This window comes from Chelon labrosus, assembly GCF_963514085.1.
Source record: "Chelon labrosus genome assembly, chromosome: 14".
Lineage (NCBI taxonomy): Eukaryota > Metazoa > Chordata > Actinopteri > Mugiliformes > Mugilidae > Chelon > Chelon labrosus.
The window spans coordinates 14,625,839-14,770,017 of NC_140347.1; the positions used below are offsets into that span (position 1 = coordinate 14,625,839).

A 144,179-nucleotide genomic window follows, 5' to 3' on the forward strand; every position below is an offset into this window, starting at 1 on the left:
ATGCGACGGACAACAATACACACTGGCATGCAGGCACTTTTGAAACCTTTGTCCTGTCTCGCTAAGTCCCTAAAACACACACACACGCAGATGGCTGTGCCTCCATAAAGACATTTACGGCGTCAGCGCCCCGGACTATTACATCTACAAGCGCACCCTGAATTATTCATCCTTCATTAAAATGCACTATGAGTAATGATAGCTAGGAGTGTGTTTTTGGGTATTTTTTTTTTTTTCCCAGAGTAAAACACAGGGGTCATTAGGAGTCATTTCTGGTCAATTTTGTATGATCAACCATGCTCCAGAGAAAGACAGGAGGAGGAAAAAAAAAAATCCCATTTACTTTCTGGGCGTTGGGAATTCATGTTGAAAGAGATCAAAGGGGACAGACAAAGAGATGAGAGAATCGACATCTTCTCGTCTCCATTTGGCTCGCTATGAGAGGAGGAAAATTACTTTAAAGCTGCAGCCTTGATGAAAGAAAGAGACGTTATGCCTGATGTATTCCTCCAGAGGTGAAATCAACAGTATGAATGACTCAAAGGCAAAAGAGAGGGGAAGGGGGGAGGAGGAAGGGGAGGGGGGAGGGAGAACGTTAGTTTGAGAATGCGCCTGAGTTTCGGGAGAGGAACCCGGGTACTATTTGACGGGAGATGTGACTGGTTCCGGCGTGTACATATAATCGCAGAAGACGTCGGGATAGTGAATTCATTTACAGCATCAATCTGCGGATGTTATCACAATGAGCAGCATCTACACGCCCGTCCCACATTGTTATTTGTGTCAACCATATACCTTTCTCTGTAGAATAAGGTCACGCAAGGGAAATAACTTCCAGACATCCCATTAGGTCGTCGCACCCCTATTCAAGGAGACAACCAGCGCCGTCATTCTTTCTGACAGAGCTGTCAAAGCATCTAGCCCACCATCCTAGTTACACATAAAGCAAATAGAAATGAAAACATTGTCAGTGAAAAGACTCATGGGGTAACAGAGATGCCAGGAGCAGGGTGAATCACTTAGCAAGCTGTGCTCCTCCATTCTGCAGCTGCCACCCACCACAACACATCTGCCACTGGGAGGGAGAGGGAGAGAGAAAAAACACTCAGAAAACCACATCCAAACCAATTGCTGCGTGACACAAAAGATCAGTTCTTCGAATTGGAATTCATTTGCAGTCAAAACGGGGTTCGTCCCCCCTCGGGCGCATATGTGCACGACCGCAGGAACCCGCAAACAGGTGGCAAACGGTGGAGGCAAACACGCACTTTAGCGCGCAGAAAACACACTTGGTTTGAGCCCATCAGATTTCTTTGTGTGGGTCCAATGGTTCCTCCAATACACCCCTCTGTGCTATCTCTGGGCAGACACATGCCACTGCTGGGCAAGATCCTAATGCGTACCAAATCATCACTTCTCCACCAACAACGCCTGCCCCGCTCAGCCAGCAGCTGCAATTCCCCTTTTATTGCATTTCCCCAGGATTTCATATTATACATGCTGAACTCCACAGAAAGGAGTCAAAGCTCATTTCTAGACCTGAAATGTCTACTGAAGGGGAATCATCTACCGCGGGCTGACTATTGCACCAAATATTGCCACTAGCTTTGTTGATATGAGCCACACGGAAACAAATCATTAAATTATTTAGACAGAACATACTGGGAGTCAAGAATGGCTTGAGATCCGAGGGAGAATGAATACACCGATGAGAAAGTATTGGACTTTGGTCTCTTGACTTAAAAGCAACAGGTTATTGCTTTTTATTGTTGTATTAATTTCAGTTTTGTCATACTGAATATACTATGTAAATGCCTATGTTAAAATTTTATGTAATTTTTTTGCATAACTGGCTCAGATGTTTAGGAAATCAGACAAAGACGACTGTAAACTTTTTGACGACTCATACGTCCAGGAATTATTCTGTGTATGAATTGCAGTGATGTGCATGTTAGTTAACTGCATGCTAGGTGTGTTAAGTGTAACACGCTGTTTTTTACAACCTGGACCTTATTTCTGGCTGATGATGTCATCTCTGAGCGCCGCGCCGCGGTCGGCTTGTTTACCTGCAATTTGCTACTGCTAGTTTTTTGCAACATGGCTGAATATTTTTCCGATTCTGAGGTTGTGGACGAACCATAGCAGTAGCAAATTACAGGTAAACAAGCCGACCGTCGCGGGTGCGCGCTGCGCTCAGAGATGACATCATCCAGGTCAGAAGACTCGACCTACAGACCCGGATGATGATAACAGCTAACTCCGGACTCAACGGGGAATAGCACTAGTGTATCATAACAAAATATTGGTGAAATGAACGAGTTTCGCGGCAGATAATTCGTTATTTAGAGGCTGCGTTTCGGTGCCCCATTCACTCCCACTATATGGATATACGCAGATCTAAATATCTCCCGAACGACTACAAATGACACAAAAGTTATATGGGTGAGTAAACGATAAGGTCCAGGTTGTAAAAAACAGTAATTCCCCTTTAACTCCTAGCAGCTAGCAGCTGGGAGGCTGCAACTAGGCACAGCGCAGTTTGGAGATAAATGTTAACACGAGCTTGCTAATATGTTTAGAAAGTTTATTTCTTTACCAGACTAGGACTAAACACAAAGGGGATTTGGTCATGCTTGAGAGTGCACAGCAGCACGCTCGAATCTGGTCCGCAACTGGTTGCTGTAATCAAAATTATTGTTTTCTTGGAGATGCTGCAAGCACTCCAGCATTGCAAGCCCACAATATTCCTGCAATTTTGAGAAGTATTATCCCAACAGGAGGGAGTTTCATTCGTTCATTCATTTTCTGTTTGTCCTCTGGAGGGTCGTGGGGGACAACAGGGACCTGAGAGGCAGGGTACACCCTGGACAGGTCGCCAGTCTATCGCTGGGCTAGGAGGGACTTTGAGGGGTAAGATCATTTTCCAGTAATTTAATTTAGATTAGCTTAGTCCCTGCGGTGGAAACAGACTCCAACGGTTCGTTGCCCCAGTGGGAAAGTTCTTGCAGGTGTTCAATTTGGGAACCATGAATACCAATGCAGCATTTTAGGACAATGCATCTAATAATTATTGAGAACCAAAGTATTGAAATGACTGACCAACATTATCAGTCCAAGAGCACTGCAATTTCTAATAGGAATGAGGATATATTGACCAGAGAAGGATGTTTGTTCAAATAGGTATCTAATCACACCTCTGAAAAGATTATACATATCTAAAAAATACCTAGTTTTACCATGAAGCAATCCTACTCTTTGATTTGCACACATTTGTCTCATGCACCAAGAGACACCAATGGAATTCCTCAGTTTAAACTTGAAGGAAATGTCTCAGACACAAGGCACATTTATAACACCTTGTGATATCGCCCACCCTCACTGTGTAAAATGTCTCTACAAGTTATAAAAAAAAAAAAAAAGAAGAAGAAAGAAGAAAAAATTCAAAGTGGATTTACACGATTCTTAATCTGGGATCCTGAATTATTAAAATCACTGGGAAATGAGCAGAGGAATACATTTCCTCCTCCACAAAACCTTCCTTGGCAGGCTCTATTAGCTTATAATATCTGTATGACAAACCAAAGTCACATTCAGAAAGGCAATTTTCTGTCCACAACGCAATCTCGGCCATTAATTGGCTAATGAACAAGATGTTATCCAAGGATACCTGTCCAACGACCACTTAGGAAAAGGGGGGAAGAGGACTTAATATGATGGAAATAAGTGTGACAGACTAAACGGTCCCCGCTGTACGCACTGACGCATGCTCTGACCTTCCCTGTCAATCTGGAGGGCAGACAGGGTGGCCATTTATGTTGTGGCGGCAGAGCTTCGGCTGCAGGAGCAGTTTTCATCATTACGTCCAAAGAACCTTCGTCTTGAAAACGCAGGAGCCGCCCGACTCTGTGGCCGCCGCCGCCGCCTGTGGGAAGGAAATAACAATAAACAATGAAAAATCAGCGGGAGCGGTGCAGGGCATATCCCGGGCCATTTTGTCAGGCTGTGCAGCCTCCCGTGCACCGTTGTGAATTCTATATGCTGACGGTCACCGGGACCTCTCCGGCTCTCGGAGAGGCACTTTGCGTGGTCGGATGAAGTGGCGCGCAGCCAGGTGCATGAGCCACTGAGTCAGTCAGAAATAATAGCCAGTCACACATGCTTGATTTGATTAAAAACTGAGCAAATTGTGCATTCCCTCAGACGATATATAAATCAAATCTCGGGGCTTTTAATCAATTAGAAGCACCTAACATTTACCAAATACCGCAGGCCATAATGCTCATCATTGCGATGGCAGTAGTTATCCATTTCCTGTCCATTTGTTACTGCAACGATATGAGGGAGAGAAAAAAAAGTCAAACAATATGAGACAAATCTACAATTATGACATTTTAATGACATTATTTGTAAAACCTTGCATCAATGTCCATGAGCTCACGTTTGTTTTTTGTTTTTTTTGACAGCCAAGCCTTTGGATGAAGGTTTCCAAGTATTCAATTCACATTCAGCTCGCACCACTAGGTTTAGCAATGTGAAAAATGACAAGCAACACTGGTAGAACGCCAACAAGTCAAAGGATTAAAGAATGTCTCTTTCCTGACGACTTTCTTTTCCTTGTTTCTAAATCTGGTTGCTTTGAATCGATCCATCCATGTACAGTACAACAGAGATGGCACCACTAGCGTCGGGCCCTTTGTCTGGGTGTTGTTGTTGTTGTCTTTAAAATCCCTGGAACAACGGCTCAAATGGTTACCTGTAGCAACCTACCAAGGGAGCTTGTCATTTCACAACATGGAGCAGATTTAACAGACGAAGAAGAAACATTTTGCGGGGCCAAATGTGATTGTGTCGCTCGCTGGAGAGAATACGCATCTGGAGACAATTAGCAGGGGGGAAAAAAATGATTAACACAGCCCACAAGCTATCATCCTCAACATCGCGCCCTCAAAGCCGATCGAGTACACTCCAAGCAACATGAAGCGACACCTGGCATTCGAGCTAAGCAAGGTGAGACGTTTACTGCGTCATGCGCAGGCGCCTCAGAGCTCTCCATTATTCATCCCATCAGATTAACCTCCTGTAGATCTTGCTGTTTAATCCTGAAAGTAATATTTCACGAAATAAGTGAAAAAACATCTATAAACAGCATCGTGAGTGGTTTCTTACTAACTTCTTGGAGTTGGTTTGTATTGGAAAAATTGCCTCCTCTCCGATGTCCTTGGTAAACATGAAACCCTTCATCATGTTTAGATTATTTGTAGAGCTTGACCAATAAATCAGTTGGACCGATGTAACGGATGATAGCTTCTGGCAGATTTATCGCTATGGACCACTGACTGTATATAAAGATGGATGACCCCCCTCCCTGACGTCACCCCACAGGTTTCCTGAAGGGTGCGTGACTCCTTCTAACTCCTGGCTGATTCAAAAATGGTTAAATTAAGCAGAATTTTAAACCTTGATATAGTTTAAAAGGTCACATCCTTACAGTTGTCATGAATGGGTAAATTAGCCATTGAGATTTTTTATTATTTATTTTCCCGCCATAAATGTATTTCTGCTACTCGCTTTTGGAGCCTCAAGTGGCCATTTGAGGAACTGCACTTTTTGGCACTAGAAACTTCATTCATCAGGTTGCTACTTAGTATGAACACTTACAGTATGTCTGGTGATTAGCAAGACATTTTGTTTCATAGACACGCTAAAAACGTCTTTAGGTAATTTAGAAACCAACTGTATTTGCATATTTGTTTGTGAGTTTGTTAGTTTGGCTTGTTTGTCAGCATGCAATATTACATTCGTCCACCAGAGGGCGCAGAAAAGCTGATTTTTCAATTGCAAAATGTCCCGGTTAATATGTAAATAATAAAATAGAATATATTAATCTTGGTGTAATATGTTTTTGTAGAAGAAATTAACATTTTTTTTCTCTTCCCAAATCAATATTTTTAATGGCCTATAATTATTTTCACAACTTCAAAAAAATATATCAGAGGACAAAATTCAGCTACATAACTACATGTACATATTTATCCTCCACAAAAGCAACATTTGCATGTTTTACTATGTCCTCCACGGTGACTCATCAGAGCTACCATTAGTTAACCATACTTCTTGTCAGTTTAGTCTTTGCTGCGAGGCGAACAGTTGCGTTTTCCAGGATGAGTCACCACCTTGCTTTTGAGCACCACTTTGTTTACAGTTTCATTGCTCTTTCCCACCAAAAAAAAAAAAAAAAAAAAAAATCCACTATATTGTCTCCAGATGGCACGTACAGCTGGCTCAGTGAGACCGGACACACAGAAGACTGAATCTCTTGAATGATGAGAGAAATGAACCCTACACAGCAGTGTTTGAAGCCCCGTAGCCGCCAGGTGTCAGAGTTTCAGGGCTAAAAGTTGGTATCTGCTACATATTTTGTCCACAGGAGGGGGCTACCATGATACAAAGTACTACAAAACTTCTTGTTCTTGTACAAAAACAAACATTTTTGTAGAAATCCTGCATTTTACAACAACTGATACAGAGTGAAAACTGCCGACTGTGTGTGATGGCGGACATGGAGTAGAGACTTTGACAGTATACATTGCTTGTTGTAGAGGCTTTGAACATAATAGGCATGGCGGAAAAGTTCTTTACAATGGCAGAACTTTGGCACGAGAAAGGCGCTACAGAAGAAAACGATGAGTATTTGACATGGTCAGCATAGATGAGTCCAAACTAAATATCACTTTTATACATCAGTTCATAATAAACTGTTTGGCACTGACTACTGTTCCCTTTGTTGGTGTAAGATTAGTGTCAAATTATCTGAGAGAGAAAACTCAAGCCACTGAAGGGAGGGACCGATCGGGTCACACACACATGGAGGTAAGACAAAAGGGCATTGACATCAACAGAAAAACTACATCTGGTGTTACTGTCACAATAGATTTTTTTTTTCCTCCTTCTGCACAAGTGTCAGATAAGAGAGTGTGTGTATGTGTGTGTGTGTATACATGTTTTAACTGTGTGTGTGTGTTTAAATGTTTTATCACAAACCTGCTCAGATCTTCCTTCAATTTACATACTTTCACCAACCTGCGAGTCCTACGTTTCCAGCTCCCATCAAAAAGTGAATGTCACAGTGAGGTGACACTGCTCAGGTATCTATATTTCCACAGGAAACATCTGTCTACATAAGCAAGTGGGTTCAAAAGGAGTCCTGTTTTTCACTGCTAACCTCAGTCCGTAGTTAAGTCAGCATAAGGTTGAGCCCCGGTCTCCCCTCTGTGGATTTTATTGAGAGGTATGCTCAGGGTGCGTTCAGTGTTCATGCCATGGTTTCCTTTCCTGGGAGTCTCCTGTCGTTAAACGTGTGCATGTTAATGACCTCCTCGGTCTTAACGATGACGGGCGGCTGAGGCTTTTGCTTGAGACGCCGTTGGCACTTCAGCGACACGCGCAGCTCGTCCATCATGGCACTGCAGAAGGATCGCTGCAGACGGGAAAAAGCAAACGGGGGGGAAAGTTATAGCCGGTGCCACGCTGCGTGACACACTACCCAAAACTATGCAAATCCACTGTCTTGAATATGTCGGCATGGCACTGGATATTGGCTTCTTGCCTACAAATGTGTGCACCAGAGTGTCTTCTTCAACCACTAGGTGGCAGCAGCATTAGAACGTTTCATAATCTATAATGGCTTTAGTGCTGCAAAGTAGTTTCACATTAACTTAATTTGACTGCTTTACCAGGCAGATGCTCTTGCTTTCACATTTAATCTGATATGGAAATGCTCAAATAATGCCACGCACCGATGATTCTCTTTCTGCTCCTCCTGGTTCTGTGCTGGTTTCATAACAAAACGAAATGCAATTTCGCTGCTTCCAGTCTGACTTTTCCAGACAACCTCGAGTTTTTCCAAATACAAGCATGTTTTTAATGATTAAAAAACCCCCACCTCAACCAGGTTTTGTCTCATGTGTCTTAAAGGGGGCAAAGAATGAAAAAGAATTATTTCTAATTAATTATATACAGATTTGAGTTGGACAAAAAAACTGTAATTATTGTAGTACAGATGTATTTAATTATATTTCACTGATGCACATGGTTTGAGTGGGGCAACATATATTTATTGGGTGGAAAACCTGCCCACATTTTAATTGAGTTCATCCAGTGAGGATTTTTTTTTTTGAGTGGAGGTGAATGGAGGGGAAAAAAATGGTTACAAATGTAACTTGGGTTCTATGAAGTCTATGAAGAATGAAATAGAACCTATATAGGAAGTGTCCACAAAGTTTCTTGATGCTCTGGATGTAAAAATAAGAAAATGAACATTTAAAGGACAAATTATAGTCTAAAAATGAAGTGAATAATAATAATTTACACTGTATTGATACCACATGGGGAAATACTCATTTTCATTATCCGGGTCTGTAGGTCTAGTCTTCTGACCTGGATGATGTCATCTCTGAGCGTGGCACGTACCCGCGACCATCGGCTTGTTTACCTGTAATTTGCTACTGCTATGACTCGACCACAACCTCAGAATCGGAAAAATATTCAGCCATGTTGCAAAAAACTAGAGTAGCAAATTGCAGGTAAACAAAAGTTATAAGGGTGAGTAAAGGATCATACTTTATGCTAGGAATAAGGTCCAGGTTATAAAAAAACAGTAGTTCCCCTAGGGTGCGGGATGGAAACCTGTGATCCATTGGTCCCAAAGCTGCTTCTCTAACCACTACACCACCGTTCCCCAAAAATATTACATTCAAGGAGGGCGTATGACGATAAAAATCCCCGTGGAACAGTGGATCTTGTAGGAACCCGATATGAACATGGCAGTGGTGGGATTTGAACCCACGCCTCCACAGAGACCGGCGCCTTAATCCAGCGCTCACAGGTAACCCTCGGTGTAGCGCTATAGGAACGAACAGACCGAGGGACTGCAGACATTTTAAAAAACACTTCTGTAATTCCGTACAATCAGACCTGTTCATTTAATCCCAAACCATTCTTTGGAAGACATGCCTTCATCTAAAGGTCTGATGTGTCCCAGATTTCCTCGTTTCGGGCTTTGCTGTCACACAAAGGCATGAATGCTGTTCCACAGCCTTTTGCACCATGCCAAGAACTAAATCCCAAGAAGGAACAGTGAACACTTAATAATTTTTAGCTTAGCAAAGGACAAAACACTGACTTCAACAGATTAAATCCAGATATAGTGGTGGTGTTCTGTACCTTCATGTACCTAGGAGCTACTGTTGTCCCTGTGATGTGTATGCAGTGTAAAATCCTATAAGATATCAATATGCTTGTTCACCAATGAGTCAAATTCCTCTGCATTCCTTTTCTGATTATGCGAAATGTGATTCAAATTCAATGGGTGTAGGAGGGGAGACGACATAAAAGAGGAGGCAGAGCATTAAAGTATGAAGCTATTATTTTTATGTTTGTGTATGTGTGTAGGTGTGTGTGAGATGGATATCCGTGGGTGGCTTATGCACCAGGTATTTTTGTTTTTTTTCCTCCCCCCCACCTCTTCTCTGTTTTCTCATATATTTGTCTGGCGCATGAATGAGATATTTTCCGCGTTCTGAAAGAGGGGTGATTAAGGAGAGAGGTGAGGAGGGTGAGAGAAAAAGAAATGGTGGAAAACAACGAGGAGGAGGAGGGTAAAAAGAGCCGGCGTTGTCAGGGTAGAGGAGGCTGGCGGGGAGTAAAAGGAGAAGGCTTGTTTGTCAGCATGCAAATCAGTAGCACCTTGGCAGCCTGGAGATTGTGGCATTTGCAAATTATCTGAATATTGTGACCCAGTCTCGGAGCTCTTGATTAATGATAGCTAAGATGTGCTGTGAAACATATGCGGCCTGTGAAAAAAAAAAAAAAGAAAGAATAAAAAAAACCGCATAAACTAATTACTATTGCAATAAAGTAACACGCTGCTGCGCCGGGCTAATTCTGTAGATGTAAATAATTAAAAGACGCCATCAAAAGGACTTTTACAATTATCTGAAATCATCACTGCACAAGTTAAAGTGCACTAAAACACATATTCCACACTGCGCTAATCAAGGGCACGCTGCTAAAATGGAGCACAGATACAACAGTCTGAAATGTATTCAGTGGCTTTCTAGAAAGAATCATAACCAGAGGGGGGAGAGAGAGGAGCCGGTGTACTGCATTAGCCATGCATGGTAGCAGGAAAATTGCGATATGCGATAACATTGTTCAACGCTACCATATACTGAAGTGTGCCCACCTTGCTTTTCTCTCCTCCCTCAGCCACTGCGCCGGCTAACCTCGACACCGGCTGATCTGAGTGTAGCTGACGGCTAGCTGGGGCTTCACCTGATTGTCCAAATGGTGTGAATGCGCGGCCCGCGTATCCAGGGCTCCATTTGATAAGACTAACGTTTGCATGCCGAGTGTGGATGCACAGTGGGTGTAAGTAAATGTATTTATTTTTTTTGTACTGATTGCATTTGATGCATTTTTTTTCCCCCTTTTCACTTTATGGCCTTCGTTTGACAGTCATCAGCGAAAAGAGACAGGAGGTAATGAGGCAAGAGAGGGGTTAGGGGGGCGGTATGCAGCAAAGCACCGGCTGGAGCTGAACCTGTTCCACTGCGGTGAGGACTGTAGCATCAGTTTAAGGAGGGTCTGCTCAACTAATGTTAATGTTTTTGTATATGTATATAAAAAGACGTATAGACACACACACATTCACACGACAAATCCAATTCAGATATTTTCAAATTCAAAGATAGGTTTACATACACCGATCAGGCTTAACATTATGACCACTGACAGGAGAAGTGGATAACGTTGACCATCTTGTGACAATACAATGTTCTGTTGGGAAACTTTTGGACCTGGCATTTATGTGGATGTTACTTAGAGATGTAGGACCCACTTAGACCAGACCAGGCACCCCCACCCCATAGCAATGACACTCCTTGATGGCAGCAGCCATCCCCAGCAGGATGCAGCCTGACACAAAAACACACAAAAACGCTTTAGGAACAACTAAAAAAAAAATTCACTAGATCCCAAACTGATCAAGTATCTGTGGGATGATCCACAGAGGCCCCTCCCCTCAACCCATAGGATCCAAAGGCCCCCACTAACCAGACACCACAGGACACCCTCAGAAGGCCCATGTCCATTCTCTGATGAGTCACAACTGTTTGGGAGGCACAAGGGAGACCTACACAATATTAGGAAGGTGGTCATAATGTTATGCCTGATCGGTGTATAATAATACTCACAATACTCGTGCCCATTTTTTACAATGAAGGAGTTCCGTACATTAACACCACAAATCCAACTCAGATATGATTTCAAATTAAGAGATGTGTTGACTAAATCCATATTTTTATTTATTTATTTTTACTTTGTTCTTTTTCCTTTGTCCTCCGCTGCAGCTCAGAAAAGAAGACACTCTCCGTGGCTGAGCGAAGGCTAACTTTGTAAATTGCACACTTGATTTAGCTCAGACTCAGACTGCTAAAGCCTCGCGTTGGCTTCAGCTAAATTTTGGAAAAGAATTTTTGGGATTTTGCTCAAACCTCTTACACTGAAATTCCCCCACTGCCAGTCCATTCCCGTTACAGACACTGGGAACACAGTCTTGGAAGAAAGATTTTGGAAGGAAAAAAGTATTTAAATCCTCAAAAAACCAATCTGGAAGTGCGTATTTTTTATTTGTTTGGTTTAACGTCCAACATTTATAGTTTAATTTGATTTAAAAGAATGAATAACGTATGAGAGATGTAACACCAAGATGAAACCCAGCTCAAGTCAGATGATGGGACATCATCACGACAGCTGTTTTTAATGCCCAGAATGCGTCAGAAAACGACCGCCGTACCTTTTCCAGCTGGGCGTTTTGTTTGGACTTGTACAGGACCTCCCCCACGGCCACAAACACCGACAGCACCAGCCCCGCGGCCAGCACGATGAAGATCCCTCCGATGTTCTGCACTCCCAGGGCGCTGGCCTCTTTGCTCTCCTCCTCGGGACAGCCGTTGCCCCTCCACCACTTCTCCTTCATCATGTGCAGCTTCCCTTCCTCCTGCAGCTGCAGAATGGCTATCGTGATCTTGTCTCGGTACGGAGAGCCTGGAGGAGAACATGGATAACAGCCCGTCAATGTTGTTGTTGTTGTTGTTGTGTCGGTGGGTGTATGCGGTACATTTTCGGGCTTGCGAGAAGCGATCATATAACCTGTCGTGTTATTGTTGGCTGCTTAGAGAGTTTTTTTGTAAGTCCTTCTTCAAATCCCACTAATCCCCATATTCACAGGCTGATTCCAAAATTCTCACTCCTCTCTGCAGTGTTGAATAATAATGCACAGGGAGTTGGCAGCAAGGACTCGGCTTTGTGTGGCAGAGCTGCTGTTTATTCTGACGAATTAGCTGCTGTTGAAGGCTCTTTCATTTGACATGAATGTTGCCTATAAAGCACCAGTCGCATGTGTGCATGATCAGATTTGTGTATCGGATATAGGTCTTCTCTATCACAGTGGGTTTTTTTTTTTTTTCCTTGCCGATGTCACACAAATCCACAGAAAGAGTAAAGGCGCCAGAATTAGTGACAAGGTATTAAGGCGCAGCGGGGCGGCGGCGCGATCAAAGCAGAAGTAATCACCGCGGAGTAGCCGAGTGGGGTCGTGTTCCTCTCCCATCCACAGCGTGTGTCACAACACACGGGGCCCCGACGGAGGCGCGCTCCGCCTCAGCCGGGCCAAGGAAGATTAATACTCGCAGTGAGCGTTCGTGTTTTCGCTGCTTTAAAAGCTTGTTAGTGTATTTATGTGATTACGGGGCTCGTGCATAATGAAGCCTGCGTGTTAGATTTCCATTTCGGGCGCCTGTGTCATGCGCTTATTCAGAGCGACTTAAATGCGATGAAACAAATGAGAAATATTTTATAAGGGGAGAATTATTTCACAAAACGGGAACATTTTGTGCTTAAAAAAAACGCCAGAGGAAACGAAGTGAATCTGGCCCCAGGTAGCGGGTAGCATCACTTTGTCTGTTGATCTCACACAGTTTTTGCCTGTCAGACCCTTTAGTTGATTCTCTCTCTGTCTCATCTATCATTTATCTATTGCCATCCATCATCCTTTCATCTCCGAGTCTCTCTGTGTTTACGCCGACAAAGGGGACACGGCTACAAAACTGAAAAGCGCGCAAGATTATTTGTGTCTTTCTTTTAAGTAAGTCTTGTATTTCTGCGATGGGGCACCCGAGCCGCGCTCACGAGCCGCTTCGCATTTCATTCATCCCATGTCGCATGTTGCAGCGGCTGCACGGCAGCTCTGGCATGTGCATGCGACCGTGCATGTGAGAAGCATATGCCCGCCTCATTTGAAGATGAGAGATCTATCAGGCATCAGAGTCCCCCGATTCTGGCTCCCCTCATATTTCAAATGATTAATGATGGCCTAACAAAGCGAGCCTTGGATAAATGCTAATAGGATGGGTCCTTAGAGAGGAGGATATGGAGAGCGGGGCTTGGGCGAAAATGCAAAGCGCCGCGCTTGACACAGCGTGCATACACAACTACCTGACAGATGTTCAACACCAGAGGACATCCATCACTCCTGTAACCGTCGGAGATAAAGTATTAATGTGATCACAGTTTAAGCTGATAGCGGCAGATGACGCATTTGCATTCGGGGAAAAGGAGGTGTGAGGACTGACAAGCACGAAAAGGTGAAGACTTATCACATGGCTTGACCTGGTTTATTGCTGCACAGGGAATACACTGCTAAACAGTGTTGAGCAGGCCAAAAGACATAGACTAAAGGTTGAAAGCTGAGGGCTTCATGGGGTTTGGGACAAAGACATAATCTGAGAAAATATTCCTATTCTTGAGTAGTGAGTGCTGGCATGATCTTTTCTATCTCATAAAAACCTTTTACAAGTCATTATAAGCTTTATTTGTGAAATACGGGGCAATGAATATCAAGATCAAGAGACAGAAACGCTGTAATAACCTCAAAAGTGGACGTTAATTATCGTGCATTTAAATAACGCACCACTTATCGCTGAGTTTAAGAAATATGGCATATGTTTTCTCGTATATCTAATACGCCACATCACCGCGTGAAGGTAGAAAAGAGCTGATCCGCGCTCCGGCTTCTGCGCGTCCATTTCAAGGGCGTCGCTTTAAGTGCTTGTGCACTTACGGAGTCACAGTGGGACTATATTACACAGCCTCACCTCAGCTTTTGTTGGTAGCCGGCGCAATCACGGCATCCCTGCAGATTCATAACTGTCCCGCGCTCATCAGCGGCAGTCGGCTCCAGATGCCGGACCCCCTGATTTAATCCCCCGTATTCTGAAGGCCCCTTCGCATCGCTGATGATAGATGCGACTATTACGGCTGGCTTGCAGTGTTCTCCGTGGCCTCGTCACGACCGCTCTAACCTCCCTGACGCCGGGATTGGAGCAGCTTTCAGCCGGGGACGTTTGGGAACGCTAGCGCAGCGAGCCGTGCGTTTATTAACCCCGACGCAGGCTGTTTTATATGCAACTAAAACTGTTATCATAACACATTTTGATAGCGTCGGCTCCTCTGCCTTTGCCTAGAATAATGGTGCTTATAATGTCAGAATACTAATGTTTGACAGGAGCTGAGTCAAATAAGCAGCTCCTGGTGCTTGTTGTAAACTCTCCAACGTGCTTTTAGTTGTGGTTTAATGCTTGGATATAATTCAAACGGTGTCAAGCGAGTCAAAGGGAATTGGACTGAATTGACTTTCAGGCTCTGCCTCTCACCGCCGTGCACTCACGCTCTCCTTGCCTTATGTGGCTCCAAAGTAGAATAAAACACACCATTAAAAGTATTTCTGAGCAGCGTTTGACTCTTTGTTCTTTACTCTGTAAATAATCCTGGAAAAAATCATTATGGCTTGAAAAAAAAAAACACTTGGTAAGGCAGTGAGCCGCAGGCACATTTTAACCTTATCCATAAATTCAACCTTTTCGGCCGTTCGCTTTTCATTAAGCTTAACGTTTAACACCCCTCTCCATCTGACCATTACGCCGGCGATCCCATCAATACAGGTCAACCTTCACCACGCTCTGAGCTTATCCATCACTCGCTCCATATCTTTTTATCTGTTACACGGCATCCGCGCCATCTCTCTCATTCAAATGTTCCTAAAACGCAGCAGCAGCAGGCAACGCAGGTCACTTACCCATCGGCGTTCCCACTCCGTAGGCTTTGGAATCTATGAGGCCGCCGATCTGCGTGAGGTTGCAGTTGCGCTGGGTGACAAACTCGATGGTGGTGGACTCCATGAGGAAGGCGTAGTCCGACGTCAGGACGCGCTGGATGCCCTCCTCCACATTCTTGACCATCACGGATTGCCTCCGGCTGTTCATAAACTCCCACATCTTGTCGTAGGTGGAGATTTTCGTCTTCTGCGAGAGTAACCGCAGGATAGGAGTTAATGGACAAGATTAGTAATAAACATGGTAATAACAACTCTAATTTCGAATTATTTTCTTCCAAACTATAAATTATTAGAATAGTCAGTCACTGTATTTACATTATGTAATTATTTATTCAGTCTTTTTCATTGTTAGTAGTGGAGTTTGTCATACCAGGGCTAAATTCAAAGGCACAATAGTCATTTCCTACTGCTGCTGTTTCAGCTGCGTTCCACTGGCCAAAGCACTGGGTGGCTTTTATTGTGAAACCTGGGAATTAAGGTGCAAACATTGGACTCTTCTTTATCAGTGCTTTACTGCTGAACTGCATCCAAATCCTGCTGTTGTTTTTTTTGAGTTTGGCTCCTTCTTCCGCCCTTCCACCTGAAAGGCCTAGCCAATATTTTTCATGGTCAGCATTTTATTTATTTATTTTTTAACAATAGCCTTTCAGTGTATTTCAATTATGTAATTATCTCTTCATATGATCTTTTTCATTGTTTGTGGCAGAGTCGGCCGTTCTTGAGCTAAATTCAAATTTCCTACCTCTGCACACGGCTTTGGCAGGAGGCGACGCCTTCCCATAATCCAGCGTTTAATTTTACTGTTGCCAAACATTTCTTACTGCTGCACGGGGGTGGCTTTTATAGTGAAAAAGTCACAGGAAATGCGATGTATGTGAGCTCCGTTCCTTCCCAAGAAATTCCGAAGAATGGTTCCTCGTTCTTTTTTGCTTTTTGGGTGACGACTGTTAATCGACTGTTAATGCTTGAATATTATTTTTTAATTTGCAAATATTACACTCGGCTTTATCAGTGCTTTTGATGCTGAAGTGCATGTTGTTTTTCAGTCTGGTTCATTCCCACCACCTTCGCCGGTACAGCCGTCTAACAATAGCCTGCGAGTGAGGCGTTTACGGGGCATCTGCAAATTCTACCTACGGAAAATAACCTGGGTTACACTCTCCTCCTCTAAACTGCATGAGTCCCTGCATACACATTGGTCACACGCCGCGCCACCCACCACAAGCACATTCTCAGCCTGTGTAGAAACACTGGCGCACAACGGCAAAAAGAGCAGCTCTTGCCAAACACGATTCGGTTCCCTTTGTTCGCACCGAAGGTAAGTTGAGGAGAATTAAATTGCTCTCAAACGTATTATAACTACTACCACAGCTTCTCTATTTTCCTCAGTGGATCCATCTTAAATCCTGCAGTTAGCGATGGATCAAAAGGGAGACGCCCTGGTGAGCTGTTATATGAAGAGCTGCAGGTGACAAGCTGCACTATTTTAACTCCTCAGGAAGGCAGCCAACTTCACTGTGCCCTGCTGCTGTTTGGAAAGTTTGTTTAGCTGAACTGTAAATAGATACAACAGCTTCTCTTCCGACAACTGAAACCTTAAAGATTACAACTTCGATAAGTGATAAAGATCCCTCAGTTACCTTGAAGAACGTCATGGTGGCGCCGTCCTCCACCACCCCGTACAGGATCTTAGTTTGTTTGGCCAGGTCATCGGCTGAGTCTATAGGCGACTCCATCCTCTCGACAGTGAGGAAGGCAGCCAAGTTGGCTGTGTATGAGGAAATGATGATGAGCGTGAAGAACCACCAGATGCCTCCCACTATTCGAGTCGACAGGGCCTTGGGCATGAGCTCTGAGCCTGGGGTGAGGGAGGCGGCATGAGGGAGCGTTAAAAGCACAAAAAAACATTCACGTTCTCACCAGCGGCTCTAGTCTTCACGTGAAGACTTATTTTTAACGTGCAAAACCCCCGTTTCGAGAACTCTTCAAGTCTCCAGCTCGGGCAGATGCGCCACTCGCTTCAAGATTAAATCACTCGAGGGAGCTCTCGAAACGAGATGATTGTTGGATTTCAGGCAAGTGAAAATATCTCAGTCACGAGTGGCTGCTGCTTTAAATAATGCAGAAGACACGGGAAAGTGCTATTTTAAAAACGTCTCCCGGGAACCAACAAGGTGTAAATCAATTACGTCCAATAAAACACATTCCGTATCGATCGTTCAGGACAGTGTGGAGAAGTGACGGGCTGTTTGGGCCAGAGAGTCATGTACCCAAGGTAACCTCACATCCTGACTCCACACCCCACTGATCTCTAGGTGCTGATGAGCCAAGGGCAAGAGAAGAGGACTCTTGGTATTAGTGCTGGTATGATTACTACGACAAACTGAACATGTGCACAGTAGATTGAGCACGCTTTGAATAAAGTTCATTAACAGGCATAAACATTAACATATATTTCTTAATCAGAATCTCTATCTTTACTAACTAGGTTGATTTGAGTTTACGAGTGTATAATGGCTGTAAATCTATCCCTCTAATATACATGCTTCTTATTTACACATTTAGGTTTAGTACCCATGAATATTTAATGCACATTTACTTATGCACATTTTAATTTCTGCCTGGACCTCCAGAGCTCTCTGTCTATTGCCTCTGGCTTGGTTTTAAAAAAAAAACCCAACCCTCAGGGACAGTGGGATATAGAAAGCTCCAGCTCCACAGAGCAACTGCAGCCACAGGCTGAGGCAACTACCTTGCTGCATGAGAGCCCCGACTCCAAACCAGAAACTATTGAGCAGCGTAAAATTGTTCTCCACTACATCCGAGTCTGGGTTGCACGGGTGCGGGTTGTACCACTCGTAAGGGCTAAACCTACAAAGGGAAAAGAGCAGAAAAACACACATGTCAGCACGAAGCACAGAAGAGCTGCAGATTAAATAGCTGATGAAACGTAAATTTTAAAACGTTACGAGCAGGAGTAAAGAGGATGTAAAATGTGCAGGAATCCTGTTTCGCGGCCTCCGGGTGAAAGCTGCTGCAGAGGCTGAAGCATCATTCAGGCTTTCGCCGAGATCAGCTTATTGGCATATTCAAATGCCATCAGTTTATTGTAAGAACAGATCAATAGAGTCGAATAACACTGTCACCGGTGATAATGTCCCAGTGTGTGATGATCTTTGGAGCTCATTTCGATTCTCTTAGTAGGTAGCCTTTATGTGTTTCCCCCAGCAACTGCAATTACTGCTACTCTGCAGACACACTATGTCCTCCTCACACCTCAACGTAAGACTTGTGCTCTCTCTCTCTTTTTTTTCCTTTTTCTTCTGGTTTCCAAGCAGCCACCTCTGCTCTCCCACTCCCTTCACACGTTCAGCTGTTTCCCTCACCCCTTACCATTCCCATCCCGACAAAACTGCACCTTTTCCCCCTGATTGCCTCTCTTCCCTCGCGGACCTCCCCCATTTTACCCCCCTCGTCCTCCTGCTGCCTGCCTCAGCTGATTGTCAGTGTCTTCAGGTCAGCTGTGGACATTTCTCATTTATTATCCTAAGCAAAAGTGGCATGGCATTAGCGCAAGGTGATTGGGTTAGCGTTAAGCATCAGGAATTGATTGAGTTTGTGCTGAAGTGGTTGATAGAGGGAGCATTGCTTATGCATAGTTGAGGGGCCCGTCAGGTACGGCTGTTGAGGAGCCCCCCCCCCACTCCCTCACCCCACCCCCCCCCACCCCAACATCATGTCGCATGCTAATAAGCCCGTGGGCAGAGTCTTAAGGGTTTAGACGGTGTAGAAATGTGATGCCATTTGTCAGCCGTGGCTGCACAGGAGCACGCACGCACTTTGGTTATCTCTGCGAGGATATTCACTGGCATGATTCATTGCCAAGCAGCTTACCTTGACATAAACATAATTGTTATTTTAACCTTAAAACCTTAAAAAAAAAAATGTATAGATTCACTATAAATACTGCATTAGTCTCTGTGACTGCTGTTGATAATGACACGCATATAGATGTCATTTGATACTTCTTTGTTGCTGCCGTGGCCTAATTAACGTTTTATTTTTTTTGTCACATTGCTCTTCCTTTACAGCTACTTTCTATGCCGATTCTCCCTTGAGAATCATCCGCGTGGACATGGCCATGATGACACACTATAATTCTTCCTGTCAAACGCCATCAGGATGCCTGATTTAGTGGAATGTCAATGAGCGCCGTCTCCTTGGAACCACGGGAAATTGAAACGGCCTTGTGGAGCCGCGTGGAACGCAGCGAGCGAGCGAGCGCCTCGCGCGGCGCCGCGTATGCATTCAAGCCTCTGGCATTCTACTTATGCCTTTATGGCCGCGTGGGTGTGTATTTGTCTTTGGCAGCGCATTTGCATCGGCTCAATCAAATCCATCTCAAAGTCGAGCAGCCTCTCTGATGATTTATTTATGCCGCGTTGTTGTTACATATTATGGTGCAGCTGCAGCCCGAGGCCCACTGTGGGTGACATCGAGATGCGTGCAGTCGGTAAGGTTGTGGGCGGAAATCTATACAATGCACACTTGATTGGATTTGTTTTCGTCTCAGTGTCTACATGTGTATTCTCTGCGCGCGCGCGCGCGCGCGGGGGCCCGGTGGCTCCTCCGTATGACCTTTGCCTGCAGCTGGCCTGTATTCCTGCAGGCCGTGTTCTGCACACCGATCACCAGGAAGAAGGGGATGTGGAACATGCGGATGTAAGGTCACCTCCTCACACAGAGCACAAGGGACATGTCGAACTGCACGCAGAATTCTAAAAGCACTCCCCCTCCCTCCCTTTCTCCCTCTCCCTCTCTTTCTTTCTCCCCCCTACCTCTGTCCCCGGTCACAATAACACAAAACACGCTCCCTCCATTAACTGTCTGTTGGATTCAATTACTCTGCCTGGCTTTATAGATCTGTTGCCTTTCTTCTCTCAGGACAAGTGAGGAGAGGCTCTGTTGTGGGGTCTTAAAATCACAGGCGTCTGGAACTCGGACCACAAAACCGTAACAGCTTGTAATGCATGCACTAAACATGTTGTTATGCCACTTAAAACATCCATTCTCCTTGGCAGGTGGACTTTTTCTTTCCCCCGGAAAATGTTTTTTTGTGATCCGAGAGAATACCATTTGTTCCGTTAATAAAGAGAGAAATCAATTCGAGCACAAACGGAGCTGGAAAGAACCACTGAGTGAAATGTATTCCTCTGGAGCTTGAAATGAGATAGCTTATTTAGTCAGGGAGAGGGAAAAAAAAAAAAAAAAAAAGTGTGTATGTGCGTGGGAAGCGGTTCAAAGACGTGAATCCCCGGTGAGATAGAGGTGTTTAGTGTTTTACTGTGCAAAACTGGGACTTCATAAGCTCACTCCGCTCACTCTATTTGCAGGGGATTAAAGAAAATAATATACTCCGCATTTGGGGGATTGACCAATCAATTGTTGGCCTCTGTAATCAATACTACAATTATGAGGGAACCAGCTCAGCGAACTGTAGAGAACATTGTACTTTACAGACTGAAACTTTGCTGATATTTTTAGTCAGGCAGTGTGACGATAAGCACTATTTATTGCCATGGTGTGCAAAAAAAAAAAAAAGTGGAGGGGGGGTCAATGCATGCACACAGACACATGCATTTTAATTTTTATAGAATATTGCAATCAGAAGACTATCGATACACTTTGCATGCTAATCACTTACCCTGACCAGCTGTAAAAACAAAAGCCTGTGGGTATAAATCTGCATATTCTGAACTGACTTAGGTGACAGTTGCTGCTTTCCTCTTGTGTGATCATTTTGCCGGTAACATCCGATGGGACGTGCATTAAACCCAAACCTCTCAGGATCAAAGGAGAAGAGGGAGCCCTGGGGTTAACACACATCGCATTATATATCGGGTCATGCATCGGGGAAGGTGGGGGGGGGGGGGGGGGGGTTTAGAGGAAGGGGGGATAGGTTCATTGAGATATTGTAAGAGTTGTACTTGTACATTGTCAGCAGTGTACACACCTCTTACAGCTGATTAAGAGATTTAGCAGGGAGCTGGTTTTGCAGTTGCTGATGCTCGTGCAAATGCGCCTCCGGGGTTGTCAGCTAATTTTAAAAACCATAGCTCGTGTTTTTGTTTTGTTTAAGGGCCTTCGCTGTAATGAGATCACAGTAAAACCTTCCTACTTCATGAATCATGAAGCTCCACATGGATCGGTTTAGAACTTGCCCTAGATCGTGTGTTCATCTATGCAGACCTGGACAAAGCAACTGCTGCGTGTCAGCGAAAGCAGGTTAGGGAAGAACGAAGGGGGAGGAAAGGAAGAGGAGGGTCGGGGGTTGACATGTTACCTGGCTATGACAAACAGCACACAACTGACACCCAAGCAAGCCAGCAGAATATACATCCAGATATCGGGCGAGAGGGGGTTGAGGAAGGAGAAGACCCCGGGGTTAGTGCCGTTGGGCTTGCGGTACAGGATACTTATCCCCAGCGTCATGAAGGGCTTGGAGAAGTCGATGACCTTCTCTCTGACGTAGGTGATGGCCAGGGGAGCTACTGCAAGGTCCGCTTTCTGCAATGAGATAACAGGAGCGGGACGCCGTGGAGGATGGGTGTTAGAGTCCACCAATAAAAGGCAGGCCAATTCAATTAACATCTGATTTCTGTCGACGGCCGGTCTGGTCAATATGTACAGAAAGGAGGAGACATGACACGGAGGAGAAGGAGAAAATTGCCGGGGTCATTACTTCAGATAAATGATCAGGTAGGAGGACGGGTTTCCTCGAGAAATTACAGGCTATGTGTCTGATCCTTCCTATGTAGTGTCAAAGGTGAGTCACCGAAGCAACAGTCTTGGGATTAGATTAATCTGTGACAAATTAACCCCAAGTCCCCTCTGAACATAAGATTAGTCTTCTATGCGGCTAAGCGCTTGCTATGCGGTGATTTTGCATAATCCTCCCCAGAAATAACTTCATTTAACAGAGTCATTTTCTTATAGTTCCTGCTCAAGATCTGTGAGATTTTGCATGCGACGCTACTTTATTTATCCCGTGGCTGTCGTTTTGCGAACTGACGGGCAAGCTAGCAGTGGTAGCGGGAGAAATAAAACACGAAATGTCCTATGTGCTTAAGACTTTCCACGGCATACATTTACATCTTATGAAGTAATTTCAGTTTGAGCCATAAAAACCGTGACTGTAAATGACAATTACAGAATTATAGTAATACCTAGAGCAGCAGTAGAACTAGTAGAGAAGAGTATTTAGCAAGCAAGTAGGTGACTATAGGGGCGTAGACGCAGGAAGTCTCAACTTTGAGGCCGCAACTGAGGCGACCACTTACGGACGCGAAATATATAGTTGACTGACATACACTGATCAGGCATAACATTATGACCACCTTCCTAATATTGTGTAGGTCTCCCTTGTGCCTCCAAAACAGTTGTGACTCGTCAGAGAATGGACTTTGGGGGGGCTTTGGGTCCTGTGGGATGTGAGGAGGGGCCTCTGTGGATCAGGCTTGTTCCAGTGCATCCCACAGATACTCAATCAGTTTGGGATCTAGTGAATTTGGAGGCCAGGTCAACACCTTGTGCTGTTCTTCATGTTTTTTTGAGTTGTTCCTAAACCATTTTTTTGTCATTGCTATGGGGTGGGGGGTGCCTGGTCTGGTCTGGGTGGGTGCTACATATCTAAGTCAGTGGTCATAATGTTGTGGCTGATCAGTATATACCGCATATACATGTGAAAGTTAATTAGTTTCCTACACTGACCGGCCTAGATCTAGTGAGAAATGTCTAGTTTTCAAGGTGCAGTTAAATAATTTCTTACATTCTCAGGTTGAGATTGATTCGCTAAAAGTTTCACTCTTCGTAAAGAGCATGGCCTTTCTCAGTATTAAAGTAAACACCAAAATATGGCAACAAGTTCACCATAGGGCTCGGAGGGTCAAACGAACCCAGACGGAGCGGTGTCCTCAAATACAGAGCAGTGAGGGCATGGCGGGCTACTCTTTTTTTTGGGGGGGTGATCCATAATGCATGGCTTTGATCTGAAAATCTGAACCAGGTCCATCTTTGAAGTAAGAGAAAAGTTGGTTGAATTGTCACTGTTGAAGCATAGCAATGTTCTCATGGTTTCGCAAGGTTTTGGGGAAATAAGACATGGTTACCTAGGCAACCAGAGCCTGGAATGTCCACAATGTGAATAACAGCCAGCTACGAAGCGAATCGCCTAACATGTAGACGTGGCTTAAGTGGTGCAAGTTCAATATTTACTAAAACGTGATAAAATGGGGTGTGATAAAACGTTAGCCACCATAAACTACAAGCAAGCCCTTGATTTAAACTCTTTAAAACAACGTAATCTAATTTTGATGACATGCTATGTCAGTGCAGTAAGAATATTCACATCAGCTTTCAAGGTTTTTTTATGAATGAGATGAGTTCTGCCTTGAAACACGAAGGCATGACTTGACTTTTTTTTTTTTTTCAGAGCAAATTAAAACACTCCCACCACAGTGGCAGCTTTTTATTTAGTTTAGACAAAAATGACTTAATAAGAAGGATGAGAGATTTAGTTCTTATTGTTCTGAATCAACTGAATCTACTGTTTTTTTTTACAACCTGGACCTCATTTCTGGCATAAAATACGGTTGTTTACTCACCCATATAACTTTTGTGTAATTTGTATTCCTTCGGGAGATAATTAGATCAGTGTATATCCATATAGTGGGAGTGACTGGGGCACCGAAACGCAGCCTCTAAATAACGCATTATCCGCTGCGAAACACGTTCATTTCACCAATATTTTGTTATGATACACTAGTGCTACTCCCCGTTGAGTCCGGATTTACCTGTTATCATCATCTGTGGTCTGTAGATTGACCTACATACCCCAGATGATGTCTTCTGACCTGGATGATGTCGTCTCTGAGCGCCGCGCACACCTGCTACGGTCGACTTGTTTACCTGTAATTTGCTACTGCTGTTGTTCGTCCACAGCAATCTAACTCTGAACTCAACGGGGAATAGCACTAGCATGCAATAACAAAATATTGGTGAAAGGAACGAGTTTCGCGGCAGATAATGCATTATTTAGAGGCTGCGTTTCGGTGCCCCAGTCACTCCCACTATATGGATATACGCAGATCTAATTATCTCCCGAAGGACCACGAATTACACAAAAGTTATATGGGTGAGTAAACAACCGTATTTTATGCCAGAAATAAGGTCCAGGTTGTAAAAAACAGTAGTTTCCCTTTAAATGAAAATATCTGAAAACAAACAAACAAAAAACAAAAATTGATTGAACTTTGCACAGGATGTGTCTGTGAAAATATTCAGATGTGTATTTTTTTGACTCACGTGGTCCATGAGCTCCCGCACCATGCCGTTCCACTGGCCCGTGCCCTCGTCCAGTGCGCCGTATTTCCCGTCTTCCACTAACCGCACCTCGTAGCGGAAGCCCAGGATGCCGGAGAGCTCCCTCAGCAGGTCGATACAGAAGCCCTCAAAGCGGTCGTTCCCATACAGGGGCTTGTCTGATTTCTTAAACATCACATACGGCTCCTCCTGCATGGGGAAAATAAGTTGACATAGGAGTGAAGTTACATGTGTTTTAGGTATTTTGCTTCTATTTGCTGACTGTGAGTGTTTTCATTTGTCTGCGCCTACCAGTATGGTGGATACACGCAGGGATTTGTTAGCCAGAGAGTCGGTGATGTTGGACGTCTTGCTTTTGTGAGTTTCTGTCATGTTCAGACCACTGGGAGGATCCCACGTCCCAATCTGTTGAGACAATCCAGTGGCAAGTTTATATCACCTTGTCTTGTCAACAGTGAAGACACGAAACGCTTCAACGCATCCAGACCAACATCTTTTTTTTTATTTTTTTAAACTTAAGACTCCAAAGCCGCGCGGCGCCAGCTACCCCGATGAGTGACGCACCTTTTCCAGCCCTTCCTCTTTCAGACTGATGACATCCAGGTCGAAATCTGTTCTCAGTCCATTGGTCTTGTTAAAGAGAACGCGTCCTGTCAAGCCGTCCCAGTGAGCCTAAAGAGAGAAATATACAGCATAATAAACTGACACACACACAGCTCCCTGCACAGTCACTCCATTAACCTTAAGATATCATCTTTCCCGACAATATCAATCCAACCTCTAGCCATAAAACTTTTTCTTTCCCCCCCAATTATAAATTCTGTCTGGCTCTCCCTTCACCGTCTATCTCAACAACATAACAAGAAACAATAAAGCAGCGGGGATAGAGGCAGGTTTGACAGGTAAGAGTTCATTATGCATGTGGTTCATTGTGCTTGAAGTTTCACTTCAAAGCCATTGGAGGAACAGACGGGCATGGAGAGCGATAGCGGAGGCAGGAGGGGGAGGAAGCACCGGCTACTACAATGGCTCATTCTCAAAATTACCTGCAATGATACCATCCACAGAATGAAAGAGCTTTGTAGAACAAAGCAAACAGCTGACCCTGACTAGAGTTAAGGAGTCACGCGGCGGCTTTGATATAAACTCCGGTGGAGATATGCGCAGAGGATGTGTGGGGAAAAGAGAAGGAAAACATCACAAAAAAAAAACATGTTAGTGCGGATAATGCTGTGGTAATTTGGGTTTCACTATCACTCAAGGTCTGAGATTAGGAGATGTTTACGGGTTGTGGGTTTTGTCATGAAGAGGACTTGTTTTTTTTCCTGGCTAGGTTTATATGAACACTAGTATCCTGCTAATAATCAGAATAAACCTCAGTATACCTCAGTTGGACACAAATGGTCCCATCAGGGGGGAATTTCTTGGTGTAAATCTGCTAAATACTGGATTTGATCATGTCTCTCGGTGCGTCAAACGCCGGGTGACGTGACAAGTTCCCAGAAAAGACGGAAAAATATATCAAAACAACGAGTTGTGCAAACGAGTGTTTGAATAGACGAACAAAGTTGGAATCGATGTAGACAGCGGCGTTGGAAACATGGCTCGCTCTCACTCCGTCTTCTCCTATTAAATGGCGTCAAAGTATACAAAAAAATAACTTTTCTTCTTCTTCGTTCTTCATTCTAGCAGATTTGTTGCAGAATCACCTTGCGCATGTCAAAAAATCCAATTTAAATTCAATTGTGATTGATGTTTCTGGGGCACGTAAACACATCTATCTTATCGAATCACTTTATTTAGCCTTCATGAAAGCAGCTAAAATCTCATTTCAGAATGATATCAGTCGGTTTGAAGAATTCCTCTCCATGCATCGCCCCCATGATGTAGATATATTTGCTGTGAAAGCATTAAAATGGAAGGAAAAGCTTTCTAACACATGCTTTTCCTTATTTTGTGTAACATAATAACAGAGCTACAGTGTTCAGCAGATTTCCAGAGTCAAAGGTCAAGACAGGGTGCAGATTGATAGCAGCGATGGCCTTGTACCTCTTTGATAAGGTTGATGAAACGGCCTCCAAAGCGCCACGGCTTGTGGCGATTGCACTGCAGAGAGCTGACGGTGATCTGCTGAGACTGCTGCACCGCCACCGCCACCACATGCACGGCATCGTACATCAGCGCCGCGTCCGTCTGCAAAACAGGAAGGGGAACATCATTAGACGTTTTTATAAGACCCGTTAATACTTCCGTCCACGCGACCTCCATCTGTTCACCTGCGGGGGGAATAAAAGAAACTGTGTGACGTCTCCGGGTGACTTTCTTTGCTCCTTTAATCAGGACGAGAGAACATGAATTAGGAGTATTGCCAGCAGTAAATGCCCCCACGCAAATGGCACAGTGTCTCAGCCTGTTAGTAAAAATACCCGGCCACTGTCTGAGGCAATCAGAAAGCTCTGCCAGGGAGAGTCTCTCCGTGCAAGGCCGGTCTGTCAGTGTGAAGACTAATGGTTGCTGATGGGTGTGCCTGTTCTATACAGAGAAGGAACGCAAAACAGGCACCAGTGTAGGAAGGACAACTCTGGCTGGCACGCTTGGTGAGACATGCTAAGTACAGAGCACGCAGAACGGCCGAGATACATGGCGAACCGCGCTGGAAAACACATATGATAGCTGTCCGCTCAAGCCCAGTAATAAGTCATCAAAGGGAGTAAATGTTCAGGCTGAAATTTCTCACCCACACATGCTGAGATTTATCTTACCGCCCCACTTGGCACACATGAATTCTTTTCATGCCGTCTGTCCACACAGTTTGAGACACTCCACATCTAGCCAACGCATTACAGACCAGCTCAGAACCTCTTTTCCGCGGTCCCACGTAGGCTGAAGTACGCTGCGGCGATTTTATTTGACAAGTCCTGGATGACCAACCTGCCAGGGAGTATGAAATATTACTTTACCACAAAAGTATCTGCAGCTACAGGATCACTGTGGACGTGCTGGCTGCCAGAGGGAACGAGGTGAGCAGGGCTAGGCTCACAGCGGGAGACTGTCGAGCTGCTTTTCAGCTCATATGAGCCCCCTATGTTCTCTCTATAGGTGCAGTGAAGCTTCCATACGGGGGAAAAAGAAATATAATGAAGGGTCTGGGAGGGGCAAAGTATGCTCTATCTATGTATAGCTTATTCATGTGTTATTAATGGTGACAGGGCAATTAAAGGAATAAATCTTACATCCAACAGCGAGGAAGGAGGAAATTAAAGATAGGAAGGAGGGGATGGAGATAATGTACGGCTGCGGCGGTGTCAGTTTTTAGCTCGTCCTCCAGTTCTCCTGCGCTTTTGGAGTTGGCGCCCGCTGATGTCAAAGGCAGCAGCAGCAGATCAGAGGACGGGAGAACATCTCTGCACTCTTTCATCCCCTCTGCTTCGGCGGGAAAGGGAACAGCTTGGGCCATATCTGCCCTTCCAGAGCCAGCAGCAGCAGCAGTAGTACTGGTGTGTGAATGTGTGCGATTGTGTGTGCGGTGTCCATGACAAACACTGATTAGGAAAAGAGTCCGTCATTCCACTAAATCCATTTCTTGAACAGAGAGGAGGAGCTTTACACAGTCAGTATCCAAAAGCTGTTTTCCCCCCAGTGAAAGGATAGTTTGTCATGACCGACAATTCAATTATCGTGACGCCAGCTACACACAAAGAAAATGCCGTTTTCACTCTGAATTAAGGAATGTTATAAAAAATAATATTCGCATTCAGCTCCCGTCCGCAGTATTTCCTTTTAAAAGAAGTATGTGATGCTTTTGGAGTTCAATTATTCAATGAATAAAACGAAATTTTGGATCGATTTTAGACATGGCTGAATTCATGCAAGTGAAATAAAATCTCCGCTTCTACTATTTTCATTTTAATACTCCTCATAAATACGTCTTTGTTTCAGTTGCGTTGGAGACCTTTTAACCTTCCCTCAACAAACTTTTTCCCCCCTTCAAAATAAATCGATATGACATTCTTCCATCTGCAAACTCTTTATTCATTTGGGTCATACTACAGTGTGTGTTTTTTTCAGTTCATCATTATGGCTATAAATATATTCCGTGAAATCACTTCTGGGAATAACAATCTGACAACTTGTTTGCTAAAAACAGACACACTCTGAAAGTTCTGCTTGGAAGTTTATTTTTACTTTACTTTTCAAACCGAATTAAGCCCCAGCATCAAAACCAGCTGGATGGTTTCAGCACAAGCTTGATGTGTGACAGCAGGCGGATATTTTACTTTATAAAAGCTTAACAGATGAACTTGTCCCTTAATTTAACTTCAAGAAACGCTGGGTGCTGAATTGTATTTTCTTTCTGAAACTACTGCGAGCCAAAAGAGCATCCAAATCCAATTGTTTATAGCTTGTGTTCTTTAAGTCATTTTTTTTTTGTAACAAAGCGCTGCAAAATCAGATAGAGGTGAGGCAATTTCATTTTCTTGACATGAAAATATTTACCTCTAAGATTGTGTGCCAAAATGCTTGGGTATTTCTTTTTGTATTTTTTTATTTTTTACACATCCAGAAGTTATGGCAGCGGTGGAAACACATCACACCCATGTCGACATCCACATTTTCTATGATGCTATGATGTGCGTCGAAGTTCCAGACTTCAGAGAGTAAAAAAAAACAGCTTCTTACAGCTACATTTAGAATTTACTCACAGCAAGCTGTAAGTTTCAATGTACAAATGGGAAATGTTTGCTTTGCAAAATATCTGATGAACTGCGTCTTTCCTGATTTGCCACTGTCACCTGGTCTGGGGGTTTTAGATCGGATTTTGTGACTTGACTTGAGACTTGACTTGAGACACTTGACTTTTGACACTTGACACTTGACTTCTGACACTTGTCTTCTGACACTTGTCTTCTGACACTTGTCTTCTGACACTTGTCTTCTGACACTTGTCTTCAGACTTTTGACACTTGACTTTTGACACTTGTCTTCAGACTTTTGACACTTGTCTTTTGACACTTGTCTTTTGACACTTGTCTTTTGACACTTGACTTCTGACACTTGAACTGAACTTAACTGAACAGAATTGTTGGTGCTTCTCTTTCCTATAGTCTATATTTAAAAACCGTATAATGGCAATTTTGTTTTTTGTGTGCATCTCTGCAGGATAAAACACTGGCTTACTGCTAACTATCCCTATTTTCCCACGTGTTTGTTGGTGTCTAGAAGTGAGTTTTACAAACGGGTTACATTTAGAATTTACTCACGGCAGGCTGTAAGTTTCAATGTACAAATGGGAAATGTTTCCTCTGCAAAATATATGATGCTCGATACAGGAACTGCGTCTTTCCTGATATGCCACTGTCACCTTCTTGCTTGGTCTGGGGGTTTTAGACTGGGTTTTGTGACTTGACTTGAGACTTGTCTTTTAACACTTGACTTTTGACATTTGACACTTGACATTTGTCTTTTGACACTTGAACTGACACTTTTGACACTTGACTTTTGACACTTGACTTGAACTGAACTTAACTGAACAGAACTGTCAGTGCTTTTGTAATTTCCTTCCATTGGCTCTTGTCTTAACCTCCTAACCGTTTATGGGGCAAAGAACTATATTTGGTAAATTCAGCACACATTTTAAATCCGTTTTAAATGCGTCCTGGTGCCGGTGGTTTTCACCCAGCCAATCAGAGAAGACCAAGGAAACATTCTCAGGTGTGTCTGCAAGGTCCACCTCTGCATAAACGCTGAGCATAACTGCTTTATTAGGTATCATGAAGAAGTGTCCTAATGTTGTCCAGTGTGATAATGTGTATGTTGACAGGTGCCTGAATCAGTACTTATGTTTTAATGGTCTAAAATACATGTTTACCACTTAAGGGAAAGTAACCATATATGGTAAGTTCACCAACCTTAATTTTTGTTGTCACAAAAGCAAAACAGTCTTCTTATGCCCTACAATAACTCTGGGGTTGGAAGAATTTCAGTGAGTTTGCTGCTTTTTAGTTGTGGTTTTAGGTCAGAATCTCATACAGACACCGCATGCTTTAGTTTCAGGTGCTGCCGGAGGTTAGTTGCTACATCAAATCAAACTGCAAAACCTAAAACCATTTCCACATCAGCGAAATAAGGCGTCTACCTTTCTTTGGTATTGTTTTGTCATCTTCAGCTAACGAGACTGTTGTGGACCAGCACAGCGCAGACCTGCCTGAAACTGAAAATTGCACTGAGAGTGCAACCACCCACGTCACTACAGAGAATCGGCCGGCGATGAATAATCTTCATTTTGCAGTTCAGCCATTTTTCATAGCCTTCAAACACTTGAATAAATCAAATTAGTCTAATATCTTGCACATCCCAACACATTGTTATTATAAAATATAAATTATGTATAGCTGCTTTAGGACAGAATTTAACAACAATTTAATTCTGAAACTAGACATTTTAGCGTGGAGTTCTTGGTAAATTTAAATAGCTTGTGTAAATAACAGACAACGTTGTGATGAATCACATATATTCAGCACCCCGGTTGAAAATTAAGACTTTGAAAAAGAAACAGCATATAGCAATGATACAATATCCGTTATATGCTTCATCAGCAGCAGTATAAAGAGGTTTTTATCTCTGCAGCAGAGACAGGAGTTTGTTTATGGTCACATAAAGATCGATTTGGCTACAGGATGCAGTTTATTTGAGAACAGGATATTGGCTGTTTCACAGTATAAACACAGTTCTGCGAGCTGCTGTGTTTGAACAATGGAAGGCAAAAAATATTCCACCCGAATATTCCCCCATCGGCCACTTTGTTTGAATGATTTATCATTCTGTTAGCTTCTTTTCTGACTTCACATGTATTCCTGGAAACATTTCCCCCACTTCTTTTAACTTCTGATGGCCGTGATAGTGCACATCAAATATTGCCTGGCCTCGAACGATTTATAAGGCAGATATCCTGTTCCTACTTTGGAGCCGAACAATTCCTGAAAATCCCTTCGTGATGGAAACAAAAAAAAAAAAAAGTGGAATCAAGTGGAAGGAAAGATCAAGGGGGTAAAAATATGAAATGATGGCTCACAGCTCTGGCAGATTGCATTCAATTTAAAAACAATCCAAGAGCGATCTTGATATTTATTACGGAGCCGAGTACAGGTCCTGTGGGGTGTTTTAAGTGCTTTAAGTGAAACCAATCTCGAGCTCGTGGGACACTCAGACAGAGAGGGTTTTCAGAGAAGACGCCCAGACCCTTTGTTTCCTCGTCCTTCTCCCTTCTCTCCATATTTCCATCTCACTCAAACATCTAAAGGGCCATCCGAAACCCCGCGGTCCTCTTTTGCATCAACACACGTACCAATCCAGAAACCACTTTCCCCTTTACTCATTTTCCACATCTTAAAACTTCCCCTCAGACCCTCGATGTCTTATTTCATCTCTGCCTAACAAACACGATACGTGAGCAACATACCGATATTATCACAGATGCAGGAACCAATTAAAAAGAGCACAGAACACACGCGCGCACACAAACTCGGTGACAAACTTCAACTTGCGAGCTTCCTAAAGGCATGCCTCATTTGTCGTGGTTGCATTCGGTTTCCTCATTTAGAACAGGTGAACTGAACTCCACTCAGCTAGCTACTGTGTGTGCGCGCCTGTGTGTGTGTGCGTTTACACAAATATATTCATTTTTCCCTGCATCAGTATTCACGCGAGCACTCCACCTGCGCATAATTCCATAATTCCTCTGATAATGTAGCACCCTGAAAAACGACATCTCTCTTTCTCTTCTCACCTCCTCCCAGTGAGCTGCCCTCTTCCTGGCATTACCCAAAAACAAAACACACAACTACCCGACTGGTGACGGACATATACTGTGGCTGCTTCTGTACAGTGCAACTCCACTGTTTATACATATCATATACATCTGATTAGCCCTAATGAGATTAGTACTGACCTGTTATTCATCATGCCTCACTGGGCTGCGGCTGCAAGGCACGGAGCAGCAGCAGCGGCAGCAACAACAACAACAACAACACACAGACACACTAACACGCTAAGTTATGCACTCCGACTAACGCACGTCCCGGCAGCGTCGCCATCAGCGCCGGAGTCACAGTGTCAGCGGGAGAGAAGGACGCTCTTTGTTTTCTTTGAGCCGGAGTCACTCAGATCACAGACGGCCCCATGGGGTTTGATGATTTGATAGAAGAAGGAGGTAATTATTCATTTCATTCCGTAGTTTATATGTATTTGTGCCGCTCCGCCGCACAGTCGGGGCAAGTATTAGAAGTCGCTGATTCTGCCATCAGATAAATTAGTGCATTACGAAACTTTCTTCAAGCACTTAAATCTTCACTCATCGAGTAGACATTTTGCGGGGGGGGAAACAAAAAACAAACTCCTCCAGGACTTTAATCCAGAAACAAAATATTGTCTTTGTTTCATCTGCCAAGATGAAATTCCCATTTGTAGTGTGGACACTGGTGGGAAATGTCTCTATGTCTGGACGTAATTAGCGTTGAATTTGTGGAAAATTAAAGTGAGCCATCAGACCAAAGTGGGTCTAAGAGGGTCTATAATACGTCCAGTCATATTACATACAATAATACTTATGATCTGTTTGATGCTTATTTACTTGATGAGAGTCAGAAGATCGACCCCGGCTTCGAGTCTGTCTGGAGCCAACGGTTATTACATTATCTACAACGAGCCGAGCAGAGCGTTGGGTACCTCTCGACATGTTTACTCGGAACCACACGCAACAACATCTGCACTCTTTAAATATTCATCAGCCCAGACGTATTAGCCGAGCTTAACATCACACCTTGAAACGGGGGGGAAAGCAAAGTCTGGCTGTGACTACAGGTGACAGAAACACAATGTGCCTCAACACAAACATAAACAAGATGCAAGGACTAACCCTAACCCTAACCCATCTCATTGTATGTAAAAGATGGACGTGGTCACAAGAACGTATTGTTCTGAAGCCTCAGCTTTCAAACATTTAGCCGTCGTTACCTTGTTTTTTTGGAGCCACATTTGAATGAGAGGGAGGAGCTGGGGAAGAGAGAGGGGTCCATCAGTCCGGGCACGACCAAAACATACCACTCTTTGAGGTCTATTTTTACTGGACACTGCTCAGAAGAAGCAAATTTAGCTGATAACGTATTAGTCTGTTTGAATTTTTACGGAAAATACTGATCGTTTGTTAACGGGGAGTCTACTGGAGCCAGAGATTTTATCGTAGCAGGCAACACCTAGGGAGCATCGGTGGTATTTTAATTCAAGTTTCTTAATTTAAGCGCCCAAATCCACTCCAAATCATAAATAAAAATTAAAACTGATGAAAATACTCTATATATAGCCCATGCTCTTTATTCATGCTCTTTAAATGACAGCCAAGACACATATTTCCCAAAACGTTAGACTGCTCCACACATATACGGTTGGCAGATGTTTATGATGCCTCAATATTTTCTGAATAAAGGTAAACAAAATGTAATACAACTTTGTTTTTAAGGCACTTTGATGATTAGCTTCCATCAGGGGACATCGTCTGATTGGTCTAATATTCACAAAGTCAACGTAAAGTACCAAAAAACGCAGTTCCTCGAACGGCCACACGAGGCTGGCCTCAAAAGCGAAGCAAACCTAACCGATCCTTGCGTTTCAATTTTAATATTAATACGTCTGCAGCCTTGGTCTCTATACCATCTCTAATTCAATTCTTATGTAACTCACTTGTTTTACTTGTGGCGCATGCCGATGCCTCATTAATGACATGGCGGTTTTTGAGTGACAGGCGGGCGCAGTCACAAGCTATCCGCCTAAGCGTCACCCGTCCACTCAAGACTCAACCTCTGCCTGTTTTTTAATTAGCCGGGAGTTAGACGGAGTCGGGGCAGTGCCAAATTCGAGATGGCTGGAGCCGCCGCTCTTGAGCTTCAAAGCCGCTCTGCAGGAAATCTTTTACACAGCGCGTGATCTCGGCGTCGCGGAGTCAGTCTGGGATTATATGAGACAGAAGACGGTGACACAACCTGAATCCAGAGAGGAACTGGGGCAACACCCTATCTGCCAAGCAGCTTGAAAGAGATGTGAGGACAACTGGTTCTGTTTGATCCATTGATCACAAGCAGTTTTTTCTATTAATGCAGCTAATGCCATTATTTTAGAAGGCATCCCTATATATAGATTGTTATATTTTCACTGCCTGAGGTTTCTACGTGGTACTGTATTTCTGGAATTGGTGTGTTACAGTACAAGCGACCCTGGATGATGAAACTGAGTCACTGCGCTGAGAATTGTGCAAATGTTCAGCCCCAGCAAGAGAATGAAAAGAGTTGAAAAACACTGAATTGTGACATATGTGATTTATGGGGCATATTATGGCTGTTTCACTTTCCCTCACAGAAAAGGGAGAGCAGGCAGTGTCAGATCATTTTGGTGAGGGGAAGAAAAAGCCCTCGGGCGACTGCGGCTCAGTGTACTGCCACCTCTGCCTCTGTCCATAACTTTTCCACTCTGTCTGTCTTCCGTCTCCCTCCTTTCTGACTACGCTTTCCCCAGGTTCCTTCTCCCGTCACCCACGTCTCTCCCTCGCTTTCATCCTTTTGTGCCATCCCTTTTTCCCCGGCTGCTCTCGACGGCATTTCACCGAGCCGTGTGTGTGTGTGAGTACTGCTCAGAGAGTGGATATATATACGGGGGGGTCGGGGGCGGCTTTGGCAATGCCGTCACTGTTACTTTTCCTCTTTTTATTTCGTGCATTAGAGGTTTAATCCCTTTCTCACATTGCATTTCCACATGCCGAGGCAACGGAGGCATCGTGCCGCATTTTTTATTTTTTTTTTTAAATGAGGTTTTTGTCACAGAGAAGTGAAACTGGCTTCTTCCAACGGAGACCCCAGGGTAACAGATTCATTGATGGTGGTGGGATTTATGTGAAAGCGCATTCACGCCTTTATTGTAGATTTAAGCAAACTTTAAACGGGGATAAAAGACTACAATGCAGAGGTTTTTTTTTTGTGGTTTAAAAGAGATAGTCTTGTGGGAATGCGAGCAGAACTCTGTTTGATGTATATATATATAGATTCAGTGCTGTTATTACAGTAGCCTTATCAAATACTGACAGATGCTTTAATGTTGAAAAAGCCTCTCCTCTGACCTTACATCGTACTTTTATCAGCGTCTAAGTGATCTTTTTGCTTCGACAATAACTCCTTTCATCATTGTAACCTCACAGGTTTTTTTCTCCGTGTAATTCCAGGAAATAGAATATTTGATCTTTGGAAAAGGAAGGCAGCAGGGTGGAGGGAGCGAGATAATTCCCCTGTCAAACTTTGAAAACAATTGGTTTACACAGCTAAATGAGTGAAGCAGCTCAAATATGAACAGACTGCTCATGCCAACTACCTAGTCCCTCTTCTGTTTGTCTCAAACAAACTACTGCTGCCAGAAACACTTTCCTGCATACTTGATTTTCTCCACAAATATCGGTCTGATTTTGCGGTTTTCGGAAAGCACGGCCTATTAATTCGGCGCATAACAAGCGTCTGCAGTCGTGCTCGTGACTCTTTAATGGTTGCGGGGCCAGCAGTGCTGTGAGCTAAATGCTAATGTTACCGCTCGCCGTGCTCAGTCCCGGTATTAGCATGCTTCCTGAGGGATCCAATTGCGAGCAGCTTAAAAGTACAGATGTGAACACGCTCAAGACACACTGAGGACAAATGAAATTAATGAATATGAGTAGGGCATATCTAATTCTGTTATATAAAAAAATGTATTGGCATGGGGTTTATTAGCAGTTCATGTTAAAGTTTTCTTTTTTTACTCTGCATATGGAGGCTTCAAGTTATTAATGAATAAATACTAACTTAAAGAGTGTGCCTTCAGTTATAAACCTCTAAGCTTGCTATGTTCCACAATTTGCATCATATGTTGGGGCGCACTTGTCATGTTTTTGTTATACTGCACTGATTCCACATGGGGTAATTATTTCCTGCATTTCCATCCATTCGTACTTGGAGCAGGTGGGCTACCAACTGCCCGGGGGGCGCAGATAGTGGGCTCAAGGCGGTGGATGCAAACCTGTGACCCTTAGGTCCTAAAGCTGCTTCACTGATCGCTATCCCACAGCTCCCCACAAGGAAGGTACTGATCCATATATTTATACTGCATCTGTTTTCACAATGTTCTACTGTGCCTCGAGTGATGTCAGTCTTTATTTTCATACAAAGATCAAAACTGATATTAAATGCCAAGCGGTAACTTTTTTTTCTTCCCAGATAGGTCTTATTGAAGAGAGACAAGAAGCAGTGGGTTGAATTAGGTGGAACCTGCACAACTGCAGTGAGAACTATAGCCTTAATTTAATGCTAGGTCTGAATACATACACCAAAAGCTAGACACTTGTGATCCGATCACTTAGGACGCACTTTAAAACCAGATATGAACAGTGGCAATGTTAACATGCCACTGTTTAGCAGTGACTTAGTTAGCCTAATATTGTGTAGGTCTCCCTTGTGCCTCCAAAACAGTTGTGACTCATCAGAGAATGGACATGGGCCTTCTGAGGGTGTCCTGTGGTGTCTGGCAACACAATGTTGTTAGTGGGGGGGACTATGAGAGGAGCGGCCTCTGTGGATCATCCCACAGATACTTGATTAGTTTGGGATCTAGTGAATTTGGAGGCCAGGTCAACACCTTGCGCTGTTCTTCATGTTTTTTGAGTTGTTCCTAAACTGTTTTTGTGTTCTGCATCCTGCTGGCGATGGCTGCTGCCATCAAGGAGTGTCATTGCTATGGGGTGGGTGTGCCTGGTCTGGTCTAGGTGGGTGGTACATGTCTAAGTAACATCCACGCGAATGAATGCCAGGTCAAAAAGTTTCCCAGCAGGACACTGAATTGTCACAAGATGGTCAATGGTATTTACTTCTCCTGTCAGTGGTTTTAATCTTGTGGCTGATCGGTTCACAACTTCAACTTTTTAGCAGTAATATACATTATAGTATTAATATTTAACATTTTTACCACCTTAGTTTAGCCTACGGGCATGCTAACATTTGGAAAACTGCACTAAAACTCATTTTGATTTTATTTAAAATGCATAAAATCCAGTTTAGACCTGCTACAAAAGGAATCACAAAAAAATAACTAAATAGATCCTGCGACTTTAATGCCTATGCATACATTTCATGAAAATCCAGCTCAAGATTTGTAAATACATTTCCCTCAAAACTACAAAATGGTGAACCAACCAAGTGACAGGACGCCATTTCTATCTCCGGCGCTAAACTAGTGAGACGGTTAAAGATATTTCAGATTGTGACTGAACATGAGACATATCAAATAAAATAGGACACCATGCCTAACTATCTTCCCGAGGTCAACAAAGGAGGCTGTGAATCCTCAGAGCAGTGGTGTCCCACCAGACCTTTCAGGCAACAGCATGCAGCTGGCAGCACGGTACAGTTCAGAGTCCACTCTAATTAACACCACGCTGCCTAACCTACATCTGATTAAGTGGCTGTTTAACATGATGGCCTTTCCTCACATTTAATCAGCCTCCAGCCAGCTTTCGCTAAAGAGGCTAGTAGGTGCCCACTCCACAAGTTTTATCTCCACTCAGTTCATCAGCAACACTTTTCCCCAAAAAAATTTCCCAAAGCTTTTACAATTCAAATCCCTTTTTTTAGAACAAGCCGAGGCTTGGGCTGTGATTACACGGTGACTCACTTAATAATTAGGCTTCCTGTGCGACAAAGACGAGCTAGAGCTGGACTCTGCAGAGCGGGGAAGGAAGAGCGGAGAGTCTCGTTTAAAAAAACCTAAACAGCCCTTCGTATTTCGATACCATCTGGTGGACTCTGGCGGCGAGGGAGCAGGAGGGAACGGAAAAACAGAGAGGATGCAGGCAATATGGTGGAAGTCCACACTTGATTCATAGTGTAAACAACACAGACAGTGTTAATTACATCTGGGTTGTTGCTAAACAGGGCCATTTTCTAGGGGTCTCTCCAGAATACCTGAGTGGGAGGAAGCTATCAATTTTCAAATACTGCGCCCGCGGACAAAATCCTTTTGTTTATTGAATGCAGATACTGGATGACAACATGAATTATTTGTCATTTTATAAACGGCAATAACAGTTATTTGTTTCTATATCATTTTAGTGCTATTGTTAATTAAGCTGTGGCATATTTTAATGGCCCGCATAACACTGTACAACCTTTTATTTTCTTTTTATGGATCTTCAAAATCTGGATCTGCAAATATAAAGCTGTTAATTACACAGAAGCAGAGTAAAACATTTAAATAGCATGATATCCAAACATTTAAATGAAGTGATTAAGGAGGGTCCTTGATTGCACAAACAACCTCTATACTCTATACTGCATGCTTCAATCTATGTGCCGTTTGCTTTTATGCGCCGCGTGTCGGCACTTAAATGATTAAGTGTACAGTGTACGCTGTAAATGTACATGCCCGCGCGTGCGTTTAGGACCGAGGGCCGAGCCTTTCTGAAGAGGATGACGGCTTGCCAAGAGATCCCAAGGCCGACCAATATCCCCAAGCACAAGTGTGACCATGACACACGGCTCCCGCCGCCTGCACTGGCCTCCGGGGGCTGATTGTGTGATAGTGATCTCATGATGGTTGTAGCCCCTGATTGCAAAGGCTTTTATTGTCCTATATAACATCCGCGAGCTCCTGCTAGCATTGCTGTCGAGGAACGTCCGGTGTACATGAGGATAATTTTAACCTTTTGATACCGTTCTGAATCCTGCCCTCTCGGTGTAGTTCATTAACATGAATGAGACGCAGAAGAAGTGAAATGTTTTGGAGAGAGCTAAACCAAAGGGAGAAAAAGGATAGTAAATCCTCTTTCTAAATTCCTCCTCTCCGTCTGCCTGTTCTCACTCACAAAGGCTTCTATGGACCGAGGGAGCACTGGTGCTAATAATGTTGATGCTGTGCCAAGCCCAGCTGGTGGTGCCCGGCACAGGGCATCGAGTGTCTGCTCTCCACAGTTGCTGTCTTTAAAAGGCTCTCCACTCTGCCAACTGGGATCAGAGGGAGGGAGATCACACTGCTGTAATGGACGCAACCAACCTGTGAACCCGTGCGGAGCTCATTTTGCCGGCGCCGTCCGTCCGCCCGATATCAAACACGACATCGAAGCATCGCGTTATTTTATGTAGCTAAAGAAAAAAAATAATAAAAAAAGTGGTTTGTCAGTACACGGGAGAGCAGGATGCAAGATAGAAACCGGATCTTTTAGGCAGCACAACAAAAAAACAACCTTGAATTTGGTTATTAAAGAAAGAAGATACGTACTGAAGGGAATACTTCCCAAATGAAAATGTTTAAGTGCTCTCTGGTGCAGCATTTATGTTTCTAAACATATCTTTTCTGTGCTTGAGTTCCTTGCTAATAATATCACATTTCTCATAAGCTAGTCATTCTGATATATATATATAGTATATATCAATTGCCACTGTACCAAACAAAGTCAAAAAATCGCCTGCAAAATCCTAAATAACATTAAGGAATCTGTGAATTAAGGGTGTACTGTTGAATTGATTCAAACTGCAGGGTATAAACTAAAGTAGTTTGAGCAAATAAAAGGATTTAATTTCTCCTTCTTGCAGTGATTCATATGAGAAAAAAAACTACAGCGTGGGGCTTCTGTTCAATATTACACCGACTGGGGAGCGGCGAGTTTGGCTCGACACCCACACCGAGGACCCTCATTTGGTTGAAATATCGTATGAATGAAGCTCACTGGGAGACGAATCCGTGTCTCCTGCCGTTGTCAGATTCCAGGCTGCCGTGTGCTACGACAAACCCACCGGTGAGGCCTAAAACCAGAGCCAAGACCTCCCCCCCCTTTTGGAAGAGCCACCAAACAGGGGACAGACGCCGTACAGCATGTGCTCGCCGTGTTTCACTCGCGTTTCCATCAAGCACACAATCGTGCATAAAGCGAAGATGCATCTTCCATCCGGAGAGTAGCTGCCACCTCTCAGGTCCCTCCTCCTGCTCTCGCTGTGTGGGTGTCTCCCACTCTACTCCCAGCAGTGCTTATTAATGCAGGTGTTTGTTCTCTCCCCCTCTCTGTCTCGCTCTCCCCAGTGCATTTCTCAGCAAACCTGCTTCCTCTTTTTTCCCCCCCTTCCTCTTTCATGCTCTGCTCCCATTATCCCTAATTTGAGCCTGAATAGACACGAAGTGTAGTCAGCAAAAAAAAATATTTTAAAACCTGTAACTCAAAAAGTCAAACTGTTACATTAAAACCTGGTGATGCAATTTCTGTCTTTGTTTATTTGGAGGCAGAGGCGTGTGGATTGCAGAAATACACTTCCCAGAATTCAGTTTAAATGTCTCAAACGCTGACGGACTGGGAAAGGGAGAAAGGCATCACTCACTGTGTCATGTTGTTTTAAAATAGGATCAAACGTTCTCCTCAAATCATGGAAAATGTATTCACACCAAAACCCAGATTCCAAATTCATTAATTAATATTCTTGATGCAAACAGTGGCTGAGTCACGTTTCGCCAACAAATCGCACGCAAAAAAAACCCTGCGAGTGCTACGGGGATCTATCTCACGCGCCCGTGCGCAGGTCGCAGGCGGCTGAGCTTGTTTGGGGTAGCGAAATGTGTCACAATTAACGGGGAGAAAATGATCTCACGCTGCAAATCACAGCTTGCACGTCGCAAATTTGGTGAAACGGGACCCGGAAAGTGCACGCAACATTTGCCGCGAATCCCCTCTGTGTGTGTCTGTGTGTGTGTGTGTGTGTCTGCAATTTATATCCCGTGGGGGGGAACGGCACACTGCCAGTAACAATTATACAGGGAGTCAGTTACAGAATGCAAATACACTGAAGAGCTGACAAAAGAAATCGCCGGCCATGAATGTTATATAATGAAATGTTTTGTGCTTGTGTCCGCGAACGTAGCTTTTCTTGTGCACAATATGCGCCGTGCAACATATTTAATGGAAGGAGGAAAAAAGATCTGAATTATTACAGCACCCATGGAAAACTTGGAAGCATATACATCTCAGAGTGTTTGTTGTGTTTTCAGTTAATTTAGCCTAATTTAGTCGAACATGCTTTTTACCGGGTCCCATGTGAACCGAAGGCGCAGCCCTGCCATGTCAGTCGTATTATCCAAACAACTGCTCTCTATTAATAAGAGAGTCCTTATTATGAGCTATTACACCAGAATTTTCAATTGTGCTGATGACACTGGAGAACATCCAGCTCTCTGTGGTGGTAATTACAGCTCAGTGAAATGTAGACATAAATGAGATGATGCAGATGTAGAAAATATCTGGGCCTGGAGCCTCAGTGAGGCGGACAACTGGGAAATAGTGTGTTTTTTTTGTTTTTTCTTTTCCTTTTCCTCCCCACACAGTTAAATCCAAGTGTATACTTAGCTCGTTGAATGAGGATTTGAAGTAATTCAAATTACAACAAAGAATTAAAGCCAAATATCTCATTAGCTGCGAGCAGTAATTATAATATGATAATCAGATTACATACAAACTATTAAATACACGTGTCTGTTTGTGCGGCTATCTGCATTCAGGTCTTTCAGTGGTGCATATTTGCCTCGAGACGCACGGTTGAAACACCTCGAGCTTCGTCACAGACACAATCAAGGGTCGACACAAAAAAAAGAAATGGACTAATTATCCACCTCTCATTATGCGTCCCTCCCTGTCAGAGATGCTTCTGACACACGGCGTCGGGAGGCGGCGGCTCAGCGCGTTCGTGGCTGCGAGCTTCGCCCCGGTCTGAGGAGTGGGCTCATTATGCGTCCCCGGCCGAGAGAAACACTCGGCCGCACCCAGAGCACCCCACGTGTCACTGTGATTATCCGCTACCCCACGTTAACGCAAGCCTCGCGGCGTGAAAGAACATTGAACGCACCTCTCAGCGCTTGTTACCTCCTCACTGCCCGTTCTTCTCTTCCTCCCCCATCCTCCTCCTCATCATCAAACCCTACTTGCCGCAACCCATCTCACCTTCCTCCTCCACCTCCTCCTCCTCCCATCTGAGTCAATCAATCCTTCATGAAATCGCAAGGTGACACGGACGGCGTTGTCCTGGTAACCATCGCTACACAACTGTTGCCTGGTCACCGAGTGCAAACATGCCCAAAGCTCAGCAAGGCTTCTGAATTGCACAGAATAAGAACAAGTCATAAGAGCGAGAGAGAGAGAGAGAGAAGGGGGGGGGGGGGGGGGGGGATAAAAGGCTGCCGGAGGGAGGGTCGGGGGTGGAAGGTCACACTCCACCCGCCGCAGCCCTCCCTCGCTTTAATTTAATGATACTCTTCAAGGTGGCTCTTCTGCCCAAAGCACTGTGGTGTGAATGTCAAGCAAATCCGCAGATTAATTAAACACATTTATTCCGCGGAAAGAAAAAAAAATAAATTGTTTTAACCCCTAATTTCATAAAGCAGGTACAGTTATTTATTTTATTTTTTTTTTAAACCACAAGCCAAGCTGTTTCTCTGTTTTCGAATTTATGAGCCCATTAAAATGACAATCCTTTTATATTCACGCCGCAATCTCTCCCCTCATTATGGGGTGGAACACTTTAAAGAATAAAACACATCAGACGCAGGACTTTATAAATAGAGCACTCTAATGAAGCACTTTATCAAGCCTGCCTTCGGAAGTATTATTTATTATTTAATGGTGATTCGAGTCCTGTGAGATATGTCAATATGTAGTACAGGATCTGACAAAATGATTCATGCAACGCTAATTAATCAATTCGGCATTCTACATTCATTTCCGGCGAAAGGGAAAAACAAATCAAGCGACTTAACCTCTTCGTGTACGGCATTCATCTCGCTGCACAACACATAACTGTGAAGACTGTTTTTTCTGCATTCGGGCATTCACATGCTGTTGCTTGAGGGAAATATGGTATGATATTTCTATATTTACAGCACCGCGTGTGCCGCTAGCGTACGCAGATAAAAGAAGAAAAAAAAATAAAAAATCCCCCGACTGATCGTGTGTTTTCATTTTTAATCATGAGTAAGAGTGAATTACGGCTGTGATTCATATATGAATAGACGCCATGCACTGTGTCTAATTCAAAGGCTTGTCTTTGATGAAAGGACACTTCTTCCACTACACAGATTTCTGATACCAGAGAACGCTGCCAGGGAGAGAGAAAAAGAAAGGCTGCCTAACAGAAGGAGGGAGAAAAAAGGAGGTGTTTGTCTCTAAGGAAGGTGCTGTGAGGGAGGAGGAGTAAATTGACTGTTTACAACAACAGACCCAGAAAGGGACCTTGAATGTCCATGACGAGCTCCATTCCCTTTTTCACTTTCAAATCACCTTATCCCGTGCTTTTCTGGATGCCATCCTAAAAAAACCAAGGCCATAATTTCCATCCAATTTGCTCCCTCTCTCCGCACGAACACTGACAGATTGTCATATTTTGGCCACGCTCCCAGAGGAGAGTTGTGAGAGGCAGGAGGGCAGATAAACGGCTATTACCATTCACACCAGCTCATTACCGAGTATTTAGACCCAGGAGCACCAGCTTGAAAGCTCCATGCAGAGGGCGTTCGCATGCTGCTTCTGTGCCCACCCTAGGTGCCCTGCAACACCGGGCTTTTGATTGACAACTGGCACTCAAACCTTCTCCCCTTCATATAAGTTTGTTTCATCAGCAACCATCTATATGAATACATGCAACTGCAGCAAAAAAAAAAAATGACGTTATATATGGCGCCCAATTGATTCAGTCATTCGGACGTACAGGAATGAAGTATAGCCATAGTCGCATTATTGCACGTGCAGCAAAACCTACATTACGTAAGCAGCATATGAAAGGTTTGATCCTACCGTCATGAATCCATCCAGCAGGCCTGAGTCCGGTTTGGGTGGGGCTTGTAGCCGCTCCATTGACCACTTCTCGATGATCGACGACACCTGAGAGTTTTCCGTGTTGAGGATGCGGAACCCGGTCATGTTCACTCCACTGTAGCGGTACGGTTCCATGTCGAGAGCGAAAAGGTCCTAGAAGCACAAAAACGACAGTGAAACCGCATCTGATATATCAGAAATAATGATGTTCTTATCTTCACTTGTGAGCTGCTACACGCATACTCCCACCTCAACAATTAAGAGAAGTCGTTTGAGTGGCAGCGTTTGCCAAAGAAGTGAGAGCAGGAAGGTGCAGCTGAAGGTATTTCAGGAGTTATTTTATCTCATGCTGAGGCGGTAGCCTTGATTAAGGGAAGACTTTCAAGGTTACAGGCAGGCTTTTGGTGGGCTGCCATCTATCATGTGGAAGTGAAAGGACAACCCAATTGTCCTGCATACAGCGTGTCTGGCATCTCACCAGGCAGATGTCTCTGGGACGCAACAACACAGTTGACAGAGCAACAGCAGGTGATGGACGCAGGATTGCAGTGCCATGGTCAATGTTTGTTGTCCTACTCTGAAAGCAGCATGGATGGCTTGGTACCAGTATACAGCAGCTTAGGCGAGCACAGTGGCCTCCACTCTGCCAAACACTGGCTGATGTTAAAACAAGCCTGTATCCATCCAGACGAGAAACAGCACGCCGCTGAAACAGGCCTATAATCACTATACTCTTTCCTCTCTCAATGACATACCTGCTGTTATTCATTCCCCTTTCATCTAGCCAGGTCCTTATGTGGATGCACTGGGGACAGTAACATATCCTGTGCACCGGTAAATGTCTTTCTCAGGTCAGTTTTCTCCAACATTTCCCTCAGCCTTTCCAATTGTGCCCCAAACAACACAGCGTGCCATTTGTTTGTTAGAGCTATAATGGACCAAATGGGTGACAGTCTCATCTGCTCAGGGCTATTATCTGAGCTCTCAGTCTTCTGTTCTCTGGTTCCAGTGAAGATGTGCTGCTTTTCATCTCGAGCGTAGCAAGCAATCTTTGTAGTGGCTAGATCAAAGAACTTTGGAGAACTTCAATCGCTGCCTGAGTCAGAATAAACTACCTCCAACTGCTTTTGTTTCCTGTACTCGGGGTCTGTGGTCAGGCGTGCGAGAGGGGAAAAGGCTGGTGCTCATTTTAGAAAATAAACTGAAGTTAAACTTTCACAACTGATGATGCAAATAGTGTATTTCATTATATGACAAGTAGTTTTTCCGGGACATCTATCAGCATACAGCCACATAAAAATGGGAAGTGTTTTTCTTCTTCCCAGTAGAGCCGTGTTTAATTTTATTCTCAGAGAAGAGAAACTATCAGACACTCAGACAGATGGATGAATTCTGCCTTGCGAGGAGCCAAAACAGATGAGTGTCTGCACTACAATAAGCCCAGAAAAAGTGAAACTGGTCCAAACCACACATTGTTAAGTAGACAGTTCTATGCAGAAAAACATAGCAAATAAAATATCACTGCATTCTGTCAACAACAACAACAACAAAAAGTGCCAGTGTACTTACCAGGGTGGTAAAAATATAATGGTAGTACTCAGTCATCATACCCATGGCCAGGGCCTACAAGGATAAACAAAAAGAAGGAAGCGGCTAAATGTCAAATACGAACGATTGTGTTGCACAATACATTACAATTACTCCTTTAGCTTAATCCATATCGTCACACTTACCAGGAAGGAACTTGAGAAGGTTGAGGAACAACACTTTTAATTGTAGCTAGTGACTGATTAAAAGATTTATTCATCACATAAGCAGCTACTGGCCATTCCATAGCCAATAACAAGTCCCTGCAACAGCTTAAATAACACATATCCCTTTCCTGTTTTGCAAAAATAATAAAAATAAAAATCATTTAAAAGTAGATACTTTTCACACAAAATGTGTTGTTTGCCGTGGTGCGATTTTGTTTATTTCACAGCTCCCTCTCTATGTGAATAAGAAGGGGAAAAAATAAAAAATAAAAAATACCTTCCAAATTCCTTGTTATTTTCTGTGAGCACACCATTAGGGCTATTTGCAGTCAAGAGAACAGTGTGTGGTTATAAAGGAGGAAGGTTGTCAGAGGACGACAAGCACACACAGAATTTTTCAGCCATTAAGTGTTCATTTTGTATTTGTGTCTATTTTTTAGTTTTTTTTTTTTTTAGTTTTTGGAACAAATTAGTTATATTTACGATATACGTGATGATTCAAATAACTCTGCGTGCACCATAGGGGTTGAACGACGACGACGAAGTCGACTAATATGGGGTGAAAGTTGAGTCGACTGGTCGATGACGTCACACGCAGAAATACAGTAGAAAGAAACGCTTTGCAACAATGAAATCTATATTCTTCACCTGAATATATATATTGTAAAAGGAAGCTAAGGAAGCTTGTCTGCAAGGTAATTGAAGCTTGAACAGGGGCTACTGTCGGTCATAGCCCACCTCAACACCATAAACACAGGCAGTCTGACACTTAAAATATCTCGCTCAAAAATATGCTCTACAACCACCGCAACAACATCAACTAATAAAATACAACAGAACTGAACATAAACACATGAGCTCCAAACGCACCGTCAATATCGTTTAATAGCGTGTTATAAGATAATATCTGGGATAAAGAAATAAAATAAAATAAAGCGGTATATCCCCAAATCCTTTACCGTGTACTGCAGCTAATAACTTTAGACAATGAAATTTACCAGCAAATTGTTGCTCCGTAGCCTCCTTCTCTCTGTTATGCAGGACTTTTATTGAAGTTGTTAATTGACTGCTGTCGAGAGGATTTGGACCGTTCCTCTGCTAGCATTAGCGGATCCTTTTCAGATGAGTATGCATTGCAGTAGTACATCTGTTGTATTTCAGGACTGACACGGTATAATGGGCTTCACTTTTAGTGAAGTATTTCCACACACTTGATGAACCGTTGCTAGTTTGCTGCAATGACGGCTCCTCATCTTTCTTCTAGGAGGCGTCCGTGTTGTTATTGTCACGTGATCGGCGACTAGTCGACTTCCTGCTTAAGGCGTCATGTCGCAGCAGTAAAGTCGATTAGTCGGTACAACCCCTAGCACAAATACACTAAGGTGCATTAGCATTAGCACTGAAAACATTTTGTATTTAACTCATATTTTGTTTTTAACTGCTCATATTTTATTAATGAGTAATATGGGTTTGGTTTATGTTCCCATTTGATAAATGTGTCACCACCTCACCAGCAATATTCCCTTCCCGCCTTGAACATTGGCCACTTGCATAGCGAATGACACAATAAATAACAAACCAACTATCGGCCACAATAAACAATCGTTTCCAGTAGACACTTGAGTGTATGGAGAATTCAATATACCCGTGAAAAGAGAACCCCTACGGTTCTCATAAATAATGTGCTTGTGTTAAAATGAATTTAACATGCCTGTGAGCAGAATTAGACTTTCTAATTAAAAAAAAAAAAAAGAAGAAGAAGAAAAAAACTTTATTGTGCAATGGAAGGCATCCGTTGTGACGGGTCAGTGGTAGAAATCTAATATTCTACCGAGAGATTAAAGATGCACGGAGTAGAAAGTAGTTATCCAAATCATTTGCATCAGTGCCTAACGAGAGAAGGAGTAATAAAGGGAACACACACACACAAAGAGTGAGTCTATGTGCTCAGTATTGAGTCTATGTTTCTATAAGGGGGAATTAGGTAAATTATTGAGACTGCATTTAACTTTCTTTTAATTAAAACCAGTAAACACTATGATCAAATTACACATTATTCACAAATGTTGCATCCTGTTTCATCAACTTAGCTTCTCTTCTGTTTACATAGAGATTTATATATGTATATTTTTCTCATAATTTCGTATTTAATATTAATGACTTTGCGGCCTCATCAATAGTCAGCGAGTTTGTTTCTCGCAGTGATTCAAAGAAACTATCATGGCTCATTAGGGTGGGACCATACCTGCTTCAGGATCCACGCAGCCATCTCGTGTCCACAATCAAAGATGACATGGAACTCCTTTGCCTTCTTCATCTCCTTCAGAAGTGGCTTGGCGTCCTTGGTCTCTGTGGGCAGCTGTCGGATCTTCAAACGAATGTTGTATCGCGACGGGGCCTTGATCAGCTCCTGCAGTCGAATGAGGCCTGCAGACAAAAGAGGACACATATAGCGTGAAAGAGGAATCTTTAGAGACGCGGACGCATAGCGTGTTTGATCTGCCGCCATTTTGAAGCATCTCTGCTTCTGAGGAGGCCATGAAAACCAACTGGAATCGGGTTTTCTCAGCAGAAAAAGGGCTCATATGCATGCCTCCTTAATCCACAGTCTATTGATCCTCCCACTCATGCTTGGCAAGCAAACAGACTGCTACAGACCTATCAAGAGGATGTTACACCAAGCCAGCACATTTCACTCTTTTATACCAAAAGCACAAAATAGAAAGACCCTCGATATGCAACCTCCTACTGAGACTACCAATGCGACATTCGCATGGAATAGGTTCAGTTTTACTCTGATGGAAAGCCAGGGTCCTGCCTCTTCTGCCTCCCTCACACATGCACTTTAGATGTGTTCTGATGAGAGAGGCTCTGTTTGCCCAGTTTGTACTCGCCCCCGGGGAGCCCGCCGCTGCCGTCACATATTGAGCTACAATCTTCACCTTTCATTTCTCGACCACACGCTCAGGTAGAAAGCTCTCCGGGAGATACTGTGATGAGATTACAATGAGTTTCTCCCTCAGTAAAGAACTTCAGAGTCCAGGGATGAAAGAGGCTGGATTGATGGGAGAGATGATTACTTGTCATGGATATAAAAATGGATGGAGCAGCGAGGATAGTTTGAGAGTGAACTGGAGAGAGATAGGATTTTTTTTTTTTCTTTTTTGTGGAACCACTTTAAGATAGCTCAGCCTATTTTTTATTTTGAAATGAAGTGCTGTGTGAGCAGTTTAATGGTCTTACTGTGAGTGGGGCTGGGTCTCCCCAAGGCCTATAGAAAGATTGGTGTGAAATAGGAACATGCAGGTCTTGTTGTGAAAAGTACCATCGTAGGGAGGAATAGTGAACCTACGAGAGATTTCCTCAGGTAATCCCAATAGATCCCTACTCTAGGGCATGTCTGCATCTCCCTGTTTTTGTTCGTACTGACACTTCGGGAGGTGTTAAGCAAGAAAAAAATATCTGTCAAGGGAGCTCAACGTTTGGGAAACACTGTCAGCGTGGATGTTTGTGGGCTCTGGCTAATGCCTTCAGACTTTCCCCCTGGATCTTCTAACGGCTGTGTGTGAATATTTTATCCCCTCCGATAGTTTTTCCTGCCAGCCGTCAGATAGGCTCCAATCAGCAGTGCGGGGCCCTGGAGCATGAAGCTGTGTGATTACAGCCTGAGACTGTGGTGGAGGCGGTGGGGGGAAACAACGCGGCTATGCAGCTGTCACACTTTTCAGGGCGTCAGGTGTGTTACTGCTGAAATGCTCCACAGAGAAGGCCCAAGCCTCTCCTTCCTATCTGGCAGACAGGGAGAGAGAGAGAGAGAGAGAGAGAGAGAGAGAGAGAGGCGAGGGGTCACCTTTTGGCATCTCTCTGGGACAGTTTGCTGGAGAATCGGGGTGTTAACGTACTGAGCTCGGAGGCAGGAAGTGAAGAGAGGTCAAGGAGATGAGTCAGAATAATGTGGCAAGTGGGACGAGCCACTGGGATATCATCTGAGGTTAATGTATGGGCGCCGCGGTACTCGCTGTTTACTGACAAGTGTGCAACAGATGTGAAAGTAAAGGTACTGGATGAAGAAAAACGGCTCTAGAAGTGACAGTTTCGAGACACTTAAAGTTATAAAACAAACAGAAAATGGTTTAAATATCTATTCAGAGGTACGATTTAGGACATCAACTACAAGACAATATTCATTCATGCAGAGTAGGGAGTGAATTCATTAGGCAACCTGTCAGATATTTAAATCTCCTCTCAGCTCTGTGTAATTTACTTACATTTTGTTGTCAGCCACATCACACCAAATAGCTCGTAAATTGCGAATAAGCATTTGAATATTGTTATCTTCTCCGGAGTGATTACTCTGTACCTCATAAAAGTATCAGTGTACTTCAGCTAAAATACGACTGGCTTTTTAAGATGCATATTACGAGGCACTCCACAAAGTCGCAGCATAGAAGAAACGGCTCACAGGCACATTTGATAGCCACCCTTGGAGATCAAGTGTCTCTGTGTGTTATTAATGGCTGTTGTCAGCCCCCACATACTACAATTCTGCATTGCATTAATCTGAAGAGACACTGGGTCATTCTGGGTAATGTGGTTCTCTTTTTTTTTTCTGTGCTGCTGCTCACTCTCCTGGAAGACTGACATGGGCAGCACCTGGAGGACTGAGGCAGAACAGTAAGCTATTGATTTCTGAATTAACTTGACAGGTTACAAAGCACTCACTGAACTCTGAGCAGCAGTGCTGCTTTTTGTAGTTCACCTGGTACCTCTTTTTTTTTTTTTTTTGAGCGTATGCTCATTTTACGGTGCAAACGTTGCAGATTTTAAAACTTAATCATCTTAAAAAACGGACCCACCGGTGAAAAATGAAGACAGACACCAACTGTACCTGTACCTGTGCTGTCGTCATAGACCACAGTGACTGTCTTCCACTTGAAGAAGTGCACCAGGTCAAGGATGGCTCTACTGAGGGAGGAGAAGTCAGGGTACAGACTGACATAGTAAGAATCCCTGTTGTCGGACACTTGATGCTTCCACTTGGTCTGAATGTGGGGCACTCCCAAAGCATTGCAGATGGACTGGACTGCATTAGCCGACGAGCTGTGTGAGGGGCCAAAGATGGCCGCCACTCCTAGGGAAAGCTGGTCACATGCTGGTGGGGTAGAAGGCGAAAGAAGAAACGAGTCAGTTGAAATTTCTCTACAGTATTTTCTATGTTCCTGCACAAATATTTCCTATTACAACCAGAGTTGATGCTTGCTATTGTCGCGGCATCCTGTGAATTTATTTTTAAATCACAGATAGCAATTTGGAACAGTAACAAGTGCTTCACAACGTCCAAGTGACTATAAAAGACTGCAAAGTATTCAAAAATTTAACATAGATGTAAAAAGAAATCTGTGTCAATTAGAAGTCTACTTCAACAAGTAAATGTTAAGTATTTGTTAAAGATGTTTTTTGAGCACAGGTTGTGTTAGTGGTTAGATGGTGTGCAAACCAACCCCAGAATACTAAAGAATACTAAATAGACTCTGTGTCTGAAACCACTATCCTCTTTCATTCACTCACAGCCCCATTAAACAACAAAAAACAGGCAGTAAACTCAGTTCAGACACCTATGATTCATAGTCATTTTGCGTCATCACCGGGGTGTAGTGTTACACGAGTCTCATTTTGTGCAGAAATCGTGTTCACTGCATGTAGTATTTAATTGCATGTAGCTCAGTACACACAGATATGTACAAATTTGACACACGAATAGTGTTAGAGAGTGAGCACTGCTGTGATTGTCCAAGTGATTTCCTGCAAGAATCTATTTTTACCAAAATGTGGTGACCTACTAATAAATATATAAATAAAAAGCAGCCAAGATCTGTTAAACGTCCTTCCCATGCCGCTTGACTCACCTTTCCGGGAGGCCTCAAAGCTGTCAAAGATGTTTATTCTCTGGATGTCATAGGTCAGGGTGGTGTTGGGGAGCAACGTGCGGTTCCTGTTGATTGTGTTCAAGGCAAATTTAAAGGCTAGTTCCTCTGCTCCGGAGGGGCCACTCTCAATGGATTCAAATATTCCTCCTGCGGATTAAAAAGAAGAAGAAAACAGAAGAGGATAAGACCTCTGGAAAGTCACTTCAGCCTGTCAAGGATTCCTTAACACAAGTAAATGATCAACGTGACGCAGGCAGTAACATTCATACCCTGTTTATACTTCAGTATCTTTACTATTTTTACTCATATTATTGATGCTATTGTGTTCACTGCTCTATACGGCTCAGTCACAGGCTGGCGTGAAACTGATTTAGAGTGAGGATTAGGCATTTGGATCTCAGCTGATTTGCATTCTGCGGCAGTCCTCTGTGTAATTATAGGCAATTAGTTGCATTGGGGGGTGAGTTCAAGGGTGGGTGCCCTTCTTTAACTCCCTCGCTCAGCCTTGACAGGAAGGTTCACTCTTCCATTTTGTCCCATTGATTTCAGCGATTCTCGAATGAAAAGCGAGCAAGGAAAACCACACGAGAGTACAGGGAGCGCAGAAATCGGGCCAAAAAAAAGGTGGAGAGAATGACGAGAGAATAGGCGCCATGGGAGGAAATCCGAAAGGCAAGAACAAAAAGACAAACGCTATAGGAGACGGCTGGATCTAATCAGAATTTGGGACGGTTTTAATTATACAAATTAAAAATGAACTGTCTCATAACGATTGTCTCGCGTCATATTTCACTTTGTTACTTCTGTTGACGTTTAATGGGAGAGCGTGTCGCCTGTTACCTGTTTTACACATAAGAATCACACCTCACAATGGTCATTAATTGAGGAAATAAAAAAAAACAACAAAAAAAAATACGTGTTTCACCATGCAGCGCAAGCCAGGCGACGTAATTACCGCTGCAAAGTAAGGTGTTGTCAACTTACAACAGCTCCCTTCAGACTTGTCAATTATTTTGAGCTGCACAAAAGAGGATTAAAGCTCCAGAGTGTCCATCAGCGTGGTTCAGAATCCTAAACAAAGGAAGGCTCCGTAAGAGCCGACCCACTACAAAGGCGTCTCATTTCATGATTTGTGTCAAACGTAATTTACCTGTATTCATTTAATGAACTAAAAAGACAACACGCACATGTGCATTATTGTTATAATAAATGAACATGATGTGTTGTTTTGTTTTTTTTATGTCTCCAAGATACAGCTGGCAGAGAGCTACTGGTCTCTGGAGACACATGGACGCCACCCCAAAAAAGGACAGTCTGCTCTGATTGGTCAGTTCCCGGTCGGCTGAGAAGACGCCGGCCACACTTTGACGAGCCAAGAAATGAAGACACCGGTGCTGCCGGTGGAAAGATGCAGGCCGGGGGAGGGGCAAGAAAACTAAAGTAATTAACTGGAGGCAAAAAGTGCAAATACGCCCTACTGTGCAGGATGAGTCATCAACATTTTGACGCCATTTTGCAGGAAATGACAAATCTTAAAGTCCCTTTAAGATTAAATACAAAGCAACTTTTTGGACATTATTGAGCCAGATACTGACAAATAGGTGGAGTATAATGTAAGGCATATAATATAAAAATGTTTTAATATCAAATTTGAATTGACGTGGACAGCATTTTGGGAGCAGTCACGAAATATATACAACCCAAACAGATGCAAGTGGCGCAATTTGATCGAGCACGTAGCATTTTCACAAAAAAAATCTTTATTCTGTACAACAGTGGGACCAGCTGTGGAATCACGCAACCACTTTTAAGCTAAGAAAATAAACATAATTAAAAAAACAATACGTTCCATCGGCTCGTAAACCTTTGAAAGCGGACTAAATCCCGGGAAAGCTTTGCAGAAATCAGACTTAAAAGAGAATGCGTGAGGAGGTGAAAGATGAAAGGAGGGTTGTGAGAGTTCACGAGTCCGTCCACGGCTCCCGGCCTCTCGGAGGACGGGAGTCGGTTTGACGAAATCCAAACTGAAGAAAAAAAAGTAAAAAAAAAAAAAAGTTTAAAGCCTGTTTATTGATTCAATTACAGAGAGTGAGGGAAGAGTGAGGCTGGAAGAGAAAAAAGACAAGAGAAAGAGTGATGCATTTTTAAAAGGGTGGAGAAAATGACAGAGCTGTACAGTAATAGACAGGGCCGCTATAAATAGCATCCGGCCATGGCAGGGAGTGATAGAAAATGAGTGCAGGAGGGCAAAGAAGGTGTCATTAACCCAGGGAAGTGAGCTTCATCACTGTCACCGCGCTGCAGCCATATATTGAGGTTTCTCCTCGGTATAAGATGAAAGCTATGGACAAACCTAGAACGGCACTAAAGTACGCGTTTTATGTCTCACAGCCACTGAGTGAGATACTTAATTAGTTTTTTATGCGTAAGCCCACCTATGATGTGAACATGTTGCTATTCATGGCATTTCATTTTTACTAAAACGGCACATTAATCTTCAAAAGAACGCATACCCGAGGATCACCATTAAAGATGATAGAAATCATGTCAGTCCAACCTAATAGATAATTATTACTCTATTGCCCCGAGGGAGCAGACCGAGCTCCACGGGCCTGTTCAACCAGTCTGAAAATGAGCATAAGGGTATTAAATTATGCTCATCAGATTTCCTTGGCACACTGTGTGGCCTGGACACGCTGGTTTAAAAGAAATCATATACCTTTAAAAGAACGCCGAGGAGCAGACACGTTAAATCAGGTCTGCAAATGATTATGTTAAATACTTCCACGGGTATGTCAGGTATGGAAATGCAAACTTACAGCAAATATTGAATGTCTTTTATCTTGTTTACGCTCCAACATGGGTTTGAATGTATATTTAGCCCGCTTCAAAAAAAAAAAAAATCTAATACCACTCCGTGCATCACCTCGCCCACTGTTGTGGTGCGTCTGATTGCAGGTGTGTGAGTTACAGCTGAGATAATCGCTGTGTGTGTGTGTGTGCGTGACCGTCTGTCTATGTGTGTGTGAATTATAGAGTCGCCATCATTGGGACTGGTGTGAATTATAGTGCAAATGAAAGCTCTGAGTGAGTTACGGGCTGGATAATCACCCTGACGAGAAAACAAGCCGGCTGATCTGAGCGTCAGGATATGCGTGTGTGTGTGTACGTATGTGCGGAAAGTCAAAATGAAAGGGGGGCATCTCTGTGTGTGTGTCTGACTCCCTTTTAATGTTTTTTTTCACACTTAATGAAGTGTACTTTGGATTGAACGTCGCGCAGTAACTTTTCTACTGGCGTTTGTGACAGAAATTAGGTTTGCTTGATTCATTGTTATTCCCAAACCACTCATCTCTGAAGGACACACTTCCCAAACAACAGGAATGAACTAATCTTGAAATTAAAAGATTAAAAGCCGAGGCTACTCTTTTGTGAGTACACCGCGAGGAGCGTCTGCTCACTACTAAATTAAATGGTTACGTACAAAACTGTGAATGAAAAACACAATTAGCCCTCTCCGCTCAAGGATGCTCCAGTACAACGGGGGAGACTGGAGTCAGATGCGTTGCCATGGTGACTCACGCATCTATGCTATGGCTGAGAGGCATCTGCAGTTTTGGAATCCGGGCAGCTGATTGGTGGAGGGAGGGCGTTGTGATAGCGTGGACGGGCCTGTCTCTGTGACTAATGACCGGCAGTGCAGCTGCAGGATGGCGGCGGGCTGTAGGGTGGCTGCCATAGCAACTGGCGAGGAACCCTGTCGCTAACGCGGGCGGCCCAGGTATGCGCATAAAAAGCCCACGGCTACGACTTTTAAGACCTCCACCCGCCACACCCCGGGCACTCTGGCCTGCTTCCGTCTCCCTCCATCTTTCAGCCGGCGAGGATCGGCGCTCGGAGCCAATAGGCGGCAGGCAAAAGTGATGGAAATGCTCCATAAATATCCCTGAAATTCCCGGTGGGAGCACTCCCTGACATGTTTGGCGGTGAATGGGACATGATGCATGAAGGCCTGCAGAGAGTCGCCGCCCCTGGCCATTAATCTGAAGCTCCCCTTGGTGGAGCGGTAGACTGACCTTCCTATGATGCACAAGGGCCAATTCTCTCTCTCTCTGTACCTGGAGATCCCCGGAAATCTGACGCATCGACTGCGCTCTGTGCTTTGATACCACACAAACAAGACGTCGCACGTGCACTCACTTGAACGCTATTTGGACCACCGCAGGACGCCGCTTTATTTGTCAGACACATTTCTTCCAAATGGTTTGCTTTTCAAGGCGCGACACTCCTCTTTCTGCTCTCGTTTACATGCATCAGCCGAGGCACATGCTGTTTTTACACCAGGATGATATACGACAGTGCGTTATTTGACCAGATACATCTTCTCTGACCTCGGCTCAGAGATAGCAGCTCACAGAGTATTGGTTTTGCAAGAGGGGGTGAGATAAGGAAAGCTGTAAACTCGGGTAACGGGGTTCCATTTTTCTTCGGTAGATGCTCAGTACGTTCCCCGGTTGTATCCGGTAACCCTGAGAGTACCGAACACCGTACAACCGTACAGCGCCATAAAGAAAAATGTGAGTAATTACCGAGGGACGCATTAGAAGCAACTTGATAATTAACGAACTGTTAATGAGTAGCTCCTGAATAATTAAGCATCAAGGACTAGATAATGATGAGTTACCAAGAGTTAGGACGGATCGGGGGGTAGTAAATCATTTACTAATGATTAGTTCATAAATATCTGGGAAATAGTAACTAATCAGTCATCGCTCAGTACTAATTACTTAATTGTGATCTTTACGGTTTATTGAGTAACTAATTGTAAAGTCTTATTATTGTCTTTGTCTGATAATAATACATAATTGACGGAACAATTTAGCAAATAACTAGGATGTGCGACTTCACTCAGGGCCTTACGAAAATAGTAACTAATGATTAAGAAATTAGGAATAAATCAGCCGTTTGCTAGTTTTTGGCGCTTAGCAGCTGGCTCACAGTTAATCAGGGATGACTTATGAAGAAAGGGATCATTATTTAGTTTCGGATATTCATTATTTAATGAAGTGAAACTGCACGGGGGAGAACGAAGGGCATGTCAAATAAAGTAAGGTGAAAAAAAAAAAAAAAAAACGTATATAGCCAAGAAAGCCGGTTGGATCAGTAATGAAATAAGCACAATCAAAAAGCGATCAATTCAGCGAGTCAGCAATAAATCAATACCTGTAATTAATCAGTCAGGTAGAGTTATGGAAACTGAACATGAAACCCTTTAAAAAGCAGCGTGTGTGTATTTGACTCGTTGTTGGTGTTTTCCTCAGAACAGAATCGCTCCTGTCAACCCTAAACCCTCTTGACACTGGACTGGACTGTCACCTGCCACCGCTGGACGCTAAGCCTCGGGCTGACTCACACGCTTGAACCACACACGATCACGCGCGGCAAAAAAAGATTGAGACTAAACCAACCTGTCGGGACCAACAAACAACCGGACGCGGGGTCGCCGAAAAATTTAAAGCTCACGCCCGCGACATTCGAAGACGCCCGACTTCACTCCGGGTAATAATTAACTTGTCCATTGCCAAAGGATCAATCTCATCAATCTCCTTTAATGAACAAACGCGCACGGAGTCTTCAATTAGAAATGTGTGCCACGGCCCTCGTCTCTGACCCAGCTCCAAGCGGAAAACCAGTGATCATATAACATGTATTAATTCTGAGTGCTGGCAACAGATGTGCTAATTTGCTAGGCTCTCTCTATTCATAATAATGTGCCAGCTCCCTCCTCAAAATATGTGCTAATTTGCGAGGGCTCATTGTGGATGTGCTAAACTACCGGCTGACATTTTGTGTGCTAATTTGTCAAGCAGGGACCCCTTTTGGTACTAATTGTGCCAAACTGTGAGTACACTTGCACAGGCCTTGAATTGCTGAATTCCTAAATGGCTTCTGTCTGCTTGCAGTTTCCAGCCTCTCCACCGCTCTCGAGCCGCGAATGCGACTGAAAGGAAATACCGACTACTGTGAAAATAAGATGTACTGCATAAGCACCGAGCACGCAGAGAGACAGACACACATGCACAAGGCCTGCGCGCGCGCGCATATTCCACAGAAACGAAACGCCCGCTCTCGAGATTAGATGGGCTCCTTAAAGAAACACAGAGGCGCAGCGAGAGTCAAAGGCTGCTGGGATGCTTCGGAAGTATCATCAAACATGAACAGAAACTAGAAAGCAATAAGAGCCTGCTCCAAAAGCCTACTTAGGTAAACATAACAAACGATGCGTTGTATTTACCGACCCATTTCGCTGAATTGTATCGCGATCGGACTGGAGATAACAGCTAACGAAGTCACGTGGTGGGGTTTTTAAAACGGCAAACCCGTTCCCAAATGGCGCGCACGCTCAACGGCTGGTCAGATTTGCAGAAACAAACACAACTAATTCTATTTAGGGTTTCAACAAATGGCGTATTGAATGGGCGATTGTTCTTTTATTTGCAAGAATATCAGAAGATGGTGTTAAAGTGTTAAAATTGCTAGTTTCATTTAAGGTCTGTTGACACATTGATTATTTCACTAATTGTTTCAGTTCAAATCCTGTTCTCTAGTAAACTATTTCGCGAGCGAAGGTAATGGCACGAAACGCCGGGTCAATAATTACAATAAGGCAATTAAACAACCTGATATTTTCCCTCGGCGGTAAAATGTCATTCTGATTTGCGGAGGGGTAAAAAAAAAAAAAACACATCCAGTCCATTCAGGAGAAGCTCTTCACTTACAAACAGTGGAAATATTTTATCGACGCTCCCCCACGCGCACAAATCAACAGAAGCGCGCACCGAGCAAAAAGACCTTACAGCGACTGCCGTGTAACACGTCGAGCCTCCTCCCGAGGCGTCTTTCGGCGGGTGACTCGGGAGGAGCAGTCAGGCTTCAATAAATATTTTTTTTTTGCAAGCAAATAGTTTTCAATTGTCTTTTGTATCGTCTCTCCGCAGGGGCGCTTTGGAAATCTTTGTCTCGCGGTATCTAACGGAAACCAAGACTGACAGAGTGTTTCTGAATGCCCAAAACAAATCCTGTGGAAACAAACTCTCTATACTGGGGGTAAACATATCCGTTAGCGTATAAATTCCAAGCTTACCATGATTGGCACAAGGGTATGTAAATATAAAGTGTTTGGCACTAAGATTAATTAACACATATACACATTTTGCAGCGATGATTTACTTTATACTGGCACCAAAACACTGTGTTTTAAAGGGAAAAACACTGATATTATGAGCCTTAGAGCTCGGCTTCTGTCCGACTTCCCGTGTGCATATTCCCAAACCTGCAGTCACAAGGTTATACGGTTCAAGAAAATAATACAAATCTCAAAACTGCAGTCGGGAGGCCATAGGGAGCGAGCGGGACCACTTATTTAACAGAATGCTTCCCGCTGCTTCATGCCTCACCCGTCTCTGCCATTTCTCTTTCCGTGCCCCATCTTTTCTCACTCCTTTATCAAACGCCCGCACACACACACACACACACACACACATGCGCCGTCGTCGTTTCTTTCTCACTGCCTCAGACTAGAGCACATCTCGCGGTGGCCTCGGCAGGTGACAGATGGCGACCTCACAGCACTGCTCACTGTAAACTGAGTTTTAATCAAGCCTAAGCACGTGTGAGAGATGCTAATTATCCACTGCAGGCTACGAGAGTCCAGCCCGGAGAACATTGTGACTATGCATGCGCATCCGCGGGTTTATAATCATTCACCCCGTTGCGATAAAACCATCATTTGTGTGTCCGTGTGTTGCAGTCGAGAAACACGAGGCAGGACGGAGTGGGTGTCTCTAACGTCCCTGGGCGCCTCCAGCCCCTCAAGCTGCGCCGCTCAACAAAATAAATACAGATAAGAACTCGACTAACAGTAATCTCGGAGTCTTAAAACTCCCGGAAAGTTAAGCGCGGGGATTTTCAACTGTCTTTCAGCCGACCTGCCAAAAAGTGGGGGTATTAATGCTCTCATCTCACTATTGCACCATTTCTCCGCATTTATATTTTGGGCACAGAATGCAAGAGGAAATAAGATAAGGGAATAAACCTGCAATGCCGCAGCCCCGGCACTTATCGTATGTAACCGACCTCGGTAAGGAGCTAAGGAGAAGTTCAATTCAAAAATGTCGCAATTAGGTCACAGCCAATTATGAGACTCCATTGTCCTCGTCGCTCCCGTCGACGCGCTCGTTCTAATTCTCACTGTTCTCGCGCTCATCAAAATGGCCCTGTATTACACTCTGCCCGTTGTAATTTTGAACAAAATGGCTGTAAAATTAGACTTTCTTTCTTGTAGAAGGGCAGATGTTATCTCCCATCAGAGACAAAGGTCAAGAATTAATTCAGGAGGAAGCTCTTTAATTCTCACAGCTGGGCTTTCTAGGGCAACAGGAGATGGAGGCAGCGGCGGCGGCGGCGGAGGTGGAGGTGGTGGTGGAGGAGGAGGTGGAGGAAGGGGGGTCGGAGACAGTTTACAGGGTTTTGTTAATCTGATTATAATAAAATTTTAATCTTCATAAATTTAGAGATCAAAATGCAAATGGGGTGATTATTATTTTTCGGATAGGTAATGACACGGGAGCTGGGGAAGCCCTGGCTTTAATGCGACGTACGATGTGTTAAATAAAAATATGCAGATGAGACAATAATAGTCTGAGGCGCAAAAGTGAAATTACAACCACAGAGGGAGTTAAAGATGGCGGGTTTGCAACGCAGTAAAGGAAGAGCTTTCTCTAAATCGGCCTGAAACGAATGCGGAGACTATAAAGGTGACCATTTCTTTAAGACAAATGAACTCTGTGCGCAAAGAACCCCCCCCCCCCCAAATGTCCCATATATGTTGGACGCGTCATAATAAGTCATGGCGATAAAAGCTTAAGCGCTGCGTTCTAGTTGAGGATTAAGGAAGTTCGAGGAAAGCGTTGGGCTGAAGAGGTGTCCTTGGCTCTGAAACCGCGAGGCACAGTGAAAAGTGAGGACCTCTCGCCATTGTGCGCGAGGCGAGGGAAAGGTGAAGCGGCGCTCGGCGGCGGTGAAAGAGAACAAAGTGGAAGGAGGACCAGGAGACAAGCCGAGAGCCGAAGGGAGACAAAGGCGGCACAGAGAGGAAGGACGGCGAAGGACAGGACGGGGGAAGGAGAAGAAAATGGACAGAAAACTCCCATTTTCTGGTTATTAATTTCACGCTGAAAGTGCACCGCGCCGCCACCACCGCGCCGCCCGTCGGATGAGTTTCCCACCAAGGGAGAAGGAAGATGGGAACAACAAGTGGCGGCCATTACGTTTAAAGTCGGGGATGTACGCAGACGGGTGTGATGTCTGAGAACCGAAAAGAGAACTTGAGAAGGCAGAGAGAAAGAGAGGGGAGGGGTGGGGCTTAAAAAAAATAGATGAGCAAAGGAAACGAAGAGGGAGAAATTGAGAATAAAAGAGGTCACTGGAGGCAGATAAAAGACACTCAATTAAACGAGTGAATGGATGGCCCATTAGACCTGAACGGACACCTGCACCCCTCCTCTCTCCCTCAGCCACAGGGCAGGAAAATGTCAGCTCCTGTTTTGGGTTCATCAGCCTCCCGTCAGCGTCAGCTCTTGTACACAAGCTAGCCGATAATCAGAGCTGCAGGTACGCTTTGCTGCAAAGGTGTGTCAGTGTTTTTTTTTTCCTTTTCCTCGCTCGCTCGACAAACACACGCAGGCAATTGCGCGGCGAGAGAGAAATGAAAGAGACCTGCGCACCGACTTTAGCGAAAGGAAAATAGCCAGAGGCCTACAGATGGAAAAAGAATCTAAATAATGAAATTCCTCAGATATGTTGGCTCCATTTTTTTCCCTCTCTCTCTCTCTCTCTCTCTCTCAATAAATAAGAAAACATCTATTGAGGATAAAAAGTAAAAATGCAATAGAGGTGAAATTGGCGGGGAATCGGGAGTCCCGTTTTAATCTTTTCTCCTGATCCGCTGTCTGCTGCTCATTTCGGCGTTTCTCACGTTCAATCACAACGCTGCCGGGGGAGCGAGTTCGGCTCCTTTGTCATGTTTAGTGTGGGTATACAGTATCTCGGGAAATGGGAGGCCATTAGCTTCATTATGTCTCGTCGAAAAACCTTAAAAGGATTGCGCAAGATGGGAAATCAATCCGAGCGTGTTCCAGTCCACCGTTTTGTGTTTCCAGGGTCGTCCCAAACAAACGGGCGAGTAGTGTGTCGCTCTGCGTGGCCAGCAGCGCGGCGTTGTAGGAAACATGGAGGCACGAGGCTTCATCAAAGCAAACAAACAACAATTCTTTTGGTTTAATTACACATCCGCATTCCTCTGGCTCTTCTTCTGAACTCCCTGAACGAGACGCAAACACGGCGACGTATTTCCGATCTCACCTTTGCGTTCATGAATATTTCAAAATTGAAACCTACACATGAGCAAAAGAGAAAAGAGAGAGAGAGAGTGGACAGGAGGAGACGTTTTTGCATAGCCCTGGTGTATTGCGGACAATAGAGCGTCATGCTGATTCAAAGAACATGATTTTAAGTAAGCCTGCCTCAATATGTCCTCCCACTGAGCCCATTTCCCCCCGTGTCCTTGGTTCACACAGAGAAACGTTCATACATCTGACAGGCTATGCTGTCAATGGGAGCCCCAATTCTGCTTTCTCTCTCTCTCAGCCCTTCGCTCCCCTCCTCTTCCTCCTTCCTCCTTTATTCAGCCGGCTGGAGATGAAGGTGAATCACCACATCCTAACCTGATCGGCGCCTCACATCATAGCCAACACAGCCGGAGGGGCTTTCCGCAAAATCGATCGACTCCAGATTCCCCGTGTACTTTGGACGTCAATGCTTTCATTTACGGCGTACGCGCCGTTCCAAAGTGTTTACTCGGGTTCGCCGTGCTCGGAATCCGCGCCCGCTTCCTTCCAGGCCTACGAGACGCGCCAGTGGCGAAAGTTTTTAAAGCGGACGCGCGAAATCGGCGACGAGTATTTACCGCCGAGGCCGTTTAGCGAAGAGACACGAGCGGCCGAGGGGGCAATCGCTGACCCTCCCACATGTATTAATCACGGAATAAATGCACGGCAAACATTTGCTCCGGCTCCCAATTAGCACCAGCTTTTTGAAACAAACAACTGAAACGGCAGGTTTGTTTCACTCCGTTAGGCAAGCACTTAACGGTAAATTACCACAGTCGGGCTCTCGTGAGGCTAAAGGTCGCGCGTAGACTCGCGTGCGACGCAAAGCATGAAACGTTCAGAGCGGCACTCAGAGCTCAGTCAAGAACATACGGGTGTAGGCTAACGTCTGCATAAAAATCACGCAGTCAAGCAGCTTGCGGCTGATTAAAATCGTCATTAATTCACAAATGCGTTATGTGAGGATGCATTATTAATACAATCACCGCTCATGGTACACATTTGTTCTTTTTTTTTTTTGTTTGCTTGTTTGCATTCTCACAGATGGTAACCTGCGATACGCACAGGAGGAGGGGGGCATGTGGGACTTGGCACTGGGTTGTTAGCTAGGCTGCCAGTTTTTCATCATTCCTCTTAGCTATACCAACGTATTGATTCCTTATTGATTCCCCCTCTATTTTACAGGCGACTGGAGGTGGAGACAGACCAGATATGTGCACGTCGGAGGGAAAAACAGGAACAGATTCATGAGAGGGGCTAATAAAAACACATTTTCTCCCGTAAAAAGCTATTTCATGCATATCTGTAGTCCCGGGCAAATTTTCAGCCGGCTAATACGATACTGCTGACATTTATTCAGAGATGCAGCGCATGACTCCTGGCCTCCCGCTGCATTTCCGCGGCACACTCCACTGTCCTTTCAGTCTCTCCTCGCAGAAAGCCATCAGAAAAGGCAGCAATAAAAGACCACAAGTGAGAGTGGGCCGAGAGTGGACTGCACCGAGGAAAACTAATCTATCTGTATCTGCCGGCTCCGACGCTCGCTGTTTTTTCTTCTCACTCGCACTTTACGCGGACTCCCCCCCCCCCCCCCCCCCCCCCCCTTACTCCCTCCACCAACAAACACTCTTTGTTTTTCTTACACCTCTCAGTGACTTCAAATTTTCCCCCGTCTGCCTCGGCAGGGGAGCCTCGAGAAGAAGGACGGCCCCCCTCGTGTATTAAAAGATGCAAAAAAAAAAAAGAATGATTTCTTCGCGAGCGCTCTCAGCTCTCAGCTCTGACCTTCAGCTCAGCCAGACAAACCAGGCAGCGAGACGTGCTGCAGGGCTCCTCTCAAGGGACAGTTTTCACAGAACAATCGCACATACGACCCCCTAAACCCTCCTGACGTGCACGGAAGTTCCCGACAAAGGGGAGGCGGGCTGCGACACAACCAAAGCCAAGAAACACAGGACTCAGATGCATTTGATTTGCAAAAACAAGACAATGTGTTAAAAACAGAGGCAGCAAACAAGGTCGATCGGCTAAAGCCTCCTTTCTGTGCGAGTAATCCTTTTGAAATGTTGCCGAAAAAACAAAAATCTCTAAAATTGACTTAATGCAAAGCAAAACAAGGAAAGTAATTTCATACCTCACAGATATTTGCCATTTCGAAATGGCAAGGAGTCTGTACCCCGAATTAATCACCATTGAGCCTTTTGTAACTGAGGCATGACAGCGAGACCTTCAAAGACTCAGGACTGTAAACATGTTTTAGAAATCCATCTAGATAGCTCCTTGCTTCAAGCCCATGTGTGGTGCCGCATGCTAATGCAAGACAGATCTCCTCTTTGTTCTTGAAACCCACGGTGGGTATTTTTAAACCATGGAAATCATTTGCCAGCAGAGATAGTTTCATGTTTCTATAAGCTACAGCAGGGCCAAGTGACACATGAATATTTTAAGCAGCTTTGTGCCTATTTAAATGTTTTTTTTTTTTTCTTCCTCAGCTGTGAACACGCTTGGCGGTAGGCCAGGGCACGGGGTGTTATCCGTAATTCCCGCAATCCTAAACTAAACTCCAGCGGGCTGATAATTCAGACTGGCAGAAAGAGAAGGCAAATAAAGTCAATTAACTACAAACTCCTTTTGAATTTGTTCCCTCTACCCTTGCTTGTTCTTGACAACCTTGTAATTTCACCAGCGGAACGCAGCTGAGGGAACGGAGCTTGTTAAATATTAGCATCGCAATAATGGTCCTATACATCTTGGCACGGGCGTCGTGGAAGGCGGTAGATAAAACTTTCTCCCGAGGGGATTCTCTCTCTTTTGCCAGCAGATTAAAAAAAAAAAAAAAACTTGATTTTCTTTCCATAATGAAAGAAACGACAGCAATGCTTCAATCCCACACATGTCTGCACTGGGAAAATATAAGCGTAAGCCAAGAATAAACAAACAAACAAACAAACAAACAAACCAACAAACTAAAAAAAGAGGATCTCTGAGTCAACAATGCTTTCAGCAGCAGTTGACAGCCCAGGGACATGCTGCATCTGCCAATGCTGTTTGCAGATGGCAGCGATAGCGTTATCAGCGGAGCTCGCAGCCCTTAACCAACTATGGACGTCGGAATTAAAACACTGTTGGTTTTCCTTCCGTGGAATTTCTTCATTTCGCCAAGCGGCCGCAAGATGGAAGAGCAGATGTGATGACTCGATGGTTGTGTGACAGAACGTTTGTCACGGTGGGGGGCAGCTAAAAATAAATGAATTAAAGAAAAGGATTATCATGCTGTTTGACACTTTGATTACAGCCAGTAGAGATGTGACCCTATAGGTTTGAAAGCAACCAAGCAATTTCTCTAGCAGAGAACACAGGACAACTGAGAGGGAATTTCGAAGCATCCCGAAACACCTTTTAATTATTTCAGGAAGATCCGACCACCGTCTGAGAGGATTAATTTAAATTTGAGGCTCAGATTAGTCGAGCCTGCAAATGAGTTCAAGTTAAGCTGTTTGTGTCACTGAGCAGAAACATTTCAGATCATTTTTTTAAACATTTTTCTTCAGTCTTTATCCTGTTTTTGGAGATTTTTTCAAAATAAAAAAAAGGATTTAGTCTTGAGACTGTCTGCGGTATCGGCAGCTAAAGTGTCGTTCAATGCTCTCAAAAGGCAGGCGTGAACTAGATCTAAGAAGTGAATCTTCACTCGAGGTATTTTATTAGAGCTCCTACAGTCTGCTCCGGCTCCATTTCACTATCTAACTAAATGAATTACCTGTAAGATTTATAAATGAGGAACACAATAACTCAATTCTGTGCGGGTATTAGCTCAGCATATTCGCAGCTGGTGTTTTTATTTATTTATTTATTTATTTTTAATTCTCTGACACTTGTCGCTCTACAAGGTGAGGCCGCTGCTGTGAATACAAAGGAGGACTGACTGTGTTGTGGTGTGGTACAGTGTCTGTGTGTGTATGAGAGTAAAGGTCTCAGCCTGACAGGAGAACAGTGGTTGTACAATGTGCGGAGCCGCCCGTCTGGGCAGAATGGAAAACGCCGGGCCTGGGTGAAGGAAGAGACAGACCCCGGGGGAGCTGACCTCCTCATTTAGCCAGCCTCCTGCAGGAGCAGCTGGGATTATCTGCCGAGTAAGCAGAACCTGCAGGACAGGAGACGCTCTGGAAGACCAGTGGCCTCCAATGTCAGTCAGGGAGTTTTAGTATTTCTCCCGTCTCTTGCAGCATTCACACAAAGTACTACTTTTTTTCTCCTTTGATAACACCCACGCACTTGCATTCCACATCCAGCTTGTATTTTAGTAATTTAATCTACATTTCTCCTTTAGAATCTCAGCTCATTTACAAGTAAGCGCAGGCAGAAAAGCAATAAACTACATTGCCACATGTAATGGAGGCATCTTACAAGGGAGAGACTTGAAGTGGATGCCGCTTGAGTGACGGAGACACAAAACGAGATCATTGCCTCCTTTTTTTTTGTTTTTTGTTCAGTAACAGGGAGCACGGCGGTCGCTGTCCGTGGTCCTGAAAGAAAAACAAACCGGTCCAGTGGTTTATTCAGTCGCCCTGATCAGGACCACGGACAGAGACACGATTTATAGCCGAGCGGTTCAGTCCCTCTTGCTGCAAAACACGAATAAAAACACCACGCATGATCTTTACCTCAGAGCAATAAGATCTCAGGGACATGAATCACCTCTTGTCTCGCACAGTTATGTCTGTCTCACTACTGATGCCAAATGCCTTGCAGGACCAGCGTGTCACCACAGGGAAACATATATTTGGTTCAGGCAACAGAACATGAAAAACATACTCTTATAAACAGACATTGCCCGGTGTTCACTCTGATGCGTAAAATAGGCCTACTTCAAAAAAATCTTCCCCATCATCGCTCCGTGTTTGTCCCTTTGGGAATTTGGTGATTATTCGCCGGCTTAAAAAAACTTTGCCATTACGCAGGGACTGTGCCGTCCCTCAAGGATTACTACTCTATAGACGCGCGGCGTACGTCTGTCAGACCAGCGTGCGAGACGGGAAATCGCTCATCGGGCTGAGGATGCAGCGAGGAAGAGACAAGCACATCCCGTTGCCATAGCGGCGGCTCCTGCGGACGCGGCCTGACTCTTAAACAGGACCCTCGGGGGGGGGGAAATGGGGATTGTAAGGATGTGTTGTCAACACTTGATGACATCCGCTGTCATGGGGTTGGGGGGGGGGGGGGGGGGGGGGATTCACTCTGTAAATGCAGCAGAGAGAGGCGAGAAGCAGCCACCCCCGAGACGGATCTAATTAAGCAGCAGACGAAGCCACGAGAGGCCGTGATTAGTGACTTTAAAGAGAGGGATCCAGGCGTTAATGGCACTGTTTTCTGGAGCCACGAAGCAGCGACGAACGCGCCGCCGTACGTGGCGGCGACTGCTGAAGAACTACTTTTACAATCGGCATTAATCACACCGCCCTTCACCGGGCAACACAGCTCTCGAAGAGCGGCGTGTAAATCAACTTTTAAGGTTATTAAAGCCACACTTGAGTGGCCAGCCATCAGCAGAAGAGACTGGGAAAACCGGAAACTGGAGCTGGCTGTAGGCCTATTTGTTTCAGCGGTGCCAATAAAAGGTATGCATAAGCAAAAACCTGCGGGGGGTTTCCAATAGCACTCGAGCTGAATGAAAAGTACTAACCGCCGTATTGATTGACCCCTTTGACGGATCAGTAATGGATCCGCACTCCGAGTGTGATGTTTACATGTGAACATTTAGTGCGGAGGACCGGGGGAGTCAGCAGTTTCGGCAGCCGAGACGCCGGTGAGGAAACCTAACAGAGGCGATGTTTCTCGGGTGTCCGTGCAGCCGTGAACTGTTGCTTCCTGTACGCGTTGAGTTGCTGTACCAGCCGATTTCAAGTTTTCGCGGAAAACATCCCCGATCGCGCTCAATAAAGACCCCCCCCAGAAACATCGCCACCATGCATACACCAATGCTCCAACACTACTGGCAAGATCGGGATTTTAGAAAGCGCGTCAAATGATTTTACCAACTCTACAAATAAAAAACATACACAAAGAAAAAGGCAAACAGAGGATGCCTCCGGATCACACGCCTGCTCCCGCATTCCGCCAACGATCGTTTCACCGTCGCCGATCGCACAAGCAGGCGAGTTGGACGCGATCAGACGCCGCAAGAGAAGACGACAAGACGGTCAGAAATTAGATGTCTTACCAAATCTTAAAACGTGTGGCATCCCGCGAGAGTAACCAAGAAACAGCAGCAGAATCAGCGGGATCAGCCTGAGGTTGGACCTGAAAACGAGACTGGTTATCATCAGATGGTGGGAGGTAATCTTCATGTTGTTTTTTAAAAAAAAAAAATGCACAGTGGTTAATCCCCCCCCGGCGCGTGGGTTCGACTCCCCCCCGGTGATTCTTCTACGGCTGTTGGGCAAGGCAGGGTGACGGCGGGCGGCCCTGGATGCGCAGGATCACGGCATGGTCACTCGCGCTTTCCCCAAATCCATTAGCAGTCCCGGCATGATTCCTTTTTCCCCCTTTACCCCGTTTCGCCTTCTCCTCCTTCACTGCGCCAAGAAACAGCAATCCGCGGGGTCGAGGGACGGCGGGACATCCATGTCGAAGGGTACGGATCCAGTGGGGAGGGGGGGCGGGGGGGGGGGGGGGAGCCCGAGCATGGGCTGTAGGTGAGTCGCTGGAGAGAGGGGTCGGTGGAAGCAAAGGGGCTAGAGAGCGCCAAGCAGAGGATACAGCAGCGATATGCAGCCCCCCTATGAGGAGCTCTGGGTTGCTTGCGCTCCCATTATACTGCACTGCTGCACAGGCTCTGACGTCGAGCCAAGGTTAGTATTGTGAACGCGCACCAGAGTGGGAGAGAGAGAGAGAGAGAGAGAGAGAGAGAGAGAGAGAGAGAGCGAGAGAGAGAAAAGGGAGCCTACAGATAGGAAAACAGAAAGACATGCAAAAGAGGGAGGAGGGGGAATGACAAGACAGGGAGAGAGGGAGCGAGGGAGAAAAAAATACAGGAGGAGGGAAGAAGCTGAAAACTTTATCTCACACCACCTCGGTAGGCAGGAGTTTTCATTCCTTTTTCATAAAACTTTGGGCAACCTTGCATGCCTCTGAAGATGTGTCTCTACGTAAAAGGTTCCCACAGAAACTGGCTGGACCGTCAGGTTAAGATCCAGTCGCAAAAGCAGAATTACGCGACGGTCAAATCAAAAGAAAGTCTCCGATTGAACGTCGCCATCTTGCAACTGCGACAACAACCGACTGTAACCCCGATTTCACGCCGTAGCGGATCCAGTTCCGCGGCCGCAGCCCGGTCAGATCGCCTCCGAACAAAAAAAGCTGGCAAACGTTCACGGCTCCACCAACCAAGGCGATGGTTCGGTCGACGCCGGAGAAACGTTTGTAAGGCCAACACCACAGACATTTCTTTGTTTTTCCCGCATGTGAAGAAATAACAAGTGCCCACAAGTGATGTAATCCGGCGCCAGCAGGACGCCAGCCTTGCACCGATTCCTCCCTCTAAAAAATAACCTGAGCAGAACACGCAGCAGGCCCGCTTTGCGTTCCGTTGTTCGCGACTTCGCCCCTTTTCAAAAACCTCTTTTGCGGAATTTCAAGCGGGCACAGTTTTCGACAATTTCCGCCATCATTCCAGAAATGTGGGAGGAGTGGGATGAAAGGAATTAAAACTGGCAGAACAGCAAATCCGTCATATCGACAGAGGCTGCTGAAAGGCACGAATATTTAACCTATGCAAATAACTCCACTTTAGACTTGAAAGCCTTCCAGCAACAGACTGTTCTCGAGTGTGAAGCGAAGGTGTGTGCGGCGGGCACACAAAAGCTCCGCTGCTGGTTAAATTTCACGGGCAACGACGGGCGATCTCTCTCTCGAGGCCGTCGCTTTTCTATCTGATCAGTAGGCTCAAAACAGGCTGCGTGCTATGGTGAGCGTCGCGGCGAGGAGATTGATATCTGCACCTCTACTGTTGGTCTATTTTATTGATTCAACACCACATGCACCTTATCAGCGTCGCCCCCGATGAGCAGCTCTTCATGGGCCGGTACATCAGCCGGAGGTACAGGTACAACAGCGACCCCCCCCCCCCCCGCCCCAAGAGAGCAGAGGGCCATTTAATCCCCTACAGAGATGTCAAAGGGGCTCTTTGATCGGCGCCACCAGAGCCCAAGCCTGGATGAACACAGTCGTTGTGCGAGTCAAGTGTGAATGGCTGGCCTGTGAGCGCGTGTCTGAGGCGAAGACAAACTCACTACAGTGTTTGTGTACACCCTCAGCCTCTATTAAATCGCCGCTAATATCTCCAAATTGTTCTTCAAGTGCACTTCCATTGCCGTTTATTGCCCACGTTCGTTATGTCAGAGCCGCAGAATTAAAAGGAAATCATAAGAAAATGTGCGGATAAACAAACGACACCGACACCTACGCTCGCTTTTTTTTTGATTTTTGATTTTTTTTTTGGTGAGTGCCACTCCATTGTGCTTCACGAGATCTGTCAAATCCCCCCTCACGAATGCGTTTAATCGTGAAGAGGGCGCTTGTGCCCGCCAAAAGGAAACACAAAGCAATTACGCGGGGGGGGGGGGATAGTAGTAGATGGTGCGAACGTTGACTTTGAACGTGTGTCGGCTTTGCGCGGGTCCGCACGCCAGCACTCTGCGGTGTGAGCATATCAAAGAGAATGGCACTCATCATGCTACCATCTGGACCATTAGCATAATTATGGAGAAATTCAGGGTTTCCGTATAAGTCAGCAGCAGAGCTTCACACACAGCATGAAAGGAATGCTTATTGAGCTCGGGGAGAATACATCAACTGATGCTGGTTTCCTCTTAAAGTCAAAGCGCCCCCTGGCCTAATGCTGAGGCACTGCGGGCATGGTGAACCCCGAGGTTCCCTACACTCAGCGCACCCAGGATTTAATTTGCGAAACAGAATTAATGCCGCGACAAATTATTCTGACTTAATTTTCTAATAGAATGGAATAATAATATTGCTCATCTGTGCCCGAGCACGGGGCAGCTAAGGACAAGGGTGCCATTTACACTCCACTGAAAGTATTGCTCGGTGCATTCTCTTGCGCGTCTGTCAATATCTCGATTGGCACACATCATCAATAAAACGTTCACTTTTCGGCGAGTCAGTCAGGACGAGATAGCTGTGCGGAAACCGGTTGGAAAGAAGGCGAATTTCCTTTTTTTTTTATGACGCTCAAGTGACTCCTGCTCCTTTAGCTTGTTGTGACTAATAGGAAAATACCCCGGTGCCTTTTGGGAGATGTACTTTTTTATCCCCCCCCCTCCTTCCTCATCCATGATCAAACCGTGTCGTTTTTTTGAAGGGGACCACAAATTAGATGAATTCACACACACCCACTCGCTTGTAACCCGCGGAGGCTTCCATATGAGCTGGCTGGTGTGTTTATTCAAACGCCATTCATGCACCGGGTAATGCAAAGGGGACTTTATGCAAAGGAGAGATAACCACTGCTAAAAGCCTTCTGTCATTCTCTTCCTGTCTCTCTCTCTCTCTCTCTCTCTCTCTCTCCCCCTCTCTCTCTCTCTCGCATAGTCAGACTGGTGGAAAGATTGGCACGGAGAAGGAAACCATGGAAACGAGAAGCTGATGCACTTTGAATGGTAAGACCCTGAAAGAGAAGACATTCATTCAGTTCAGTTGCCCTACACTAAAGGCTCATCTCCACTGCATTATTTTGAACGCTACAAGTTATTCTAACACGGCCGGCTCCAGAAAAGCAACAATGGTCTCACTTCATCAGCCCATTATGTCAGGATGACTGCAGCAAAGGACGTCTTAACACTCTGGCAAGCTGAAAAAAGGGGCCCAGCACGAAAACACACACACACTTACTCGGTTTGCACTCACGCACACAGCCTTATTCCCAATTACCGTATCACACTGCTAGCCCCCTGTGAATGTACTACAACATTCGCGGCTCACTTCAGCGTATTTACATCGCCCACTTGTGGCATCGCCTTTGAACGTAGCCACGGCGAAGTCCTATATGTCTTGGGCAGCGCTGTCAATGAGATTCCCGGGACCTCAGTGGGAATACATTCTTCAGAGACGACAATTAGTCAAGTGAGACAGTAATTAGGACCTCTCTGCACACTGTCACTTCCAGTTAGTGCTGACGAATGCCCGCAAATCCCCCCCTCCAGCAACTGCAGTGAGGCAGACTTACTTCTGCTGCTGCTGCTGCGCGCTCTGACTTTGGGAAATGTGACAGTATCTTCTGTCTGCCACGGTCGTACTTTCAATAATAGCGAGGTAATTCAGCCAGCGCCGTTATAGTTGATAAGTATGGTAAATTTTGCAGGTTACGGCCGTGTACCTGGGCGCCCACCGGAAAAAGGGATCACAAATCATCATGCACACCGGCCCCGCTAGTTGAATATTACATGTGCAGCTCCTCAGTTAAAATCACACACAGACCGCAGCTCCTCTGCCCAACGAATGCAGTTTAATAAAGTCCGGCAATAATCATACCTTTGTGAAAAGTTCAGGCGCTGATTCAACTTTATGGCCGTTTAGCTCGTGGAGTATAATGCATCATCCTGAGAGGTGCTCTGTTATTTAGCCAGCCCTCGTTGAGGCGGACAAAACGAAAGTGATTTATTGCGGGGTTGGTGCTTAAAGGGTATTAGTTTTAGCTAGGTGAGTACCATGCGCCTATGATACAGTGGCCAAGAGAGAGAGAGAGAGCTCAACCGCACTGCAACACGTGCAAACGGTTAAAAGAAAGGCTCACACTCACATCCCAGGCAAATACAGAAACACACTGCAAGTAGCACGAACCCCAAAGGAAATACTTCCAAGGGATGTGATGAAAAGGGTCGTCATAAATTTATTTAAATATTATTAAAGGCATCAATCAGCAAATTAATTGAGTATATGTTATCAGATTATTTGAACCTGACAAGCTGAATACAAGCAAAAGGCTTAGAAGGAATCATAAGATCAGGATGTTAAAATAAACAAAAGCTTTAAACAGCAAGCACCAACCTGGCTGGGACACTACAATGTTTATGTACACCTTCAGCCTCAGTTTGTGTTTCATTTCTGTATTTCCTGCTCTTGTGAGTAATTGAAGACGTTTTCTCACTTGGTTTTGTCTATTTGCATGTCTTTTCCCGACTTGTAGTGCACTGAGCTCTCTCGGCCACCGTACCGTTAGCTAAACTCACAAATTAATTGCTAAAACATGCTAACAGCTAGTGAGGTACTGACAAGTTAGCTAGCTTCATTTACTTTAACAGGCATCACAACATGCACCGACACTTCCCAGGGAAAAAACATATTTGAACTGTTGTGTACTAACGGCTAATATTGTTTAACAAGAGCGTCACAAACGTAAGCTAAAGCGTTTTGGCTAATTCTGTCGTCCTGGTACACGTCACACTGCCTATTATGACGTCGTGCGTCCGCGCTAAAGTTAAAAATAAAATAGCGGTAAAAATACTTGTCAAATTACGGACGGAAAATTGTCCTTAAATAACAGTTCACTTACCCAAATCACTGTAGGCACTGCGAAGAATTCAGCACTAGCGATGGACTTCTAAATAAGGTAATAATAACGAACCAAACAGAAACTTATCGCTGTCCAATCAGGTCGCTCGTAGGCGGGTCTAGGTAACACCTGGTGTTGCATTCCATGGCGACTCGGAGCTCGGAATTCTGAACTTCAATTTGTAAAAAAAGGAGAAGGGGTTAGTCCCTGTTTGCTGCTCAGTTTCTCCAGTTAAATAAAATATTAATACAACTAAAGAAACAAAGCAAACCTGGAGGCAATCATGTTTTTTCTCGACTTTGAGGTCGAGTTTGAGGAAAGTAAAAAAATACTTTTGACTTAAAAGAGGCTTTTAACTGGTAAAATTATGGTAGTTTTCAATGGCATGTATGAGAAATGACTCTAACTTTTTTTCTGCATTATATTTAGTTAAAAAGAAAAGTTTTCATATCGGTGTGCATCAGATAACATATACACTCATACCACCTGTATCAAGTGAAGACATTGTTCAGCTATTATACATTTCAGTAGTACGTTGGCCGTGTTATTGTATATGCTGGCCATGACCTACTAAGACATTTAATATTACTGGGGGCCATTGTTGTAAATGACACTGCAAATTAATACTTCTTCAAACACCTAAATGTAGCGTATTAAACACAGTTTGATATTCAGATTTTAAAAGTTTGTTGTAGTTCTAAAGAGTTTGGGTTTATCACAACTGCAATGGGTGGGAAGACTGACCTCGTTTTACAGTGTAAAAAAAACTCAAAAATATCAAGCGAAACTTCTCAAACTTCTCCTGCGGCACATTCCACCTCTGTCCATATGTGTTCATTTTTTTTTTAATACATTATTTTTCATTTTGTTAACCATCCTCAGAGTTGTTAATTTAACATCATCAGAGATATTTAGGGTATAACAGGACGGCGAGATGTTGAGACTTTCAAATAGTAACCCATGATACTAGGACATAAATAAAGTATGAGTAAATAAATATTTTTTCTTTTCAAGTTGTGTTTTGTATGAATTCTTAATGTCTTTGTTCTTGTCTGGAAAAATAAATGCTCTCTGTGCTTTGTGGTTTCAGATCTTCAGAGAAAAAAAATATTACATATTCGCACGCACATACACATATACACATACACACACACACAGCGGAGAGCCAGGCTGATTGGATGGTGGACGGCTGGAGTTGTTATTACAGAGCATCCAGCAGAGTCTGGTTTGCAGGATAAGGACGTCCTTACAGGGCATTTCTCAGTGTGAACGATGAGGAAACAGCCCCCTGTGTGTGTGTGTGCGTATGCGTGGGTGTGTGTGTGCGTGTGTGTGTGTGTGTGTGTGGGTGAGAGAGAGATAGCAGAAGCCAGAGAGAAAGTTTGAAAGAGAGGAATAGACAGAATGTGGACAGATGCATCTGTCTGCCTACATAGTTTGGCCTTCAAATAGAAATCTGGGCAATGCTTGCAAAAAGTGACTTCCCCCATCGGACTAGTTAGTGCCAAGGGCTTGCCTGCAGAGAAAGAGAATGAGAGAGGAACACATAAGGGTTTTCATTCTGTTACAGGAATGCTTCCAATAAACTTTTCTTTCTGCGAAGACGTCTCCATCTTTGGTGTCGGTGAACAGCAGTAAGAGGAGGAGGACAGTGTAAACAAAGAATGGACACACATGGATGCTCTGTGTACATCTGGGCTTTGTGTTAACGGGCTCTCTCGGTGCCTATTAGCGACTCGTTAGGGACTGGTCTAATTCTTTCCATTTTACAAACCACCATGACACAAGAGGCACAGAAACCACCTGGAAATGTGAATGCCGCCAATTAAAAGCCATGCCGCCTTGTTATAGAAACCTGTGCTGCAGGAAAACACACCGCATCTCTTTAGGCATTTCAAATCTCAAAAAGAAAAATGTCCACAGCGCATGTACGGTATAGGGATGTTTTATTCATTAAAAAGTCTGTTTTACATGCAGTTATACACCTGAAAATGTTCCTTTCAGAGAAGGTTTATGACAGTCAAACATCCCTGACATGTTTAGGCTTCCATCTCGGCAAAGCAATCCACTCTGTTTCCACAAAGATCCAGGGATCAACTGTTTCAGCCGAGGGATGAGAGGGCCCAACAGTCGCCTTAGACACCCAGGATCAGAAACTCCAAACAAGGATAACACCCTCTCAGCATTCAATGTTTTCAATCAGGGGATCAGCTACTGTGACTGGAAAACAAAATGTCCCAGACAGCTATCACGCAGGAGTTGCCGGCAGGCAAAAGCTGGCACGACTAATATGGCTTGTCAGAGTGAAAATAGCCCGGTATTGTCTGCACCTTCCGTAAAGGTACAGGCATAACGCTTTTGTCTTGTTCATCTCTCAGGAGTCATGCTCTAATAGCTTTTCAGGCTTATATTGCTTTGGTAAGAGAGGATTTAAAGTTTGTGTTTCACTACCCGAACAGTGGAGGCAGAGGTATTCATTTGCACATAATTTGGCATGAATCAAATTTATACCATCGTAAATGTGATAAATTTGTGTCTTTAGATTAAATGGTATTTGACGCATGGATTTGAGAATTATCAAATTGCCTGCTTAGGGATTTATTAAAAATAACTCAAGGTACATGGACTGTGCTTTCTCCAGCTGAAGTGTTTTCATGGGCTGCCAAGACTGCAGCTGTACCAAAATATATTGGACAGATAAACAGAAATGCTAAAGAGTGTAACAAATTTGTCTTTAAATACGAGCGCCAGTTGTTAGGCGGTTGCGAAGAATCGTGGCAGACTTAAGGACGCAGGAAATGTGTTCGGTCGCAGTGCATTTAGCTATTTCCAGTGCGTGCAGGTATTGGCTGAAAGGAACATTTCCGTTGGGCTCAAATTTAGTCGTTACATAAGAGATAAATGGCAGCGCTTTCTTTTTTTTCATTTTTTTTTTTACGTCTTAAACAAGCCGCCGCTTAAACTTTTCCTTCTTCTCGCGTCTTTTTCGGCATATTTACATCTCAAGTCTGTGTTCCCTTCCTTGTTCAAATCCTCGGGAGTGGTTTTAATAGACAAATACTTGTTATGGAGGTCCTCAGCGTTTACAGTAAGCCCCTGTGCAAAATCCACCCTGCAGAAAAGTGTTGCCATCTAAGCCTCTGTAAAACCCAGGGAGGAAATCTGGACGTGGACCAGCAGATAGAGCGTCAGTGTGGAAACATAAAGAAGGGTTTGATCTCATTTATGCCCTCGCTGTTCTGGAGGCGATGAAATGAGGCCGGTCTTGAGCTGGGCGAGGTCATTCCTCTCCTTTCCTCTCCTCTCTTCTCTTCTCCTCTCCTCTTCTCCTCTCCTCAATTAATCATGTCTGCACACATGAAAATGAGCTTAACCCTTTATCCTGTGCAGTGCTCCACTTCCACTCAAGGACACCTTGCAAGCAGGCATGAGTAGAATCCCCCTGCGCATATTTCCCTCGTCTATTCCCAACTAATGGACACCTTTCAGTCTTGATCCAGCTTGACTTAGCGAGGGGAAAAAAAAAAAGCTAGACGGGGGCTTCATCCTACCCTTGTTAAGGCTGTCACTCTTTGCTGTGCGGCTTCATAACAGTTAACACTCCTCTAAATCCCTTTGTCAAATGCGTAATGGAAAAGAATGGAGTCTGAGGACTTACCTCTGCCCCTTGAGTCTAACATAATTTCACTGACAGCTAAACTATGCAAGGGAAGGTATATAATAAAATGCATGTGCTTACGGAGAAGAGGATGGAGGGGGGAAGAGCGAGAAGATGAGAAAGTAGATAAAGGCACAAAGGGGGGGAGGAAGAGAGAAGAGAGAAGTAGAATAAGTAAGGAAGAGAGAGGAAGGAAAAAAGAAAATGAGCTTGGTTCCCTTTGTGGCACAGTGCTTCGCCACTTAATCATCCCCTGGTCTATAAATAGGCCTTCACAGCCTTGGAATATTGGGAGATTAATATAAGAGAATGGAACGCCATAATGCTCCGAAGCTTCAACACTTCTGTTGCACTTCAGTAGCGCAGATTTAATTTTACTCCAACACAACAATGGCAGAGTTTTCCCTCTTCAGTTTCAGCATAAAAAAAAAAAAATTGGAGAGTGGAAATTTAGCAGATTGCATCCGCCTATCCCTCCCCTCCCCTCCCCTCCACTCCCCCCCTCTTCTCCGTCTCTTCATATTTTGCAGACATCAACACAGTCTTCGCTGGCAGACAGGCGTGCACACTCAGAGCTAAATGGCATCAAATGCAGAAATCTTGATGCAACGCGAGCTTGCAAGCATTAGCAAAAATAAAAAATAAAAAAAATAAATCACCAGAAAGAACACAAGCTCCTCCAAGAGCAGACTCCGGAAAAGTTCTCAGCCCTCATTTTATATTCTATACGATGCACCGCGGAGTTACTTTTCATCGCCTATCACAAATGCTCATCTTCTGAGGAAATGTTGACGGTGTTGAGGTTGCAGAAATCACCTTGTATCTCCTCGCTCTGTGTGTGTGTGTGTGTGAGACTGTACGTGTGTGCACGGTGCGCTTGTGTGGGTTGCAGGTCCACATCCGCAGTATTTGATTTTGAAGAAAGTATGGCAGGTGTTATTTAGATCAGAAACACGGAGAGTGGGTTGGTCCGCTCGGAATACACAAACTATTTTATTTTTTTCCTATTAATAGAAAGTTGAGACAGCCGAAAAGCCAATTGTCGCTGTAATATCTGTGCTTGTTAGCGCTGGCATGTGTTTTGATACAGAATTCAGATTCAGTGACTTGTGCTTTTCCACATTCCCGTCAAACAGCCCCGGCTGTCAAGCACCTCCTCCCGTCTGTACATCAATTTCAGTTCCACCATCTGCTGAAATACACATATTGCATTGCCAAAAACTCCTAACTTCACGCGAGCCCGCGAGCTCATTATCTTTGTGAGCTGGATTGAAACGTATACACAAAACAAGGGATTTGCTGTTCATTATTAGTTTTACTTCTGTTTGTTGTACATAAGCTTAACAAGATAATGACGTTTTAATTGTGATAGAAAAAATGGATGAAAAGACACATTTGAAGGGAAATCATTGATGTGTAGAAAGAAAATCAAAGATGGCTGAATTACATTTCGCAGCTCCTGGTATTGTGCGTGGTGGGCTGTCACACTGACGTAGCTTATGGGGACACTTGAACTGAATAGAACCATTGTTAATGTGAACACATCAGTGGAAAGGGGCCTATTACATAAAGAGTATACTGTATCTAAGAGAAAGAGGGGAAAAAATAAAGTGAAAAGAAGATGATTTTCTTCTTTTCACATCGTTCCCTGTGTCACGGAGTCGGGGATCATTAAAAGCATGGGCATCCGAACCGAACTTTGTAGTCTCTGCAGGTCTTAGATTCCTGGTCCATTTTGCGGCAAATGAACCCCTGGGTTGGATTGTACCTGAAAAAAAGATTTCAAGCGTACAGTGAATTAGCACAAAGGATTTTAAATTTCTGTTTAAACCATAAAATCAGTGTTTTAAAATGATATTCCAGGTTGTAACAGTGCTGTTTCATATGTCTGTTGTGATTTAGTTTGTGCTGCAGTTTCATCCTCTAGAAGTAAAATGTGTCAAACTTCCAATAAAAACAGAGGATGTACATGCAAGGAATACATTCATATTTTTTACACTTGAACACACAGGCTACATTTTCCCAGTCATATCTGGTAGCACAAGTAGAAATTACAGACGTGCCTATGTTATGTATTTGGTCACTGTTTAAGCAATAGCTTGATGTTGAAACTTTGGGTAAATTGTGTTTAAAAGTACTGACTGAATGACGGGTCATTTTGTACTACGTTTTCAATTCTTTTCTAATTAGCAAACTTACGCAAACAAGGCCTCCCCAGTGTAGACGGCTGGGGTCAATGTGTCAGTGGTGACGGCCTCGATGTACAGAGGGTTAGCGCAGATCTGTCCCGGGTTTTCCGCCTGCAGGTTGCTCAAAACCTCCCAGTCCCCACTTCCGCTGGGATCGTCTCGATCGTACCACTTGGTCCAGCACACTGCGGCGTGCAAAGACAGAGAGGGAGAGAGAAGACAAGATAACTGGTGGGAAACTGCTAAACCAGCGCTCAAGCACACAAACAGTGATTGAGGAGGGGGTATTTGAATATGCAGGTTAACGTTGCACGTGTAGATTGTATTGATATATTGTTGTACCACCTCCACCACAGTAGGAAGGGGGGCAGCTGAAGCGAACGCGATAGTCATTGCACATCTTCTTGGCTTGGTCCTGGTTTCTGCAGATGAATCCTGAAGTCGTGTCACTTCTGAAAAACAAAGGCAATGTGACACTTAATAAAAGCTACTTACTAGTAACGTGGCTCTGAACATTGATGACCATTTTTGGCTTTGTGAGATATACTGTATCTTGATTACTATAGACCAAACATTTTAGCAAACATGATTATTTTTTTATTTTTTGGGCGGGGCTTAGCTGGAGGCAAAACAATCCACAGGAATACGTTAGCTAACACGGACTAGAAGCTTCTGTCAGCTTGTTTCTGACAATGTTGGATGAAAACACAAGTTCTTTATCTGAATATGTATGGTCACTCACTCCCCAGGACTGAGAGCGTTACTTGAAAAGGTTAACATTAATAGATGGGACCAGACTGGCTGACCCGTACATAATAGTACAATGGATGGAGGATCAAACAAGATTAGCTCATGTGCAACGGTCGGACGCTTGATAGAGAAACCAAACGTGTACACTAAAGAGGGCATATAAATTCTTCGATGCCTACAATTACAGCTACATCTGGACAGTTAACTGCACTAGCATGGCTGAGTAAGTAACCTACAAATTGTATTTGTAAACCATAAAGTTAACTACATATGTGTTTCATATGAGATAGTTATGCAGGCTAATGAATACGCCAGCGGGGGCTATTACACAAGCTAATGGCTAAGAGGCTAATGTAAAAGCAAGATGTTGTTAGCAATGTCATGTTTAGTAAAATATGAAGTAAATGAAGCTTGCTATCAAAGTATCAGTGTAGCTCATTATTCTAACGTTAGCTAACTTTGTAGTGGGAACTAAACGCTATTTTTGATGATCACATCAGTCCAGTCCTATAATTTTTGATCTTTTTGACTCAGACATAAACAGTAGACCAACAGTGAAATCTAGGTATTATCAAGCAGCGTTGTTTTTTTTTGTTGTTGTACAGAACTAAGAGAGGTTGTCGCCGTTGGAAAGTCGGTCAGAACATTTTGGTCCAAAGGCACCTGTTATGACTGCCAGATGACTGGACACTTTCTTAACAGAAGAAAACATTCTCGGTTCACACATTTTCTTGGAGCTTCATACTATCTTCTATTATTGTATCCTTTGAATAGTTTAAAATTCAGATGGACAGTTTATTTTTCTTTTGTTGATGCTCATTAGTTACCAAGCTCACAACCAAATCAACAGAATAGAATGGAACGAGAGAAACTGAATCGCTGCGTGAAACACGCTCTAATTATTTGTTCAGCACTTACTTATAAATCACATCCCCTGCTGCAGCCGCACTGAGCCCAGACAGAGTTCTGGCCTCAATGTTGCCTGGTTCAGGGCAGATCTTTCCAGGGTTCTCTTGGCGGAGATTGTAGAGGGTTTCCCAGTCTCCGGTCCCACTAGGGTTGTCTCTGTCAAACCAGTCAGTCCAGCATTCTGGGATAAAGTGAGATCAGTTGGTCAGAGAGGACACTGGGGATCTTTCTGTAACTGTGCATGTTGTGATTCGTCAAAAAGTACAGTGTAAATATAGGAAACAAAAGGTCTGATCTGCTTATGGACGTTGTTACTGTTACTGTTGTTACAGAACCTAATTTAATATTATACAGACATACAGTCATCTGATTTTCTCCACATCGTACCACTTGGTCCAGCACACTGTGGTGTGCAAAGACAGAGAGACAGAAGACAAGATAACTGGTGGGAAACTGCTAAACCAGCGCTCATGTTCACAAACAGTGATTGTGGAGGGGGTATTTGCATATGCAGGTTAATGTTGCATGTGTAGATTGTATTGATATACTGTTGTACCACCTCCACCACAGTAGGAAGGGGGGCAGCTGAAGCGAACGCGATAGTCACTGCACATCTTCTTGGACTGGTCCTGGTTTCTGCAGATGAATCCTGAAGTCGTGTCACTTCTGAAAAACAAAGGCAATGTGACACTTAATAAAAGCTACTTACTAGTAACGTGGCTCTGAACACTGATGAACATTTTTGGCTTTGTGAGATATATCTTGATTACTATAGACCACTTTTGTGTTAGCAAACATGATAATTAATTTTTTTTAATGGGTGGGGCTTAGCTGGAGGCAAAACAATCCACAGGAATACGTTAGCTAACACGGACTAGCAGCTTCTGTCAGCTTGTTTCTGACAATGGTGGATGAAAACACAAGTTCTTTATCTGAATATGTATGGTCACTCACTCCCCAGGACTGAGAGCGTTACTTGAAAAGGTTAACATTAATAGATGGGACCAGACTGGCTGACCCGTACACAGTAGCACAATGGATGGAGGATCGAACAAGGTTATCTCATGTGCAACGGTCGGACGCTTGATAGAGAAACCAAACGTGTACACTAAAGAGGGCATATAAATTCTTGGATGCCTATAATTATGTCCTGGTCATGAACAAGACTTAACTTACAAAGACTGAACAAATTATTTTTTTGTTGTGTTGGTTCTGCCTAGCTAGCGGCAAGGCAGAACCAACAGCTATGTCTGGACAGCTAACTGCACTAGCATGGCTGGGTAAGTACCTACAAATTGTATTTGTCAACCATAAAGTTAACTACATATGTGTTATATATGAGACAGTTATACAGGCTAATGGCTAAGAGGCTATTGTAAAAGCAAAATGTTGTTAGCTGTGTTAATGTTAGTAAAATATGAAGTAAATGAAGCTTGCTATCAAAGTATCAGTGTAGCTCATTGTAACATTAGCTAACTTTCTAGTGGGAGCTAGCAAACGCTATTATGTGAAGGAACACAAGCATTTCTGATGATCACCTCTTTTTGAGTGTCAGTTGGTATGAGATAAATTTTAAGTTTGGAGCTATACCCCTCTGATTCTGGCACCCTACAACACAGCAAGATGACATTTTGAAAACGGTAGTGTGGTTTTTGCCTCCAGCTAACCGCTGTGACATAGTCTTTGGTGATCCTTTAAATTGTAATCTACTGTAGTCCTGGATCTGCATAAGGAATACTTGATAGTCATATCAAGTAATACATACTCAATATTATGGCCACAGTATTAGGTGCATTTGGACAACAGGAGCTTTTTTATGGGTCCTAAAACAGCTGAAAGAAGTACGCCATACACAGAGTCTTTCAGGAACTAGCTCTTAGAACGTCATTTTGTGGGTCTTATCTTGCACTCAAGAGGTAGCTTGTGATGTAACTGGGAGAGATGAAGAAGTACAGTACACCGAAGTACTCTACATTGTTGAAACCCCTTAACAGTTCTCAGTTCTCGGCATTAGCTTTAAAAGTGGAACAAAACAGAAATAAACAGTAGCTCAGCAGTAAAATTTATCAAGCCTGTATGCAGCGTTGTTGCACAGAACTAAGTGAAGTGGAAAGTCTGTCAGAACCATTTGGTCCGAAGGCTCCTATTGTAACTGCCAGATGACTGGACACTTTCTAAACAGAAGAAAACATTCTTGGTTCACACATTTTCTTAGAGCTTCACACTATCTTCTATTATTGTATCCTTTGAATAGTTTAAAATTCAGATGGACAGTTTATTTTTCTTCTGTTGATGCTCATTAGTTACCAAGCTCACAACCAAATCAATAGAATAGAATGGAATGAGAGAAACTGAATCGGTGCGTGAAACACGCTCTAATTATTTGTACAGCACTTACTTATAAATCACATCCCCTGCTGCAGCCGCACTGAGCCCAGACAGAGTTCTGGCCTCAATGTTGCCTGGTTTGGGGCAGATCTTTCCAGGGTTCTCTTGGCGGAGATTGTAGAGGGTTTCCCAGTCTCCGGTCCCACTAGGGTTGTCTCTGTCAAACCAGTCAGTCCAGCATTCTGGGATAAAGTGAGATCAGTTGGTCACAGAGGACATTGGGAATCTTTCTGTAACTGTGCATGTGGGATTTGTTAAAAAGAACAGTGTAAATATAAAAAACAAAAGGTCTGATCTGCTTATGGATGGCTAAGTAGCATGGCCATTCTACATGGAGGAAGGAAGGCAAGGAGGTGAAGGACTGTTGTTAAAAACCCTAATTTAATATTATACAGACATACAGTCATCTGATTTTCTCCACAGCAGACCTTGGTGTCATACGGTTTTCCCACACTGACAGAGATCACGCACACTGGATTTAGATTTTATCAAAATGCAGTGAAGGGTCTTACCTTTTTTATCAGCTGGTTTCACTGAAACAGATTCAAGTCGGGGGGAAAAAAAGGTGTCAAACCTCTCTGTACAAACAGAATGGTTTAATTTGTCCTTTAAATGTCATGACTGCTCCTGGAAATAAATCTTATAACCCACCTACCTTCGAGCAGTGACAACAGAGTTCCTCCTATTTGAAAAATGAAAAAGAGAAAAGTCTCATCTCACCAACAGCCTCACAAGACTCTTCCTCATCGATTGAGATAGTTCACATTGTGTTTGACGTTTAGCAGTGAAGGTCCTTACTGTCATTATTCTCAGGTAGCACTGAATTAGACAAATTTAGAGCCATCTGGTTGCTTTCTGGCAAAAGATAATCAAAGAAATGTCACATTTTACGATCGGGTAAAAGCAATGCTTGATCTAAGACTGAGAGAGTTGAAGGTTACATACCGAATACCAGCCCAGCAACAATAGCCACACTCAACTATAGGAGAAAATAGGCGGTTTTAACCATTTACGTGCACATGAAAAATTGGAACTATAACAAAAAAAGAAGTCACACATTACCAATCCGATCATGATTGCAGATAGGGAGGAGCCTTGAAACCTGTGACTGGAGGGTGCAGTCATGCGTGAACAGAAAGGAAAGAGAATAAGGGTGACACATGTTGACGAAAAAAGGGAATATTCACTGACGAACAAGTACAACATTTCACTTTGTTACACACATTTTAAACACATCTTGAAGCTAATTTTATTAAAGGCATAAAATCCAGATGCAATATAAATCGGTAGAGTAACTCCAAATGAAACAGACACTCACCCATAAGACTCTGTAGTGGAACAATATGTGCGCACCGCCGTCTAAAATCCGTATTTCTCCGCCTTTCCACTTATATACGCTCCTTTAACACAGCCCAGAACATATTTAGTTACCGCCAAGAGAGTAACAGTACACCTGTCCCATAAAATAACAATAAAATGCAATCTGAGAGCAAGACATGTGAGCAAATCATCATTCTTAAATTCCATAGGATGTATGAGAGAATAATGGTTGGAGATAAGGTGTACGTACAGCGCCACCATTCTCCTCTAGGCACTCTTAACCTCATTTTGTTGCTGCTGTAGACGGATTGATGTGCAGGGACGTGCACAGACATTTGCAGGGGCTATTGCGCTAACCTGGAAAAAGGGCACCACTAACTAAAGGTGGTTAACTAAAGCCACTTAGAGAAAAATGTTCCAACTACTGACAGTGAACATTCATTCAGTCATCTTCTGTACCCACTTACTCCTGTTAAGGGTCGTGGGGGTCTGCTGGAGCCTATCCCAGCTGTCATTGGGCGAGAAGTGGCAGTGTACCCGGAGAGAACCCACGCAGACACAGGGAGAACATGCAAACACCACACAGAAAGGACCAGTCGGCACATGGATTCAAACCCGGGACCTTCTCACTGTGAGGCATCAGTACTAACCACCTCTCCACTGTGCCATTCCTTTCCTCACACTTCATACATAAATAAAATAAAATACGTTGATAAAAGGCAATGTTGCATGACGTGAGACAAACGTTAAGAACTGCACATTATTCGAGGCCAGGTGGATACTTTCTATCTCCCACTAGAAAGTTAGCTAACGTTAGAATAATGAGCTTTACTTCATATTTTGCTAAACACAACAACACTTTTATATTATTTGAGCATTAATGATCTCGATAACTTTCGAAAACTCACCTTTCTGCCAGACCTTCCCTCTCGTACACCCTTCCGCAGTGTTGTTCAGTGTGTCAGTGTCAAGTCATGTGAGGAGTGGCAGAGGGCATCGCTGGCGTTGTCAAAATAAACAAACTTTTTGATTACAGATTAAAAAAAGTTTGAATTATATGGCGATTTAATTTGTTTCAACACTTCAACTTTACCAATTATGAGCTCATTGTTGCTCATGTACAACAGCAAAAAAAAAAAAAAAAAAAAAAAAAAAGGTTCCCAGAACGGCAGCTATAAGCTCAAGGGCAAACGGGCTGTTCCCCGAGCAACAATACCCCGAACCTGTGCACACCCATGTTGATGGGTGTACAATGAGGCTGCATGTATCCTGTATACCCTGAAAAACAGGTTTCAGGGGAGTGTCCTGGAGCAACATTTAAACCATAGCAACTGTAACTGTAGCCAGAAGATAATAGGATATGTATGTATGGATGCATATATGGATAGATAGCTGAGACTATGATGATAATAACCATTTCCAGTTCCCTTGGTGTCGTGTGCAGAACTGTGCGTGACAACTGAAGCTGCACAGCGGCACCGAATCCCATAATCCGGACAGAAATTTGGCTCACTCTTGCAGTTAAAGGCAGCTGTCATGCTATCTCTGCAATTATAAAAGGATGATTCAGGTGCAAGTGGCTGATAGGAACTGGTGCACTGCACCTGTACTCAGAGTTAGAAGCACTAATCGTGTTATTTTAGAAACTGTTTAGGTGTTGTGCTTATATAAGGCGGGTGATTTGTCTCTGGGAGCATGTGTGGGTAGGCCAAGTCTTACTCTTACTCTGTTTGGGAAGTTAAACTAAACTGGTTCCTGGAAAAAAAAGGTATTCTGGGGCTCTGCGCTCAAACGCTGACAGTGACCTTGCCGGCGTGATGCCCCAGATTCATTTCAAACAAGCGCAGGTTGTCAAACAGAAGACTCACTCATGGTGATGCAATGTTGTGATGCAAGAAAACGGAATTTAATTATGTATTACAATCAGGAGCAACTTATAGGAGGGATAAAAGAGAGGTTCTTAAAATTGTGCTCAGCAGCCGTATCCCAACATAAAGGAAGCAACTCCAGAGCCGAGGAGAGGAGCTCGAAGACGGTTTCGAGGAGGATCTGACCAGAGAGGGGCCTGCATCCACGTCCGAGCTGGCGAAGGAGTGGATGTGGGTCACGCGTAGCCTCAGAAGTGAACGGACAGCTGAATGGCAGCAGAGGGAGAGAACGCCTTTACCTTTTGACAGCTCACGAGTGATTGGCTGAAGGCGCAGGTGTCAGGTTGTGATTGGGTGAAGACAAGCGTGAGCTGGTGGACCGCGGCGATAGCGTGAAGAGGCACTTGACCTAGGAGGCACGTGTGAAGAACGAGTCGTCCCGGCTGAATTTCTGCTAGTGACTGAAACGCGTGTGCTGCTGATGTGTGGCACTGGCTTTGAAAAGAAAGGCTGCAGATACGAATCCAAAAGTTAAAAGGTGCTAAAAGGCTCCGACGTTATATGTTTAAACCCTCACAGTCAGATAAATGATGCGTAAATTGATGCGGGAGTTTAAGCTGCATTCAGCTTTTACGTGTACAAGACCAGAGCACGACCAGCTTCCCCACTATCTTTATTTTTTTTTTCTCCAGCGTGTGCCCATCCCCTGCGGTGGTTGTGTGTGCGCTAATTAATTGCCCTTTGAAAAGAATACCTGCCTCCCACTGTTCAATAGCAGCTGGGGATGGTCTCTGTCCATTCATACATCAGCATTAAACTTTGTCATCTGAAAGGGCCGGTGTAATATTTTACACTAAATTGTGCTTTGGACTGGATGCCAAAGTACAAATGACAGCATGGTGTACACTCATTTATCATCCCCCCCCCTCACAACACACACACACAACACACACACACCTCCAGTTCTTCTCTCTCTCCCCTTGTCTCCATGGAAATCGCCGGTGTCTCTGTCCTCTGACGACTGCTGCAGGCTTTCTGTTGACCATCGGCCCCATTGTTACACTGTGTGCATGGCGCTATGGGAAAACACACAGTTTATTTGCGTTCCCCTTTTACTCTCATTCATTTTATTACACCTAACGCCCCGACACTATGCGCCAGTGTTCCTCAGTGATGCTTTGTAGCACTGGCCGCAGTGTGACGGTGATGTGATGCACTCATCAGCGAATGCGTCGAGGGTGAATGATGGATGAGCGTGTGTGCGCCGTGGGAGGCCACGCAGATTTTTGCACAATGAGCACGCCGTAAATAGGTGAAACGAAGGGGGAGCCCCCAGGTTCGGTTTTAAGTGACACCGCTTTGTTATTTCTTTTTGCATACATTCACGTGTTACGTCGCAGCCTGCTTACTGTAAGTCATCTGACACCTGCTGCAGGGACACTGCCGGGAAGCCATCCAAAACCTCTTTGTACGGTTTGCAAACTTCAATGTTGCGAAAGTACTGACAGGAAGCGGATAAAAAGCCACCTGGGGATTTAAATATTTTTAAAAAAAAAGCAACATAAAGGTGTGAGTTACGGCGCCGTTGTTTCTGCAAGTGCTGTTGTTCAATTTAATGAACAATAACTTAAACGTGCCACTTTTCTGGCAGCGGAAATGAGCGCTGGCAGACGCACTGAAGAACTGAAGAATGGAAGTTAAACATTCATTCTGCTTTCATTTAATGTCCCAAACTCCTGAGAGAAAAGTTGCATTGAGAAATCCTTAGCAGTGAGCCGAAATGGGACAGAAGGGAACCGCAATGACCACACACACAAATAATCATGTAACCCACTGCTAATACAAGCACATTTGTTGCATGAGCCATCATCACTCATCTCCACTGTAAAGGACCAAAAATATACATTCGTTCATTCATCTTCTGTAACCACCTGGGTCGCGGGGTCTGCTGGAGCCTATCCCAGCTGTCATCGGGCGAGAGGCGGGGTACACCCTGGACAGGTCGCCAGTCCATCGCAGGCCTAACACAGAGAGACAGACACACCTATGGCCAATTTAGAATCACCAGTTAACCTAACCAGCATGTCTTTGGACGGTGGTACCCGGAGAGAACCCACGCAGACACAGGGGAGAACATGCAAACTCCACACAGAAAGGCCCCAGTCGGCCCATGGATTCCAACCCAGGACCTTCTCGCTGTGAGGCATCAGTGCTAACCACCTCGCCACTGTGCTGCCCAAAAGTATATACATAATATATAAATTTAATCAAAGACTGATAACTAATACCTTTTAACTAGGGCTGTCAAAGTAAATAAGACATTAACGTAAACGTATTTCAATACCATGCACACACATCCTGTTATTGTGACCTCAGCCCAACCTGTAGTTTGTGTAATGCACCCAGCGCGGCAGTAACACCTGTGCACAGCCAAAATCAGAAATGTGATCGTGGTAAATAGTTGTATCATGCAGACGGCAGTAATACGCCATAAAAACTAAAAAAAAAAAATAAGAAAATGTCGTCATCGGTTAGATTCACATTTGATTTACAAATAAAACAGCAGCAGCAAAGTAGCAGCAGAGGCAATGGGAATGTGTCCAGGGGACCCAAAAATAAGTGAAGAACCTGGCTGGGACGTCTTGTCAGTTCAAATGAACCGAGGTCACACACTATTCCTTCGCAGGTTAAATGCATGAATCATTTTTTTCATCACTCCCTTTTCATGACTTTCTGTAAATTCTTCCATTCCCGTTTGTGCTCACTTGCATTCACTTGCAGCTCACGTGTCTTCAAATGGATGCGTGTGTTTTCTTAATCTGGTCGGGTTTTGTGTATTTGCATCCGTTCTCTTTGGTTTCTTAACTTAATTTTAACGCAGTAATAGAAGCTTTATCCACTATATCAGCTGTATAATCTACTGCACAGAGAAACACAAGCCCTGACCATTCATTCATTCATTCATTCATTCACTCATTTTCTGCAGCTGCTTGTCCTCTGGAGGGCCTATCCCAGCTGTCATTGGGCGAGAGGCGGGGTGCACCCTGGTCAGGTCTCCAGCCTCAAACCCTTGACCACAACTTGACAAATGTATTCAACTGCAGAGCCTGAATCCCATTAGAATAAAACTCTTCACACCTCTGTATTGATACATTCATTACTGAGCATCTCGGATCCCTCGGCGCTAAAAGCAGCAAGGAGGTCATTCGTGGCAGCCGAGATGTTTTTCCACACACTCTCTGAAGTAGGCTACAGTGCAACGGCTGCACGTCTGTATGTCTGTAACCTTCCGATGATCCACACTCACCTCTGATGAAACAGGCTGTTACGAGGGACACAAACCGAACATTAAGGGAGCTACTTGCGCTATTGGCAGCCGGCACTGCTGCTCCCAGTCACTCACTGATATTAAAAACGCCACATTTGAGATAGGGGCTGTTGTTCTGGACTGTTTTCTTTTTACAATTAGCTTGCAATTTTCCGAGGTAGCGTTCCTGGAAATTAGCCAGAGTCGTCATGACCTAATAACAGCTAACTGCTTTTTCTCCCCAAGAACTTTCTACGTCGTATTCTGCTGTCCTGGCAATGCAATCTTGAGCCACCCGCCACATTTTACAGTTACTACTTTTACTTAATTAAAGAATCTCCATATTTCCTCCGCACTGGATATAATCAACTAATTAAATTTGAAGCGGCGTAATGAATTTCCACGAGCCTGTATCTAGTCAGGCATGCCAGGGATGATAGCCACGGACTGCAAAGTCTATTTTCTCTGCATACACATTATATCCTCGGAGAGTATCTTTGTCTTCAGTATCCAGCTGTTAAAATCTCACGCAAGAGAAAGTGGCCTGAGGATAATTATGTAAACTAGAGGTAAGAAGATGAAAATGTGCTAAGGGTTTAATTATCACTGGAAATGAAGTTCACGTTGCATAAAAGGCAGGGAAGACACAGCACTTATGAGACACAGATTTTGGATAATGCTCCTTTTAAATGCGGCTCCCACTGTCTCCCACATTTCCAGGTCACACGAAATGTTCATCCTCCGTTTGTCGTGTTGTTTATTTATTGGTATTGCTTATAAGTGCGTGCGAGAGAGAAGTTGGCACGGAGCAGGGGGATGATTCAGACACTTACCAGAAATTACAGCAATCTTTTTCCAATTGGGAGAATGCTTGTTTTGTGAACGTTTGCACATTATGTTAAAAGGCGTCTGTTGCACATGCAAATTGGGACTGCGGTAAATATCTAATATGTGTACACACTGTGCCGGGTTACTTTACCGACGCATGCATTAATTCCCGGAGAATTCGCGCCATAAAATATGCATGCGTGCGTTTCCAGGATGAGGCGTGAGTCAGAGCGTGTGAGGGCTCATTGATATTTTTCTCAGGCCGGCAAAAAAAAAAAAAAGAAAGAAAGAAAGAAATCCTTCAAGACCCCCTGGTGACCCCCACTTTAATACAAGCTGTATACACTCACAACTGCACTTGTGTGCTTACACGCACGCACGCACACACACAAACCCTTTATGGCTCTTAACTGTGCCGCTGTGTGAATGAAGTGTGTCTGTCAGTGGGGCTCTTACACGTCATTGTTCATCTTGCATCCTGACAACCATTCAATCAAACGCTGGCCTCCGGGATTGAGCCGGAAACCCTTCTCCGCGGGGACGGCGCTTGTTACCATGGTAACTGTGGAGGTGTGCGACCCACCAACGAGCCAGAGAATGCAATGTTGTCTACAAAAACACCAACTTTGTGTTAGTTTGTATATGTTTCACTCTCCCTCCTTAGTTTTCCTCACGTGGAAAGCGTGCAGCTACGTCTCATAGTCACTTGCGGTTCTGGGGGTTGGTGGGTAGTTTGTTGTGATGTGCCACAGGTGCATCATAATAAAAGATCTCTCCCATCAGCATGTCAACCCGGGAAAATCCCATACCAGTTTTGCACCACAGGCAACAAATGTTCGTGGTACAGAGCTGTGCAACAAGGTGACGACATCTGATTGCTGTTTAAATGAATCCCTTTAGTAAAGGGAAGCGTGTGCTTCCCCCAAAATTGTGATTAGAAGTTAGATTAAGGCAGGTGCCGCAGCTGAGTTTAATGCTAATCTACAAAGAAAACATGCCAAACTCCTGCAGGTGCTTTTGAGAAGCCACATTGATTTTTTCATGCATTCCTGTGCCTCATTAGGAGTCTAGGTTTTTCCACAGTCATTAGGATCCACCCTCCGAGGACCACGAATATCCTAATTAGATTAAACCAGGCCAGGAGTCGATCCCGCGGATCGACCGGCATTTCCACTAAAAGACACAAAATGAGGCAAAAATAAAAAAATTATTTGTAGTTGAAGTCTGATGCTTTAGAACAGAGGGTTCTGGACAGGTATATATATAGAGAAGCTGAACCTGAAGTGACAAATTGAGTTAATTTATCATGTTGAAGATGTCACAGAGGTAAGCAAGGTTGTTTTTTTGTTTTTTTTTTGTGCTATCCACTCCTTGGTCAATACCAAGAACGCTATCTTCGGACTTGACAGGTTCAGACTTGAAAGGTTCAACTCTGAAGTACAAACTCCAGAGGACTTGAGGACACGGAGAAGTCACTCTGTAAGTGGAACAGCAGTGTACTTGATGACACCCGTGAAATGAATCAAGGGATAGCTGGCTGTCCGAGGTCCACACAAGTTTCCTTCCAGTGTGTCCTTGATAAAAAAAAAAAAAACATAAATACATTTTTAACACATCCGGGTATTTGGTCTGTACTTGGTCATGTGCATACTTTGAATGGAAAGTCCACAATAAAACACATAATGATAAACACCACTTGACACAAGTCATGACTCCTTTCCTGAAAGAAATTTCTGTAGCAGCTCAAAACACCTGGCTAGTGAGCTCCCTCTTGTGGCGAGGAACGGTGCCACACAGGCAGCTGTGCCAAGCTCAGTGTAATTACCCCACAAATAGCCAGTATGTTTAATATAACATTTCTTTTTTTTTTTTTTTTTTTTTTTTGCAGAATCAAATGATAACAAATATTAAATAACACGCCCACGCCCCAGTGGTTGGAGTTACCCGATGTTGAATGCACTTCCAGTTCCTTTTCATTCTTTTAATGTCACCGCCGTAATTATTCTTTTAGTTGCTTTCTCCTCTTTCTGATGGATCGCGTGTCTGAAGTGTTCTTCCCAGCGCTGTAGTCTAAATCTATGCTGCCCCACGGCAGAAATCATCCAGCATGTCTTACACGGAGCCTACTTGCTATTTTCACTTGACATCCTCTTTTCTCTCTGAGTAATTAAAGAGAGGGTTTTGGGCGCGAGCAGTGACAGGAGGTCCGCCGAGATAGCCAGCGGTCTAATTAGAGCCACATATCTCCATCCTCCTATAAAAACACGACTCACCTATGCTTCTGCACCAGCTGTAATTTAGGTAACCTGCTGCAGAGTGGGTGTTTAACAAAACCCGTTTAGCTGCGTAAGTTTCACAGGTGCCGAACAGAAAACAATACAACGCTCGGGAGGATTAAGGGTGTCTTTGTGCTGCATCTGAAATGAAGATTAATCACCTTAGAAAAAGAGACTTGTAGAACACGAGCTGTGCCTCACACAGTACTCACAACAGAACATGTGGAACAGCATATGGTCACTGCTCGGATGGATGCTGGTTTACCACATTGCGGCGCTTCGTGCAACTGATAAAATATTAACCAGGCAGAATAGTCATGGATGCATGTGTTTCCATCTATACCCGACAGGCTTCTGTTGTCAAGGAAGTGCTACGAGCTGATTCATTACGCTGGAGGATCGTGTTTACTCACGTCTGGGCTCTGTATTATTTCTCACTCACAGCCCCTGCGGTGCTTTTGCTTGTTCATGTTGAACGCCGCTACAGTCAACTGCCAATCTGCACTCTGCTGTGCAGGGCTTTGCCTGGTGACAAATGGCCTTGAGGAGAGGCCCAAGGAGAGTCCTGTCAGAGCTCTGCGCTCTTGCATCAATCTGTGGAGGGCGGGCCGGGCCACTAGAGGGCACTGCCACAACGAAACATAGCTATGGTTTTTAGTGAACTGGTTGCACAAACAACATGTGCATATACAAATATATATTTATTTATTTTATTTTGTGGGGTGGGAGAAGTCTTGTGACCCTCCAGGCGCCTATCAGAGGGTTTTAAATCTGAAAAGTGGATGCAGCAATCACCTTGCACCAAAACACTGGATGTGCAGCAATGCTGACAACAATGATTTTTTACGCCACGCTTCACTGTACGCTATCTGTAAGGTAAATGGATCTGCTTGGGGGTTAACCAGCGTGCAATTGAAAAAAACATCCACACCGGCCTGATTTATAGTTTGAGGGGCTAATTATTCAGGTCAAAACTGCTGAGTCTGGTTATGATCCACAGGGAGAAAAGGAAAGAGAGAGAGACAGAGAGCAAAGGCTGAAATGGAGACTTGATGCTTGACACGAGGCATCTGAAGTCTCTAATAATCCCATAACGTGAATGTGAGCTGTATTATTCAAAGGTTGATTTCAGTCCGGGGAGGTCTGTGAGAATAGTAAAAAGGCTACGAGGCTGGGCTCTGATACGGCACGGTCTGCTGCCAAGATGGAGCACAGCTATCAAAGGCAATTTTTGTTACCAACAATCAGCGAGTAGTTTAGTGACCTGTTGTTACACTGATGTCAATTGATACAAAATGCAACCCTGAGTGCTTTACAAAAATAAAAAAGAAAAGAGCTGACTGATAAAAGGCCAGTGCCACTTGGATTATACAGGGCTTTTCTTTTTTTTGTTGGATTTGTTTTTGGGGGTGGAGACCAAAAATATTGGAATGTATTATACTTTGCGAATGTATTTATATGGACCCCAAGAAGATACAGCCTTCCACAGAACAGACGCTACTGAGAAAAGATTAATTTAAAGCACAGGTGTCAAACCAAAATCGGCCCACCAGATGGTTTAATCTGGCCTGCACCATTAATTTGCCAAGTGAGGAAATTACATAAAAGACTGCAATTTTTTTTAATGAAAATAACTGCTATCCCTAATTTGTCCACTATTTTACTAAGAGAAGTGGACAGAACACAACACTGAGACCCAGGACAAAAAAGCAGACAGCAATGTGCCCAAATTGCAGTTATTTATTTTTTTTGTAGGATAGTTTATTAAAGGGGAACTACTGATTTTTACAACCTGGAGCTTATTTCTAGCATAACATACGATCGTTTACTCACCCATATAACTTTTGTGTCATTTGCACTCGTTCAGGAGATAATTAGATCAGCGCATATCCACATAGTGGGAGTGACTGGGGCACCGAGATGCAGCCTCTAAATAACGCATTATGTGCCTCAAAACTCATTCATTTTGCCAGTATTTTGTTATTATACACTAGTGCTATTCCCCGTTGCGTCCGGAGTCACCTGTTATCATCATCCGGGGTCTGTAGATTGACCTACAGACCCGGATGATGTCCTCTGACCTGGATGATGTAATCTCTAAGCACCGCACGCCCGTGACAGTCGGCTTGTTTACCTGTAATTTGCTACTGCTGTGGTTCGTCCACAACCGCAGAATCAGAAAAATATTCAGCCATGTTGCAGCTAACTCTGGACTCAACGGGGAATAGCACTAGTGTGTAATAACAAAATATTGGCGTTTTGGAGTTTTGCGACAGATAATGTGTTATTTAGAGGCTGCGTCTCGGTGCCCCAGTCACTCCCACTATATGGATATACGCAGATCTAATTATCTCCTGAACGACTACAAATCACACAAAAGTTTTATGGGTGAGTAAACGAACGATCATATTTTATGCCAGAAATAAGGTCCAGGTTGTAAATAACAGTAGTTCCCCTTTAAATGTAAACATTTTCCTAATTTACTTGTTCTTCTTTGCGCTTAAACAAATGGAGAATATCTAGATTTGTCGTTATTTATAGGTTATTATGCTGTTATGTTGTTGGTCTGGTCCGCTTGAGATCAAAATTGGGCTGTATGTGGCCCCCGAACTAAAATTACTTTGACACCCCTGACTTAAAGGTTGCCCCCAAGTGGCTAAAAACACTGACGTGAATATCTCTTCATTTGTCTGAAATGCAGCTACAACTTAACAAAGTGTGCAGTTTGGATTATTATTACCATGTAATCTTCACAGTAGCAGGATGACGTAATAATAAACACAATTTATCTGGTTCAAGTGTCCGCAGCTGATGTATGCCTGAGCGAGAGAGAGAATTCTTCAGGCAGAGTCTGAAAGTCACACAGAAGTGAGTATCTCCTCTGGTGATCAAGACCCTGTCACTGAGAAAGAATCTACAAAATAATTTCGGGGACATTTCTGCTTGATCACATACAGCTCAGTAAGGCGACAGGATGGAGGGTTGGGGGGTTGGGGGGTTGGTACGTCCTACAAGCAAGGACTCACATTTAAATCCATGATGTGCTGAGTGCAGCTCTTTCTCCTTAATATTGCTGCTCCGCCTTGATACTGCGCATTATGAATCATTTCACTGTAAACACCCGGGAGAAACGCTCCAAATTCCACATTTGGTTCAACAGCCCGAAGTGGCTTGTGTGTTGAATACCGCTGAAGATGTTCTGGTGGGGGGGGGGAGCACACACACTTCCAATCTCACCGTCAGTGTTTTACAATAGAAAGAAGAAGAAGTACTACATCCACACCCCTCTCCCCCTCGTGTACCTCCTTCAAATAACTCAGGGACACGTGCACATGAGGACGCGCACACGCTCGAGTGTGTCCCTCCTGGCTTGCGTTGCAGCTCTTTGATAGAAAGATGTCTCACTCCAGGGGTGCAGTATTGCATTGTCAGAGGTGTGTGACAGATATTAATGTCACGGCGGAACATGATGGATGGAATTCCTTTATGATGTTGCTTTCTATCTCCGGCTCTGTCTCCCAGAGCCTGGCATGCCGCAGAGAGCCATTTAATGAGCTCTGTAAGCATCCATATCCGCTGACAGCCCTTCCTTTAGCCTAAAAACGGTCAGATGGGCGCCGACGCCTGTAGGGAGACAGGGAAAGTCTGCGACACCCACACGGCTTGTAGTCAACAACAGGGAACATGCCGTAAATCTGTAGAGTTTTGATTTAAACATGAATGAAATTGCGATTCAGGCATTTTATTACATAATATGTGGACTTTGCAGATAAGGCATTAGGCCTACATATATATCTAGAACTAGGATGCATTATTATGTTGTTTTTTATTCGGGAAAATACAGTAGAACACAGCTCTAATAGTGATGTTAAAGTTTACAACATAATTTTTTAATGCTGTATGTGCATGACTTTTGGACTGTTGATGGATGATTCTGATTTTAATGTTACATTAGAGTCAGTACTGTAGCATTTAAATGCTTTTTAAGTGCAAATAAAGTGATATTTAGAAAACATTTTAACTGACATAACATTTTATATTATGTATAAATCATTAACTGGAGAGAAAGAGACACAGAGAGAGAAAGGTAAGGTAGGATCTTATGCTGTTTGTCTGCACTAGAGCAATAGATTTGTGACTTTTCTTTGTGCTTTGGCAGTTTTCACAGTAAAACGGAGCTGACACCTAGTGGCGGAAACAGCGTCCAGCCGTCGTACTGTACTGTTACCTCCACCCTAAGGCAATTTATTGATCCCAGTGGGGTAATTCAGCCTCTCGCTTTCCATCCTCGAGGGTGATCAGTGGTCTGGATTAATTACAGAGGAGCCTCCCCGCGGCTGACAAAAGTCAACGTCGTGTTGAAGGACAAATCAGTAGGGGTTGATCACGCAGAGACTGAGACAAAAAAGAAACTGTGATTGTGCGGTTTCAGGATTAGTCCCCCGTAGACCTGACGCCCAACTGTGCTCTACGAATTACTTATTTAAATGAATAAATTCATTGAAAAATTAAGAATCTTTAAATATGGCAAGTTGCAACCTCTGTTACTAAAAAAACAACATATTTAAAGATCAACTGTTTCTATTAAATTTCTGCTTCATTAGATTGCAAACATTAGATTTGTATTTGTGTAATAAGTCAGTTTTACATATTTTTAATACACAAACTGTAAATTGGTTAGACTGCCTGATTAATGCAGAGTCGTTTCATCAAATTTTTCCCAAAGCAAGTCACAAAGTGCTTTACTAGGACATAAAATTCAAAAATACATGATCAAAGCTCATAAAACACAAGTAGAAGTAGTGAAACAAACAAGGTTAAAACATAATTGGACTAATCACATAAGAGAAAGACATTCTATAGCCAAAGTGTCCTCACCGCAAAGGCCCAGTTGGACCATGAGGGTCTTCAAAGTGTAAAACAATTTGTTATTTTTTGCACTTTTTCAGCCACATCATCAAAAAAAAAAAACACTGGCAGGAGAAGCGAATAACATTGACCATCTCATGACAATTCAATGTTCTGCTGGGAAACTTTTGGACCTGGCATTCATTCATGTGGATGTTACTTAGACATGCACCACCCACCTCGACCAGACCAGGCACCCCCACCCCATAGCAATGACACTCCTTGATGGCAGCAGACATCCCCAGCAGGATGCAGCCTGACAAGAACGGTTTCGGAACAACTCAAAAAAACATGAAGAACAGCACAAGGTGTTGACCTGGCCTCCAAATTCACTAGATCCCAAACGGATCAAGTATCTGTGGGATGATCCACAGAGGCCCCTCCCCTCAACCCATAGGACCCAAAGGCCTCCCACTAACAACATCCTGTCGCCAGACACCACAGGACACCCTCAGAAGGCCCATGTCCATTCTCTGATGAGTCACAACTGTTTTGGAGGCACAAGGGAGACCTACACAATGTTAGGAAGGTGGACATAATGTTATGCCTGATCGGTGTATGTGACAAAACAAAAATGGTGGAAAGACAATGTGGTTAATAATAGCAGAAACTAAGCCAGCAATGTTATATGATATCCACCTCCCACTACTTGACCCATAGTCTTCTCTCTTTGTTTGCCTGCCGTCCCTCCAGGTTTATACTTTTTAAAGAGAATCACAATTTCTGTCATAAGTACATCTTCTCCACACAAGTCTGTCTGCATCCAGTTTTTATTTTCAGGCGCTGAAGATGAGTCACTCATAACACAAGATGGCACTATAGCTCTACTGGTGATCCTGTTACGTCTGAGGCTCATGTGCTCCATGCTGTTGGACAAGAGTGTCTCAGCACTATTTATTATTAGGGGAATTCTGCAAATGCACACAAAACATTCGTTTTCCGTCTCAGCTTTGCATGCAGTAATAGCGAAGGAGAACCGGGCATTAATAATTCTGTGCCCAACCGGAGGACAGCCCCGTGCTCGGCGGAGGTCAGCAAAGCTCACAACTATTTCCTTTCTGCCGGATATTAACACCTGCATATTGGACCGGGCCTGCCTCCTCAACAAGTGAAATCAGCCACTTCCTGTGAGCGCCCTCTCACTCACCTCCTCCGCTTTATTGTTCATCTCTGATGTGTGACGGTGTGCAGCGGAGAATGTCTCTGTGCTGACACATGATTGGTAGAGGCCCCCCTGCTGCGCCGTCTCCTCCAGGAAGTAGGCATTTCTGCCCCGTTCCTGGCTTCCTCCGTGACCCCGCAGTCAAACATGTACATATTTAGAGGCAGAGGAGTGACGGGGGAGACACTTTAAATTCAGATGGAGGCCAAACTTAATGGCTGCATTGGAGGGACAGTGATATTTGTTGATTTGTGTCTGATCGTACCCGGAAGGTGCAGAGAGAGAGTGGAGATTATGACTAGCAAAGTAGAATCACCGGATAGGAAGGGTTAGACTCAGCGGTAAAAAGTCAGACAGCCCTGTTGTTCTGTCTTTCAGAACCTAATGACGGATTTAAGGATTTATGCGAGTAGCTAGAATGCGACGACGGCCGTATGTCTGAACAATTATTACACGCCGAGTTAAGCATTGACTGTCAATGATTAATCCGGGAGACCTGTCCGTAAATTAAGAGTCAAGTCTTCTCTTCATTTCTGGACCACATTTCTTTTCTCTCCAGAACCAAAAGCGGGTCCATCCTCTTGTTTGTCATGCGAGGAAGAGAGGAAAGGGCCCAGGCGCTGGAGGCAGAAGGGTAAATATTTGTTTTGTGGTCTCTCCGTTCAGCTCTAGACCTCTGCGCGCCTCTTAAGAAAACTTTCGTCCACACGGGAGCAACTAGAGCAAACAATCCCACATCACGCCGTCTGTCTCGCCGCGGACCCTCGCGTGTTTGTTTGCTCAGACAGCCGCCATGACAGACGGAGGAACGCCGGGAAGGAAGAAAGCTGAAGAAGAGGAACAAGGATATAAGAGTAGGAGGAGGAGGAGGAGGAGGAGGTTGCGGGCTGTTTCCTGAAACAGGGGACCAGTAGAGGTCTACATCACAGATGGTGCGCTTGTCCTATTCCCAAAAGCTTTGCTCTGTGCAGATATGGGTCACACAGTATTTAAAAATAATTCTTAGCATATGTTGTAACCTGCCTGCTGCCTCTAAAAGACTAAACGAACCACACAGGACAACAGGAAAGAGTTCGAGAGACAGCTAGGGATGCGTCACCATCACCGACAACATCATTGCTCCTCATCTGGGGGCCTTCGCTCTCATTGTGCCTGACGTGGACTTATGAAAATATTATTTTAGAAACAGCAAAAACCAAACGTCGTATTTCATTCTGAAGCGTTCAAAGGGAATAATATGGGTAAAAAATGAACTTAAGGCAAGTGTCCATCTGTTTCTGCGTATGTGCGTTTGCATCTAAAGACATTTGTGTGTGTGCGTGTGTGAGACTTTCACACCCCCTCCCTCCCCTCAGCTCAAGCCCATTTTGTTGTGTGTGTGTGTGTGAGCGAAGGGGTTTGAAGGAGCAGATCAGAGGATGCTGTAGAGGCTCACTGAGCACTGGGGTGAGATTAGCTCTCTCACAGAGGAATCAAACTGACCTGGGAGGCATGCCATCAGAAGGACAGATGGATAAGAACTATTGACCTGCTGACCTGCATCAGATTCTCACTAACTCATGCTAATTCGCATGCAAATGGGTACAAATGCCCGCTCTGACTTTTTTCTCCCGGTTTCTGACAATTTTGTCCGCTTGTTCTCTCATTTCTTTATTGCTTTCACGCATACTCCTCAGCACATGCTATGCCTGCGTACATACATACATGCATGCATGCAGAGACGCATAAACACACACACAGACACACACACTCCAGCAAACACATTCTCCCTTGTGGCGTGCCCTCATGGTGGTCGGTTGCACTTCTAAAGGCTTAATCTGTTGGTCCCACCTCCCTGGTTAAGAGAACAAAGGCCCCTCTCCCCCGACACAAAGGGAGCTCACACACCCCTACACATACGTCCGATTTCAGCCCCAGACGGACCACCCATCCTTGAAGACTTATTGCCTCACACAGAGAAGGGGACACAGCAGAAGCGGTTGCGTATCAATGACGAGAGAGTGTAGCAACTCTACTCACGTCCTTCCAAACATTAAAGTCTCTTTTCCATTTTGTCCCCAGAGTGGGTCGTTCACACACTCTCTTTGTTGGAATTTAGTTTTTGTGGCAGAAAAGGCGATCAGGGGGACACCACGTTGAGGAGTCCCTGGCAAGCTTTGATCTCAAGCTCGGCTGGGATATGTGGTCTCGCTGGTGAAAAGATTAGATCGTCTCACCACCGAACAGAACTATTGCCATTCTTGAAAAGAAAAGGATCAGATAACTAGTTCTCCTTTAAAGAGCGGCAGCTTACGACAACCACTTTAAAGGTCAATAGATGCTGCATTGGAAGATTTGTCCGTCTTTACAAAGTTTGAATTAAGCAGCACATTGCAGGCTGTTGGATTTTTTTTTTAGCTGTGTTTTTAATGGGCTGTTTTGTGCAGTCTGATGTCATTCAGCTGAGTCTGTTCCAGTTTCTGCTAAAATGCCTGCCATGAACTGTTCATTATAAATGGTAAAAAGCACTGTTAGGCCCTAACGCTTAACTGACATGTCTAGGAAAACATAATTAGAAGACAATTCTTCCAGTGTCTCGCAAAGTTATTCACCACAAAGTCTCTCTGTCCACATTCTGTAGCTATACTTCACTTCCAGCTGGCAACCTTTGCATGCCATTAGACATTTTTGTCCTTGTGTTTCCTGACATGCAGTCAAACAAAGGCAAATAACAATTATTTTTTTAAAAGCAGCAGTTTGATACTTTGGAAAATACAGATATTAGCTTTTTTGTTGAGAATTAGATGAGAAACCTGACACCACAGTTGACTGTGAATACAATAAATACAACGCTAACACCAGCATTACGTATTAAGACTGGAAATTGTCTCAACTACCTGTCAAGCTATTTCCAAGAGTTACAAATTCTGCCCTCCAGCACATTAGATTTAAAAAATATTTTAATCCATTTAAAAAAAAAATAAAACACTACACATTATGGCCTGAAGTGATGTGGGACTATTTGTATTTTTGGTTGCTTGGCACCGTCATAATACCCAAATAAATGTGTCTGGCCAAGAAATTGTCTCCCAGACATACAGGTCATGGTATATCTAAAATCCACAAAGCTAAAACAAAGGCAACTTGAGTTGTTGGATTTCCACTACTCGTCCAAGAGGCACCTTCAGTTCTTAACAATTGAACTGTTAAACCTTAATGGTTAACTGGAACGCATAGGAAAACATAATTAGAAGACAATTCTTCCAATGTCTGACAAACGTATTCACCACAAAGACTCTTTGCACAAATTCTTGCCAAACTATTAAGGCTGGTTTGAAGCTCCAGCTTACCTTCCAGTTGGGAAAGAGACCTGGACCTGTTTGAGGTTTCTTGAAGATGTCTGTCATCCAAATGAGTCAGTTCTGTACTTAAGATGTAGTGAAACATCTTGAAGGAATTTTATTTTAGCTTTGTTTTAGACAGTCCAGCAATTTTCTTGCATGTAAACCACACTTAGACAAACAAAATAACGTTAATTAGAGAGTTTTAGAACTGCGAGGTGCACTAGCTTTGTTCTTGGCTAGCAGCCAGACTATTTTTTTCCAGTCTGCATGCTAAGTTAAAGTTAGCTAGCTATCAGATTTTTTTACAGCGTTCATGCTAAAAGCTTAAGTTAGCTAGCTGCCAGATTATGTTTTTTATAGTATTAATGCTGAAAGTTAAAGTTAGCTGGCTGTCAGACTGTTGTTACAGTGTTCATGCTAAAAGCTAAAGTTAGCTAGCTGCCAGACTATGTTTTTTTTTTATAGTATCAACGCAAAAAGTCCAAGTTAGCTGGCTGTGAGACTATGTTTTGTACAGTATTAATGCTAAAAGTTAAAGTTAGCTGGCTGTCAGATTTTTTTACAGTGTTCATGCTAAAAGCTAATGTTTACCAGCTGCCGCACTAGCTTTTTCCAGTCTTCATGCTAAGCTAAAATTGGCTAGCTGGCAAACCATTTCTTTCCAGTCTTCATACTAAAAGCTCAAGTTAGCCAGCGGTGGCATCTTATTATTTACTGTACAAACAGTACATGAGAGTGGTATCAACATACTCATTTGACTGGTGGTAAGCAAACACATAAATATATTTCCAAAAATGACAAACTTTTGCTTTTAATGTCAGACACATTAGGATGCCAGCTGTGGCCAAATCACTTTGAACATTAAAATTGACAATCATACAAGACACAAGACACAAGTCAGATATTTAAGTTATCTGTGTGTTAAACCTCAAGTACATAGAGCAGTTGTGGTAGCCATTTCCCATAAAATATCTATGTTGTTTACTAGTTTCTTCCACGCAACTCAAACACCAATGTTTTCAATACGCCTGTAATTACCACTGTCAGTGAGTAATAAATAAACCCGCCCAACATGGATACCGGATGCACTTTTAGCACATTTTAAAATAGTTATACATGTTTAATGGTCAAAACCCAATCCGGTTATTTCTAGATGTTTATGTGTGTTCTAATGATTGAACCAGCCTTCCCAGCAGAGACCCTCCTGGACCCACAGGCTGCATATTCCCCCGTGGATCACGCTCGACTGGCTGAGTAACTGCATTTGTTTGAGCTGAGCTTTCTTCCCGTTTACTCACAGCCTCCGCCGAGTTGCCAGCCAGATCTCCATAATCCGCAAACAATTATCATATTTGCCTCAGCAGACGACTCAGGTTTTTGTTTACTGATTGAAAATTAACAATTTACACAGCTGGGTTTGTAGCGAACACCTTTCTTGTCTGGCACGGCCCCATCTGGAATCAGAACGGGAGGGTTGATGTTTGTGGTGGTACAAAAAAAAATAAAAAATAAATATTAAGTACATATAAAAGAAATTAATTTTAAAAATGTGTTTTTATTTATTTACTGAATTAGGGATTTTATTGGTATGACGAGAAAAGTTAAGTACAGAGTCAAGAACTAAATTCAATAATTTAGTTTTCAATTAAGTAACCAAATCTACCAGCAACATCTAAACTCATCATTTCTAATATTTGGATAATGCGTGCATAAAAAATTTTGAGAGTAATCAGATTGTTCACTTTAATCTCAAAATGGTAATGTGACTAATAGATAATTGGGGAGAATAAAAGCAATGAAACCTTCCCAGAATACGCAGAGTCAAAGACATATTTGGCGTGGCTGGAAAAAGTTTCACGAGTGGGTTTGGCTTTTACTTTATTCATATTCATGAGCTGTTCTTTTCTGTGTCGGCTAGTGAGCAATAATCACTTCCTTGTGTAAACGATGTTAAATGAGGCGTAGTCCCAAAGGTCATAAAACTGCCAAAGCACAGAGAGAAAATGACTTCTTAAGCTAGAGCAAAAAAAAAAACAAAAAAACGAAGCTTTTGTTTATTTGCAATGTAAACACAGTTATAGACATGACGAGAGAAAGTGTAGATTGAAGTTGTCAGTTGTATATTACCTTACAGCATGACTGCACATTCATTACTCAGAACATAAGGTTTACAAAGTCGTCTAATTTACATCGGACGATCTGAATGGCGGAACTAAACTTGTTGAAATCTGCACCCATACAAAGACCGAGTGCCTTCACAAGATTATTTGATGCCTTGAAGCTCTAATTTTAAAGTAAAGACGAGGAAACATCAAGAAAAAGAAGACATGAGTAAAGATCTGACAGAGAATACCGATGCCACCTTCATTTTTGACACATTTTTGCTCTTAAGAAAAATAAAGTTTTATTGCAGAAGTGTATTCGCCAATGCTGTTCGGCCAACTGTGAAAGGGAACGGATGAATTTGGACGCCGGGTGTATTGGGCAACAGGTACTAGACTGCCAGCTCGGCCGATTGTGCCAAGTCATAAATCTGGGTGGAACTGTTTGGCATGCAGCTCTCTGTATCAACCAGCAGATCTCTTGCTTAGGCTTTGAGATTATGTAAAAACATGCACTCACTGTGGTCGGCTGAGAGGGAAGGAAGCATGGGGAGAGGGAGAGAGAGGAAAGAAGGAGGAAAAACAAGGACGGGTGGCAACAATGACACAGAAAATTGAGCTGAGGGGAAAATGATAGAACACCAGGAATACAGAGCGTTGGGCCAGTGCACTTAGAAACGCTATCAGCCCAGTCCTCTTACCTATTTCTTTTTCATGAAAACGAAGAACACTCACTTTTTAGACATGATCCCTCTCATGTTTCTCTCATGCTGCCTATTGCCGCACTAGCAAAGCTAATCTCTGGTGAGTCACACAGCTTGGTGATTGCACCAAAAAACCCATTCACCCTAAAGTGTTCATGACTGGTCATTTTAAATGACCTGTGGTTACTCTGATTCTCATGTTTCCTTCCATCCTTTAATCCCTGTCTCTATCAGGTCTTTGCTCATTGTCAGTTAAGATGTGTATTTCTGAGTGAGTGCGCCCGATGGTTTACAAGGTCTGTCTTAGGAAAATATAGAAAATGGTGTTGTAGGTAGCTGGTATGTGACAGCGTGTCAGAACACTGCCATTATTCCTTACCAGCAATGATATTTATAAAGACATTTTCAACACGCTTAGAGAACGATGGGGATAAGCAATGTGCTGCAACGTCTGTTGAAAGCCAATTTGTAAAGCAAAATTAAGCAGCTGATGAAGTCTAAAGTCACCAATGGCTAATGTTTTTGTGATATTAGTGGGAGATTAATATTGCAGATTCAGAAGCGCCGGGCGCTACTCGCTATCCCATTTGCAAAGTTAAATTGCCATTGTCATGTCTCACAGCTACTACGTATGGGGTTAGCTTTGCATTCACTTTAATTTTTGTTCGGAATTAAACAAACAAGATAAAACATGTTAACAGGGAGCTTTAAATGTGTTTGCAATTGGAATTTGTTTGACAGATACGGACTTCCGTAATTCCCACTGTTTACAAACTCTATTCAGTTTAGCTAAGCTAAGCTAAGCTAAGCTAAATTGTAGTTATATGCACCCTTCTCTCGTGAGCTTGTGCATACGACAAGTTGTGCAGACAAAATGCTTCGTATTCAATTGGTAAAACAAGCCATTGTGATGTAAATATTGCATTTTATCAGCTTAGTTGCAGCTGCCAAAGTTTTACATTGTGCTAGCTTGTGCTCAAAACATAATATAACATAACATAATATGCCGATTGGCTATCTTAGGAAAAATTAGATAAAATGTCAATATCATGGACTTGAGTATTAATAGCACATCCCATCTGACTCTCAACATCAGACGTGAGGAGAACTGCATTTCACAAATGCAGATACTTACGGACAGCCACAATCGTACGCTGTGCCCTCAATGACAGAATCATTGTCAAAAGGCACTTCAGTACACATGGCTGTAAATGAACGCATCTGCATCCATGTGGGCCAACAGTCAGAGAGGATTCTTCATCCTCCGTTTCAGCGGCAGCACATTTAGTCTGCCAGTCAAAGCAGTAACGTTTAGTTCAGTGCAGATCTAACGCGCGTAAGCACTGCACATCAGGTTAATTGCACGGCAACATATTATTTACAACACGGTACTCAGATAACATTTGTTGTAGTTATTTTTGCTGGCTTTGAATTGGCATCTGATGAGGAAGTAACAAGCTCTGAATCACGGTTAAACTGACGACAGTGCTCTTAATCAACGGCAAGCACCGCTGCACTGCTAAAAGCTAATTATTTGTTCACTCACTGCAGTGTTTCAACCATTTGCTTGGAAAATCTTTTGATACGGACTAACTCCTGCATGTATCAGTTGTTTTTTTTCCTCCATCCTTCACACAGCTCCTTCCTTGACTTCTTATGGGAACAAGTGCCACATCATCGGTAGCTTTAGGGGACATGACACACCGCAATGATGGCTGTGGTGTTGGCCAGCGGATCAGCGAGCATCTCTTGGCACAATCGGAACCCCTGTCGGTGGCTTTTGGTCAGTTGAGCATGTTCAATCGGCAGCAGGACCCGTTGGTGAGACTGAGCACTCTGATTGACCGTCCAAAGTGGCAAACCAATACACCAGTTGAGAAATTGAACTCACAAAAGCAAGCAAATGACAAAGAGGGGATACACATATATCTCTTCTCATTTTTCCTCTTTGCCTCATCTGAACATTATAGTATGCAAATATTTTCTCAACAATAAACTAAAACATGACTCAGGAGAGACTAGATCTGTATGATGTTTTCCAAACTCCAAAGTCTTTAAGTTTACATTTTTGAACGACAAATATAAATCCCCAAACTACTGATATACTTGGTGGTGTGGAGAGCTATTTCCTCTCAGAACGGTGCTCAACCATAAACTGTAAAAAAAGTGGACAACATGACAGCTCCTTAAAATAGAGGCACAAGAATGTGGAGCTCCCCCTGGTGGCTGGCTGAAGTATAGGTCATAAGCTCCACCTCCTCCATATTAGTGGAAAAATTAAATAAGTGCAGTGTATAATTCAACATTTTTTTGTAAATGGCACAGGTAAACCAGAGCGCAGTATTAATCAAATGAAAAACACCAGTGAGTCTAGCGGAAAAGTGAGCAGCCCTGTGCAGACTCTAGGATGGGAGGAAGTGGAGACACATCGTATATTTTTTCTACAGTCTCATTTGCACTGTGTACAAAGGTTTTTTGCTTACATAGAGGCAACATGAGTTAACACCATACTCCTTTGATGTTGCTTTGGTGTGTCTGGTGCTTAAGGACAGAATGCGACAAAAATATTGTCTATTATTCCAGTTTGTGCAGTTTATTTATTTGATTCAGTAGAAGAAAGATTTATTTGTGACTTTACTGTTCAGGTATAAACCCTTCTGAGTTTAGTTTGGTCAACGTGCCATTTGCTTCAAGGATATACTGGCCTTAAGCATTGCTCCCACCGATCAACAACTCCAAACTTGCATTCTTTGCATTATTCATGTATTTTTGTATTTAATGAGTGTAAATGGTTTGTGTTTTATGTGCAAGTAGCTTTCATACCAAGAATATTTCCACAGCTGGGCCCAGAGATTGCTCCTCAGATTTTAGTTGGAAACAAATCTAACGTCGTCAACAGTTGTTGCAGGTTTTTAACATTTTTTGGATGAAAATGTGTTTTCTTCTGCTTCCACTCTAGCTAACGGCCAAATACATCCCAAACCCCACATTTACCTCTGTGGACGCTGAGATGAAATGGAAATCATGCCATATGACTGTGGGAAAGATGGCGAACATATTTCCCATATTGCCGGCATTCATGTTCAGTGTGACACTGCAGAAAAAAAATCTGCAGTTCTGTGAACAAACAAAGATTTTAAATAGACAGCTGGCAAAGATTCGTTCTGTTTACCGTGACTTCCATCCCACACAGTGATTCTTGGCTGAGTCGGCACCCTGAGAGATTGCAAGATTGATTATGGAGGTATGTGTGGGTGTCTCATGTAAATACATGCTTGTCTTCTTCCTCATCACGGCCATCGTTACATCCAAACCAATAAGCCGCTCTTTCCAGGAGCGCAGTCTATTATTTTCTGGCCCAATTGCAGGGTTTTCAGGCTTTTCCTTATTGCATTCCAGGATAAAACGAGGTGCCACTGACATCCCAATGTCTTCTAAGTCTGTCTTTGAAATTGAGCGTGTGAACTTGGGACCACACAGCTCTGCCACCCTCCAAAGAACACTTGCCAAGTATTTTTCTGCAAGCAGCATTTAGCATCTAAATGCAATACTGAGCTGACATGATTTAGATTATAGCCATCTCTGTAATCCACATTCTAAACACACTGAGAAAACATCTTGAGGGATGGGTGTCATATATAAATCAAAATGTTAAAATACATTACTGCAATCAGAGCTCAAACTATGCAGGTTTTTGAGGCCTGGTTTCTTCTCACTCCCATCACTGGCATCTCAGTTAATAGGGTAACGTTTTGTGATGGTACCCTTAAGTCTCCTAAAGAGCTAGAAGCTTGGTGTGGTGGCTCTGTCTATCGCAAAAATGGTCCAAGTGAAGGAGTGAGGTGGGAGGTTGTGGTCTGGATGGACAGTTAGCAACATGCGATGGCACTCACCTGTCACTCAAAACAGCCACTCCCTGAATTATGCATATCTTTAAGCATTAATTATATATATACAAACAGTGAAAATGGAGTGGAAATTAGCTCTAAACACCAAAACGAGGCTTTAAACATGTTTATTTCTGCTGTTAAAGGGGAACTGCTGTTTTTTACAACCTGGACCTTATTTCTGGCATAAAATATGATCGTTTACTCACCCATATAACTTTTGCGTAATTTGTAGTCTTTCGGGAGATATTTAGATCAGCGTATATCCATATAGTGGGAGTGACTGGGGCACCGAAACGCAGCCTCCAGACGCGCACCCCCGACGGTCGGCTTGTTTACCTGTAATTTGCTACTGTTATGGTTCGTCCACAACCTCAGAATCGGAAAATATTCAGCCATGTTGCAAAATAATAGCAGTAGCAAATTACAGGGGTCTGTAGGTCAATCTACAGAGCCCGGATAATGAAAACAGCTAACTCTGGACTTAAAATATTGGTGAAATTAACGAGTTTCGTGACAGATAATGCGTTATTTAGAGGCTGCGTTTCGGTGCCCCAGTCACTCCCACTATATGGATATACGCTGATCTAAATATCTCCCGAAAGACTACAAATTACACAAAACTTATATCGGTGAGTAAACGATTGTATTTTATGCCAGAAATAAGGTCCAGGTTGTAAAAAACAGTAGTTTCCCTTTAAGCGGACCATTTTAGCATGGGCGTCTGTGGGGATTGACACAATTTTAGAGCGAGCCTCGAGTGGTCATTTGAGGAACTGCAGTTTATTTTTCAGCCGCAGAGATCAATGCTTGATTACACCCCTTCTTGTAGTGTAGACGTCTGTCTGGTACGCATTAAGCCTGAAAGACAGCATGTGACACCTGATCTGAAGGGCGGTTTATTTTTTATGAGCTGGAACAATGTGTTTCACAGGTTTTAAAAGCATGTATAAAATGCTCTTCATGCCCTTAAACAAAAACCTTACTCGGCACCATATTTAAACTCAAAGACACATATTCTTATAAAGCATACACCTGCAAATGTTCAAGGAAGGAATTACATCCTGATAGCTGATCTAGTCTGGAACAGTTCAATCATATACAATGAAGTGCTACGAATTCTTTAATCCTGTCTCAATTAATATTTTAGCTTTATTTTTTTATTTAAAAACAGTAACCTACTTTTGTTTTTTACATGAAACACTTTCTGTTTGCTCACCTTTCTGTAAAAATCTGTTGAACAAACAGGAGCCGCCCTGGCCGGCATAACGCCAACACTACTGCCATACAAAACAAAGTATAGATGTGACTAGAGGCCAGTGTTAGCTTTGTCAGGCAAACTGTAAGCTGGACTGTGTGTGTTCCAGTGATTTATTCGGCTCCCCCGCTGAATGCCATGTAGTGGCTGAACACCCTGCTGGCGGCAATGACAGGCTCCATAGCAATCTGCCAGACACACAGCAGGACAAGACAAGCTCCCAGCTTCTGTTCTGTCTCTGGAGCTGCGTATCCGTCTTATTGCTTTTTCTTTCCAACATCATCATCTTTCCCTTTGCTCTCTCTCTCTCTCTCTCTCTCTCTCTCTCTCTGGTACCAAATTTGCATCTTTTTTAAGCTGAGAGTTGCAGCGTTTGACTTTTTGAGCAGATCACCTCCGGCACACGTCGACCTATTCAGGAAGTTCTGAATGACGGCTAAAATGCGAGAAGTTGCTAACTTTATGGTCACATTCAGAAATTAATTGATGGATAATGAATCTGCATGCAACACTGGTGAACTCTTTGACATTTTCAGGTAATATTTGGGGATAAATTTACATTTTTTTAAAAATTAGTTTTTGACCCAAAGTGTAAACCATAACCTCGGATAATGTTATGATCTACTTTTCAATTAAACACTTTCACCTTTAAATACAAAAGGTTGCACTAACCTTGTAGAAACACATGCTGACTATTATGTTTTCAACGTTTAGCTGAAGGAAAACATCAGATTCTATGAACGCAACAAAAATCCATAAGCATTTGTAGGAGTCGAACACAAAAGACTATAAATAGACTAAAATGAAGGAGAAAAAAAATGAATTAAAGGACATTCATGCTTGTCTCGCTTTCTTTCTACACACACAAGCAATCGATATGAAAAGCAGTCTGGCCGCTGACACATTCGTCCTTATGCCTGTATGAGTTTTGCCATGGAAAACATTACGGGCGGCACTTTGCCTCCGCTCCGCGCATATCCCTTCCCCATTCCCTCCGCTCAGCCAGCCATCGCTCTCCAACGACAAATCAATCACCGCGACCATATGTGGTGATGTCATCTTCTTTGAGTAGTGAAAGGGAGGGGCCTGTCATGTCCATCTGCTACGCTTTGTGGAACATTCCAGCGCTTCGACACTTGCACGGATGTTAGACAATAAAACAAATCTATTCTCTTCAGTGTAGGACATGGACAGTATGCCTGGATGTTTTTAATTGCTCACTTCAATGGGCAATTCCGCCCCTTAGAAATGAGCTCATTGTGGAGAATGATAGCAACTTTTTAAAGGGTCTTGAATGCACATGGGCCTTCAATATTCACCCTGTGAAGCAGACAAATTTGAACGTAAAGCGCTGACAGTGAAACATGCCGTCGGAGCAGGATGCTGTCTTTTACTTTTTAAATGCATTATATACGTTCAACACACACACACATGCACATATATCCCCAGGGAAGCATCAGCACAGGAGTAGAACACCCCCCCCCCCCCCCCCCCCCCAAGCAACACAAGTCATACACCTCCTTTCCGTCTACACGTGCCACGGAGCAATTACCACCATTAAACTACTCACCACCTGTTAACGGCCATGTAAATATTCATCTGCAGCAGGGAGAGCATTTCAGCCACCGGCCTGCTCTGGAAACGACTGGTCCAGTAAATCAGCCAAGCGACAAGTCAATGCCGAGGGATGAACAAAAGGTTAGTGAGCTTAGGAAATGTAAATGCTCTGTCACCACAGGAAAAACAAAGCGTGAAGGGGGAGTATCTGCAAAGGTTTGCTTCGGCTACGGTTGTTGTTGTTTCCACCACCACCGCGTTAGCCGGCTATAAATAAAGACTGGAATATAGCATATTTACATGTGCGTACGCCGTACAAGAACAAATAGCCGATAATGAAGAGCGTTACTTTCCTCCAGGAGTCTCATGTGGAAGCATTTACAGAAAGGTGAATTAAAATGTAAATGGGAGCCATACTTGCTGCAGCGCAGGCTGAATGTTTGGTCTGTCTGGTGAGAGGCATAAGACACAGTCAACGGTTAGTTATTGGTATATTTATTTTAAGATGATGCACTTCTTACGGTATATTGCACATAAGGTTTAATCAACAAAACTAAGTGCAGCGGCAATTACTGTTTCCAAGGAAGTAGCCAGCATTTTATACTTTTCTACTCCTTCCAAGCAGCCTAGACTTCCAACCATACTCTCTGAATTTCTCAAGTGTGCTTATTTTTTTTCTGCAAGGTCTTGTCCTGCTTGAGTTGACGAGTATATTCTGTATATATTAACATATTAATATGAAAATCCGTATGCTCTTTCAAATGCAAATTCTGGTGGAAGAATTTTAAACGTGTCACTTATTTATTTTAAGCGGACTAGAAGTATAGCCTGAAAGTACTGGAGTCATCCAGTTACGCTGGACAGAAATAAATAAATAAATAAATAAATGGATATATATTAGTTTAAAATTATAACACATCTGAAACCAATTTCAAACCGTCAATAATATTATTTATTTTATACTGTATTTACAACGGCTACGATTTAATTAAACCAACATTGTTTAATTGCATGACTAGATTATCTCTTTGTCAGATATTAAACGGTGTTATAGATATAACGTAAAGAGTAAATTTGTATCTTGTCTTAAAGGCTAAGGCCAAATAGGGTCTGTTATGTATTATTCCGACTACGTTTACTTTAAGTCCTCCTATTGCAAGAAGAATATGGCGTAATAAAAGATAATAAATGAAACAAAATCTTAGGTTACGGTGACATTATAGTGTATAATAAACAATTTATTAGTGTTAACACAGCGCTTATTAAAGATATAAAGATATTTATTATATTACTGTTATCTTTGCGTCCAAAATCTTTTCCACAAATTTACAGATTGATATCCTCTCTTGTGAGTTTTTTATTTCCATCGTGATAACCCACAATTAATATATATATATTCAGTTCTTAACACAATACATTATATTGTCTGTAACCAGCATCAAATCCAAAAGAAAGTATCCCAGCTAGCATATCACAGTTTTGCTATTTCTCACCACATTTTGCTCTTAATCTTGACATTGACACCACCAAAACATTAACGGACTGGTTAATTATTATAATGTCCCCCCTGTCGTAGTCCCAGTTGTCACAGCACTGTGTTGTGAGGTCAAAACGAAGACAATAATTTTGCCTAATTGTTGTCTAATTGTGCTAATCAATATGAGCTTGCAAAAAAAAAAAACACCTGGATGGCATCAGGGGCTAAAACATGCTTACAGCTGCTCCAACGGTCTTCCCACTGAATGCGATTGTACGGAAACATCACAAAAGAATGCTGAAATAAAATATCACTTTAAGTCTAATTATTTATGGTTGCAGTTGATCACTTCAGTGGATGCACAGCCCTGTTTGTGGCCCTGTTTTGTTGCTTTACTTCCCTGGTTTCCATGCCTGCATAATGTTATCTCCAGCCCATGCTCTCATGGTGTAACCGTCTAGACATGAGGACACCTAAAACCTGTGCATGTGACTCCAAAAACTTCCAGTGCCTCATGTGCACTGTCTCTAGTTCAGCACCCAGCTCAATTCGTTAGGGGTTGGGTGTAATGACCCGTGACTGGGAGGTGTTTTAACTTGCGGTTTGTAAATCAATATTGCATTAAAAGGAACTGCTTTTATGTCTCTCACAACTCTCCAGCTCATGTTTTATAGTCGTTGCGGTGTTTAGAGCTGCGGCTGACCTCTAAGGTAGAGCTTTAAGCTGCACAGATGAAAAGGAGAGGGTGAACATTTAGCAGATTTGATTTCACTTTGTGCAACTGGATATTATCAGACAGCAGTGCTAGTAAACAGAGAGAGGAGGTTCAGTGTTTGTGGCCATTTACAGGCTCGGCCTCCCTTTTCTTTCTCTTTATGCTGCGAGTATGTTATCTTGAGAAATGTCCTGCTCTGCCTTGATCCTGAGGTCTTGCCCCAATAATTTTTTATCCTCTGCCTTTCAGGGATGAGACCACATCTGTCTCCGGTCACTATTTACACGCTCTTTCACCATAAAGTACTCCAAGTCACACATGTACCCACAGACAAACACACACACATCCTCCTTCTATCTCATGCCTAATTCAAACCGGCCTTATGAGTCCCCCGACAGATCCACACGGAGTCCGCTCAACACATGCACACAGACATTCAATCACTGGAAAGCAGCGCAGGCCACATATAAATCCATCTAGTAAAGCATCTCCCAGACCGTTCCCAATGCGAATGAGATGTCCCAAAGCCTTATGGTGTTATCTGGCCTCTGCAAAGGCAAGAATGTGATCTATGCCCCCTAATTGTTGCAGGGGGAGGTTTTATAAGCACATTGTGGATAGGCTAAAAGGATAAATAAATCCTACAGCTTGTAGTTGGCTTATAAATCCTCACAGTCGGTCTTGGTTTCCTGGATTGCAGTTGTGTACTCTTTTCTAAGAACGATAAATAAATACTTAGAGCATAATCTCTAGCAGGTTCTTCGTTAGACAACAAAACACTGTACGCTGGAATGCACAATGACCACCACGTTTTGCAAAATACAACACGACCCTTAAGAATTTAAGTGGCACATGGCACATGGCATCTCTTACGTTTCCCTATCTCTTTCCTTTTTTATAGTTTATAATAGAATATGTAGCTCACTATCAAGCCTGACCAGTCCTGGCAGGTCTGGCGTCCGTGCCTGCTCTCTACAATAGCTGGTTAGCCATGTCTGACATCTGTGGCTCCCCACTGTCAGGGTGAATGCCAGGCTGAATAATGCACCAGGGCGACGCTGCTGCAAGGGGAGCACGCCTCTCTGCTCTGCCTCTTCTGGTTTCTGGGGCCTGCTGCAAACAATTCATGAGAATACCTGAAAATGTGTTCTAAGGTCAATTATGAAAACTATTGACTTTGCTCAGTTAAATCGACTATTAGCGCTGTACTATGAAAAGGATAGTTTGGCTTCTTTAAAATGGTATTTTATAAGGTATGTTTCCATAGTGAGGAGTGTATTATCTACATTAAATTGTGCAACCAAGCACAGAGGACAACCAGAACCAAAGCCAAGCACTAAATACCAAGGACGGTGTTAGCAGAATTTAAAAATAAAAATAAAAATACATACATCAATATCAATTTGTCTTTTTAAAAGTCAGCGAACAAAAAGTTATCAAAAGCAAAACAAAAAGATTATTTTTACCTCCTGGGATTTAGAAGTTTCTGGTTTACAGCTGCTAATATACCATGGTCACAATATAACACAAAAAATCTAACCAATCAAGGCAGACCAGCAATTACAATGTTCTCTAAAGTTAAATTATTGTTTTTGTGAGTGCAGTCTGGTGGACTTGAAGATAGCATGGATCGATTTAACGGTTTCTGTGGCAGTGGACACGGTGGCACTGGTACTGATCAGCTGTAAAGCAATTATCGCCCGTATCCGCAGTTCTCCTCGGCTATGTGAAACTCTTTAGCGTCTTTTAGCTATTTTTGGGAAGCCCGGCTGCAGCTTTATTGTTCTGGTTCACTCTTAGCAGTAACATCTGAGTTGTTTCTGATCTCAGGAAGCAGCTGTTAAAAAATGACTGGGACCTGGCAGCTAAAAAGCTCAATATTATCGTAAGGAGTTGGTGATGACCAAAGGTGACCAAACTAATCCTTACCTCGTGCATTGTATTGAATCCAATCCACCCAAATAAAAAAGGCCTGTAAATCTTGGGTCCTACCCTCTTCGGACCAACCAAGAGGTTAAAACACTATTTTGACAATCAATCCTTTGGACAGAATCTACACGACACCACAACTGTGAGTGTGTTACGACGTATAACGTATGATGCCCATGTCGCCTGTCATCGTGGAAGAGTCATTTCCATCCTGCTGCCGACCCCTGGCTGACCTCTGAGCCAGCGGCTGGGGTGTTAATGTTCACCCTTACCAGGGTCGCACCCTGCGTGTTTGTTTTATGACACAGGAGAAGGGACCCCAGAAGGGAGGGTGGCCTCAACACACTGACCCCCCCAAAACCCAGAAGAACAGAGGCTGCTGAGCTGTAAAGAAAATGTTCTTATGTCCAAATCATGTTCAACTGGTCCGAGCTGAGACGTCAGCTTCTGTTTTTTTTTTTAATGTATATATAATAATTCAACATATGAGTGCGGTTGTCGTACATTTTCCTCACAGATTCTGCAAAATTAACGCTTACGTTGCAAGCTCAGCTAATTTGAATACCATTCAAATCTTTATTGTTCCACATGGGGAATTTGGTTTGCAGGCAAGGCTTGAAAAAACACACACAACAAACCGCCACATTTTCTACTATGCAAACGCGCATCAAAGACAGCAGAGGCGGTTGCACCAGTGCTGCTTTGCATCCCATCGCGCCGCGAGAAGATTTCAAAAAGAAAATAAAAGGGGAGAAATGTCATCGATGATCGTATAAAGTTGACTGGAAACTGTCCCTTTTTATGCGAGCGTCGACATCCGCGTTCCAGTTGTGGCCAAGTGTTTGCGTAAATGCACATTTGCATTTTGTTTGAACGTGGCTGAGACCGCTTGTGTGCGTGTGTGTGTGTCTGTGCACGTGCGCTGGGAGCCGCGCGAGCGCGTCACTCGGGAGAGAATCCGTTGGCCATATTTCCAATTCCGCTCAATTTCAGCAAGAATCTCAGTAATCCCACTGAAGAGCCGCGGTTCTCCCACAGTGACATCCCATAATGGCACTAACACCAGAGTGGTGGGCACCCAGTTACGACTCCCGGGCTCCATTCGGTGCACGTCCCCAATCCCCCAACCTGTCTGTATGCAAACAGAGCCCCCTCAGAGGAGAACACTGATCTGCCAGCCTTTCACTGAGCCCTGTGTAGACATATTTAATGCCTCAATAACCAGTGCTTAAGACAGAGCGATGAACGCCGGGGGCTTTCATTACCATGAGAAGTTTTATTTCTGCATGTGTGTTTGAAAGGGAAAGAGGGAGAGACTACAGCGTGAAGCTAAATAAGCATTTGGCTGTCATTTACTGATTGAGAAAACAAACACAAATTACGTCGCTCCTTGTTTGCTGTTTTGCTCTCATGATTTGCCACAGCTAATCTTTCTGCATTTAATTATTGATTTTGTACTTTTTAGGCAGCGAAGACACGCGTAGCACTGGGCGATTGAGATCACCAGGAAGAATCTGTTTTAAAGGTTGGAATGCGTTTTGATTTGGGTGGAGAACAATACTATTAAGGGCCTCCTTTTCCGTGTGCCATCGGTGTCAGGGAGGGTAAATGCAGTCAGACCTGTGTCACAGCATCAGTCCTGCAGATTATTGGTTTCCTCGCACACACACTGCGAGTCCGAGGAAGCAGAAGCATACAGTACCCAGAGGTACAGTACACGCGCAAAGACAAATACTGATTGATGTGGATGTAAACCATAGAAAGGTTGGGGGAAAAAAAAAAAGATAATGGGAAAGTATCTATATATCTCTTGTGGGACAAAAAGAAAATGCTTTGTTTATTTGCGTCGTAAAGAAAGCTGTTTGCATTTAGGCACAAATCTCACTCACACACCATTAGCTTCATCTGTGGGCTGTTTCTGTTTTTCTTCCACTTTGGCGACGATGACAAGAGCGCCCCAGAGGAAGGTCTCTTCCCCCCAGACACTTATCACCCAGAAAGAGAGAGAGAGAGAGAAAGACGGAGACAGAGAGAGACGGGTGAACGCGTCCGCGCAGGAAACTGTGTAATGTTAATCACAACTTTAATTTGGGCCGAATTAGCATTTTGATGAACTTGCGGGGCTGACTCGTGTACTCTAAGCACCTTCAAACGCAGCACGCACGGAGGAAATGGCAGTGTGGTTAATTAACGCTCGCACACAGCAGATGGGCTCAGTGAAGGGCCTGGCAGAAAGGGACACGGAGAGCCAGAGCTGATCGGGGGAAAAAGTCACCGTTAATGGGAGGGAAAGAATACAATATACAATTTAGCAAACCGCCTCTCTCCGGATAAAATGGCCGGTTCCAAAGCAACAGCTGAAGATGGCAGGGAGCACTAAATAACATTTCAGTCTTTTAAGGAAAACAGAACACAAAGAGTCGGTAATAGCTTACAGAAAACACAACGGGCAAATCTTGGTCAAACATGCAGCCTGTTTACATATGCCCAGCCGTTTCAATCTCTGCTCACAGAGTGTAACTCGACGTGGTGCCAAAGTCTCATTGCAGCTCACTCATTCTGTGAAATCTTTCGCTAACGCATTTAGAATCGACTGTTGCTTTTTTTCATCCCTCCTCCTCCTCCTCCTTCTTTTTTTTTTATTTTTTTTTAACATCTTGTTACCACGCTTCCTCTTTCCTTAGCCGTGCATTTTCATGGCTCCCTCTTCCACAAATCGCGTCCCTTTCCGCCGTTCCCGTTCCCAATATGTGACGGACAATGTTCCATCTATTCCGGGTAATGATCAGCCCAGGTAATCTCATCTGTGTCTGTAGTGTGTCACATTAGTCCGTGATGAAGTTATCATGGGTGTAAGAGGAGATGTGGAGGAGAAAGTGGAGGAGAGCTTACAAATGTAGAGGTGGATCCCTGTGGCAATGTGAGTCCACAGACAAATGAAGCTAATGCACATAGCAGACATTTGTGGTCTACTAAATCGTAGTGGATACTTAATTTGACTGCAGATCATTTTTCAAGGTGGTCAGTGTTTTAAACATATTGTATTTCTACACAGTTACCAGCAATTTAAAGAGACTTGAAAGCTTTGTTGGGATATTATGATGTGTAGCAGTGCAGTTTGGAAATGAGATGTGAAAAACTCCACCATTTAAAAGTTGTCAAATAAATGTGTGTGTCTACTAATTGTGCTGTACAGCTCCCAGGGTTGACTTGGGTTATTATTTTTAAAATGTTTGATCTGCAAACCAATTGCAAGAAAGCAAAAATAAACACAGGATGTCCATGTATTATTCCAAGCAGCTACAGTTTTTCTTGAAATATACATACAATGGCATTTCATTTAGAGAAGTGGAAAGTCAATGTCTGAATACGGATGTTACGGAGTGTCACCGTAAGGCAGCAAGAAGTCTGATAAATTGCCTCGAATGACCTCACATGAGTCAGTGTCGATTGTGGTAAAGCAAAATTAGTTTCAGCTGCACATAAAGTGTGATAGTTCAAAGAAAATCAAATACAAAATCCATTTTTCGTGAGCTGATTTTTAAGACAAAAAAATACGAGAGTTTGCGTAATTATGCGCCCTCTTGTGGTCATGTGAATGAAGTGTAGGTCAAATATCCGAACCAGGGTGAGACTTGTCATCGTGGGTGCTTTCGGACCAAAGAGTTCAGGTGTCTCTGAAGGTAACTACCTCCCACAGGGCTCCCACGAGTACTTTTTCCAACTACTTTTTTTGTTTTATTTTATGTTTGCAAGGCTAATGCACGGTTTATGCTTTTGCGTTGATTTAACGGCGTAGTCTGACGTGCGCCTCCCCAGCGTCGACGCAGACCGCACGGGCTGTGATTGGTCCGCTTGGTAGTAGCGTGTTTCCGTTTTAGTATTTCCGATTGCTTCTCCATCTCTGCAATTTTTAAACAGATTGTTTTGCATCAATAATGATGGAACACATCGAAGAAAGGTTAACTGAGGATGTACGGAGATACAAACATTTGTGCGACTCGTCTTTGGCAAAAATTTTAGCAAACATTTCAGTCACCATCGTTGAAAGTGAAGCAGGAAGTAGAAACAAAAATGAACAGACACACAGCGCCGACTTGCACCGGCGTAGGCTACATGCGTAGGTTATGCTGTCAAAATTACGCAGAAGTATAAACCGTGCTTCACGCTTTAACAATACTTGAATGCGTGAAAGTTAACGTTTTGTAGCTCTTTATACTACCTTACTTATGTTCAGTTTTTAAGTGCCTTGCTCAAGGACACCTTGAGGAAAGATAACCTGACCCAAATTCTGAAACTGAAACTTTCCCAGTCACATGTAAGAGCTGATCGGAGGAAACGAAGCACTGCGTACCTCGCTGAGAACAACTGACAAAGTCCACATTCGTCCTCTCACCTCCTTTCCACCATTTTCCTCAAATCCTTTCCCTAAATAACCTTCACTAACCTGCCCCCTCCCTCTACTTCTTCTTTTTTTTTTTTTTTTTTTTTCATGCTGGGGCAGAATTTCAGGCCTGACTTCCCGCTGTGAAGCGTGATTTGTAAAAACACAATAAAAATGGAAAGACGGGTGAGTCTTGGGTGGCGGGCGAGGGAGGGGTTGGAAGGACAGCAGAGCGAGCTCCCCTGTTGCGACAGCCCGCGGTGGGGCATTAACAGGATGTCCAGGCAGGGTAAATCTTCCACCAGCCGCTCAGAACTCATACCCTCAGAGGACTGACAGGCTGTCTGTCACCGCCGATAGGAAGGTCTTATAGGGGGGGATCTGTAGGTACTGAATCATTTCACTTGCATACATGTGCAAAAGAAATAGGTTTCGAACACAAAATGTGATTATGAGACTTGATTGTTATTAAGCCAAAACGTGGATTTCAATTCAAAACAGGGAAGAATGGAGAGCCAGCAACAATGGTTTGATGGGAATACCTCATTTAGAAACATCAGATGTGGAGGATGCGGTAACATGTTGTTTGGTGAAAAGGGAGAACTTGAGACCAGTCAGCATCTGGGGCTGTCATCTAATTGCCAATTTGGCATTTTTATCTGTCATAAATGAGAAAGTAATAGAAAGGTATGGCCTTGTGGGGCTAATTCTGAGTCTGGTAGAAGCCATTTAGATAGACGCACACTCTCTCTCTCTGTCCTCACCCCCCAGCCCCCACCCTCACACAAAAGGAAGGAGACAGAGATATATCTGTTCTCAGGCAGCAGGAGAGTCTCCAATTATGTCAGGATGCAGCATCAATTTAAGGGCTAATTATGTGCGTAATGAGCTCACCGTCATGCGTCCGCGTCCCCGACACCGAGCCCGCTGCTCTAACTGCAAAACCCACCCCACCACCACCCACCACCTCCACACACTTCTCCCCTCTCCCTCCACCCCCTCCTCCATCTGAGCGCCCGGTAACTAATTAAAAAACTACATGCGCCGCGGCGCCTTCATCTGATTCACACCATGGAAATTAATCCTCAGATAAACGTGTTTGACGGACACCAAAGCATTGCATGAGCCCTGGACGCGCCGCACTGCTCTCTCGGTCATGTGTAAACTGTTTTGCATTTGACTTAAATATATATATATATAAATTTGAAAAACTAAATAAATAAATAAATAGAAAAATCCTAGCTCCAAGATAACACAAGACAAAACTGGTTAACTTGATGAGCCTTTAATTTTGAATTACAAATATAATCTTGTCCAAATAATAAAAAGCTAATCCAACGTCAAAATTTGAAATTTAAAATTAAAATACGAGAATTAACACTTACAACCACTGCACTTTAGGTGTGTGAGATTTTTTTTTAAGTCCAAAAAGGTTCTGAATAATAAAAAAATAAATAAATGCAATCCACCACACCACCAAATGAAGAATGGCACCACTAGAATATAGAGCAGGTTTGTGTTTTGGTGCATTTGAGTACAAGGATGCCCAGTGTATTAAAAGCACGGCCAAGTCTTGAAGCCTGCACAAGAAGAGCATCAAGTTCCCAAACAGTGGCACGTTTTTATTTCTCTATATTTCCTGTTATATTTTCTGCTATGACTTAGCATATAGCCTACCTGTACCTCCTGACATCAGTGTCCTGTCGCCGAATTCAACATTGCCACCTTTGTGGTAATATTATTTATGTGCACGGATTAAAAATTAACAATTTTCCCAGGATGATAAATTATTATTCATTATTTTCCCCAAAGTAAATAAGAGCAGTTCCACTCAGAAAAACATTTTGGTTTTTAATATAATTCCAAACTGAAAATTCATATTCTCCTAGACATTAACTAAGAGCAAAGCAATAAAAAGTAGTTTGATGTAATGCAAAAAAAAAATAATAAAATCCTATTAAATATTAAATTGAGGAAATAAAAACGCTTTCTCTTTGCGTAAAACAGATTTTTCCCTTCGTTTTTTTCCAACACAACGATCATCAAGTGAGGCTCTCTCACCTGCAGGACATTCCCCCTGCTATCACACTTTACGCGGATTTATTATTTATTTGTTTCAGCTTGATTCATGATCTCCACGCTAATGACGAAAAAACAACAAGATCACATTTAAGCTCACTTCGGGCACGGCCAAGTGCCGAGCATACCTTGTCCTACCAAATCGACGCCCCACGGCAAGCGTCCAATGACGCGCCGGCTTTCGGCGCTCCCAGCCAATCGGAGCGCGGCAGGCGCCGGGTGGGCGGGCCCCGAGCTGCTCCAGAGAGGGACATTGAGATAGTTGAGGAGAGGAGGTTTGTTGGGCACGAATGCCACTCGTTGCGCGTCCTTATAATTTGGAGAGGTGTATGCAACGCACGGCCCGTTCGCCTTTCCAGGTGGAAATCCAGGAGGAGCTGAGACCAAATTTAACTGGGACGACTGGTGAACCCGATTCAGGACAGGTGAAATTCCCAGCAGGCTGCTTTTAAGGCCACAGGATCGATTCAGATGTAGGGAAATCCAGCGTATCTCCGCTCGGGTAGGAAGAATGCACATAACCTGAAGAAATCTGCCAAATGTGACGATGTGTATTTGTTTATTTTTGTATTTTCTTAACGCATATATGATAAGAAATCATCGGCCTGCGAAGTGAGATTATGTCACGGTTGCAGTCTCCCAACACACGTTTCAGGAATGGTGTTGGGTCAAATGTCATTTCCTCGATGCTACTGCACAGACCGGAGACAAGGTGGCTTGTTTTTATCCGGAAATGACAGAAAATGCAGAATTATTTCATCTCAGTGGCAGATTATTTTAGATTTTTTTGTGGCAACAATGGTTAAAAATGTCTGCAGTGTGCAATTGATTTTTATTTATTTATTTATTTAGTTTTAATGGTGTGTTGTTTTAGCAAAGGAATAGAGATCTATCCAAGACCACACATGCATTTTCGACACAGGACAAATACAAGGTCACGCCTTTATGTTTAAGAAATGAAACCACGTCTATTGCACGTAGGGAACTGTCAGCTTCATACTGCAAAGCTTTTATATTTTTTTATTTTTTTTACTGCTGCTGCTGTTGCCCGTCTTAATTCTCCCACTGTAGCCCGCGTTGCAGCCGATTATATCCTGGCTGCACATCTTTCCCAATAAATGACACTTCTGTTTGAACTGACGATTGTAAATTCATCCAGTTGTTCAGATGTGTGACACGCAGGCCTGCATCACTCATACACAACACAGGGGCCAGTCGCACGTCTGGTCTCAGGCATCTGTAGAACACATTGATCACTTTGGATGCAACAAAAGAGTTATTTTGCATTTTATTTTTCTTTCTGCGTTTTTGCAGGTCATGGATGAAGGATTGCACCGAGGAGTTTTAACTTGAAACTGACACTCAGGAGTTCCAGGGATATTGGCACCTTTTTTTTTGGATTCAGCTGTTTGTATTATCAAAAGCTTTTTAAAAAACAAAAAAACAAAAACAAAACAAAGTTGATAAAAAAAAAAACTGCAATGAAAACGAGGCAAAACGGAGAGGAATCAGTCAAACCGCTGATGTGAATGACCACCGTCTGAGACCAGTGAGGATATACATACATACATATATATATATATATACATAAACATATTTATATATATATATATAAGCAGTGAAAAGGCGCCGAAATGAAGGAGAAATCCAAAACGGCCGCAAGGACTAGACGGGAAAAGGAGAACAGTGAATTTTATGAGCTGGCCAAAATGCTTCCTCTGCCGTCGGCCATCACCTCCCAGCTAGACAAAGCCTCCATAATAAGACTGACAACGAGTTACCTGAAGATGAGAATTGTTTTCCCTCAGGGTGAGCCATTAATACACACACACACACACACACACACTTCCAACTCTACATTTTTTTTTATTTAATTTTTTTTTATTGGACGTTTTCTTTCCAACTTTGTCAACTTTGGAGCTAATTATGAGTTAAAGTGCACGACCTGAAGTCTGCAGAAAACTACTCATATAGCAAAATATTACAAACATAAATATCAAAAACTTGTGCATGGGGAGAAAATAGAAATAGGAAAGTATAATTATTATTATTTTTTTTAAAGATGAACTAACCATATTAATATATATAATTTAGTAACAGTTCTGAATATAGAAATTACCCAAATCCATTAAAAAAGACTGTATTTATATTATAAATATTAAAACATAAAATAAAATAAAGGTGTTATTGGGACTAACTAGTTTCCTTTAAGTCACATCTGGAATATTATTGCGTCTTTACAAAATGGATTACGCTCGTTTTTTTTAATTCGTTGTGTCCAAATGAGACGCCCAGCCTCCATCTTTCCTACAGATCTCCGCAGGCCTCCGCGGTGCCGTGACTGAAAACAACACTCACCAATTAGAAAAGCAAAAACAGGGGGCCCTGCCAGGCTTTCTAATCACCTAAAGCCATATGAGCAGGAGGCGCGCATGCAATATTACGCACGGAGGAAAAAACGCCACAAAATGATCTCCCGTGAAATCCAATCATCAGTCCGCGTGATGGACGCAGTTCAAACGCAACTACAAGACAAGAGTGACCGAAAAATAATATTAATGTTAAATATTAAAATTAAACAGAAGAATTTTTCTTTACGGTCATCCGGGTGATGTTAGTGTACATGTCCCAGCAGCAGCGGGGGTGCTGTTATCATTTACAGCGGGGGAGACGCACACCTGATTTACTGATGATACAAGAGCTCCATGAGATTTGTGATGGAAAGGAAATGAATTTTAATGAGCAACGCAGGCTTTGTTCCTCTTGCGCTGAGAGCTTGGACTCACTGGACAAGGATCTGGAAGACTTTCATAATAATTATTATAATTATTATTATTATTATGGCTATAATTTTACATCTGCACTTGTACTTAATAATTCTATTCAGCCTGCACAACATATGGGACCCATGCAAATGCTTTAACTGTAAATTGGCCTTTTAAACAGGAGCTTTCTTCTTTTACGCTAAACGTAGGCCCTAATATAATAATACTACTACAAATAATTTGTATATTTTTTTTAATGTAAATACGACATATTTTCTGCATAAATATAAATTCAGTCAAGCAGACTCATATGTCGCTTCTTCCAGGTCTGGGTGAGGCTTGGGGTCATGCAAGTCGAACAAGATCTTTGGACAACATTGGACGAGAGCTGGGGGCTCATTTACTGCAGGTATATTGCCACTGTTATTACTGATCTGCATCCAAACAACTAAGTGGAAAAATGGTGTGAAATAAGCCGGAGAGGTAACGGTGCAGTCTATGTTTTTTTATTTATCATTATTATTCTGATTATTTGCAGACGTTGGACGGCTTCATCTTTGTCGTGGCTCCGGATGGGAAGATCATGTACATTTCAGAGACGGCGTCCGTCCATCTAGGACTCTCTCAGGTCCGTTTGCGCCATCATTTGCATTTGTTTTGCGTTTCACTTTAAAAGCGACGCCTGCGAGGAAATGGAGCCACCCGCCCTTTAATTACCTGAGTTATTCTCAACAGGTAGAGTTGACCGGGAACAGCATTTACGAGTACGTCCACCCCGCCGACCACGACGAGATGACAGCCGTCCTCACGCCGCATCAGCCCTATCACTCGCATTTCGTGCAAGGTACGGCGGCATGCGTTTCTCCCTCTCTGTGTCGCCTATTTGCAATTTAATCGCAGCCTCGAAGCGGCGTAAGATAAAACGACCGCAGCGGATGTGTGCGGATATTGCGATGGGATATTTACGCGCCAGCGCAACATCTCTTATTCGCATCTTCTTTTGCTGCAGGATGCAAATCAATCACTTTGTATTATTTTATTTAAAAAAAATCTTGTTTTATTTAACATAAATAATGCATTATTTCTTCTTCTCATCACTGCATATAATTATTATTAAAGTGAATGTATTTTTAAATAATTAAGCCAGGCATATTCTCTACAATGGACCTGTATTTTTTTTCTTCTCCTCCCTCCTATGAGTTTTTTTTTTTTTATTACACTCTATTTATAATTGTTAAAAGTGTTTGTCCTCCTTTCAGAATATGAAATGGAGCGCTCTTTCTTCCTGCGGATGAAGTGTGTGCTGGCGAAAAGAAACGCAGGGCTCACGAGTGGTGGATATAAGGTAGACAGCTGTCATTGATATATGCGTACGCAATTATCTTTTTTGTTCCTTTTTTAAAAAAAATATTTCACAAAATAATTGATTGAAAGAAATAATTCGATTATTTTTTATTGAATTTTTATAATATTTATATATATATTTTTTAAATTATTTTTTAATAAATAATCAGTCTATATTTTACAAAATATGCAGTGTGCTTTTAAAAATGCAGCATTTAGATCATGTTATACATAACTAAGAGACACTTTTAGAGTATTATAAATGTTTTTTGTGTCTTTGCTGCACAACAGGTGATCCACTGCAGTGGCTACCTGAAGATCCGGCAGTACAGTTTGGACATGTCGCCTTTTGAGGGCTGCTACCAGAATGTGGGACTGGTGGCTGTGGGCCACTCTCTACCGCCCAGCGCCGTGACCGAGATCAAACTGCACAGCAACATGTTTATGTTCAGAGCCAGCTTGGACATGAAGCTCATCTTCCTGGACTCCAGGTACAGGCTGTGATTAATGCCTTCTCTTTAGGTGTTTCTTTCTAATTTAATGTCCTTTACGTGCGCAAACTGGTGCTAAAAGTGTCGCCTGTGGAAAAACAGAAGCAGGCAGACGTGAATCAATCTGCATATTTTTAACTCCTTAATTCCTCTCCAGGGTGGCTGAGCTGACGGGCTACGAGCCCCAGGACCTCATCGAGAAAACGCTGTACCATCACGTCCACAGCTGCGACATGTTCCACCTCCGCTGTGCGCACCACCTCTGTGAGTTACAACCCTGCTCGATTATGCTTTTACCCCGGGCTGCCTGACCTTCCCTTGTCAGACGGCGAGCCGCTCAGGCAACCTGCTGCAGCCGACCACGTGCAGACAATCACACCACGTCTCCCACACACTCACTTAAAACATGCATGTTGTTAACGATGTTAATCTCTGCTGTCTGTGTTTCTTTTATCTGCTTCAGTGCTGGTAAAAGGCCAAGTCACCACTAAGTATTATCGCTTCCTGGCCAAGCAAGGGGGCTGGGTCTGGGTCCAGAGTTATGCCACGATTGTCCACAACAGCCGGTCCTCAAGGCCTCACTGTATTGTCAGTGTCAACTACGTCCTCACGTGAGTCTCAGAAAGGTTTACATGATGATGTTAAAAAAATATATACTTTGGAGACATTAATTCATGCAAAAAAGAGGCATGTGGACTGTTTACAGTCTTTTTTTTTGCAATTATAAGTCATTTTTTTTATCATTAAGTTCATTACGTTTATGAAATTTTGAACTGGCAGCTACACAATCACCGTAAACACATATGGTCTAAAATTAAATGCATTTTTAGCTGTGTTTGCCGGAGCACCAGCGCTGAATATTTAACTAGATTAAGTAAAATCATATACACTCTTCAGATCCTTGCTTGAGGCTCAATCTTCCATATGATGGGCCTCTCTCTCTCTCTTGGAGAAATCCTTCTCTTTATCCCTCTGTAGCCTCTCTGCACAAAATCCGCCAAATACTGCGGCTGCAGGGCTCAGGCAGTTTGTGTGTTATGAGAGCACAAAGCACACTAAGGCCCTTTGAGACAGCAAGACAAACATCAGGGTTCAACCCCATCAAAAAAACCTCTACTGTCACCATCGATCGGCAGGCCAAGGAAAGCAAAATCGATCAAACGGTGAACTAGGAATCAATAGCTATCTCATAGCTGTAGCACATGTTGGATTTTGCTCGTTAGGTTTGGTTGATCCACACGTCACATTGCTGCGCGTGTGTGTGTGTGTGTGTTTACGTGCATTTGGCAGAGAGCCTGTGTGCGTGCGTGCGTGCGGCTGCACTCCAAGTATTGATTTCCTCAATGCAGTAAGGAGAAAACAAAGTAACTACATTAAAATGACAGTGAATTTCCAAGCGCATAATTAGGTCTAACACAGAAGTATCCGAGAGCTCACACGCCCCGAAAAAGTGAGAGGGGGGAAAAAGAAAACCCCCTACATTAAAAAACAAACAGGAATTCAATCACCTTGCCGTGACAGCATTTTAACCCAACAAGAATCCATTAATAAATCATGTTTGGAGGTTGGTCGGTGGCGCATTTCAGACATGAGGTGCTCTGACATTGACCCTGAGGTGGAATTCGGCTAACACAGCTGAGTTTGCACAAAGGCCCAACATTATTGGCTCAGACATAAGTCAGCCAGGGCACAGATAGGATGCAGAAACCAGCCACCGCAACTATACCTGCTAAAAGCAAATAACACTCACACTGTGCGCTGGCTATCCAAACATAGCCTTTCCCCTAAGGTGCTGTACATAAAGAATGGGTCATATTTAGAGTCATATTAAAGAGGCTGGCTGTGCAGGGTCAGGGATGGGCCACAAGGTTTAAAATGCCAGGCAGCTGCTATTACATACTGTTGATGCGATAAGTTAAGAATAGGCTCATGTTTGCTGAACACTTGACACAGGAGCCTTTGCACTCCCTCGACAGTGACACTCGGAGTTCAGCTGCAGGACAGTAGGTTAAAACGTGCAAGACGGTGACCAAGCTGCATGCACATATACGAGTAAAAAGTATTTTTTTAGAGTTTTACAGAGGAAATATGACGGAGATAGTGCACATGCATGTGTCTATACTTACTCGTTCTGTTTTCTCGCAGCATTCTGGTAATGGTTGCATGGCAGAAAAGAATCATTAACTTTCTTCAGGGTGTCTGTTACTTTTCTCAGAAGCTGAAGGGCCTAATCTCTCGCATTTATCTTAAATGTTGTTTTCACTTCTCATTGTCCTCACGTTCATATCGTGAAAAAAAAAAAAAAAACGCGTGTTTGTAAAACAAGTCTGTCGGGCTATCTTTACTCAATATTAGCCAAGACGTCTGCAGCAGACTAATTACTGATTATGTCACTTGGTGCGACACGGCTACCGGGATGGTGTAAGAACGACAGAAGGTGCTAAGGATATTTGGATAAATATTAGCCTGGAGGTTTGAGAAGAGTCTAAATCAAGCTGAATAAGCAATAATTTACTGCCGCTGGACGTCATGCACTGTCTCTAGGCATGGCACGTTTGCAAGCTTGGAAGATGCATTTAACACGATGTTAACATGCACAGCTAAGGCTGATGGGATTGACATTCATGTGCAGGCATTTGCTTATAAGTAGGAACAGTTGACTAATTACAGTTCTGATCTTGTGGAGAGGAAGTAAAACAGACCAATGGAAACAAGTGCAGAATTTTATAGCGATATGTTTTAGTCCAGATGTCAGTAGAGGAGCAACTGGCTAATATTAAAAATACAAATACAACCTTCTCTTTTCATGTCTAACATGTGTTTTATGTGTTTCAAAAGGGACACAGAGTATAAGGGAATGCAGCTGTCCTTGGACCAAATGAGCCCCACCAAGCCAGCCTTCCCCTATGCCGACAGTCACAGCGAAGACAGGAAGAGCACCAAGTCACGTCTCGCCCAGTCCAAGGCCAAAGCCAGAGTGTCTCCCTACCCACAGGTAATGGACAGAGCGAAGTCAAGAAAGGAGACATGGTCCGGGTTTAATTGTTGGAAAGAGTTCCAAATCACAAACTCTCAGAAGTGTGATTTTCTTGTTTGTGTCCAGCAATTTTCAGCTTTCAATCCAGAGCGTTCAGAGTCTGATCAAGACAGCCAATGGGGAGGAAGCCCACTGACAGACTCTGCCTCTCCTCAGCTGTTGGACCCCAGTGAGGCTGCGGAGGCATCCTGCGCCTACCGGCTGTATCCAGACTCAGGCCCCCTGTGCTACGGCCTGGGTCTGTCGGAGGAAGATCTCGCCCATGCCCAAACTCATCCTCACACCACCACCTGTGACCGTGTCCGATGCCAGAGCGGCCGCTACTTCCTGGGAGCTCCCCAGTCGGGAAGGGAGATGTGGTGGGACACCACGCGCTCCGTGCTGTCGCTGCCAAAATTCTCGGTGGAGAACAGCGAGGGCTACGAAATCACATCTTACCATGGCGCCATTCACGGTGAGGTGTTAGGGTCGAGACCACAACCATCTGTCTCTGAAAATAGCTCTGGCCTAGCTTCTCCTGGTAGCTGTTTTCCAAATGTTATTATGGGACATGCTAAGTTGTTTACGCCGTCTCTTGCCAGTGTGCCGATTGCTACCATCTGTTCAAAAATTGCCTGCAACCGAAAGCCAAGTTATTTCACATTTCACATCCTTAAACACTGAAACAACCCCCACCGTGCTTTAGCCAAGACACTGACTCAGACCATTCTATATGCATTTAAAGCAGAGTTTTACACATCAACCAGCTTTTTATACAAGGTATAATTGATTGATTTCTTATTACAGGACGGGGCCACTGGGATGAAGATAGCGTGGTAAGTTCGCCCGACGGAGGAGGGTCCACCAGTGATTCAGGTGACCGTTACCACGGTGACCAATTCCAAGCAAGCCCGCGAGAGCCCAGCAAGATGGAGACCCTGATCCGTGCCACCCAGCAAATGATCAAAGAGGAAGAGAGCCGTCTACAGCAACACAAGGCGCCGCTGGACGTCTCGGGCCTCACAAAAACTCACAGCTCGTGTTTCACCTCCACCCTAGCCCACCACTCTCAACTCAACATGCCCAGCGTGGTGTGCCGTGGACCCGGAGCTCCCAGCATCGACCTCACCTCCGAACGCCTCCACCACAGAGACACTGGCAAAGTGCTCGGCCCCCACGACAATGACGAAAACACGACCAGCCCCGCTTCTTTGTCTCGTCTCAGCAGCCCGAGCTCTGATGGAATCCCCAGGTCGGGCCTTTCCCTCACCAAAGACTACATGCAGGCGGATCTGTCCCCACATCCTCCACAACCCCAGGGGAGTCCGCTGCTCTATCAAGCGCAGGAGAGGCAGCCACTGGACAGACAAGCGGCCTACGCCTTGACCGGGTACTCCCTGGAGCACTTGTATGACCCGGAGAACTTGCGGAGCTATTCTGGCCTGGCCTGCGGAGGAGTCCAGTACGACGTGGCATCTCATGTGAGAATGCAGGCCGAGCAGATACAAGGACACAAGGCAACCTCAGTCATCATAACCAATGGCAGCTGACGATATCTGGTGCAGATAGGTCCTGTTGTCTAAATGACAATGCCACTGCTGGTGGCAATGTATGCATGTGCAAAACTGACCAGGTGCTTGATACAAAAGGAAAGACAGTGAGGATACAAGGCACCTACGTTGGGTTTACGTGCCCTTGTTGGTTCTTTCAGCGGGCCTTTGTATCATACCATCAGAGGATGATTCTCCAAGACTCTACAGAACTAGTGTTCAGGAACTGACATTTAATACGCCACCTGACACAGGGAGGGGGCGAGCTCCATTAAATTGGAATACAGTTTTATTTTAATGGCGGTGAACTGAATTCCTCCTCCCTGCGAAGGCTGGTTAAACATCAAGCCAGTGTTTCTATCCCAAACCTCTCACGCACCATTGGGCATGTGAGTTAATCTGTCCGGGACACGGTTTCCAAAGGCAGTAAGAAAATGTGTTGTTCCATTGCCCTTTCACCTGAGATCTCCACTGCACAGAGCATAATGTTTGACACGTAACGTGCAACACGGGGAAAGGCGAGCGTTTCACTATTGTAAGATGTCAATGTTTCCTGGTATTTATTTGTCAGTGGGCTGTTTTCTGTATGTGTCTTTTTTTTTTTTTTCAGTCCCAGTAGAATTTTATTATTACGGTGGCATTAATTAATTAGTTTTGGTGTTTGGATCGCACCAATATTAGATTAAAGACATTAAACAAAGCTGAAAAAAAAAAAAAACAGGAAGAAAAATTGCCTCTGATATGCAAAAGGGTAAAACAGGTCAACTCCAAGCAGTTTTAATGTATTGTTGAAAGGCAAAGACACGTTACCAAAATGTTTGACATCTCCCCATGTGCTCTAAAGATATGTCTGTGAAGGCTCTCAGTGATCGAGGTCATGGCATATTGGAAAAAAAAAAACAAAGCTTAAACAAACGTTTCACCAAGTGTGCACCAACCACAGATGTTCCTAGTAAAAACTAAACTTCCCACAAGTCATTTAGAACTGAAGAAGGCACTTGGACCAGTTGTGAAATGTCAAACTCAAACCACTTGCCTTTTTTTAGCTTTGTTTTTTCGGATATCCTCTAAAGATAGGCATTGGATATCTACAATTACAGCTGCAGCTACATATCAGAGTATAATTTCTCCTGTTTTTACCTCAACACTCGCCCGATGTGGCATACGAATAGTACGCCGTTCTGAAAATCCAGTTGTTCTCAAAGAAAACCAACGTTTTTTTCGTTTTGTCACGGCAGCCTGAAGGGTTAAAACGATCGATACAGCACATGTCTGAAGGTGCGTCTTTAGTTTCTTATTTAATTTATGATGTAAATAGCATCACGCATTGGACTTTTGAACGAGAAGTGACGAGATTATTTATTAATTGGTTTAAAAAGTCTCTTAAATCTGAATACAGTTGCAAACAAATGACTTTTGTCTGTGTTGGTTTTTGTCTGTCAATGCTGCTTAAAAATTGCACACACACACACATGCACACACATACACACACAATGATGCTGCCTCAGAAAATAATATATTTAAATATATACATTAAAATGTAGATGCATAGTAAACCCTCTAAAACGTTAATGGCTGCGTATTTTTTGTGTTTCATGTTTTGTAAAATACCACAGAAGAAGAAAATGAGGTCAAGGCGTAAAAATGTTAAGTTTGTCGATATTTCTGTCTTTGTGAAAATCCAAGTAATTTTCTCCCGCTGCAGTTTTTTGGCAAACCTCACTGTGTATTTAATGTAGCAAAAAGAGTGCATCCCGTGTTGACTGGAAGATTACAGTGTCCGTATTCATTATAATGAGGGAGCATGTCATTCGGTGCAAACAAACGGCTCAGTGATGTGTTTTTAAAGGTTTTTGGACAACAGGAATAAGCTGTATTAGTCTTGTGATGTGGGTTTTTCAAAAACCGTAGCATATCAAAAGCTTCAGGGAATTAGAAGAAAATTCCTGGACAAACCATTACTCTGCCTACAGAGCTGTCACATTTTAAACGCACTTGCAGTAAAGCGTTCCTGCTGTTAGGAGCGATCGGACTAGCACATTTAGCCGCGCCGACCTTTGCTCTGAGGCAATTTCTCTGCCGCGCGTTTTAATGTATGCGAGTTATTCACATGTAGCTGGACGGGCTCGCCTGCCTGCCTGCCTGCCGTCTGAGCCGAGGAGAACCTGGACGCAGTCTAGGCCTGGACGCAGAACTCGCATCAGTCAGCGCTGACACGACCATCTGATGGTCTGCCAGACATCGCTGCTGCTCATTCTGGGAGGCAAAACTACTGCGGCGCTCGGCTGCTGACACCATCAAGGTTTATGAGCGGTGCGTGTGTGTGAATGAGAGCGGGTGACTGCGTGTTTGTTGCTGAAATACTTCAATAATCCCTTCTCTTTTTCTTTTTTTTTTTTTCTTCTTTTCTAAACACTGGGGGTTTTGCCTGATGTGCCCTGAAGGCTTTCACGTGTAGTCGGTTACAAATGAGGCCAAATGCTGGGCCTTCTGCCCAGACTTTTCACTCACTTACATACACCTCCCCTACCACCTCATCCCTCCACACCCAAGATCCTCTCTTCCCCACCGCGGCCCATAAAAAGAAACAGGCGGTTGCACTGTCTCAGGAAGACTGTGGATGATGTGCTCTCACACATTTTGGGGAACATAGATCATAAAGGTAACAAGCAGCAGCAGGGGAGGAACAAGTGGAAATTAAAAATAAAAGTCCTGCATTAGGAATATCAGTAACATACTGTATACTCAGTGTTAAAAGTGAAAATAAATAATAATAATAATAATAAATATAAAAATATTCCTTTCAATAAAGTTATAGGACTACATTAACACATTATAAATGAAACCCTGTGTAATCCACTATTCAACAACACACTTCTATAAAGTTTATAAAAGCTTTTCCATGGCAGCGCTACGACTAAAGGAACCGGACTGGTTTGAGTTTTCTCGCATTTTCCTTTTCCGAGTGGCTTCTTCTTCAGCTCTGAATGACTGGTGGGGAGTTTAGGCTTTTATTAGGAACATCTGTGGGTGGTGCCCACTTGAACCCAGGCTAATTTGAACAGCTTTGTCTAATTGCAGGTGAGTATCTGTTAGTTAGCCTCTAGTCGTGTGATTTCTTTTTCTTTTCTTTTTTTTAAGCGTGCACCACCCACAGACTTTTTGGACTTTTGGGTTTTTCTATAAAAGCTGCTTTTTGTTTCCAAGTAATGCTGACAAATCTGCAACGTAATTATCAACTACGACTGTCTAACATATGTAGCAGAGTTAAAAGTACCAAATTTCCTCTGAAGCCTGGGGCAGCGAGGGAAAAATTGTACACTTAAAAGGGAAATATGGAGCCTTTAGTGTCACCACATGCACAGAAGATATCTTTCTCAAGCTATTACAGATAAATCTGCATTTTTCTTAGGTGTGATTCAAAGAGTTACTGCAAAATAAAACAGAAGGATTCTATGGTGTCATTATGGAAACAGATGTGCTCCGTTAATCACTTCCTTACACTCAGGAACCCCTCGCAACGGACCGCAGCGCTGCAAAATTAAACCATTTGCAGTTAATTTAGCTACATGCCACTGCAAATAAAAAGCACGAGTGAATCGCCTCTGTTGACACCACCGCAACACTTAGAGGAGATGAAGACGCTGGCCGTGTCATGTGGTCGGCTCTGTGTGGAGGTAAACTACAGTGCCGCGGGAGCAGGGTCCCGTTGCGGGGAAGGGGAAACGGATTTCAACTTCACAAACGACCATAGCATACGAGGGTGCAGGTGGCGAGGCTCAAACTACCCGCTGAACGTCCACTTGATTGATTTCAGGCCCGGGATTGAGGCGCGATTGCATATTCATGCATCAATTAAAGTGTTCCTTCACCACTGCCTCCATAATTCAACCTGGCGCTTAGTGAAGAGTCATCCTTATGAAGCAGCTTCAGACCAGCGTCAGGCAAGGCAAGGCAAGGCAAGGCATTTTTATTTATATAGCGCATTTCATACCAAGAGGCAACTCAATGTGCTTTACATAAAAACAGAACAAATTAGAACACACAGTTAAAAGCAAGAACAAAGAAAAAGAAAAAAGAAAAAAGAAAAAGAAAAGTGTATTATATTATACATATATTAAAACGATTAAGAGGACTTACAGTGTAAATCCAAGATTACGATTTAAAATGATTTAAAAGGGCTCAGCCATATGCACATGAAAAAAGAAATGTTTTTAACCTGGATTTAAAAGTGCTTACAGTTGGGGCTGATTTCAGCTCTGCTGGTAGTTTGTTCCATTTGTGTGCAGCGTAACAGCTAAATGCTGCTTCACCGTGTTTGGTTTTAACTCTGTGCTCCACTATCTGACCTGAGTCAGTCGATCTCAGAGCTCGACTGGGTTTATACATTGCTAACATGTCATTCATGTATTCTGGACCTAAACCATTCAGTGATTTGTAAACCAGTAGCAGAACTTTAAAATCTATTCTGTAGCTGACTGGGAGCCAATGTAAAGACTTAAGAACTGGGGTGATATGCTCTGATTTCTTTGTTCTGGTTAAAACAGGGAAAATGTTTCAACATGTTTTCTGTTCGTGTGTGCTTTATGACCTTCTTGAGTGCCGACTGACATAATTGTTTAATTCCTCCCCTCCCTAGAAATCTGAAAGCATGGAAATTATGTTTTTTACATATCTTGCCTCACAACTCAGCGGCAGCAGCACAGTGTGAAATCATTGAAACATTCAAAAGTGCATGAAAACATTTCCAATGAAAAAAACAAACAAAACAAAAAAAAACACATCTCCGGAGGTGAGTCACCTGGAAATGAGTCAACCAAGGGCAAAATAGCACAGAACCTGGGAAAATCATTCAACCGGGACCTTTAGTGACACCTCGGCAGCAGACCTCACTGCACCAGAACGCATTTAGATGTTCTGATTGGCTGGACCAGGATATTGAGGTCATCCGGTCAATCTGCATGCTGAGCTGCAGGTCATTCGGCAAAGTGGAGAGGAAATAGGGTTCGTTTTGTGGCAGCGCCTTAAGTAGGAACGCTGCTTAAACAATATCCTGATGGATTACATCATAACCGTTGGCATGTTTCATTTATAAGTTTGAAATTAAATCATGAGGCTGACAATTGACTGAATGCTCCAAACCATTAAAAATGTTTTACTTGAAACTACATGGTAGTTTTGACACAAAACATTTGTTGGCAAAGAGTGTGAATTTTGTGAGTAGGTGACTCAACAGTGTCTTTAGTTCCAACAATGGAGATCATTAAACTAAATCAAGCACTAGATGCACAGATTATGGAATTTAATAACAATCAGAAAAATATAAAATACTTAGACCAATAGGTGGTAAAGCCTTCTGCGTCAATTTGACGCCATAGCTACTGCGACAGCCTACGCAAAAGTCCAAAAAGTCCCGAAACCCAAAAGTCCAAAAAGTCGCGTACGCAGACCCTACCGCCGTAGCTGATGTGCACCTCCTCAGAAATGTAACTACAGTACGTGCTGCCGCAACGCAGACCGCAAGAGCTGTGATTGGTCCGCTCGTTGGTAGCGTGTTGCCGCTTTAGTATTTCCGGCTGCTTCTCCATCTCCAATTGATTGTTTTGGACCGATAAAGTTGGAACACATGGAGGAAAGGTTAACTGAGGAGGTTCAGAGATACGAACATCTGTAGGACTCATCTTCAGCGAAGTTACAGTGAAATTTCGATGAAAGTTTCAGCCGCCATTGATGGAAGTGAAGCAGGAAGTAGAAACAAAAATTAACCCGACTGGCAAAAAAGACACAGCGCCGACTAGCGTTTGGGTGGTGTTATTACAGAGTGAGCCAGACTGACGAGCGGCCAAGTATAAATTACAAATGGCTCGCACCGATATTGGTTAAGTCACAGCGTCTACATCCAGTAGTACGCTAAATGAGCCTTTATCCTTAAAATGCAGAGACGTGGAAGATAAAGGGACAGATTAATCAATGGACATTGATTCTATGAATGAAAAACTTAAACTGTGCACTCCTGCCTTGGAAAAATCTATTCTCATGGTAGATGCATTGCATACACATAGACAAAACAGCCTGTGAAGCACTTATTGTGTTGTTATTTCATCCCTTTTATTTAGCCTAAGCAGAGTGAGATCTCACAAAAGTTTTTTTTTTCTTTTCTTGAAAAAGATCTTGTTCAAATATCCTTCCTTCTATTATTCAGTTGACTCCGTGCCAATACTTGTATAATTATTTGATAATTTAAGGCCCCGGTGAATGAAATAACTGGTTTTAATATTTTAATTATACATATAACTTTATCCACAAAGATACAGCTAAACCTCTGGGGACTAATGAGTCTACATCTCAACAAAATAAAAGCTTGATCAAGAATGATTACTATTTAACATTATATTTAGTATAATTAGTATATTTAATATATGAAAGTGCTGCATTAACAGTTCCTACAATTCCTTTAGCGTTCTCACACTTCAGCCCTTACAGAATGATAAGTTTAGAAATGCAGTTTGTTGTAAGTTACTTCGATCGAATGTTGTGTTTTTAATGGAAATCATAAAAAAAGCATGATCACTTATCCAAAACCGAAACAAAATCACCTTAATTTAAAACTCACTAATCTCTCAGCAACAAGGCTATTAAGAAGACTACAATATCCTGAGCCCCTATCACACACACGCAAACACACACACACACCCACGACACACACACACACAAGGCTCAGACAGTGTGAATCTAATGCCCTCCAATCCTGTGAATCCCTTTGTTCCTGATTTCACGCTTGATTTGCCCACAGCTTGAGTCTGGCTGGTATCAGCGCTCTTCTCACTGCTTTCACTCCTGCCAAATCCACAGAGCCACACAAGGATCCGTGTCTCCTCTCTACCCCGCTCTCGTCTGCCATTGTCGGTTCCAGCGTTTCTGCAAAATGCTCAACACATGCCAAGAAGTTGGATTTGTTTGTTTGCATCCCGGCCCCTCTCGCTGTAAACACCTCATCAATCTGCCAAGATCAGATCAAGTGTAAACTCTGATACTGTCAAAACATTTCACATGATTTACGCCGCCGCGTATCCCCTGGACATGCATCTTTATTAAATGATTTCTTGTAGGGACGCGGGGACAATCCTCTGGTGCACCGGCGAACCACGAGATCTACAAATTGCTCACAAATCTTAAGATTGATTCAACACCTCTCACAAGAGGCCTTTCAGCCATTCTGATTTGAAATCTACCGTTTCTAAAGGAGAGCATCAGCCCCGGCTCTTCTAGCCCCTACGATCCCTCTAGTACTTGTACTGGGCCGATATTGTGACAGCTGCACGGGGAGGGAGGTGGGGTTGGGGGGGCGAGGGGGTTTGCAAGAGCGCAGGAGACGGAGAAGGAGAAAGAAGGAGAGACGAAACAGCGAGGAGAGAGTCTCCAGAGAGAGGGTGCCGGTGCTCCACGGCTCCAAGTCACCGCCTGCATGCCAATGAGGAGATTCCCCTGCAGCAGCAGCAGCAGCAGCAGTAGTGGAGCAGAGCAGCAGGAGGGGCCGCAGCCGACACTGTACCACTATAGTCCTTGATAGTCACATTACACACTCCACACAAAAGAGCCTAAAACCAGATGGGTTTAAGAGGCAAAACACTGGGAAATGATCAAATACCAAATGACTGTATACATGCTGCTGATAATTATCTCAGCGTAACAACAATAGTCTAAACTATTTGATTATTTCAGCATGGCTTTCCCTTTTTGATTAAAGGAGAAACGTATAACAGTCTTGAGCTATTATATATAATTAATCAAAACATTTTTTTTGAGCGATTTTTCTGTCCTCGTTCTGTATCTTCGCCTGTTTCTACTTCGCTTAGTCATTCCTTAATTTTCACGTAATGCCTCCTGACAAGTGCTTTGGAAACAGCTTAAACGTCCAGCTTTCGCTCCAGTGTGTTTGGCAACAATGAGCAAGAAGAGAAAAGGCACACCTATCCCGAAGTATTTATTTATTTATGTTTCTTTTTGGCCATTTCCAGATGTTTCTGTAAAAGTTCAGCGATGCAAACATGCAAAAAGTCGATGTTTATTGGAGAAAAAAAAGGCCAGGGTGAGCCGAGCTTCATAAAGGCGTAGTTGACTACGGCTACGTTGCACACTGCTAAAGACATTGGTTGGGGCTGATTAGTGGATTTAGACGTTTATTGGAATGAAAGACAGGCTCGCAATTTGTTTGTCTTGAACTCACTGGTGTCGTTTTGTTGGAAAATATCAGAAATTTATAGCCGGACTGGAAACACTTCATCATGCTGTCACTTTGTTGAAGTTCCTCCAACTAACTGGACGAATGAGAGCAGCACAACAAATAAACTGACCTACAAATGCAAGATGGAAGTGTACTGATGTGTCTGTGCCGTGTGTTTCCAACAGAAGATCACCAGTTACATCCTTAATCCTGGTGCTAACAGCGGTGGTGTGGATAAGAGAATTAGCGGTGTGTAACCACCACCACCACCACCACCACCACCTCCTCCTCTCTTTCCCTCCCCTTGAGAAGAATTAATAACTAATTATGTCAGGTCACTCGTCCAGATGGTCCTATCAGATGGGCCCACAGTCTGAACCTCACCTCCAACAAGCACCTCTGACCCCGTGGACCACGTCACCCCTGGCAACATGGAGTCTGGGGCCTGTGCCGCTGGAAGGATGGAATCAGGGGGTGCATGAGCGTTCGGGGCGCACATAAAGAGGCGGCGAGGGGGGGGAGTACGAGCTGGGCGTGTCTGATCAGTGTTGGATGGCTGCCTTTAAAGCTCCATGAATACAAGGCTCCCTGCCGGGGCCCTGATCTCCACGGTCATGATTCTGTTATTACACGGCATGTTCCCGTGATGGGCAGATGGCTCCGGGCGCCGGCACATGCATTCACACGCATTCAGCGCACGCCGAGCCCGTCGCATCAATGGACACAACCCGATACTCCCCTTTCTTGTCTCATTAGGAGGCTATAGAAACATAAGAACATAATAGGGCGGAATTAAGTGCCCGTGCGGATGTCAAAGGGGGATGTGGCGGAAGATTGGGACAAGGGCTAACAAGCGCTCGGTGCGCTCCCTCCGCTTTGTGCGGTGATTAGCGCTTTCGACAGGGCTGACAGGTAAAAGACAAGCCCTCTGGGACGGAGCAGCTTTTAAACGGACACTTAAACAGCCATGAAAGTGACAGCAGTGAGGAAACGGGCATAAAAACTAATGGCTGGTAGGTAAAGCTCTGGTGTGCATGTCACAGCAAAGAAGACACGGGTTTATCACAACCATACAGATACCTTATAAATAAATAAAAAACTCCTCTCCCTGTGGTCAAATATAAACGGGTAGTGTAATCATTTTGTAGTTTTACTTAATTCTCTTCAATCATACTTTAAGCAACACATTTATAGCTTATACCCCCCACTTTTTTCTTCATCCACTGAGAAGATTTTGCTTCTCATTATGTCCTCTAAAAGCTCCTTTACAATTTGTCACATAAAAGCCTCCTAAACTCTTGAGCAAACAGGAACTTTACCAAAGCTCCCCGGTGCAAGTCTGCAGGACCAGATCTCAGTCTGCTATTTGAGCAAGAGACACACGACAAAGCAGCTAAGAAGAAATCAAACAAAGGCACCTTAAATAGGATTTAATGTGTTTAACCACATCTTATTCATTCTGCCACTTTCTCTCTTCTGTTCCGTCCTTAGGTACAGATAAAGAACCGGGACAAAAGCGGCGCTCCTCCTCGCGCGCCATCGCCGTGCGGCAGCGGCTCTGTGCAGATCTCACTGCTGATATCATTGTGGCTTTTAAACGCTCGGCAAATCAAAGAAATGATGAATGGCGGCGTCGACGAGATGGGTGGCTATCACTCACTCAATTACATTAAATGGCCTGACACGTGTTGATAAACACAGTTAATTACTTGTGAAAAGGTTCATCATTATCATTACATCATTACTTTCTGGCATTCTGGTGCTAAGTGTCTAACGAGATTAGCCTGCCAGTCACGTTCCTCCTCTCGGGCTGAGCAGACAATGGACAACTTTACCAGCTGGCTGCTGTTTGATATCTGTCGTGAAGTCTCAAACTTGGCAGCACGTTTGGGGATAAGAAAAACATAAATGTTGGTGGAAATTTTTTGAAAAGTGACATTTAATGGGTTGTGAAGTTAAGACTTTTAGCCAGTTTATTAGGTCTACCTAGCTAAAACTAACGCAGACTAATGGAACAGTCCTGCAATAACCTGGTGGTTATGAGGTTCATGTTTTGTCGAACACTATTACAGGGGTGCTGGATCGTTATTTTGAAGGCATTTATTATTTTTTCCCAGCACATTTTTTGTCAGCGAGGACAGAAGAAACATGTGCAATAATCTCCAAAGTGAAGACACTTGAAATAATGACTCTTGAAGGTTAAGATTTATTGCAACCAGAATTGTACTGCATTCGTTTCTGTTCAGTGTCCCTAATAAACGTATAAAGTATTTCCTGCGCTAAACCATTAAAGAACCCATTGAATTGTCTTAAAATAAGTCCAGAAACCTTAAAATTTGACTTTTTTTCTTTGAATAATTTATGTAATTTTGATTTTACAAGACAACTAAATTATATATTCAACAAATAAGATTTCTCAATGTGTAAAACTATGACTTTTACATGATAACTCTCTTTCTCAGGGACCTAGTGGATGATCACAAACACCACGAGCATCTGAGTCATTGTTGTGAAACATCTGGTGCAGATTTTTCTCCACCAATATTGAGAAGAAAGCAAGTTCCGTACATTTTTCACACGCTGAACGAGCCCCGTAAAAAGTCGCATTTGTCATTCATTTGTAATTGGATTTTTATTTTTCAGATTGTGACCCAAAAAAAAAAATAATTAAAAAAACAACACAAAAAGGATTAAAAGGCCAGACTGCAGCGGTTGTGTGCCCCCTTTTTTTTTTCCACAGCTATCATTATTCCCTCAGTTTCCACATATGCTGCTGCATTGAACCCAGGAGCCCTGTCACTATGTTACAGCAGGAATCTGATGATGGCCCCTTCTAAGCGACTATCACACACCATCTGGTAGTACTGTTCTTCAGCTGTTTGAAGAATCAAGAAAATCAACCCATCACCCCCCACCCCCCATGCACTCGTGCACACAAACACGCAGTTATTCTTGGGACATGCACCTGCACACACACATCGTTTCATCCACGCACACTTCATTTAAGACGCACGCTTTTCTCCTGACTGCCAGCGGGAGTGTGATGTCATTACAGCTCTCTAAGGCCTCCTATTAGCCAGTGCTCCATAATCACTCTGGTTATATATTAGTACAATGCATTGATTACAGCATAATCCAATCACTCGCCTCCTATTGATCTTTTATAGAGCGCCCCCCAGACAATAAAGCTGCAGCCACAAACTGTGGGTCAATAGGCACACGGGGAGAGGAGTCTCCTTGCAGCTAATTGGCTTATGAAATAATACAAACATTTTGCTTTCCCTACACCAGCAGAAATCAATGCTGGGCCTAGCTGGTGCATTCAAATCAATTTTTTTTTCCTGCCAGGGCTTGATGTCTCCCTCACATGTCTCCGGCTTTATCATTGTCAACTCTGTGTAGCTTAATCTTTTCTCTTTAGCTCTCTCAAACCTGCAGGGGTCTTGGTCCAATTTTTCCCCCCTACAATCTGTCTTGACAATCCATCTTTCTTCCACTAGGTCTCCTCCGCTCTTTACTCCTAGTCCTTCTCTGTCCAGCCTTCGACTGATGTTGGGTTGCCAGATAAGTTTCTGCTTACAGGGAGACCACATCTGACAC

General features: G+C 43.5%; 3 protein-coding genes across 5 annotated transcripts; 1 reads left to right on the forward strand and 2 right to left on the reverse strand.

The window, feature by feature from the left end:
• Positions 1–6,331: 6,331 nt before the first annotated feature.
• LOC311499833 (glutamate receptor ionotropic, kainate 2-like) lies at positions 6,332–68,989 on the reverse strand (the record flags this gene model as incomplete). 2 transcript variants are annotated; one of them, XM_084560970.1, is made up of 16 exons in its annotated part: positions 6,332–7,477; positions 11,855–12,105; positions 15,194–15,419; positions 16,873–17,090; positions 17,985–18,103; positions 21,576–21,799; positions 24,596–24,802; positions 24,905–25,018; positions 25,178–25,285; positions 26,663–26,806; positions 44,493–44,666; positions 46,083–46,136; positions 48,513–48,694; positions 51,162–51,419; positions 52,174–52,341; positions 68,863–68,989. In XM_084560970.1, the coding sequence occupies 16 exons, from the start codon at positions 68,987–68,989 to the stop codon at positions 7,313–7,315; spliced, it is 2,739 nt and encodes a 912-aa protein (XP_084417096.1). In that variant the 3' UTR covers positions 6,332–7,312. The 2 variants fall into 2 exon arrangements, with proteins under 2 accessions (XP_084417096.1, XP_084417095.1); XM_084560969.1 differs by having other exon boundaries at positions 51,156–51,419.
• Positions 68,990–79,178: 10,189 nt separating this feature from the next.
• Positions 79,179–86,403, reverse strand: LOC311499781 (mucin-5B-like). Of its 2 annotated transcripts, none has more exons than XM_084560901.1 (13): positions 86,334–86,403; positions 85,424–85,505; positions 85,168–85,213; positions 85,051–85,084; positions 84,904–84,960; positions 84,761–84,787; positions 84,618–84,638; positions 84,116–84,287; positions 82,277–82,383; positions 81,727–81,898; positions 80,404–80,510; positions 80,069–80,243; positions 79,179–79,637 (listed from the first exon to the last, which is right to left on the reverse strand). In XM_084560901.1, exons 3-13 carry the CDS (start codon positions 85,177–85,179, stop codon positions 79,541–79,543), a joined length of 981 nt encoding a protein of 326 aa, XP_084417027.1. In that variant the 5' UTR covers positions 85,180–85,213; positions 85,424–85,505; positions 86,334–86,403; the 3' UTR covers positions 79,179–79,540. The 2 variants fall into 2 exon arrangements, with proteins under 2 accessions (XP_084417027.1, XP_084417028.1); XM_084560902.1 differs by having other exon boundaries at positions 85,424–85,558; positions 86,334–86,353.
• Positions 86,404–124,823: 38,420 nt separating this feature from the next.
• LOC311499346 (single-minded homolog 1-like) lies at positions 124,824–132,375 on the forward strand (the record flags this gene model as incomplete). Its single annotated transcript, XM_084560302.1, has 11 exons — positions 124,824–124,998; positions 126,281–126,363; positions 126,493–126,582; positions 126,690–126,798; positions 127,214–127,299; positions 127,590–127,789; positions 127,947–128,053; positions 128,253–128,400; positions 130,628–130,784; positions 130,893–131,280; positions 131,613–132,375. The coding sequence occupies 11 exons, from the start codon at positions 124,824–124,826 to the stop codon at positions 132,353–132,355; spliced, it is 2,286 nt and encodes a 761-aa protein (XP_084416428.1). The 3' UTR covers positions 132,356–132,375.
• Between the last annotated feature and the right edge of the window lie 11,804 nt (positions 132,376–144,179).

What these genes read in the sequence shown, in the direction of transcription:
- LOC311499781 (XM_084560901.1), bottom strand. An exon ending in GAAACCAGCTGATAAAAAAG is followed by an intron (nt 84,288 to 84,617) that starts GTAAGACCCTTC and finishes ACTTTATCCCAG; the next exon opens with AATGCTGGACTGACTGGTTT. An exon ending in ACTGGGGAGGCCTTGTTTGC is followed by an intron (nt 79,638 to 80,068) that starts GTAAGTTTGCTA and finishes TCTTTTTTTCAG; the next exon opens with GTACAATCCAACCCAGGGGT.